At 45.6% G+C, this 144,179-nt stretch overlaps 1 protein-coding gene across 2 annotated transcripts; it reads right to left on the minus strand.

The window, feature by feature from the left end:
- Positions 1 to 23,591: 23,591 nt before the first annotated feature.
- Positions 23,592 to 98,502, minus strand: MRPL38 (mitochondrial ribosomal protein L38). Of its 2 annotated transcripts, none has more exons than XM_068264472.1 (9): positions 98,345 to 98,502; positions 67,378 to 67,557; positions 62,784 to 62,921; positions 55,989 to 56,197; positions 55,838 to 55,910; positions 40,570 to 40,615; positions 40,320 to 40,478; positions 32,919 to 33,055; positions 23,592 to 23,795 (listed from the first exon to the last, which is right to left on the minus strand). In XM_068264472.1, the coding sequence occupies exons 1-9, from the start codon at positions 98,406 to 98,408 to the stop codon at positions 23,659 to 23,661; spliced, it is 1,143 nt and encodes a 380-aa protein (XP_068120573.1). In that variant the 5' UTR covers positions 98,409 to 98,502; the 3' UTR covers positions 23,592 to 23,658. The 2 variants fall into 2 exon arrangements, with proteins under 2 accessions (XP_068120573.1, XP_068120574.1); XM_068264473.1 differs by lacking the exon at positions 98,345 to 98,502 and adding an exon at positions 91,330 to 91,371.
- Between the last annotated feature and the right edge of the window lie 45,677 nt (positions 98,503 to 144,179).

Genomic DNA, 144,179 nt, shown 5'->3' on the forward strand with positions numbered 1-144,179 from the left:
GATAAATCTGCCCCATTGTCTTGTACCTATCTGATAATAAAATCCTGTATTTAATTATTCTTGTCATATGCAGCAAACACATACCTGTGTGTGCTAGGTGGCTGTGGATGCAGCTACATTGGCCTCAATTCACTTAGATCTTGCTGGAGATAATAAGGCAAGAGATAACTTGCCACTGCACAGTGAGAGAGTTATCTTATCTCTTCATTCCTTAAAGAGACTCTGTAACATTCAAAACATCCCCTGGGGGGTACTCACCTCGGGTGGGGGAAGCCTCCGGATCCTAATGAGGCTTCCCACGCCGTCCTCTGTCCCACGGGGGTCTCTCCGCAGCCCTCCGAACAGCCGGCGACTGTGCCGACTGTCATTTCAATATTTACCTTTGCTGGCTCCAGCGGGGGCGCTGTGGCGGCTTTCCATTCCGAACTACACGGAAATACCCGATCTCATTCGGGTCCGCTCTACTGCGCAGGCGCAGGAAACTTGCGCCTGCGCAGTAGAGCGGACCCGACGGCGATCGGGTATTTCCGTGTAGTTCGGAGCCGACAGCCGTCAGAGCGCCTGCGCAGGAGCCAGGAAGGTAAATAATGACGTCACCGCTGCCCGGACTCCACGGAGGGCTGCAGCGAGACCCCTGACGGATGGAGGACGGCGTGGGAAGCCTCATTAGGATCCGGAGGCTTCCCCCACCCGAGGTGAGTACCCCCCAGGGGATATTTTTATGTTACAGTTCCTCTTTAAGTTACCTCCTCTGTAGTTATTTTCACACTCAGTAATGGACACCACACTGCACTCACACCATATAGTGTGTGCTAGAGCAAGGAATGCAATGAAAAAGGGGTGGGAAGCTCAAAAAGCAGCACCACACTATGTAAAGTATCAAAAACAATCAATTACGTTTTATTTCAATATATAATATTCCGATAACACGATTAAAAACATCTAAAAAAGACCATCCATAACCTTCCACTATAAATACATAAGCAATAACATGATGATAATATATGTAAACATCCAAGATTGAATAGCTGACAATATCACTGAGTCAGTGTGAGGTGCTCAATATGCTGAGCACAGCAACACTCTAAGAACCCGGGTTCAATACCTCCTGATACTAGTGCATAACATCAAGGTGAAGAATCATAAATAAAGTGCATACATGCAAACAATCAGAATCATATATGAAAAAAGACCAGTAAGGTCCAAAAATAGGACATGTATATAGAACAACAAGAGAGGTATAGTGCAAAGTGAGCAGTGACAGCAAGGGTAGTGCATATAGAGTGTATGTCAGGGGGGATATACTTAGCCGGTATAGAGAGACCCAGGACGAGTGGAAGCAAGGAAGGGAGCCCTCGGTGGACTACTCCACCGGTTTCGCGGCCGTCACGCCGCTTGTTCAACGAGTGCGAGGGATCTCCATGCCAAACCAGCGCGTAGCGCTGTTTAAATATCGGAATGGAGGCAGTCATGTGTGTGCGCCGCTCGGCGCGTCACACATGACGTCAATGGGGCAGAGGACGCGGATGGAAGCCCAGGAGAGTCAGAGCGTGCCACGCTGGAGCCCATATGGAGGAAGTAAGTATGTCGGGAAAGAGAGGCAGCATAAGAGAACGAATGTAAGAGATATAACATTAGAATATGTGGAAAAAACGTAGAACATCATAAATTATAAAAATATACAGACATTTACATATCAATATGCAACTAGAATATCGCTCTCAAAAGACCCATATATACTCAATATGTATCAATAGTCTACTATGCACCCTTATCCTAAATGTAAACCAAGCTTAAAGGGACAGTATTAAAATATAGAACACCCTTTCTATATCCACAAATTAAATAAATATCTGCATATAGTACAATTATCAGAACAGCATACTAAAGGTACACACAGGGTTCGCACTATTACAGTCCAAACTGTACACATAGTCCACATGTAATTATCATCTTCTGGGATAACACAGCGGCGTAAAAGATGGGAAAACCGCGACGTAAAAATGATGCCTGAAAGGGTCCAGAGTTGCACAACAATCAGAAAATCCCTAGGTCCTTGCGAGTCCATAAAAGTTCAAAATAATGGTAATCTTCATCCAGAGTGGCAATACACAGTCTGTATAGACCCATAACGCAAACACATTGTAAAGCGAAGTCCAGGGCACAACAAGACAGGGGGAATCCATAGTATGCTGTTCTGATAATTGTACTATATGCAGATATTTATTTATATTTGCACTTTATTTATGATTCTTCACCTTGATGTTATGCACTAGTATCAGGAGGTATTGAACCCGGGTTCTTAGAGTGTTGCTGTGCTCAGCATATTGAGCACCTCACACTGACTCAGTGATATTGTCAGCTATTCAATCTTGGATGTTTACATATATTATCATCATGTTATTGCTTATGTATTTATAGTGGAAGGTTATGGATGGTCTTTTTTAGATGTTTTTAATCGTGTTATCGGAATATTATATATTGAAATAAAACGTAATTGATTGTTTTTGATACTTTACATAGTGTGGTGCTGCTTTTTGAGCTTGCCACCCCTTTTTCATTTTATTTTCACACTCAGTTAAAGGGACTCCGAGCAGTGCAGTAACTATGGAAAGATGCATACCATTTGAAGCTCTTTCTCCTCTTTCCATTGATATATAAACCGCCACCCTACGCCTTTTAGTTTTCGATATTTTCGCGATCGAAATCGCGGCCGCCATTTTGGATTCCTTATTTGGCATTGTATTATGCAGGACGACACTTTCCCCAGTGTCGGCAGCTCCATTCAGTGCAATGCAATGAAATACAAGGAACCCAGGGGGATATAATTACAAACATCATGTCGGTAGGTGTGAGGATATAATTAATTAGTTGTGGGTATGCTTAAAGGTATACCCACAGGCACTGCTCGGAGTCCCTTTAATTAACAGCCTGTCTTTAACTTTAGAATTCTGGAGTTATTTTAAGGATTGAAGAGTTAACTTAAAGACAGAAGAGATAACTTTAGGTTTGCCTGAGGTAAAATGTTTTCTGAATGCTACATGCCTCGTCACCATGGTGATAACTATAGAAACGTTATTAAAGACAGGAGATAAGCTTAGTGAATTGAGGCGCTGACGTCATATAATATGTGCCAGTAGCGTGTACAAGGTTACGGACAACGGCCAGAGGTTACGGACACAACGCGGAGGCTGCTACAGGACAGGTTACGCATAAATGCACACACCGGGTACATTTATACATAGCGACAGTAGCGGTGGGGGTTTCGTCGCCTCGTCGCCAGTTTCGGAAATTGCCGCCACACACCCGACCAACCAATTTCGGCCCGACATCTTGCGGCATGCGCGATCGACTGTGCGACCAATTTTCGTCCTGGAATTGGTCGCTTTGTGGGTCGGGCATGCACTTGGCGGCACAGATTTTCATCTAATTCGATTATAATAATCTAAATGGATGGTCAATCAGCCACCAAGTCGCCCGATGTATGGCCACCTCTTCAATCTATCCAACCAACTCTTCCTGCTGAAAACTTATACCTATATATATTCTGACTTACTAAGGTTTATTTAAAAATTTAGAAATGTTCCCATATTCCTGAAACTCCTGTAGGAGGATAGAAAGAGTGGTGTGCGGATCAGTGAAATACAACATAACATCGTCTGCAAAAGCGATTTATGTGGTATAAACTGTTAATCCATGCCCTCATTACTGGATCCAGGCTAACAAGTTCCAGAATCACCTGAATGAGTCCCCAAGTTTACCCAGTCAAAGCCTTCTCCACATCAGTAGAAAGGGCCAAAACTGGTGTATTGGTAGAATGAGACCAGTGTATAATGCTCAAAGCTTTATATGAATTGTCTCTGGCCCCTGCTCTGCCCACTACAAAGCCTGCCTGATCAGTGTGAACCAGGGACAATAAGCCTAGTTTAACCTCCTTAGCGTTACGGACAAGCTGAGCTCGTCCAGTAACGCCGCTGTGCACCGCTTAGACCCTGGTGGGCCGATTTGCACAATTTTTTTTTCACTTTGCTAGCTGCGTGTTTGTTTTGATCCGCCGCGAAAGAGGGCCCCCCCCCCCCCCGGCAGACCACTTGTGCAGCCTGGCCAATCACTGCCAGGCTGCGGATCGGGACACCCCCTGACATCACAACGTCGATGACGTCATCGTGATCATCGCCATGGCGACGGGGAAAGCCCATACAGGAAATCCCATTCAGAACGGGATTTCCTGTTGCAAAATAGCGACGGCGGCGATCGGAGGGTACGGGAGGACGCCGCAGGGAGGGGGGAAGCATGTAGCTAGCGAAAGGCTAGCTACATGTTAAAAAAAAACTTCAAAAAACCCTTCCGTGGCCGTGCGCCTCAATGTTTCAGAACGCCAGGGAGGTTAATTCTATTTGCTAACATTTTTGAGAACAGCTTGGCATCGAGATTAATGCGTGATATAAGCCTATAGCTTTGGCACAAGGCAGGATCCTTCTCCTCTTTGGGAATAACTACAATATGTGTCTGGTGCAAAAGTTGAGGATGCAAGGACTGAGGAAGAGTCTGTGTGCATGGATAGGGAATTGGCTAATGGACAGTAAACAAAGTGTTGTGGTCAGTGGATCATACTCAAAATGGCTGACTGTTAGCAGTGGGGTCCCACCGGGGTCTGTACTGGGTCCAGTGCTCTTCAATTTATTAATGACGTAGCAGATGCAGTAGAAAGCAATGTTGCTATTTTTGCAGATGATACAAAATTGTGCAGAATCATCAACTCTCAGGATGATGGTGACATATTGCAACAGGATCTGGATAGGATGGCTATATGGGCACATAAATGGCAGATGAAATTCAATGTTGAAAAATGTAAAGTCATACATTTTGGTCGTACCAATGGTCTAGCACCATTCAAAATAAAGGGAATACAGTTGGGGACATCAAACTTGGAGGGCTTAGGAGTACTTATCGACAACAAGTTGAATAATCATACTCAATGCCAAACCGCTGCAGCTAAAGCTAACAAAATGTTGGGATGCATTAAAAGGGAAATAAAAACTCGAGATGCTAGCATAATATTGCCCATTTAACTCTTTAGTAAGACCACATCTGGAATATGGAATTCAGTTCTGGGCACCACATTACAGGAAAGATACTGCAGTTTTTGAGCAGGTGCAGAGATGAGCAACAAAATTGATACGAGGGATGGAAGGTCTCACTTACCAAGAAAGGTTAGATAAACTGGGTTTATTTAGCCTAGAGAAAAGACACCTTAGAGGGGATCTAATTAACATGAATAAATACATCAGAGGGCAATATAAAAGCTTGGCGGATGAGCTTTTTGTCCCTAGGCCTTCTAAAAGGACTAGAGGACATGATCTGCGCATGGAGGAAAAACTTTTTAGCCATTTATTTAGGAAAGGGTTCTTTACAGTAAGAGTGATTAAGATGTGGAATGCATTACCAGAGGAAGTAGTTATGGCAAATTCTATACCTGCATTTAAAGGGAGCTTAGATGCTTTCCTTGCGTTGAAAGACATCCATGGCTACAATTACTAGGTAATGCCCAGTGATGTTGATCCAGGGATTTTATCTGATTGCCAGCTGAAGTCGGGAAGGAATTTTTTCCCCTTTTGGGGCTAATTGGACCATGCCTTGTAAGGGATTTTCGCCTTCCTCTGGATCAACAGAGATATGTGAGTGAGCAGGCTGGTGTTGTACTTTGTTCTCTGGTTGAAGTCGATGGACGCAAGTCTTTTTTCAACCCAAATAACAAGGTAACTGTGTTTCCATACTCTGCGGGACGAAGTGGCCACCTTCTTTTAAGGGGCCCATACACCTAACGATTTTCCCGTGATATACAGCAGATTCGATCACTGTGATCGAATCTGCTGTGAAATCGTTGCGCAAACGTTGACCGAACAATCGATTTCCGACCAAAATCGATCGTTCCTGTCCTTGCGGAAGATTTTGCTCGATCGCCGGCAGGTCGGGAGTGTGTCGATAGCGGTGTTCGAATGCCCGACGACCGACGCAATACAGCGGCAATACATTACCTGTTCCGCCAGTGCGTGTCCCCGCTGCTCCTTCTCAGCTGGGCTCAGAGTCCGGCAGGTTTCGCTTCCTCCTGTCCCGGCAGAAAAGTTTAAACAGTAGAGCGCCCTCTACTGTTTAAACTTACCCGGCCAGGAAGTTCAGTGAAGCTGGAGCCGAGCGCGGAGAAGAAGACAGCGGAGATCGGGGGACTCGCGCCGGCCGGATCAGGTAATGTATGCGGGCGGGCGGCGACAGCTCCACAGATTGTGATCGGTTTCATTTTGAAATAGATTCACAATCTGTTTGCAGTAAAGGCAGCCATACGATCCCTCTCTGATCAGATTCGATCAGAGAGGGATCTATTTGTTGGTCGATCTGATGGCGAATCGACCAGTGTATGGCCACTTTTAGACTGTTCAGTGCTCTACTAAGGGGCATTAGGAGAAGATTAGCATATGTAGTATAGTATTCTCTAGTGAAGCCGTCCAGACCTGGTGATTTATCATTAGGGAAAAACTTTAAGACCCCTTTGAGCTCCTGTACGGTGATTTCCTGTTTCACACCTCTCCCCCGACCACTTGGGCAACTTAAACCTGTTAAGATAATCCTTGATCCGTTCTTTGCATTTCTCAACCTCTACCTCCTTCTGCTCTGAAAAAGTTAGCAATTTTATCTGCCTGATATTCCAATGCCCCCTTATGATCTTTAATCTTGTGGATATAGTTCAGTTCCCTCTGTTTCCAAATGCTATTAGCCAAAAACATGCCAAATCTATTGCTATATTCATACATATTGGGATACCACGATCTCTCCCTATATCTCATTTTATTGCCCAATATTTTAAGAAGCACCGCTCTTTCCATTTTTAAGGCTTATTCCGTCTCCTTCACTGGTCTCGCCTTATGGGACAGTTTCAGAGTATTTATTTCATCCAAAGTATGCAAGAGCAGAACGTGCGCTGCCCTTTTGATATGTGCCCCTTGTGATATTAATTCCCCTCTGACAGCATAGAACACACTTGAGACCCCAGGGGAGTAATTCTCAGAAAAATAATTGCAAATTACTGTCTACTGTCTCGATAGTTTTCTGAACACTGTCATCGTTCAACAATTGTCATTTATTTATTGTATTTATAGAGCGCGAACAAATTACGCAGCGCTGAACAGATTACGTATTTAGTCTCCAATGCCATCCCCTGGTATAGGCACATGTAAGAGATAGATCTATCCACTCCCTGGCATGATCAGAGTTCGTTATATTTTTACTTTTTGCTTGTGTACCCTGGTTAAAAAGAAACTGTAGTGAAAATAGCATAATGAATAAAATTGCATATTTTTTACAATATTCATTTATAGATTATTTAGTCAGCGTTTTCCCATTGTAAAATATTTCCTCTCCCTGATTTGCATTCTGAAATGTATCACTGGCGGTGACATCTTTAGTTCTGCCAGGTGATCTGAACGGAATGTTCATTCCTGAGAGTTTTTTGAACTGAGGGAGATATTGCTTGCTGGGCAGTTGGGAAAAGCTGTTATTTCCCACAATGCAAGGTTCACAGGCAGCAAACTGTCAGGACCTTGGTCCTGACATCACACTGTGGGTGGGGTTTCGCCACAATATCAGCCACACAGATCCCTCTGATGATCTATTAGACTCTAATAATTAGAGAAAAGGTAAAGATTTCTTGCGGGAAAGGGGGTATCAGTTACTGATTGGAATGAAGTTCAATCCTTGTTTATAGTTCCTCTTTAATATAATATTGGTCCATCCATAAAGAGTTGATACAGGTGTACACATTGAGGACTTGAGAATAATATGTGTAATCCCTGTCAAGCGTTAGATATCTCGAACAATCATATGATGTTTTTTCTTAATCTGGTAAAATTCCCCCAAAGCTTTCCCAGTGAGGGAGGTAGTATCCACTGAAGCATATATCTTTGGATTCCTGACAATATACATCTCTACAAGAAACACAGCTATTTAAATCAATCTCTGGAAAACCACACGTTTTCATGGGCTAGCTTATGTGTGGGTTTGACTTTCACAGTTACGTTTACCACTGCCCTCCCAGCATTATAAGGGTGTGATTAAACGAATAAAGAAACAAACAGATAAAAAAAATGCCCCGTTCACACTGCACGTGTTTCCAGCCGAGTTTTGGAGACGCATGCAGGTGGCCGACACGCACGACATCAGACATTGCATAGAGTGCAATGTCTGATGTTCACACTGGATGCGTTCCGGACCTGTGCGTTCCTGGAACGCATGCCACACGCATTTTTTGTAAAAACGCATGGCTGTCCCATTCACTTTTCAGTGATGGGATCAGCCACGCAACGCACACAAACGCGGATGGCGTGCGTTCGCATGCGTTGCGTTCCGCATGCGTGGCCATCCGCATTTGTGATGTGAACGGGGCCCAAGTCTGTAAGTTGGGGTAAGTATGTGAGAGGCTTCCAGCCTGGTGCCAGCTTTCCACCCCCCTACACACCCAACCCCTACATGATCAAATATCCCTGCACCTAGAAATTAAAAAAAAACAAAAAACATACAACATTTTGTAGAAAATTTGTTTCAACACTTGTAAATAAGCAATCTGCAGCAGCCTGCATCAATCAGTTAGACATATTCTGAAGGCATAGAATACAGTGTAATCTTATAAAGAATCCCTTAAAGATGAGGTAGCAGTGGTCAGCAAGCACATCCGCTGCAACAAGTCCCTATTACAACTTTTACTTAGGATAACAGGGCCCATATGCAATTAGCTGGGTGGAGATTGGAAGCACCAGTAGTCTCAAAAAGCTAGACTGTACATTAATACGGTAGTAGGTGGACTAAGGTAGAAAAAAATGCCAATGCTGCTACGTTTAGAGAAGTGACATTCAGAGTCGAAGTAGGGTTTAAAAAGCTTTCTTAAAGGGCCACTTTGGCGAAAAATTGTAAAATTTTAAATATGTGCAAACATATACAAATAAGAACAAGAAGTTTTAAATCAGGATGATACCATTTATTGGCTAACTACAAATGAATAAGAATAAACAAGCTTTCGGCCTTGCAGCCTTCCTCAGGTTTATATCCTGTTAGTTTGCAGGCTGGTGGTACAGACAGCTTATATACATGCAACATCAAAAGGAAAAACAGATATTTTTTTCAAGCATAAATACATCATTAAGATGCCTTAATACAAACAGACCATCTAAATGGGGTAAGATAAGGATCCTTGTTTACTTTATTGCTCACAGACCTGGTATTAGGATTGACCCAGAGGTATCGTAAATTCTTAGTTCACAAGTTCAGCTAGGGTGGCTGAGACAGTTCATATATCATCAATCTCATACCAATATAGAAAGTTGTTGTCCTTATTCAGACCCTTCTGCACAGCTTTGAAACAATTTATAAATTTTGTTTCTGCTATTAATCGGTCATTTGACGTTTTGAAGCCGCCCTTCAGGGCAGTGACACGAAGATCATCCATGCTGTGTCCGTTGGACCGAAAGTGTGTAGCAACTGGGAGTCCAAATTTGGTATCATTAATAGTGTGCCTGTGTCCATTCATACGTTTGCGCAGAGTTTGTCCAGTTTCTCCCACGTACATAACATTGGGGCATTTAGCACACATGATCAGATATACCAGATTGGAGGAACCACAGGAAAATGTGCCTTGTACTCTGTACTCCTGTTGTGAACCTGGTATCGTTATCCTGTCAGTGGAGTAAATGTGTCTGCAGGTCCCACATATTTTTTGTCGGCAGGGTGATGTTCCGTTTTGTTGAGGCCTATTCAAAGAGCTCCTGACAATCATCTGTTTTAGATTGTGTGGTTGCCGATATGACAAGAGTGGAGGTTTAGGGAATATCGTTCTCAGTCTGTGATCCTTGTGTAAAATGGGATGAAGTTCCTTAGCAATCCTCCTTAAGATTTCCAGGTGTGGGTTGTAGGTGACAACCAAAGGGACACGTTCCTCTTTCTGGTTTTGCTTATATTTCAGGAGTTCAGTCCTGGGGATGTTGCTGGCTTTCCTGATTTGGGCCTCAGCCATGGGAGGACTGTAACCTTGTTTAATGAAAGTGTTCTTAAGGTGATCCAGGTGCTTGTCTCTGTCCATCCTGTCAGAACAAATCCGGCTGTACCTTATAGCTTGGCTGTAAATTATAGAGTTCTTAATGTGCTTGGGATGAAAACTGTCATATCTTAGGTATGTGGGACGGTCTGTAGGTTTGCGATACACAGAGGTTTGTATGTTGTTACCCCTGATGTATATGGTGGTGTCCAGAAAGTTAATCTCTGTGTGAGAGTAGGTAAGTTTCAATTTGATTGTAGGATGGAAGGCATTGAAGTTCCTGTGGAACTGGAGAAGATCATCCTCACTTGCGGACCAGATGATTAAAATATCATCAATGAAGCGGAAGTAGGCCAAGGGTTTTATGCCACATGCATTGAGGTATTCCTCTTCGATTTTGGCCATGAATAGATTTGCATACTGTGGAGCGAATCGCGAACCCATTGCCACGCCCATCTGCTGTAAATAGAGGTCCTGTCCAAAAGTGAAATAATTATGAGTGAGAATGAATTTGATCAGTCCAGTAATAGGCTTTACAGGTATGCCCTGACCCTGAAGATATTTACGGCAGGCCGCAATACCATCATCATGGGGAATGTTCGTGTACAGGGACTCCACGTCCATCGTGGCCAGTATGGTTCCCTCAGGTACTGGGCCGATGGCTGACAGTTTGTTCAGGAGGTGGGTGGTATCCTGTAAGTAGCTGGGTCTTTTACAGACAAGAGGTTTCAAGATGTTTTCCAGCCACCCTGAGATGTTCTCTGTAAGAGTTCCGCTCCCTGAGATTATGGGCCTGCCAGGGTTTCCCTCTTTGTGGATCTTGGGAAGCATGTAAAAGCAGGCTGTTCTAGGCTCTTCAGGGACAAGGGTCCTTACATGTAGTCTGATGTTTGCAGGCAATCTGTTAACCATCCTATTAAGTGCCATCCTGTAGCCTTTTGTGGGGTCCCCCTGTAATTTGGCATAGTGAGCGGTATTGGATAATTGTCTTTGTGCCTCCTGGATGTAGTCACTGGTGTTCATTATGACTATGGCACCACCTTTATCCGCTGGTTTAATAATAATGTCCTTATTCTCCTTAAGGGATCTGATGGCCTGTCGCTCCTGTGGTGTTACGTTCTGGGCCAGTGTCTTTCTTTTACTCAGGATCCTGTCAGAGATTCTGCGTCTGAATTTGTTTATGTATTTATCCAGGGCCGGGTTTTTTTACCATAGTCATAATGAACACCAGTGACTACATCCAGGAGGCACAAAGACAATTATCCAATACCGCTCACTATGCCAAATTACAGGGGGACCCCACAAAAGGCTACAGGATGGCACTTAATAGGATGGTTAACAGATTGCCTGCAAACATCAGACTACATGTAAGGACCCTTGTCCCTGAAGAGCCTAGAACAGCCTGCTTTTACATGCTTCCCAAGATCCACAAAGAGGGAAACCCTGGCAGGCCCATAATCTCAGGGAGCGGAACTCTTACAGAGAACATCTCAGGGTGGCTGGAAAACATCTTGAAACCTCTTGTCTGTAAAAGACCCAGCTACTTACAGGATACCACCCACCTCCTGAACAAACTGTCAGCCATCGGCCCAGTACCTGAGGGAACCATACTGGCCACGATGGACGTGGAGTCCCTGTACACGAACATTCCCCATGATGATGGTATTGCGGCCTGCCGTAAATATCTTCAGGGTCAGGGCATACCTGTAAAGCCTATTACTGGACTGATCAAATTCATTCTCACTCATAATTATTTCACTTTTGGACAGGACCTCTATTTACAGCAGATGGGCGTGGCAATGGGTTCGCGATTCGCTCCACAGTATGCAAATCTATTCATGGCCAAAATCGAAGAGGAATACCTCAATGCATGTGGCATAAAACCCTTGGCCTACTTCCGCTTCATTGATGATATTTTAATCATCTGGTCCGCAAGTGAGGATGATCTTCTCCAGTTCCACAGGAACTTCAATGCCTTCCATCCTACAATCAAATTGAAACTTACCTACTCTCACACAGAGATTAACTTTCTGGACACCACCATATACATCAGGGGTAACAACATACAAACCTCTGTGTATCGCAAACCTACAGACCGTCCCACATACCTAAGATATGACAGTTTTCATCCCAAGCACATTAAGAACTCTATAATTTACAGCCAAGCTATAAGGTACAACCGGATTTGTTCTGACAGGATGGACAGAGACAAGCACCTGGATCACCTTAAGAACACTTTCATTAAACAAGGTTACAGTCCTCCCATGGCTGAGGCCCAAATCAGGAAAGCCAGCAACATCCCCAGGACTGAACTCCTGAAATATAAGCAAAACCAGAAAGAGGAACGTGTCCCTTTGGTTGTCACCTACAACCCACACCTGGAAATCTTAAGGAGGATTGCTAAGGAACTTCATCCCATTTTACACAAGGATCACAGACTGAGAACGATATTCCCTAAACCTCCACTCTTGTCATATCGGCAACCACACAATCTAAAACAGATGATTGTCAGGAGCTCTTTGAATAGGCCTCAACAAAACGGAACATCACCCTGCCGACAAAAAATATGTGGGACCTGCAGACACATTTACTCCACTGACAGGATAACGATACCAGGTTCACAACAGGAGTACAGAGTACAAGGCACATTTTCCTGTGGTTCCACCAATCTGGTATATCTGATCATGTGTGCTAAATGCCCCAATGTTATGTACGTGGGAGAAACTGGACAAACTCTGCGCAAACGTATGAATGGACACAGGCACACTATTAATGATACCAAATCTGGACTCCCAGTTGCTACACACTTTCGGTCCAACGGACACAGCATGGATGATCTTCGTGTCACTGCCCTGAAGGGCGGCTTCAAAACGTCAAATGACCGATTAATAGCAGAAACAAAATTTATAAATTGTTTCAAAGCTGTGCAGAAGGGTCTGAATAAGGACAACAACTTTCTATATTGGTATGAGATTGATGATATATGAACTGTCTCAGCCACCCTAGCTGAACTTGTGAACTAAGAATTTACGATACCTCTGGGTCAATCCTAATACCAGGTCTGTGAGCAATAAAGTAAACAAGGATCCTTATCTTAGCCCATTTAGATGGTCTGTTTGTATTAAGGCATCTTAATGATGTATTTATGCTTGAAAAAAATATCTGTTTTTCCTTTTGATGTTGCATGTATATAAGCTGTCTGTACCACCAGCCTGCAAACTAACAGGATATAAACCTGAGGAAGGCTGCAAGGCCGAAAGCTTGTTTATTCTTATTCATTTGTAGTTAGCCAATAAATGGTATCATCCTGATTTAAAACTTCTTGCTTTTACTGATGGCTAACACGGTACAATACCCTACTGCTAATACAAATAAGAAGTACGTTTTTTTTCCAGAGTAAAATGAGGCATACATTACTTTTCTCCTATGTTGCTTTCACTTACAGTAGGTAGTACAGTAGGTAGTCCGCTTTGTTTACATTGTACGGCGCTGCGTAAGGCAGATCGGCGATCCCCGGCCAATCAGCGGCCGGGGATCGCCGCCATGTGACAGGGGACAGCCTGTCACTGGCTGCACAGGGTGGATAGCGTCCTGTGCAGCCCCGATCACCGGGGATGAGCAGGTAGGAGAGGGAGGGGGGAATTTCGCCACGGAGGGGGGCTTTGAGGTGCCCCCCCCCCCCGCAACAAGCCTGCTCACCAGAGCGATCAGACCCCCCCTGCACACCATCCCCATAGGGGGGAAAAAAGGGGGGCGATCTGATCGCTCTGCATGAAACATGATCTGTGCTGGGGGCTGCAGAGCCCACCCAGCACAGATCACAAAAAAATAACGCTGGTCCTTAAGGGGGGGTAAAGGGTGGGTCCTCAAGTGGTTAAGCACAAACTACAACATCTTCACTGTTAAGGAGTATCACCAAACATTGGCGTGCATATAAAAAATACCCTTTATAATAATATCTTTAAAATGGTATCATAAAAATCCCTATATGGGGGTAACTCAACAACTACATCACGTCAAGTATACTATACAATGATCAATGCGTATATACCCTCAACCCTGTCTGAGGCCTGCAGACTAAAAAAAGTCCAAAAAATAAGTGCAATTGCATATCAAATGATGGAATCTCCTCAATGGATGTTCAAAAATTGTGTGTGCACAATTGCTTTCAGTAACGTTCTCCAAGTTCACTAAATTCCAGCAAATATAAGAATGAGGCCATCTGCCCGTGTATGGGTGATATTAGGTATTGCCAATCTCCATATGTTCAATATGTTCCGCAGGTTTTTGTACAGATTATACAGTCTGGGTTCACACTATAAACAAAGTGCTGCATGCAGAATAACTATTGTATTGCTTTTCAGCCGTGTGTCAGTGAATACTGAATAATATGGAATGATCTTACCAAAGTCGATCTCATGCCTGTGTAGTCTCCATAACCTATATTTCCACTGGCGGATGGTGTAGTCAATCACTCCGTGGGTTTGTCACCCTTCACTGGATTTCAGATCGTCTCTGTCTCTAATACACTCTTGGTCTGACAACTTCGTCTGTGATCAATAGTTATATCTCACTGCTCTATCATAAGCGGCCCCGTAGGATGCACACGTGGGTTCCATGTACTCTCCGTGACGAGGATGCCGAGCGGACGCGTGAAATTTTATTGTACACACTTGACAACGCGTTTCACGTCCAGTGCCACTTCCTCAGGTCAATAAAAGTGCCTAAAAGTCTAGCGTGCGAGGTCCTGAGCGCTATAGATCTAGGTTGACAGAGATAAGATTTATTACAGCAGAAACATTTCTGAATACATTGGAGTGCTTGCAATGCAGGGTAAGGTTGTAGGCTGCATAATAAACACAGAGCAGTGGGTAAATGAAATTTGATTTTAAGGCTGACAATCCCTCTTTAACCATTTCAGCCGCACGGATGTGAGCGTCACATCCGCGGCAGGTGCTGCTGTAGCCGCAGGGATGTGAGGCTCACTTCTGTAAAATCTGCGGGGCTGTGCGGGCAGAAGCCCGCGATCGCGATTGTCCCAGCAACAGGAAGGATTGGTGGCAGGAGACAGAAGTCCCCTAAGCCAATCTGTGTATGTCCGCCGAGAATGATCACTGTTTTTATTCAAAAACATTGATCATTCTCAATTGGTGCCGCCGCGCATAGCCGGCCTTTGACCTGAGTGACCTGAGCAGTCGGTCAGGGCGCCGGCTTCCAAGGGGGCACCTAGAGCTGGCTATCTAATGGAGGGAGGACACCTACTCCTGGCTACCTAAACTGAGGGCACCAACACCTGGCTACCTACTGTATACTGGAGGCACTAATGCCTGGCTACCTATGGGGGAAGACCTACACCTGTACTTGGCTACCTATATTTAGGGCCCCTACACATGAGATCCTACCCTACCTTTGGGGGGGGGGGGGGGGAACACTGCGGCTATAACACGTGGTAAAAAATTGTCGGTGCTGTGCTATTACAAAATGGAGGGGGGGGGGGGGGTTAACTGTTCCACTGATTTTATGAATATTCCTGAAAGTTTCTAGCCTTAATTTTAAGTATATTCAGAATAATGCACTCTTTCCATCCATTTTGTGGTTATTAGTATTTTTCTATTATACATATGTGATGTGTCATGAAGATCTGAGCATTTGGTGTGATGTACGACTTCAAAAAGATTAGGAACCACTGTCTTAGGAGGTAACTCAGGAGAGAAGGTGAATTGCATATGGACCTGTGTGTGCACGTGTGAAGGGGGGGGCACCGAAATCAGTCTTCGCTCAGGGCACTGTGAAACCTAGGGCCGGCCCTGCTGCTGCGCTGCCTCCCGCTTGCTCGTTTCTGCCGCTCCTGCCACCAATCGTTACATTAACCAGCCTGGCGTTCTATTAAGATCGCCAGGCTGGCGACCGGACGTTTTTTTTTAAATTAAAAAAAAAAACTATCGCATGCAGCCAACTAAAGGTTGGCTGCATGAAAGCCCACTAGAGGGCGCTCCTGATCAGAAGTAACAAGAAAGGCCGTGCTTTCCTCGTCGCCATGGCAACAAGCGGAGTGACGTCATGGACGTCAGCCAACGTTCTGACGTCAGCCGCCTCCGATCCAGCCCTTAGCGCTGGCCGGAACTGTTTGGTCCGGCTGCACTGGGCTTGGGTGGCTGGGGGGACCCTCTTTCGCCGCTGCGGCGGCGATCAGGTAGCACACGCGGCCATAGCGACGAAGTTTAGAGAGGCGGGGAGGGAAGAGACGCAGGCGGGGACCAGCGCTATAGAGGCGGAGGAGCGGCAGTGAATGGCAGACATAAGGTAAACAGCTAGCTAGCGACAAGCTGCATGTCGATAGCATGGCGTTTTTTTTTATGGGGGACAGCAGAGTGCAGGAGAGGCCTGGGGGGACACAGAACAGACACAGAGGCTGGTGATAGTATGCAGAACCAACATCTGTGTCCTAATAGCATTCTTCAAACCCACCTTGGGTTCTCTTTAAAAAAAAATTTAAAATGTGAAAATATTTTGGAGGAAAAGAGAATTGGATCAAGCCCTTAGTCTTGTCTGGTGGTACTACACAGCCTCTTGGTGTGACTTCTGCTTTGTATGACTACCCACTTTGTTAACGACCCTGGCCTGTCTGAGAACCCGACCTGCTACTGACCAATTGCCTGCCCTAAAAAAAATTTCTCATCTCTTACTTATGCTATCCAACCAATCTGATCAGCTACCAGATATATTTGTCAGCTCCAATGTATATTTTTTGTGTAAGGTTTTATAATAAATCTAATGGTTTAATTGTTCCAGTTTTGCCCTTGTTACCTGATTAATCTGATCTAAGTCCTCAAATAAGAGAGACACTACCGCATTGTCTTATTTCTATAAATTGTTGATTTACTAGCTAGGTTGCAAATAACCATTTCTTCTGTTTAGTAATAGCTAGCCAAGATCTCTTCACCTAGTTTTCAATCCAGAAAGTGGTGGCAGCAAAACCCTTGATTTCCAGCACAAAATCAATAACTTTGTTTAACCGATTGTGCATATAATTACAATTGTCTCATGTATGGGCACAAACAATCTTAAATGTTTACATTGTTTACAGTGGATTCACTTCCAGATGTCTCTAGTGGATGAGACCTGTATGCCAACTGTGGCATAGTATCAATCATCCTGATGAAGCTCACAGGGGGCAGGCGCAATGCGCCGATGGGCGGGGCTACGTCCCATTCTGTGTGAGCGCACTTCCTGGCTGAGCAGTTGCGTGGACACATGGATTCCTGTGCAGCCACCGCTCCCCGCTGGACTGGCTGGATAGGCCGTTTGGGTTGAGTGGTCTAGAGATAGACAGGAGATGGCAATACCGAGGAGCAAGGCGATGACGGGATCCAACTGACTGGACACCGGAGTGGTGAGAATTATCAGCAAGACTTCTGCTATACTAACTGCCTGCTTATCTGGTTACTAGCAACTTGTTTCGCTCTATGGTTCACCTGCATTGCCAGCGATACATGCTTTGACCGCCAGCATTAACATCCCTCTGTTCCCCTCCTATATCTTGAAGAAAAGTCCGGAATGGTAGCGGTATCAAGTGTGGGTGAGATGTGAATGAGGTGCTGTGGGTTATGCATAGGAGCGCTCCACAGGGTTTTTAAGTGTTTTTAGGGTGGGAGGGTACCTTTTTGTACAAAGTTAATTTTTTTTTATACCAATAAAGGAATTACAATTTTGGATATCCCCAGAGCAGTCACGATTATTTGGTATAGAACTGTGGCGTAGTATGACGGGATTGGCAAGAGGATGTCACAGTGGGGATGCCCAAAACTCTTGGTGCATTACTATTGGGTTTGTGCTCAATAAAAAGCATACTGTGTGTGCTGCAAACCTGTGGACTTCTTTTTTATAACACACGACACTACACCTACACATTTTAAACTTCATTTTTTAAAATTTTTTTTTTTTTAATATAAACTAGGTATGATCTGTTCTCTCTGTTGCGAGAACAGACCCGTCACTAGCAGGCAAGCAGACTCCTTTGTTGTGATTTATTATATTTATAAAGCGGCAACATATTACGCAGCGCTGGACATTAGTTTAGGTTACAGACAACATTTAGGGTGACATTCAGCAATACGACAATACAGGAAAACAAGAAAAACCAGATCACGCAGCACAGTATGATTACAACAACAACAACAAATAACATTTGTAAAGCTCTTTTCTCCTGCAGGACTCAAAGCGCATAAGCATGGCTCAGACCAATTATTGGTTGATTGGTAAATCATGGTACAGAGGAAGAATTCTATAAGTCCGGAAAAGCCAGTCTGAACAGGTGGCTTTTCAGTCTGTATTTGAATAACTCCAGGGATGAGCCTGTCTTTACTAGGTGTGGTAGGGAGTTCCAAAGAGTAGGGGCAGCATGACAGAAAGCTCTGTCTCCAGAGGTTTTGAGGTGCACTCTGGGGGTGACCAAGTTTATGGATCCTGCTGATTTGAGGTTGTGAGGGGTGTGGTGCAGCTTCAGCAAGTCCTTCATGTATCCAGGGCCGAAGTTGTGCAGTGATTTGAATGTCAGCAGTCCAATCTTGAAGAGTATTCTCCATTCTACTGGTAGCCAGTGCAGTGAGCGAAGAATCGGTGTAATGCGACAGTGGCGAGGCTGGTTTGTTAGCAATCTGGCTGCAGCATTCTGCACTAATTGCAGGCGGAGCAGGTCCTTTTTGGGAAGGCCTGCATAAAGGGCAATGCAGTAATCCAGCCGTGATGTGATGAATGCGTGAACTAAGGTTGGAAGATCCTCTGGGGGAATCAGCTGTTTAATTTTTGCAATGTTCTTCAGATGAAAGTAGGAAGATTTGACTACGGATGAAATTTGGTTTCTGAAACTCAATTCCCCATTGATTAGCACACCAAGGCTGCGCACAAGGTTTGAGCTGCCCTAATGGGTGGAGGTAGGAAGTTCCATTGTGTTGGTGCAGCTCTTGAGAAGTCCTGGAGGCGTGCATGGGACTGGGTGATGCGGGGGGCGGTCAGGCGAAGTTCAATGGAGAAGCGGAGTGAGTGGCTAGGTGTGATCACGTGACCCAAAGTGCGCCGATTCGCTGTTCTGCTACTAGTTATGGGACTTGGCTACAGTGTACAGTAGTGCCGGGTCCCGTAGTATATTATCGGCAGGCGGTTTTAGAGAAAACTGATTTTAGCACTCAGCAGTCTTGAAGCTGTACATGGGACCTATTTGGATTTTCAAACAAGACAATGACACCAAACAAAAGACCAAATTAACCCATCACTTGCTACACAATAAAAAAAATTGTGGTTCTGGACTGTCCATCAGACTCTCCTGATCTCAATATCATTGAGCCACTTTGGGGTAATTTCAAACGTGCAGTTCATGCAAGACAGTCCAAGAATTTACAGAAATGGGAGGCTTACTATCACAAAAGACTACAAACACCATAATTACTGCTAGGAGTAAAGGCCCATTTACACTAGGGTCATTAGTGGCCATTTACCGCTAATCGCTGAAGCGGTAGCGCCTTTTAAATCGCTAGTGCAATTGTAACTATATGGCAGTGATCTCACTGGAGAGATTGCCACAGATCACGGGCGTTTCACGATTAGCGGCAAACGCGTTGCATGCAGCATTTTTGGGCGATTCAGGAGCGATCGAGATTAGCAGGCTATAGAAGCACTAATCACGATCACTCCAAGAAAGTGTATTTGTCCAGTGATTTTTTTTTCACCTTAAGCGCGAAAAAAATCACCCACGTAATACGGTAGTTTCGTGCTTATAGAGTAACTGTAACTGGCATAAAATCCAAAAAAAGTTCCCTACTAGAAGCTGTTAAATATGGAAAATTGATGCTATTCAGGCAATTTAAAAGCTTAAAATCAATCTCACTTTTTTTGTCAGTAATTTATCTCTCCCCTATGCCCCCAGGCTCTTACAGCGTACGCACGGCCGCATAAGAGATGTTGCAGTGCATACTAACTCTATCCCTCCCATTCTCCCCGCCCACACCTCTCAGTCTCTGATTGGCCGCCTTCTCTCCTTCAGTGGTCGCAGGCAGCCAGCTTCTACGATACAGGGAAGGGGAACAGCACTTGTCCTCGGCCCCCCTCCTTTAGTGTGCCATGCCTGCCCCCTCTCAACTCCAGCCGCATCTGCCTCCCCCGCGTCCCCCATCGGTATCTCCTCCCTGCACTATTACTGAGCACAGCGGGGAGGAATAAAGGTAGTGCACAGAGACTCACCTACCAATGGTTCCAGGCGCTTGAGTTCCCATCTATACTCTGCACTGCCTCCGGTGGTCATAAATTCCGTTTTGTCCAGGTTTAGTTTCAGGAACCTAGCGGACATCCAGGAAGAGATGGCTGATAGGCAGGAGGAGATCTTGTCCATGGTAGTGGTGGTTAGGTCAAGGGTGTGGAGGTAGATCTGGGTGTCATCTGCATACAGATGATAGTTAAAACCCATGGAGGAGAGAACCTTGCCAATGGAGAATGTGTATAGGGAGAACAGTAGGGGGTCTTGGGGAACTCCTACTGAGAGGTGGTTGGGGGCAGATGAGGACTCATTGAAGGAGGTCGTGAAGGTGTGGTTGGAGAGGTAGGATGAGAGCCAGGCCAGAGCGAGATCATGAATGCCCATGGACTGGAGGAGTAGGGGATGGTCCACTGTGTCAAAAGCTGCTGAAATGTCAAGGAGGAGGAAGGAGAATGGAGTATTTGCTTTTGGCTTTAGCTAAGACGAGGTCATTGTCCACTTTGGTGAGCTGTTTCGGTAAAGTCAGCAGGCCGAAATCCAGATTGCAGCGGGTCTAGCAGGGAGTTGGCATTGAGGTACTGGGTCAGGCGTTTGTGAACCAGACGCTCAAGGAGTGTTGAGGCAAAGGTATTTGCATTCGACAAGGTCGCTGCTCGACAAATCTGCTCTAGGGAAGCATCAGCTCTCTGCCCAAGATGTAGACATTGATCTTGTAGAATGAGCTTTGATTGGTCCTGGTACAACTTTACCCAGTAGTTCATATTCCATAACAATGGTTTGCCTAATCCATATGGCGATAGATGATTTTGATGTTCGTTTCCCTTTATTTTGACCTGAAAACAAAAACCAACATGGCCTCCTTTTTCCTCCACTCCGAAGTGGCTTCCAGATACTTAATGATACATCTTCTGACAGCTAAACAATTCAGCTTTTGTTTCTTAGGATTTGTAGGGTTCTCACAAAAAGATGGAAGGAACACCTCTTGTGACATGTGGAAATCGACGAGAACGAGGGATCCAACAAGTAATTCTGTCCTCAGAAGTTATGCAGTATGACACATTGATGGTAAAGGCCTGTATTTCTCCTACTCTGCGTGCTGAACATATTGCCAACAGGAACGTAATATGCTTAACAAAAATATTTATCTATAGGTTTGAATGGATCTGATGACAATGCTTGTAGAACAGTGTTCAAATCCCATGGAGGAGTTCTTTACCTCTGCACCAGACTCATCCTACTGATTGCTCTGAAAAACTGTATGATGAATTTTTCATCTGTCAATCTCTTCCAAAAAAAAAACTCAAAGCTGCCGTTTGTACCTTCAAGGTACTTATACACAACTCCATCTTGAAACCTGACTGCAGGAATTCTAAAATTGAAGTGCATGAGTCAGTTTGACAATTTAATTACTTACACCATGAAATTGTATACTTTCCAAGCTTTAGCATAAATTTTCCTCTGGCCTATGAGGATCTCTTCTAGCTAGAGATCAGGGCCAAAAAGATCTCTCTTTTCTGGACTTTTGCATTCTTTGTCAATCATACTCTCTAGGGAGGTATGCACTGGGATATAAACAGTCTGCTCCACTGATAATCCTTCATGCATTTTATTCATGGTGGATAACACCTTCTTTTCATGTGAAACCCATATTGTTGATTGTATATTAGACAGTAAATTATACAAAGGATCAACGGAACAAGCAAATCTTGCTACTTAGTCTACCCTCATCCTCTTCTCCTGAATCAAATTCTACAAGGGAAGAGATATCAAGTTCTCCCTCTGAATGTTCTGACCCCTCCTAATCTCTCTCCAGCAATTTTCTCCATTGAGTGGACTACTGACTCCTATTTCCACATTTGCTGGGCCTGGAACTATTTGACTCTCTACAGGTGCAGACAGTGGACCAGCAAAGGTGCCCTCATCCACTGCTGCCGCATCAGGTATAGCCAGAGGAGGAGTTGAAATGGGTAGAAATATTGGTGTGACAGTACATGATTATTTAAAAGTCTTAAAGGTGGATGACATTACTTCCTTCATCCATCCCATAAAATCTTTTAGTGCACCAGATGATTCCTGTTTAACAATATGATCTGTACGTCCCAGACAGAGCACCTTAGATGAAGACATTGGAATACGTTTTGTACACATTGAGCATGGCTTAGTAGATGACTTTCGCTTTAATTTAGACCCAGTCTTTGATGAAGATGAGAATGATGGTAGCTTGTCCTTGTTGCCTTTTTCCGGCTTGGGCTGTGAAAAAAAACAAGCCATTTTGTATTTGTATGGCCCCCAAACATACACATGCCAATAAAACGCAAACCCTCATACCATAGAAGTGGACTAACTCTGCTCAGCAGTCTGCGTGGTGGGTCCAACAGCCTGTTCCATGGTCAGCCTGCGCATACTGGGGGCTGACCATGTCTGGCTCATTTAAATACCTTCCCCTGCCAGCCCAGCCTGCCTAAGAACGCTTCCTTAATGTCCCCGGACAACTAGTGTGGAGAAAACATGCTCCTACCTCACATAGGAGATAGCCTGAGAGGAGGTACCTGTCACCGCCGCTAGCCGGGTCAGTATAGAAGTGCACCGCTCTCCTCCCACAGACCAGCCACGCTTCCTGATTTCTTCGCGCATGGTGGTCACGTTGGGCGCCAAGCTGACTCTGCGGGCGGCTTCCGCCGGAACTTCCGGGTACTCGCACATGGCACTCATGTCAGGAAAGGAAGAGAGGTGCCCGGTCCCGGCGTACAGCGTCTTCCCTCCTCCACTCCTGCCTGGGCAAAAGACCATAGGGAATCCTCTCTGCCGCAGCTCCCTGATCGCCTGTCATGGAAGGCCTCGGACCGAGCCTGTGCATCCTGCTGTGGACACGACAATACTAATGTGAGGTGAGATGAGATGGTGTAGCTATTTATATGTGCAGTAGGCCTAACCTCATTTAACTATTTAAATTTGTGTAATCCTGCCCAGTGTGTATGGATCCAGGTCATCTCTCAGGGTATTGTCCGAGGATGACCTGGGAAATATGTGTTTTGCTTGATTACTCATCTTTTATTTAAAGAATGGTAAACATTTTACGAAATCTGCCAGAATATGTCAATTTCTGAGAATAACTGCCACACAATTACACTAATTGACAATTCATAGCACTTTCTCTTGAATCCATTTCTTACTTTATTGTAAATTTACTTTATTCTCTCTTCATTGTGGTTTTTTTTAGTGCAGCATTTTATCTTGTATAGGGACACACGAGATAGGTCAAAATGGTTTTGCCTTTATATTTTTATTTGTACACTGAAAAAAAATAATTATTCCAAATCCTTGCAGTGTGTCAATAGATTCCATAGGTAGGCTCATCTGAATCTCGATATCTGTCCAGGTACCTAAGAGGCTGACCATGAGGAAATTTCTTTTGTGGTGGATGATAAACTGGAGGGAACTGATGTTCAAAAACTGGTTCCTTCATATCTGGAGGGGAAAAGAGAATATTTTACACAAATGTGTTTTAAAAAAACAAGAAATCTTCACAAAACAAACAAGTATGCATAAGTGAGAATAATATAAGTTAGAGCCTTAGGCTCTATGGGCCTGTTTCCACTACACGCAGATTGGATGCAGAATGGATGCAGAAAAACTGACTCCAATAAAAGCCTATTGGCCTGTTTCCACTAAATGCGATTTTTCTGATGCAGATTTTCCCATAGTTTTCATTGGAGTCAGTTTTTCTGCATCCATTCTGCATCCAATCTGCATGTAGTGGAAACAGGTCCTAACTTATAGCTGCTAATATTTTATAACTACAGTGTTGCCTGTGAACTTGTTTTCTATGTTCTTATATCAATGTGAACTTAAAACCTCTTCTGAATTTCAATTAAGTCCTTAAAATAGTTTACTGAACTATCAAAGACCCTGAGAGATCCAGGGGTAAATTAAACCTTTTCCTTGCAACTTGTATAGGGCAAAAGGCAAGTATAAAGTGAGTTTTAACTACCTCACATCCCATATAGAAGTGTGAAAAAAGGGGGGCGGGTAGAGGGAGGTAATCCAGCATGGCCTGTACACACACACACACACACACACACACACACACACACACACACACACACACACACACACACACACACACACACACAGTTAAGATCTCTTAATGCTTGTATGAGATCTTGCTTGTATGTAGCTTATAATGTTGCTTGTTTCATGGTATGTAAATCTGCATACTTGACGCATAAAGGCGATTATGAATTGTGGATATGTATTGTGGCTCCAACAAAGGGGGTGTCCATGGGTGTCGCTAGCACTATTTTAGGGGGGCCCGTGCCCCCAACATGTCCTGGGGTGCCCCCAATTTCCAGGGGTGCGCCGCCGCTAGGATCTGGAGGGGTCGCAGCATGAGGAGAGAGCTTGGTAGCACGTCGGCGGGGCGGTCCCACCTCTCCCTCACCTCGGGCTCTCCCCTCTGCGCTCCCCTCCAGCATTGAATACAGCGTATGCAGGCGGCGGGGCAGCGGCAGATACATACCTTCCGTGCGCTCCAGCGTGGATGTTTCTCCCTCTAGTGTCTGATGCGACGTCAGACACTACAGGGAGAAACATCCACGCTGGAGCACAGCCCCCAAAAATGGCCCTCCGTTCAGATTTTCTGCAGGGGGAGGCGATTCCTAGTTACGCCCCTGGCCGGGTCTGACGCTGGTTGTCAAGCTAAGGGGGGCGCCTGTCACTACCTAACTTGGGGGGAGCCTGTCACTCACTACCTAACCTTCGGGGTCCCTGTCTCTCATTACCTAACCTGGGGATCCCTGTCACTCACTACCTAACCTGGGGGGGTGCCTGTCACTAACTAACCTGGGGGGCGCCTGTCACTCACTACCTAACCTGGGGTCCATGTCACTTACTACCTAACCTGGGGGTCCCTGTCACTCACTACCTAATCTGGGGGTCCCTGTCACTCACTACCTAACCTGGGGGTCCCTGTCACTCACTACCTAACCTGGTGGTCCCTGTCACTCACTACCTAACCTGGGGGGCGCCTGTCACTACCTTACAAGGGGTCCCTGTCACTCACTACCTAACCTGGGGGGCGCCTGTCATTCACTAACTAACCTGGGGGTCCCTGTCACTCACTACCTAACCTGGGGGTCCCTGTCACTCACTACCTAACCTGGGGGTCCCTGTCACTCACTACCTAACCTGGGAGTCCCCGTCACTCACTACCTAACCTGGGGGTCCCCGTCACTCACTACCTAACCTGGGGGTCCCCGTCACTCACTGCCTAACCTGGGGGTCCCCGTCACTCACTGCCTAACCTGGGGGTCCCCGTCACTCACTGCCTAACCTGGGGGTCCCCTGTCACTCACTAAGTAACCTGGGGGTCCCTGTCACTCACTAAGTAACCTGGGGGTCCCTGTCACTCACTACCTAACCTGGGGGTCCCTGTCACTACCTAACCTGGTGGTCCCTGTCACTCACTACCTAACCTGGGGGTCCCTGTCACTCACTACCTAACCTGGGGGTCCGTCGCTCACTACCTAATCTGGGGGTCCCCGTCACTCACTGCCTAACCTGGGGGTCCCCATCACTCACTACCTAACCTGGGGGGCGCTTGTCACAGTACCTAACCTGGGAGTCCCTGTCACTACCTAAACTGGGGGGTCCCTGTCACACTACCTAACCTGGGTGTCCCTGTCACTCACTACCTAACCTGGAGGTCCCTGTCACTCACTACCTAAACTGGGGAATCCCTGTCACTCACTACCTAAACTGGGGGGCTCCTGTCTCTACATAAACTGGGGGGCTCCTGTCTCTAAACTGGGGGGTGCTTGTCCCTACCTGAACTGGGGGGCTCCTGTCACTAAAGGAGCTGGGGGGCTCCTGTCACTGCTTGAACTGGGGGGCTCCTGTCACTACCTGAACTGGGGGACTCCTGATGCTACCTTAACTAGGGGGCACCTGTCAGTACCCAAGCTAACTAGGCCAGCCAGCCCAGCATCACCACCAGCCAACCAGCCTAGAATCACTGTCAAAAAGGCCACAGCATCACCACCAGTCAAGGCCAGCATTTACTTCAACCAACCAAGCACAGCCCAGCATTACTGCCAGCCAGGTCACAGCATCACCGCCAGCCAACCTATCCTTGTATGCAGAAGATAGCCTTTTGTAATTATGTGACCCAAGCAATTAATTTAGCAATGCTCTTTCTATAATTTAAGTACAGTGGTTTGCAAAAGTATTCAGTATTGAAGTGTTCCACATTTTGTCACATTACTGCCACAAACATGAATCAATTTTATTGGAATTCCACGTGAAAGACCAAAACAAAGTGGTGTACACGTGAGAAGTAGAACGAAAATCATACATGAGTCCAAGCATTTTTTTTACAAATCAATAACTGCAAAGTGGGGTGTGCATAATTATTCAGCCCCCTAAGTCAATACTTTGTAGAACCACATTTTGCTGCAATTACAGCTGCCAGCCTTTTAGGGTATGTCTCTACCAGCTTTGCACATCTAGAGGCTGACATCCTTGCCCATTCTTCTTTGCAAAACAGCTCCAGCTCAGTCAGATTAGATGGGCAGTGTTTGTGAACAGCAGTTTTCAGATCTTGCCACAGATTCTCAATTTGATTTAGATCTGGACTTTGACTGGGACATTCTAACATATGGATATGGTTTGTTTTAAACCATTCCATTGTTGCCCTGGCTTTATGTTTAGGGTCGTTGTCCTGCTGGAAGCTGAACCTCCGCCCCAGTCTCAAGTCTTTTGCAGACTCCAAGAGGTTTTCTTTCAAGATTGCCCTGTATTTGGCTCCATCCATCTTCCCATCAACGCTGACCAGCTTCCCTGTCCCTGCTGAAGAGAAGAACCCCCAGAGCATGATGCTGCAGCTCCCATATTTGACAGTGGGGATGGTGTGTTCTGAGTGATGTGCAGTGTTAGTTTTCCGCCACATATAGCGTTTTGCATTTTGGCCAAAAAGTTCCATTTTGGTCTCATTTGACCAGAACACCTTCTTCCACATGTTTGCTTTGTCCCCCACATGGCTTGTGGCAAACTGCAAATGGGACTTCTTATGCTTTTCTGTTAACAATGGCTTTCTTCTTGCCACTCTTCCATAAAGGCCAACTTTGTGCAGTGCACGACTAATAGTTGTCCTATGGACAGATTCCCCCACCTGAGCTCTAGATCTCTGCAGCTCGTCCAGAGTCACCATGGGCCTCTTGACTGCATTTCTGATTAGCGCTCTCCTTGTTTGGCCTGTGAGTTTAGGTGGACGGCCTTGTCTTGGTAGGTTTACAGTTGTGCCATACTCCTTCCATTTCTGAATGATCTGTTGAACAGTGTTCCGTGGTATGTTCCAAGGTATTGGAAATCTTTTTGTAGCCTAAGCCTGCTTTAAATTTCTCAATAACTTTATCCCTGACCTGTCTTGTGTGTTCTTTGGACTTCATGGTGTTGTTGCTCCCAATATTCTCTTAGACAACCTCTGAGGCTGTCACAGAGCAGCTGTATTTGTACTGGCATTAGATTACACACAGGTGCACTCTATTTAGTCATTAGCACTCATCAGGCAATGTCTATGGGCAACTGACTGCACTCAGACCAAAGGGGGCTGAATAATTACGCACACCTCACTTTTCAGTTATTGATTTGTAAAAAATGTTTGGAATCATGTATGATTTTCATTCCACTTCTCACGTGTACACCACTTTGTGTTGGTCTTTCATGTGGAATTCCAATACAATTGATAAATGTTTGTGGCAGTAATGTGACAAAATGTGGAAAACTTTAAGGGGGCCGAATACTTTTGCAAACCACTGTATTTGGTAAATACTCAGGACTCAAAAATCAACCAGGAAAAGTCAGCATTAATGCCAATAGATAAAATACTTTCATTGACCTATCAATTTCCTTACTGTAGGGGGGCCGGGGGAAATGAGTTGAAGTTACCCGGGGCTTCTAATGGTCCCCCGCAGACATCCTGTGCCCACGCAGCCACACACTGATGCTTTGGCCCCGCCTCCGGTTCACTTCTGGAATTTCAGGCTTTAAAGTCTGAAAACCACTGCGCCTGCGTTGCCGTGTCCTTGCCCCCCCTGATGTCACCAGGAGCGCACGGCGCAGATCCAGTATGCTCTGTGGCTGCGCCATGCGCTCCTGTCGCCATGAGCAGAAGTGAGGACACGGCAATGCAGGTGCAGTGGTTTTCAGACTTTAAAGTCTTAAATTCCAGAAGTGACCGGGAGGCAGGGCCGGAGCATCGGTGAGTGGCTGCATGGGCACAGGATGTCTGCGGGGGACCATTAGAAGCCCCGGATAACTTCAACTCATTTTCCCCCGACCCCCCTACAGTATTCCTTTAACTCAAACCTCTCAATTGCACTATATGAGCATCCAGATCACACCCTCATTGAAAAACTTCATTAAGACTCAATGTGGACCCCCTGATAACTACCTTGAAAAATAAATGCATAATATGGAAGAAACTACAACTTAATTTAATTGTTCATATAAATCTCAGTGTTCTGACAGACTCCAGTCCTTTGCCTAAAACCATATTCCAGAAGATCAATACAATGATTGTATTATTTTTATGGAATGGTAAAGCAGCTAGAATTGGCGCTTGCACATTGTAACTATTCATAGATCATGGAGGCCTTGCCAAACTTTTTTTTACAACGATTGCGCAACGGTCCTGGTTACGGTCCGATGGAGGCTGTCTCAGGATAGCTACAATCCTGCGGTTACATTGGAGGCAGCCATATGAGTGCCTTACAGCACTGGCGTGGGAATAACAATAACAGCCACAGTGACTGCTAAGGGGCCCATGATTAGCTGAGCAGTGATTCCCTAGGGAACGGAACGCTGAGGGCAAAGAGTGGCTACACGCTCCCTCCCTTTCACACAATCTATTTTTAGCAGTCAGTGGGTGGCGCGCATTCTGCCACGGCCACTCACTCAGGGCACATCACCTAATGTGAGTGCCTAGAGGTGACTACAACCGTACCCGCTAATAGCAAGTGACCAGTATGTCCCACAATGTATAATCATCTATATAAGCCAGATGTAGAACAGTAATGTTCCTCATCTATTTAGGTGGCATTATTTTTGCTTTGTTCCTTATGCAGAAGCATTTTAAGATGGGTGTGCGGCGGACAGGTAAAGTGGCTGTCAGTCACACTTGTGCACTCTTAGGGATTTTTCCTCATTACTAGTCCACGCAGACGCCTTGCATGCACATGCATATATCTTTGGTGACACAGCCTTTGTGTAGGGGAAGCTGGCCACACGTATAGTGCATCATGTTTTGTGTCACGTTATTCATAGGTGCAGCTTATACTTTTGCAGCCGATGCATCGCTGTATGCTTATCTTATCAACATACACGCTATTGATCCTGTGCCAAGTGACAGACCCACATACATACAATTGGGTGGCTCAGTATGATGGTTGAATGGTGGTGCGGCACATAGGCACGTTGATTCTCTGGCACATTGCTGGTTTCCTTTTTTCCTTCTTGTGACGGAGGTTTATTTCATGCATTGGCACCTTTCAGGGTAGTGTGAATATTTCAGTGTTATGGACTTTTTGTTTTTGCTTTTTTGTTTCTGTAGATGAATGCCTAGAGCATATATTACCTTGATAAAGGGATCTTAGGCCTCTTGCACACTGCAAGTGATTCAGATTCAGATTCCGCTTTTTAATCAGTTTTTACATCCGATTCAGATTCCGATTTGCAGTGTGCAGGGAGCAAACTGCAAATCTGAATCGGAATCTGAAGTAAAAACAGATTAAAAAGCGGAATCTGAATCTGAATCGCTTGCAGTGTGCAAGAGGCCTAATATGGTTCGGAAACATTGGCTTCAAACTTTAATGTTACAATAAAAACTATTGCATAGGATGTGCCAGCATTTGTACCCATATGTTCCGTAGGGAGCATCATCCCATTTCTTTAGCTGTAGCACTCCAAGTATATTATAAAGTCTAATCCCATAGTGAGTGCGAGACAACCCACCTCACGTAGACGCGGGTCAAATAAACAGGCAGAGTCGGCAATGGGTAATCAGAACGGAGTGTAGACAAAACAATCCGGGTCAGGAACTAGTGATCAAAGAATATAGCTAGCTCTAGCGTACTAGCTAATAACTAGCTCTAGCGTACTAGCACAAAGCTGTATAGAAGTGACAGCACTGAACGGCTGTCAGCGGCTCCTATAAAAACAAAATGTGAAATTTGCACCAAAATGTAACGTTCGTGCAATCCGTGCACATGTTGCTTCCTGCATAACACTGGGGATGCGCTGGCACGTGCAAGGATTTTCGCTGGAGTGCGGTACGCCAAGGACAGGTAACATAACACTAGGTCATTCCCAGGGCTGTTGATCCAGGGATTTTCTCAGATTGCCATCAGGAGTCAGGAAGGATTTTTTTTTCCTCTTTTAGGGCCAATTGGTCCAAGCCTAGTGGTTCGCCTGAGATATGTAAGGGTGCAGGCTAGTGTAGTACCACGTATTCAAAGTGAACGCAATGGATTTATGTCTTTTTTCAACCTAACTAGCTATATAGCTACGTAACACTAACACGGGCTTCTATAATAGAGAGTACTGAAATGAAAGTCATTAAACAGAGGGAATGTACAGTAGGAAAACTGAATGGGGCTAAACAATGTTGTTACAATAGAAAAAGGCCACACCTACTTTTAGGCTTTGTGCACACAGGGACGTTACAGGCGCACGTTAGTGCAGCCTGTAACGCTCCCCCAACGCACAGCAATGTAACACAAGTGGGCTGTTCACACTGCCCACGTTGCGTTACATTGTAACGCAGCAAAGTGCTGCATGCTGTGCGTTCTATGCGGCTAAGCCGCGTTAGACTGTTTGCACATGCTCAGTCATGTTGGGGAGGAGGGGAGAGCAGCCGGGCACATGGCTAATTATTATTCACTGCACGCAGTGACGTGCAGTGTTTACTTCCTGGAGCGGCCGCTCTGTGCGGCGATTTGCCGGGCGGGACCACGTGATGCTGCATGCGTCCAAGAGTACGCATCACGGGCGCCAGAGTGAGCTGCACAACGCGTCTCACTCCGACGTCCACACCAGAGAGAACCAGGCTTTGCGTTAGGGGCACGTTATGTGCCCTATAACGTCCCCTAAACGCAACGTCCTGGTGTGCTAGCCTTAAAGACCATGCCTTCTGCAAAATAAGTCCTGTCTCTACCTACTACTGTACAGTATACGTTTTATGCAGTGGTTCCCAGGGATTAAAAAATTACTTCATTGGCTTCTCCAGGGTAAAAAGGTTGAAAAAAAAGCGGCTTGAAAGAGGAACTGTAGTAAAAAAAAAAAAAAAAATGTTTAACAACATTCATTTATAAATTATTTAGGGAATTTTTGCTCAATATAAAAATCTTTTCTCACCCCTGGTTTACCTTCTGCAATTTATCACAGGTGGGGGTTTACATACTAATTTACAGCTATATTTAAGGTGGCCACACATGATACAATAAAATGATCCGATTTTACAGCAATTCGATAAAAACGATCGTATCTCCCGAAAAAATGGAAAGCTTTTTTTTCATTCGACTGACAAATCCGATCGGATTTCCCGTTTTTTTCGATTTATATCGATCCGGAATACCAGATATTTCTCTTCAATTTTTTAAAAGATTGTATGGTGTGTGTTAGATTGCCAATTTATTATATACACACCCTAGAAATTTTCTCAGAGAGTTTCCAATCAGTTTTATCATAATTGGGGAAAAATTGAACATAGGTGTGGTACATTGGTCATATTTTTGAAATGTTACAATCAGTCGGAAAAATTGATTGCAATTCTTAAATTGAACAGATATTTTAAAAAATGTATGGTGTGTGGCCACCTTTAGGCATAGCAAGTGTTTCTGATGCAGAAACCAGGAAAATTACCATACAAGTAGGTATCCTGAATATTTGGCTGCAATTTCTACTATGTCACTACAGTGCCTCTTTAAATAACTGGTTGTATCAGAGCTGCTCTAAGCTCACCCAAGAGCATACATATGAACTGGCTGCTGGGAGACATGGGCACAGGATACAGCTAGTATATGCCTTATCCTGCTGCTGCACAAGTTCCCAGCAGCATTAAATACTATTCCCCCTCTAGGTCCACGTGGATAGTGGGGAATGATGTAATTCGGCCTCCAGCTATTGCTGGAAGCCGAATCACAGTGTTTTAAAAGCAACTTCAGCTCCGTCTTCGGACGCCGCCAAAGTTACTGTGAGCCGCAATAGCCGTAATTCCTATTACGGCCTATGGTGGCGCCGGCTGTGCCCAAATCTCCTGCTCTGTTATTACAGCACTCGCACCCAAGATCTGTACCTGCAAGTGGCTAACAGCGACAACAGAAGATATACTCAAAGCATGTCACATGTAGGATAATTACCTGGCAAAATACCATAACATAGTTATGCTAATATTAAACAATAGTTTCATTTCACCTCCAACAATGGAAATGCAGAAAAACATGGTAAAAAGTGAAATTAATGAGGTGGTAAACAAAATTAAGAAAAAGCTGATGTTAAACACCCAGCTTTCTGTGGTGACCGGTTATCTTTACTTACTTAGTAAATGATGATAGACCTGTGTAACATTATCATCCCATTTGCACTGAAAGAAAGCCAGGCCTCCTGGTGTCATTTTATTCTCATACTTCCTGTAGAAATCCAAAGTTTTAAAGGTCCTCATCTTCAAACTGTGACTGAGAGAATAACCCAAGAGTGAGACTGGAAACTGATGCAAACTAAAAACATACCTCACACGGTACTGAGACAGTATAGCTATGCACTTGCAAAATGCCCATCGCAGAATAAGAATATTTATAGCGTAAATAGATTTGTAATGAATCATAACAACATATGCATATATATATATATATATATATATATATATATATATATATATATATATATATATATATATATATATATATATATGGTTTCAGAAAGGCTTTGCAATGCAAACATTTTTATGCATTAAAGAGATACAAAAACAGATCTGTGTTACATGCATGCACTCACAGTGAAAACTTTATGAAAATGATAGAGACCCAATACATATCTCCTTCCACTGTCACACATTCTAAACAAATTATATGGGAACTAGTGACCTTAACCCGTTGAAAAACGGGCTAAGTCTGTGTCACTGTGCATGTGCCCACCGCGTGCGCCCATCAGTCCGTCCGCCCGCCCCTTGGCCCATCATGCCTTGGCAAGGCGTGTTTCACTCCCCCCTCAGTGTCTCTGCACATGCGCAGAACGCAAAAGGAAACGCACAGGGACATGGGACGCAGAGACACTTAGGGATTATTATAGAGGATATGATGGCTCACCAAATCTGATCAATGAAAAAAGTTATAAAGTGAAATTACACTTTTTTGGACAAAAGTACTACAATCTCTTTAATTCAGCTCTACACATAGAAACAATTAATGAACAATTCAGCTGATTTACTATGTTTTTATTTGTATATAAAACACAGCCATTTCATGTTTTTAATTGGCCGAGGGGACTGTATTTGCTGCCAGTGTATGGATTAGTGTAGGTGTTGAAAATTAGCAACACTGGCTTCTACTTTGTACTTGTGCTGTAATACAGAAGTTTTTAGGTAATGTAAAATGCAAACCAAGCATTGTTGCCAAGAAGGGAAATTTACACTTTCAGGCTGCTTTCACAGTGAGACGTTACGCAGCCCACCGCACAGTAATGAAAAATCAATGGTCTGTTCACAGTGTCCACGTTGCGTTACATTGTAACGCAAGACGTCAAGACAACGTACTGCATGCAGTACTTTATACGCGGCTAAGCCGCGTTAGACTGCTTGCACATGCTCAGTAATGTTGGGGAGGAGGGGAGAGCGGGCAGGCACATGGCTAATTAATATTCACTGCACTTTGTGACGTGTGCAGTGTTTACTTCCTGGAGCGGCCGCTCTGTGCGGCGATTGGCTGGCGGGACCACGTGATGCCGCATGCGTCAAAGAGTACGCATCACGGACGCCAGAGTGAGCTGCACAACGCGGCTCGCTCTGACATCCACATCCAACACCACCAAGCGTTGCGTTAGGGGCACGTTATGCGACCATAACGTCCCCTAAAACGCAACGTCCTAGTGGGAAAGTAGCCTTAGTTTACAAAATTTTACCTGGCTGTAAATGTGTAAATTAAAAAAAGGAATGCTCATTTTAATAACATAACATTTTATATAACATTTAATAACAAAGCATTAAAGGACAACTGTAGTGAGAAGACTTTGGAAGCCACCATATTGATTTTCCTTTTAAGCAATACCAGTTGACGGGCAGGCTTGTTGGTCTATTTGGCTAAAGTAGTGTCTGAATCACACCAGAAACAAGCATGCAGCTAATCTTGTCAGCTCTGACAATACGCCTGATCTGCTGCATGCTTGTTCAGGGTCTATAGCTGAAAGTATTAGAGGCAAAGGATTAGCAGGAATGCCAGATAACTGGTATTGATTAAAAGGAAATAAATATGGCAGCCTCCATATCACTCTCACTTCAGTTGTCCTTTAAGAAAATACTTGTGCAGCACCAATTTATGTTTATAGCAATCTTATTGAAGAAGTATAACATCTAGATAAAGAAAGGCTAGATATAGTAAGTTAAACGCTAAAAATTCCAGTGGCATGCACAGGTAATACAAATGATACCTGGCTTAAAATAGGACCAAGCAAAACAATTAAGAGGGGCATTTGAGTGGCCCAATTGCAAACTGCATACAAGCCAGAATTATCATCAACTCATTGACCATCTCTATTGAAAGCATTGCCTGACAAAACCCCAACTTCAGTTCTGTAGGACCTCTACATCCTGGAAATGCTGCTACAATCTGACTCTGCGAGGTACAAAATTAAGGCGCCTCACCATCCAGGAGAAAAGCGGGAGCAAAGGGGCTGTAGGGGGATGTACTACAAATTTACTATTTTGAGGACAGTCCAGTCCAGTCCACAGAACAGAAATGTATCCAATGTTAGTAAATGAGTTAACACAGAGTTACATACAGTGGAGGAAATAATTATTTGACCCCTCACTGATTTTGTAAGTTTGTCCAATGACAAAGAAATGAAAAGTCTCAGAACAGTATCATTTCAATGGTAGGTTTATTTTAACAGTGGCAGATAGCACATCAAAAGGAAAATCGAAAAAATAACCTTAAATAAAAGATAGCAACTGATTTGCATTTCTTTGAGTGAAATACGTTTTTGAACCCTCTAACAAAAAAAGACTTTATACTTAGTGGAAAAAACCCTTGTTTGCAAGCACAGAGGTCAAATGTTTCTTGTAATTGATGACCAAGTTTGCACACATTTTAGGAGGAGTTTTGGTCCACTCCTCTTTGCAGATCATCTCTAAATCCCTAAGGTTTCGAGGCTGTCTCTGTGCAACTCTGAGCTTGAGCTCCCTCCATAGGTTTTCTATTAGATTAAGGTCCGGAGACTGACTAGGCCACTCCATGACCTTAATGTGCTTCTTCTTGAGCCACTCCTTTGTTGCCTTTGCTGTATGTTTTGGGTCATTGTCGTGCTGGAACACCCATTCACGACCCATTTTCAGTTTCCTGGCAGAGGGAAGGAGGTTGTCGTTCAGGATTTCACGATACATGGCTCCGTCCATTTTCCCGTTAATGCGATTAAGTTGTCCTGTGCCCTTAGCAGAAAAACACCCCCAAAGCAAAATGTTTCCACCCCCATGCTTGACGGTGGGGACGGTGTTTTGGGGGTCATAGGCAGCATTTTTCTTCCTCCAAACACAGCGAGTTGAGTTAATGCCAAAGAGCTCTATTTTGGTCTCATCAGACCACAGCACCTTCTCCCAGTCACTCACAGAATCATTCAGGTGTTCATTGGCAAACTTCAGACGGGCCTGCACATGTGCCTTCTTGAGCAAGGAGACCTTGCGAGCCCTGCAGGATTTTAATCCATTGCTGTGTAATGTGTTTCCAATGGTTTTCTTGGTGACTGTGGTCCCTGCTAATTTGAGGTCATTCACTAACTCCTCCCGTGTAGTTCTAGGATGCTTTTTCACCTTTCTCAGAACCATTGACACCCCACGAGGTGAGATCTTGCGTGGAGCCCCAGAGCGAGGTCGATTGATGGTCATTTTGTGCTCCTTCCATTTTCGAACAATCGCACCAACAGTTGTCACCTTCTCTCCCAGCTTCTTGCTAATGGTTTTGTAGCCCATTCCAGCCTTGTGCAGGTCTACAATTTTGTCTCTGACATAGTTGGACAGCTCTTTGGTCTTTCCCATGTTGGAGAGTTTGGAGTCTGCTTGATTGATTGATTCTGTGGACAGGTATCTTTTATACAGGTGACTAGTTAAGACAGGTGTCCTTAATGAGGGTGACTAATTGAGTAGAAGTGTCTAACCACTCTGTGGGAGCCAGAACTCTTAATGGTTGGTAGGGGTTCAAAAACTTATTTCACTCAATGAAATGCAAATCAGTTGCAATCTTTTATTTAAGGTTATTTTTGCTATTTTCCTTTTGATGTGCTATCTGCCACTGTTAAAATAAACTTACCATTGAAATTATACTGTTCTGAGACTTTTCATTTCTTTGTCATTGGACAAACTTACAAAATCAGTGAGGGGTCAAATAATTATTTCCCCCACTGTAGTTATAGTTATTTTGGTTGAAAAAAGACATACGTCCATCGAGTTCAACCAGTACAAAGTACAACTCCAGCTCGTCCCCCACGTACCCCTGTTGATCCAGAGGAAGGCGAAAAAAACCCCACAAGGCATGGCAGATGGCAATCAGATAAAATCCCTGGATCAACATCATTAGGCATAACCTAGTAATTGTAGCCATGGATGTCTTTCAAAGCAAGGAAAGCATCTAAGCCCCCTTTAAATGCAGGTATAGAGTTTGCCATAACGACTTCCTGTGGCAATGCATTCCACATCTTAATCACTCTTACTGTAAAGAACCCTTTCCTAAATAAATGGCTAAAACGTTTTTCCTCCATGCGCAGATCATGTCCTCTAGTCCTTTGAGAAGGCCTAGGGACAAAAAGCACATTTTGGTGCCTGCATCTGAGCTGCTGTTTTCAGAATATCAGGAGAGCTGCCGATTCCAGTTTACACCTTGTATGGGAACCAGGCTTACCCACTTGCATAAACATATGTTGGGACAAGATCTACTGGCACTTTCAGTTTATTCACAGAGCATCCCAGGAGTCTTGAAAACCAGATTGCGTTGACATATAAATACTAAATTCATCAAATAGGAGCTAAAGCCTTGACCATTCTCTTTTTCTGGGCCTTATGATTAGCTGTGGAATAATTTATTACAGCGATGGGTTAAAGGATACCCAAAGTGACATGTGACATGATGAGATAGACATGGGTATGTACAGTGCCTAGCATAGAAATAACTATGCTATGCTCCTTTTTTTCTTTCTCTGCCTAAAAAGAGTTAAATATCAGGTATGTAAGTGCCTGACTCAGTCCTGACTCAGACAGGAAGTTACTACAGTGTGACCCTTATTGATAAGAAATTTCAACTATAAAAAACTTTCCTAGCAGAAAATGGCTTCTGAGAGCAGGAAAGAGATTAAAGGGGTCAATAGTTCATAGATTTTAGCTCTGGCATACTTCAATGAATGTGTCATTGAGCAAAAACAATAAAACAGTTAAAACTTAAAAAGTAGCTTTAAACATAAAATAAAACTGTGGAATACGTTAAAAAGTCATTTTTAGGAGAAGGAAGATCGATACAATCATTTATTTCGTTTATTTTCGCTTCGGGTCTGCTTTAAAGTACAGAATAGACTGATCCAGCTTTCCAATGTTCCAGTAGTCTAGCAGTATATTAAAGAGAACTTCACCGATGGGTCCACCAACTCCTATGGAGAAGCATGATGGGCATACTGCCATTTTGCATTTTTTCCCAGTGCAGACAGCCCCCACTTACAAACGACTTTAGTTACAACTTTGAGATACAAAGTTGTCTTCATGTACAAAATATACAATACTAATTTTTATTGGTAAATGTTACAGTGTTGTATAAACTGTTGTAATTATTTTAAAACACTTTTAGAAGGGACTATGAGCAGTAAAAAAACAAAACAAAAAAAACCCTGAAATTTGGACCTATCTGGGGCTTCCTCCAACCTCCCGTAGCCTGAGAGGTGCCCTGGCGACTGAGTAGCACACCCACTGGTCACTGTAAGCGTCCTGCGTGGTTCTCTAAAAACTGTACCGCGCATGCGCAAGACGCTTATGGCGACCGACGTGATGACGCCACCAGTGCGCATACGCAACGATTACCGGAGCTGCCTGCGGAACCCAAGGAAGAGCAGAAGAGGATGCCGAGGAACCTTGCGGGCTACTGGGGGCTGGAGGAAGCTCCAGATAAGTCCAAATTTCCATTTATTTTAATGTTCAGGGTCCATTTAAAAGAACAGTGAAAACAACCAAAAAAGCAGTTTATACTAGGAGTCCAAATCCTTCCGGAATCTGCTGGAATGGAACCTGTTTTTAAGTGCGGGACCGCATGGACAAGGAAAAGTAGCTGAAATGGACGTGTTGCTTTTCACTGTGCTGGCAAGAACAGCTACATGGCAGTCTACCCTGCAGGTGATAAACTAGATCATCTATTTTGGAGGCTCCCAATAAGATGAAAAACTTAAAAACCGTTTTGAAAATGAGAAGCAGCATTGTATCTTACATCTCCAGAATAACAAATTAGGTCAGTTAGTCTATAATTCACAATTTTATTAAGCACTATAATGGACAACACATTTCTCGGGACTTCGCCAGCTTCATCATGTCTGTAAAACAACAGTGCCTATCAATTAAGGCCAGCAAGCATGAGCGTAGAGAGATAGGACCGACTGTACAGACCTGATGAATTGGGCTAATTCCTGAGAAATGTGTTGTCCATTATAGTGCTTAATACAATTTAGAATGCCAGTCTTACTGTCCTTTTTCTTCAGGCTCTTTTTTTAAACTTTTATAAAAAGTGGACACCTCCAAAATAGATTCTAATTTGTGTTACACCTCAGTTGGTTGTGGTTACATTGGCCCTAGAAAAACTTTTAGGAGTGTACCACAGTACCTGTGAAAACCTGAGCGGGGCTGGAATCTCCCTAAATGCTCTCGCTGGGGTTGCAATTTCTGCAACTCCCTTTTGTGAGTATCCTGGTCTTTTTGTTTCTCCTGGTACCTTGAGGTTTTGGAAATACTGGGAAAGACCATCTCTCAAGTGTACCCTGCAGCTGCCCCTCAAGGTTTCAAAAACCCTATTAGCAAAATGTGGGTAGATCCACAAGCTTAAAACAGTAAATGGACAGGTGCTAGGTTTGTATCTGTTATGCAAATACTTTTGCTTGGACTAACCCCTGCAGGGCATAGCAGTGCAGTGTAGTTAGTTTAAAACCCCGCATATTCTGGCAAACAAATGCAAATTTGCACAAGCGGTGCCTGTAATGAGCCAAGGGGCAGTGCCCCTGTTATGATGCAAATACTTTTTTATGGACTAACCCCACAGGACATGGCAGTGCAGTGTGGTTAGCTCAAGACCCTGCATATTCTGGCAAGTGAATGCAAATTTGCACAAGCCGAGACGTAAATGAGCCCAGAGGCTAAATTTGCAGCCAGTATGGGTCAGGTGCACTTGGTTGTGCACACATCAAACCTTCTTTCTGATAGCTATGTTTGCATCTGTGTCTAAAAATACATAAGCACCTACAAAATAGTACACAGGAGAAGATTTATCAAAACCAGTGCAAGGAAAACTGAAGCAAAAATTATGCAAAAACAGAACAAATGCATAGAAAAACAGAACAAATGCATACATCAAGCATTCTAAATTGTCGCTCAGAGAAACTGGTCCATTTCTTCACAAAATTTGCTCCAATTCTCCTTGCACTTATTTTTATAGATCTACCCCAGTTTTTAACAGCAAATTTATAACACAGGGAAAAAAAGAAAGAAAAGATTACCAAGGAGCTGGTCGCATGTCCTCTGTGAAATCGATATGCTCATCCTGTTTGAACAATAGAAATATGTGTCTGTGATAGCCAGTGCCTTTAGCAGGGAATGGGGGAAAGTATTGGCATATTTCATCTCCTAACAGCACCTGGTTCCCAGGAATGTTTCCTCTGAAAAAAAAAAAACAACAACAACCAAGTATTTATAAAACATAGATCAGTAAATAGAACACCATAATGCATATATACCAGCAATACTCACACCAACCAATGCACATACTCGGACTCTGTATCCCTCAGATGGCCATCTATAAATATAATGAGAGATTTTTGTTACACCTCATATAAGCTAAAGCTTTGCACCATCTCGAAAGTACTTTTGTGAAAAGATCACTTGAAAATCTGGTGTGTGTACAGGCATGGCCCAATGCTGTTGAGGACATAGCGCATGATGTGTCCTGCTCAGGGGTTGACTGAGCCAAGGGGAAAGGCCTAAATGTTTTCCTCCCTCCTTCTTCCTAGGGCCCTCTCCGATGCTCCCCTAGAACAAGCAGAGGTACGCAAGTTCGAGGTAGCCCCTCATCTACTCCAGCGCCGTGTCTCCCATCCATCCCAGCCACTCTCTCTCCGTCTCTCCGCTTCCAGATTCTCCAACAAGTCATGTGGAGGCAGAGAGCGGGTGGCTGCTGAGGAGTGGATTACCATCTTGAATATAATCAATTTACCATCACTGTTTGCCTCTCTAAACACATACTTCTACTCCAGGCTATTTTTTCTTGGGGGGGGGGGGGGGGGGGGGGAGGGGGGGGGGGGAGGGTGGCGGTTTCTTCACTCAGTCTACTAATTAAGATGCTGCTGAAGCAAGGCCCTAATTAGACCAGAAGAGAAGAGAGGGTGAATAGCACAAAACTCTTTGCTGCTGTTTCTCCCAGTGACCTCCAATTACCTTGGTATGGCCTATTTCTATCTTAACCACTTGCCGACCGCCCACTACCTATGGGCGTCGGCAAAGTGGCACCCCCAGGACCGCGTAACGGTAATCGGCGGCGGTACCTGGGGGACTGAACAGCCAGGGATCGCGTGCATCCGCCGGCTTTAGGCTCCGCCCACCCGTCGGCCATTTAGAAGCAGCGGCGGGTTGTTAACCCCCGATCTGCCGCATGCAAAGTGTATAATACACTTTGTAATGTATACAAAGTGTATACAGGCTGCCTCCTGCCCTGGTGGTCCCAGTGATCGAGGGACCACCAGGGCAGGAGGCAGCCCCCCTAGTAAACACACACACACACACTGATTCTGCCCCCTGATCGCCCACAGCACCCCTCAGACCCCCTCTAATCACCCCCTCAGACCACTGTTTGCACCCAATCACCCCCATAAACACCCATCAATCACCCCCTGTCACTATCTGTCAACGCTATATTTTAGATTAGGTCTTAAACTGCCCCCTGGGGGCTCCTGATCACCCCCCACACCCCCAGATCCTCCCCAGACCCCCCCCCCCCCGTGTACTGTATACATCTATACTCTCCTGTAATCACCCACTGATCACCTGTCAATCACCCATCAATCACCCGCTGTCACTGCCACCCATCAGATCAGACCCTAACCTGCCCCTTGCGGGCACCTGATCACCCGCCCACACCCTCAGATCGCCCGCAGACTCGCCCTCAGATCACCTCCCAAGTGCATTGTTTACATCTGTTCTCCCCACTGATCACCCCATCAATCACCCCCTGTCACTGCTACCCATCAGATCAGACCCTCATCTGCCCCTTGCAGGCACCCAATCACCCGCCCACAACCTCAGATCGCCTTCAGACCCCCCCTGATCACTTCCTCAGTGCATTATTTACATCTGTTCTCCCCTCTAATCACACACTGATCACCCATCACCCCGTCACTGCTACCCATCAGATCAGACCCTAATCTGCCCCTTGCGGGTACCCAATTACCCGCCCACACCCACAGACCCCCCCCCCCCTGATCCCCTCCACAGTGCATTGCTTGCATCTATTCCCCCCTCTAATCACACCCTGAGACACCCATCAATCACCTCCTGTCACCCCCTAGCACTCCTATCCATCAGATCAGGCCCTAATTTGCCCCCTGTGGGCTCCTGATCACGCGGCCAAACCTCTTACCCGCCCCACCGCAGTGACAGAAATTTTTTTTTCTGATCACTGTTGGTCTCTACGACTTAATTGTGGCTGAGACCAACAGTTATGCCACACAATACACAGCTGCCAATACAAGAAGCTACCATGCCCAGCCTTTTCGGTGGAAAACACTTCAAGTTTCCGAACGTAACATTTTTTTGGGCCTTCTCCTTAACATGGGTCTAGTCAAAAAGAATGTATTGCGGTCTTATTGGTCTGCGCACCCAATACATCACATGCCCATGTTCTCAGCTGCCATGTCCAGGTCACGATTTGAGAACATCTTGCGCTTCCTGCACTTCAGTGCCAATACAACCTGTCATCTAAGAGACCACCCTGCTTATGACCGGTTCCACAAAACTCGGCCCCTCATAGACCACCTGTCATCAAAATTTGCAGATGCTTATACCCCTGAACAGTCATTTTGAGGCATTTGGTTTCCAGACTACTCCTCATGGTTTTGGGCCCCTTAAATGCCAGGGCAGTATAGGAACCCCAAAAGTGACCCCATTTTAGAAAGAAGACACCCCGAGGTATACCGTTAGGTGTATGAGGAGTTCATAGAAGATTTTATTTTTTGTCACAAGTTAGTGGGAAATGACACTTTGTGAAAAAAAAAAATCAATTTCCGCTAACTTGTGACAAAAAATAAAATCTATGAACTCACCATACTCCTAACAGAATACCTTGGAGTGTTGTCTTTCTAAAATGGGGTCACTTGTGGGGTTCTTAAACTGCCCTGGAATTTTAGGGGCCCTAAACCGTGAGGAGTAGTCTGGAAATCAAATGCCTCAAAATGACCTGTGAAATCCTAAAGGTACTCATAGGACTTTGGGCCCCTTAGTGCACCTAGGCTGCAAAAAAGTGTCACACGTGGTATCGCCGTACTCAGAAGTAGTATAATGTGTTTTGGGGTGTATTTTTACACATACCCATGCTGGGTGGGAGAAATATCTCTGTAAATGGACGATTGTGTGTAAAAAAATAAAAAAAATTGTCATTTACAGAGATATTTCTCCCACCCAGCATGGGTATGTGTAAAAATACACCCCAAAACACATTATACTACTTCTAAGTACAACGATACCACGTGTGACACTTTTGCAGCCTAGGTGTGCTAAGGGGCCCAAAGTCCTATGAGCACCTTTAGGCTTTACAGGGGTGCTTACAATTTAGCACCCCACAAAATGCCAGGACAGTAAACACACCCCACAAATGACCCAATTTTGGAAAGTAGACACCCCAAAGTATTCAGAGAGGGGCATGGTGAGTCCGTGGCAGATTTCATTTTTTTTGTCACAAGTTAGCAGAAACGGAAACTTTTTTTTTGTCACAAAGTGTCATTTTCCGCCAACTTGTTACAAAAAAATAAAATCTTCTATGAACTCACCATGCCTCTTAGTGAATACTTTGGGATGTCTTCTTTCCAAAATGGGGTCATTTGGGGGGTATTTATACTATTCTGGAATTCTAGCACCTCATGAAACATGACAGGTGCTCAGAAAAGTCAGAGATGCTTGAAAATGGGAAAATTCACTTTTTGCACCATAGTTTGTAAACGCTATAACTTTTACCCAAACCAATAAATATACACTTATTGGATTGTTTTTTTTTTTATCAAAGACATGTAATACAATAAATTTGGACAAAAATGTATATAGAAAATTTTACTTTATTTGAAAAATGTCAGCACAGAAAGTTAAAAAAAATCTTTTTTTTGACAAAATTCATGTTTTTTTTGATGAATATAATAAAAACTAAAAATCACAGCAGCAATCAAATAGCACCAAAAGAAAGCTGCATTAGTGACAAGAAAAGGTGGTAAAATTCATTTAGGTGGTAGGTTGTATGACCGAGCAATAAACCGTTAAAGCTGCAGTGGTCTGAATGGAAAAAAAGTGTCTGGTCCCTAACCACTTGATGACCCAGCCTTTACCCCCCCCCCCCCCTTAAGGACCAGCGCTGTATTTGCTGATCTGTGCTGGGTGGGCTCTACAGCCCCCAGCACAGATCAAACACCAGGCAGAGCGACCAGATCGCCCCCCTTTTTTCCCCACTAGGGGGATGATGTGCTGATCGCTCCTGCCTGCGTGTGGCTGGCGGGGGGGGGGGGGAGCCCCTCAAAGCCCCCTCCACCGCAGGATTCCCCCTCTCCCTCCCTTCCCCGGAGATCCGAGGCTGCACAGGAACGGATCTGTCCTGTGCAGCCTCTAACAGGCTCCTGCCTGTCATGTGACAGCGATCCCCGGCCGCTGATTCGCCAGGGATCGCTGATCCAGTACAACGCTGCTACTGTTAGCAGCGTTGTACAAATGTAAACAAAGCGGATTATTTCCGCTTGTGTTTACATTTAGCCTGCGAGCCGCGATTGGCGGCCCGCAGGCTATTCACGGAGCCCCCCCGTCGTGAATTGACAGGAAGCAGCCGCTCGCGCAAGCGGCTGCTTCCTGATTAATTAGCCTGCAGCCGGCGACGCAGATCTGCGTCGCTGGTCCTGCAGCTGCCACTTTGCTGACGCGCAGTATGAGTGCGCGGTCGGCAAGTGGTTAAAGGATACCTCAACTGACATGTGACATGATGAGATCAGACAAGTGTATGTACAGTGCCTAGCACACAAATACCTATGCTGTGTTCCTTTTTTTCTTTCTGTGCCTGAAAGAGTTAAATATCAGGTGTGTAAGTGGCTGACTCAGTCTTGACTCAGACAGGAAGTGACTACAGCGTGACCCTCCCTGATAAGAAATTCCACCTATAAAACACTTTCCTAGCAGAAAATGGCTTCTGATAGCAAGAAAGAGATAAAAAGAGGAATTTCTTATCAGTGACACTGTAGTCACTTCCTGTCTGAGTCAGGACTGAGTCAGTCACTTACATACCTGATATTTAGCTCTTTCAAACAGAGAAAGAAAAAAAAGGAACACAGCATAGTTATTTGTGTGGTAGGCACTGTACATACACATGTCTATCTCATTATGTCACATTTGAGGCAGGGCTAATGGCTGCAGCCCTGCCTCTCAGCGCCGTCTATCAGCGGCGCATCGCCGCCTCTCCCCCGTCCCTCTCAGTGAACGAAGACTGAGAGGGTCGGGGGAGAGGCGGAGATACGCGCTGATAGACGCGTGTACGGCAGGGCTGCGTGCATTAGCCCTGCCTCAAACAGGAAGAGATCCCCGTAAGTAGACGATGGGATTTGGGGGGTAAGGGACCCCCGTTCAGCCACGGGATAGCGGCGTTTTAGCAGGGGCACACATGCCCCTGCTGAAGATAAGAGCTGAAGCGAGTTTTATACTCGCTTCAGTCTCTCTTTAACTTCGCATCTAACGCAACGTCTTGGTGTGAAAGAGCCCTAAGGGGTTTTAAGACTGCAGTCCTTAAGTGGTTAAGACATGGTTTTGTTTGCTTAGCCTAATTCCATGAAACAATTTTCATTGATTTAGCATAGAGTTAGGGCTGGTTTCCACTGCAAAGTGATGCAAATGCGGCTACCTAGCCGCATCGCATCACTTCTGCATCTCCCGATGCGGAAGTGTATTGAAGAGATGGGACGCGGATGCGGTCGTGTGAGAATCTGCAGCATGCTGCAGATTCTTGGATCGCTCCACACCGCTCCGCATAACATGCACGCAGTGTAAACTCTTCCATTGCTGTGCATGTGCTTCAGGACACCTGCGGTGCGATGCGGCTATGTAGCCGCATCGCACTGCTCCTAGTGGAAACGGGCCCTTAAAGAGGAACTGCATTCAAAGATTGAACTTGCTCCCAATCAGTAGCTGATACCCCTTTTCCCATGAGAAATCTTTACCTTTTTCAGAATATTATGCAATGCTGAAAACACTTATAAAGTGAGGAACGAAAGTATTTGAACACCCTGAGATTTTGCAAGTTCATGGAGGGGTCTGAAATTCACATTGTAGGTGCATCCCCAGTGTAAAAAATAGCATTTTAAAAAAAATTCAAGAAATCACATTTGCCGTCTGTGAACCTTGTTGCAAAGCAGTAGTATCTCCCTCTATGCATAGAACTCTCAGAAACGAACATTCTGCAGATCACCTGGCAGAACTAAAGATGTCACCACCATTGATACATTTCAGAATTGACTGAATTTTCAGTAAATCAGGGAGAGGAAAGATTTTACAATGGGCAAACACAAGTAAACTATAAATTAATATTGTAAACAATAAGCAATTTTATTCATTTCGCCATTTTCATTACAGTTCCTCTTTAATCTCACTACCATTTTCAACAAGCAACAGCTGAATAAAATGTACACAGCATCCTCTGTGTTTCAGATACACAAAATTACTTTCCAGGCAAAATGCATAGTATACTTTTCACAGCTATTGTTCTAGCTCTGCTTCTGCTCAAAATATATAAAACACTTCAACACCCCCCACCAATTGTCAACAATACAATTTATATTGCTCCTTCTCTCTAGTTATTCTTAGTTTACACTTGCCCTCCTCAGCCTCATATAACTATCATACAAATCCTATCCTCACCTTTCTTGTCTCTACCTACTACTTCCCTTTGCTGCTGAGGACATATCACTCAATCCAGGGCCCTCTCCTAGACCTCATTACACTCTGGTTATGCCAACACCCTGCCTGCACTGACTGTCTCCACCTTCCCTTACCCACTAACACCACTGAATAGCCAGCCTTCCTCCTCCCATTTCGGTTGCCTTCTGGAATGCCTGCTCAGTAGCTAACAAACTGACATCCATGATCTGTTCATCTCCTTCTCCTACCTGGGGCTCAGTGAGACATGGTTAACTCCATGTGTCCCCAGCTGCCCTCTCATACAGCTGTTTCTGCCACTCCCTGCTGCAATCCTGACTTGTAATTGCCAGTTTTAGGCAGTGTTTAAAAGCTTGTGATAGGCTCTGAGAAGCTCTGTCTGTGCCTCACACAGAGCCTGCAGGGGGCGTGGAAAGGGTGTGTATAGCTTCTATCCTATCACAGTAGAGCAGCAGATTCCTGCCTGAGTGCCTGAGCCCAACAAAGCCGTCAGAGGAAAGAAGATTAGAGTATATAACAGAGATGATACAGCCACTGTGCAACTAGGAAAGGCTGCAGTAAGACAGACCACATTAGAACAGGTATAGGAACTTATAGGATAGAAGAAATGAGGCTGAAAATTTTGTTACAGAGTCTCTTTAAGAGGTCATATTTACTGAAATCAAAAGCTATTTCAATCAAAAACATCATAACAGGTCACGTTATATTTCAGCATAGGACCCTTTATTTGATAGCACAGACTAACCAGCAAGCTCATGGTGACCCAGAACTCATTGGAGTGTGTAAGGGACTACAATGGTCCTAAAAGCCCCCTTACTAAGATGTTAAGAAAAACAAAAGTTTGCTTTCCTAAAACAGAAAGAATTTGCCATAATAATTTAGGACCATTGTAGTCCCTTACACACTCCAATGAGTTCTGGGTCACCATGAGCTTGCTGGTTAGTCTGTGCCTCTCGGATTCACAAGCCCTACTCCATAGAGCCAAATTAATCCATGCCATGCACTGATGAGGATCTAACAATCCGAAACAGTCTGTATGCATGTTGGATTATTATGGCTCTGTACAAATTAACAAGCTGACACATCATTGCATTCCAGCGGTTCTGGAGGTGTGTTTAGCTTCTAAGGGTACAATGGTTAATTTGCATATATTCAGCAGTGTTGCTCTGGGAGACATCTCAAGCTCACTCCAACCTGAATTATCGCAAATTCTTTCTGTTTTAGGAAAGCAAACTTTTGTTTTTATTTGATAGCAGCTTCACAATTCTTGCATCTATTGAACTTATGAGTTTTTAGAAAGTTTCTGCTTTCTTCAAGTACAGGCTGTCAAAGGACAGGAGCACACGATCCTGTAGATTACACTAGGGAAGGGAGAACCCTGCCAGAGGCTTACAATCTAAAGGGGTGGAGTGGGAACACTAGGAAAAATCTCTGTGAAATATTCCTGCCTCCCATTTATTTATTTTTAAGTATTTATATAGCGCCGACATATTACGCAGCGCTGTACAGTGTATATTGTATTGCCACTAACTGTCCCTCAGAGGAGCTCACAATCTAGTCCCTACCATAGTCATATGTCTATATCATGTAGTGCATGTATCATAGTATAGGGCCAATTTAGGGGGAAGACAATTAATTTATCTGTATGTTTTTGGAATGAGGAAACCGGAGTGCCCAGAGGAAACCCACGCAGAGACGGGGAGAACATACAAACTCCTTGCAGATGTTGACCTGGATGGGATTCGAACCAGGGACCCAGCGTTGCAAGGCGAGAGCGCTAACCACTATGCCACTCTGCTGCCTATCATACATCTTTTGCCTGAAGTTGCTCCAAGGGTTATTAATAGGACTGAGGTCAGGGGAGGATGGGGGCCACACCATGAGTTTCTCTACTTTGATGCCGATAGCAGCCAATGATGCAGTTATCCCTAGCAACATGAGATGGTACATTTTAATGCATGAAGATGACTTGTCATGGAAAGCACTTTTTTTTGTACTGTGGACGAAAGTGGTCATTCAAACTCCACATACTTTTCAGAGATCACTTTTACACCGTCAGGGATCCTAAAGGGGACGATGAGCTCTCTCCCTAGGATTTCAATAGAAAAGCCTTTATTGGCTATTACAGCAATCAAACACTTCCTATAATTGCAGACCAGCTTTTTGCATGTCTCCACAGGTATTTTTGCCCATTCGTCTAGCAATGAGCTCTAAATCTTTCAGGTTGGAGGGACTTCTTGTCATCACCCTGATCATTATCTCCCTCCACAGAATGGCCTGGTGCACACCGAGCGGTTTTTGTAGCGTTTCCAAACCGCTTCCGCCTGTGAAAATGCTTGGCAAATGTATTTTAATGGGATGGTGCACACCAGCGGTTTGAGGTTTTTAGCAAACGTGGGTCCTGCAGCACTTTTGCGGTTTGCAAAAGCATTCTGCCTCAATGTACAGTATAGGGAAAGCTCAATCCGCTCTGGAAAACGCTAGATTAGAGCGGTTTTCCAGGCGTTTTTGTTACAGAAGCTGTTCAGTAACAGCTTTTACTATAACAATATTTGTAATCTGCTACACAAAAACGCTCCAAAAAACGCTAGGCATATTTAGAAAACGTCTCTAAACATGCCTAGAATCGCTCTGAATTCTGCTCCAAAAACCTCTAGCGTTTTGAGGATCTGCTAGCGGTTTTGGTGTGCATTGGGCCGCAGTCAATTGGATTCAAGTCAGGACTCAGGCTGGGTCACTCCAAAATGTGAATGTTGTTGTCTGCTAACCATTTCTTCACTACTTTTGCTGTGTGTTTTGCATCATTGTAACACTGATATGTCCACTGGTGCCCACGGCCAAATTTCTCTGCAGACTGCCTGATGTTGTCATTGAGAATCCTCATGTATAGCTCTTTTTTCATGATGCTGTTTACTATGATTAAGTTCCCTGGTCCATTGGCTGAAAAACACCTCCAAAGCATTAGGTTCCCCCCACCATGTTTGACAGTGGGGATGGTGTTCTTTGGGTTGAAGGATTCTCCTTTTTTACGCCAAATGAAGGAAACATCATTGTGACCAAACAATTCAATGTTTGTTTCATCTGACCATAACACAGAAGACCAGAAGTCTTCTTATTTGTCCACATGAGCATTTGCAAAGGCCAAGCAAGCTTTTGTGTGCCTTATCTGGAGAAGTGGCGTCCTCCTTGGTCTGCATCCGTGGAACCCAGCGGTGTGCAGTGACCGTTTGATTGTCTGCCTTGAGACATTGCCCCCAGCAGAGCCCAGATTCACCAGGATGGCCTTGGTGATGATCCTTGGATTCATTTTCACCTCTCTCACTATCATCCTGGCCAGCACAGGTGTCACTTTTGGCTTCCGTCCACATCCTCTGAGATTTTCCTCAGTGCAGAACATCTTGTATTTTTTTAATAATATTTTGCTCTGTAGCCACTTGAACATATTTAGAAATGGCCTTAGAGCACTTTCCTGACTTGTGAGCAGCCACAATGCGCAGCCGCAGGTCCTCACTGAGCTCCTTTATCTTATCCATGACTGTCCATAAACCAACTGCAGAGAGCTGCTGTTTTTCACCTGTTGAGTTGATTAAAACAGTAATTTAGCCACCAGCAATAGCTGGCAGCTAAATCATACCTTACCCCAAAGTGACACCGCGGCCTAGAGGGGGAATAGTAATTAACGCCACCAGGACTTTTGCAGGAGGAGACGTTTTTCAGCTTTACCCTGCGCCCAAGTTTTCCAGTGCCCTAATTACACGTACACTTCAGAGGTGCACGTTTACCCTCGTAACTGAGGGTGCATGTGTCTCCAGAAATCATGTAGGTCCATGTCAAACATTAGTTAGCTGAAGGAGGTCGGCTTATTGGCTTGTGCAGGATGCCTATCTAGAGATGGATTATACGTATTATTGAAGTCCCCCATCCAAATCATAGGTATTTGACTAAATTGAAGTGCAAATTGCAGCCCCACTTTAAATATGGATGTGCTGTATGGCAGTGGCATGTAAATCGATTGCTCAACTGATAAGCTTTCATACATCTTATCCATGGCAGATAATTCCTTATGCTCAGGTTTAACCCCCATTGTAATATGCATTGTAGAAAGTAGTTTATACAAATCATCAACTGAAAAAGCAAATTTTGCTGACTTTATAGCCTTTTCTTTTTCCTCTTTAGTGTCAATAATACTCCCTTCAATAGATGAATCATCTAGCTCACCTTCAGAAAGCTTTGATTCTTCAGCTTCCCTATCAACTTTTCTTTTCTTAGAGGGACGAGGTGGATCATTAGAAGTACATGTTACAGATGGAGAAGGGGTGGTGACTGCCCCTTTAAGGTGGAAGGTAGATGAAAACTCTGACTTCATCCATCCCACAAACTCTTTAGGCACCCCAGAAGACTCCTGTTTAACAACTTTATCAGCACATTTCTGGCATAAGGATTTTGAAGATAAAGGAAACCGTGTAGAACAGACTGAACATCTCTTTGTATCAGTCGTCTGTTCTGCTTTCTTATGTTTGTCTCCCTTATCCTTTGAATTGGGCTGCACGATAGAGAAAAGGAAGAAAAACAAAAATACCCATCAGAATACACATATAAATACATAGAGCAAAATAATCCCACCTGCAGGATTAGTTTACCAGAGAGGAATTGGAACCTTGCTCCGCAGACTGAAAGGAGGGTCCAGCAGCCTGCTCCATGGTCAGCCGAATACACACTGGAGGCTGAATACATGGAGCCTTAAATGTCAAAAAGCCCACCCACTTTCCGCCCACTGAGCAGCTGAAAAAAAAGATTCCTACCACAACAGCCGATGTCTGCAGGTTTCGTAGGACCCTCAGCCGCCATTGGGCTCACTGCGCCCACCATCACCGCTCAGCGTTCCTTCTCTGGGTGAATCACATGGCCTGATCAGCTGACAGTGGGTGAGTAAACCGGAACTTGCGGTTTTCGAGCGTGCGCTCTGGGTGAACTCCATTGATTAATGGGGGGAACCTTCTACGGTACAGTAGATGAATATATACCTGCCAATGAGGTCTGTTTTGACTTCTCTAGACTACTAGGAGTATGTGGTGTGGTATTCCCATCCAATACAACTGCATCTTAAAGGAGTTCTTTCGCGAAAAAAGTAGGCAGTTAAAAAATGTGACAGATGACAGGTTTTGGGCCAGCCCATCTTTTTAAGGGGGATTCTCAGGGCTTTCTTTGTTTTCAACAGAATTTCCTGAACAACAGTTGCAAAATCTAACTGACATAATAGTGTGCAAGTGATTAGGGAGGCCGGCTGGTATCTTGCTAATTTGGCAGTTAAACTGCTGTTCAGTAAATGCTGTTGAAAACAAAGAAAGCCCTGAGAATCCCCCTTAAAAAGATGGACTGGCCCAAAACCTGTCATCTGTCACATTTTTTAACTGCCTACTTTTTTCGCGAAAGAACCCCTTTAAGGATAGGATTTTGCTATGACATGCATTTCTTGGAGAGCCACTATATCAGGCACCTTACATTCCAACTTTTTGATAATTTACTAGCCATGAAAAGAAAACGATATATTGCTGAAATGTGGTGTGCATTTAAGAGCAGTTAAAGGACTTACGAGGCAAAGAAGGTAAAAAAAAGTGAAATACCTATTCTGTTTTATGATCCTTAGGGGACGCCATCCGTATCCCCCCCTTTTATTCCGCAATGCCCAGGCTCGGGGGGGGGGGGGGGGAGGGGCGCAGCTGCGCAGTTCTCATAGCCGCAAGTGCCGCTGAGCAGCTCTACGTCCTCCTCCAGAGGTCGGAGCTGGAGGAGAATGTAGCTGAGGGACCCCCCCGAGCCTGGGCATTGCAATAGAAACGCGGCGGAATGAGAGGGGGGATGCGGATTTACCTTCTTCGCCTCGTAAGTCCTTTAAGATGCATTTAAGAGCAGTTATGAGTGCATACGTTGCTCGTTTACATACTCTGATGAAGCATGTGGTGACTTTGGTTAAAGGGACTCGGAGCAGTGCAGAAACTATGGAAAGATGCACATCATTTTAAAGCTCTTTTTCTCCTCTTTCCAATGATATATAAACCACCGCCCTACGCCTTTTAGTTTTCGCTATTTTCGCAATTGAAATTGCCGCGGCTGCGATTTCGATCGCGAAAATAGAGAAAACTAAAAGGTGTAGGGCAACGATTTAGGTGTTGTCAGAAAGAGGAGAAAGAGAGCTTTAAAATGATATCCATCTTTCCATAGTTATATTGTATTACACAGGGCGACACTTTCCCCAGAGTCAGCAGCTCCATTCTGCTGAATGCAGCTGCTGACTTTGACAAAAAGTCGCCCTGTGTAATACAATATAACTATGGAAAGATGGATATCATTTTAAAGCTCTCTTTCTCCTCTTTCTGACGACACATAAATCGCTGCCCTACGCCTTTTAGTTTTCTCTATTTTCGCGATCGAAATCACGGCCGCGGCAATTTCAATCGCGAAAATAGCGAAAACTAAAAGGCGTAGGGTGGCGGTTTATATATCATTTGAAAGAGGAGAAAAAGAGCTTTAAAATGATGTACATCTTTCCATAGTTTCTGCACTGCTCGGAGTACCTTTAAGTGGGTAAACCATACAAAGCTCAAATATATGAGGAATTGCTACCTAGTGGCATAATTAACAAATAGCAATAAAATAATCATCTTCTGGAGTGAGGGCGATTAAACCAGCACCTTGTACACAAGAAAGGTAGCCAAATTTATCAACGTAGACATCAAATATACAGGGTGGGCCATTTATATGGATACACCTTTTCTATGGATACACCCCATATACCACACCATACCATCAATTTTTTTGTTCCAACAGTCTTGGAGGGATCTATCCAATGTGGGTTAGTGTCAGACCAATAGCGGTGGTTTTGTTTGCCAACTTCACCATTCACATAAAATGGTGTATCCATATAAATGGCCATATTAAGGTGTATCCATATAAATGGCCCACTCTGTAGTAACCAATACATGCATCGATACATGTAAACAGGAAAACAGAAGCAGCTTTGAAACTAGGCAAATTAGCCACATAGGATTAAGTAAAAATGAACAATTGACAAATAAAGCTTTCCCCATAGCCTGCAGGTGCAAGGCTGCACAACAGTGCAAAGTACATATAACCTGAAATGTGCAGCAAGCAGAGGGATTTTGACGGAAAGTTATGCATGGTCACGAAACGAGTTTTCACTTAGTAAAACCTCTAGGTGCCAACATAGGTGTCCGAGGAAAGAGAAATAGCAGCCTGTACCTTCGTGCTGCCAATATTTACTTTAGGAGGCAGAAACCGTATCAGTTGTGGAAAGGTACAGAGACTAAGGTATGTAGAGATAATTCAACACCTTGTAAGTCATAAAGAAAAGAAAGATGATAAGGGAAGTCCAGTGATGGTGGTCTCCACCACAATCCTACATTGTAGACTGCAAATGGGAAGAAAGAAGGATCCTGGTCAAAACAAGTCAGGGGGTAAAGTAGCATAAAGACAACAGAGGAAAATGAGTATTCACCAGGTTTGCTGGAGAGTAAGGACAAAATTGGCAGGACTTCGATTGTTTTCTGTGCAATTAGGCGGTGGATCAGGTTGTGACAAGTGTCTTTTCTTAAGAGTATAATTCACCACCGAAAGTATTCACTAGGATAAATTGTTCTGGCTGTGTCCCCTCAACTTTCTTCTGGAACTCCACTGTCATACATTGGAACTCCGATTTTCCAAGTCGTCTTGGTACACCTTGAGTGAAAGTATTTCATGCTGATTACTTGAAATAGCTGGCTAAACGGGCAGACCTCTTCCTCCAGGCTGCTTATGTGGCCCTATGCTTCAAGTCACCCTGCCATGCACAGCTTGCAGGTCCTGCCAGAGCAGGGAAACATCTGCCTGGACAGCTTCTGTCTAACTGAATAGTGGCTGGATTACAATCACAGATCCCCTCCAAGATCTGCTAAAATGTAGGGGAAATTGCCTCAGTGCCGGGAGCTTCCTCCTCTGGTCTGTTGGCACCTACTTGGGATCCATGGCAGAAATTATTTTGTTTGGCCACCTCTTCTAAAGTGTATTTCGTCATGGTGGGGAAAGTCACTAGAGAATATTACCAAAGGTGTTCCTGGCAGGTACAGCAAAATACAATATAAATTGGCTGAATTTGTAAGTATCAGAAAGCGGATATTGGTATAAGTGCTCACTTAGGGTGCCAAATCAAATGTCAAGCTTCTGTCCACACACCTAAAGATGAGAAGTTTTGTGTAAATATAGATCTTTTCATTTAGTAAGGTGAAGCTGCACAGCTCTATACTAGTGAAAGCAGAATGGGTTTATTGTAGCTGCATCTTTGAACTCAAAAGCTAATACCTTGGAAACTTGTTATAGATTCTCAAGTTGCTTTGATATCATTATTCAGCTCTGAGGTCTGCATTATGTTTAACAATGTTCCACAGCCAAAACATATTTATTCTGTGGTTATAACCTCTTACTAGTGTTGTGCACACTGAGTAGCAACGAAAACGTAGATACTTGTAATCGAAGTTACAACGATTAGACATCACTGCTCTTGGCGGGGGGGGGGGGGGGGGGGGGGGTTAACTTACCCATGCAGCCACCTTACCTGATGCGTTCCACATACGTTCCATGATGCATTCCACATCATTCCCATGCTTCCTCCTTCCACTCAGAAGAAGTAAGCATGGGAGTAACGTGGAGCGCAAGTGGAGCACATCGGCTAAGGTGGCCGCATGAGTAAGTTAACCACCCCCACCCCCCTCTTTGCTGCAGGCAGGAATGTCCAATTTAAATTTTGATTAAGAGTAGCTTGTTACTTGTAGCTACTCGGTATGCACACCAATACACATACCTGGATTTGTAAGCAGAAGTGTCCACAGAGAGCTTTCCTGTGCCTCAAATATCACGTCTGGAGCCAAAGCAGCCTGTAGCAAGAGAAATCAGCACCTTACTTTATAGGAATAAGTGAAGTTCCAGATTCAGAAAAAAAGTCAGACACTAACCTCCGATGGAGTAATAACATTTCCATAGTAAACTGGCATAAACGTATCATCTCCTGTGTTATACTGGATCTTCAGTGGTACTCTGGGAACAAAAGTAGCCTCTTCAAACAGATCTTTATATACTCCATAATGTTCAGCCACTATCTGTATGTGATGGGGGCCGGTTGTCTGTTCCCATTCTGCTCGAACGTCAGGCAGTGATAGCTGCACTATGTTGGGAAAAATAAAACCACATCAGAAGATTTTTTTTGATCTTGTCTAAGAAATAGTCATATCTAGTAACAACAACCAAAATTACAATAGTCAAAATCCCAAATGCAAATTTCTCAGCTTCACATATTTAATCAGGTTTAGTCACCAAGAATATCAAACGTCAGGCTGATCTGGTGGACTGTACAGTCCAACTGTATTTATCTCTGTAGATGAGGTCCTACATGTTTTTTTTTTCTATTTTTCCATCATGAATTTTCCATCACGTCTGGTCATGCAGGTTATCAAATTCATTGTTAGGGATGCTGATTCTGGGTAGCAAGGATGTAGATATGTCCATTAGAAACTGGGGGGGGGGGGGGGGGTCTGTCTGCTGCAATCAGAATGGAAATAAGAGAGCAACTAAGGCCAGGCAGGTGGTGGTGGGAAATATCATCAAGTGGGCAGACTGGGTAAATGGTCAAAGAGAATGCGCATGTCGTACATAGTTACGTGGTTAGTTGGGTAGATAAAACACATAAATCTATCAAGATCAACCATAAACTAAGAAAGCATGGTAAAAGAATTCCGCAGCACACCACAATTGTGAAAAAAAATCTTCCTTCGTGCAAATATAAAGACATTCGTGGCAGGCTTCCATGTTTCAGTCGACCGTATCATTTATATAGATCATCTATTGGATAGGGCAGGAATTCATTACGTTAACCACAATCGGATTAATTTGTTTCAATATTAATTCTTCCCTACTGCCATCAATTTATTACCTGTACCAAAAGCTAGCACAAAGTGTTCCAGTTGATCAGCTCGAAATAAACCGGGTCAACTGAGCCTTCTCCCAACTGACTCCAAACAGCATGCCCAGGGAAATAATTCTAAAGCTACACCATTTCATCTCTGATGCCCTTTCAAACTGCTAGGAATAAACGTGGCCTTCCTCCAGCCCCCTTCAGGCTAATCAGTCCCTCGCTGTCCTCCTCCATCACCTGAATTTTCTGCTATGGGTCCATGTACTTGAGTCAGTCGGGTGTAGTGCGCATGCACACACTCCGCCGCTGGGAGTGTACTACTATTGCGCAGGTGCAGAATGCTTCTGGCTGAATTACCGGGACTCATAGCAGAAGATCCAGGTGGCGGACGACAGCGACTGGATTAGCCTGAAGGGGACTGGAGGAAGGTCCCAGGAATGTATAAAACTTTTCTTTTCATCCGTCTCAGGTACCCTTTAATTCGTAGTCACCAAACCAAATTTTAATATATCAAATTATTTGATTTCATGAGCAAAGGAGTGCATACATTTGCATAAACCAGCATCAACGCAGAATTATTTCCATCTCATTGACGACCCGACTTTTCAGATGATTTTCAAGTGTTAAAAAGTAGTCTTATACGCCAGAATATACAGTACTGTACAGTCACAATCAGATATGTATAGAAATATGGGGACTGCTTTATTGAAGCAGCACAAGTAACTATTTTTTGAATGGTTTATTTCATTTTTGTGGACGAAGCACAGATTAGTACTGTATATATAAATCATTTATGATGACTATTATCTGAGAAATAGAACATTTTATCATATTTTCTATTTTAATTACAGTTTAAATTCAGGAGTCAAAGTCTGAGTCGGTACATTTTCTCCCGACTCCAGGTACCCAAAAATTGCCCCGACTCAGACTCCACAGCCCTGCTTTTAACTGAACCTCAGTCCATTTGCACTATTGATGAAGCAAAAGTTTGCTTTTGTCTGCTGGGTCTCCCCATCCTGATGACATCCTCTCAACAGCTCCCTTCAGAAGCTTCAGGGTCCTCTAAAACCAGACCAGAGGATCCAAAAGAGCAACAGGCGACTAGACAATGCTCGGAAATCCTTAAGCAACTTTACTTGCAGACCTTCCAGGAAGTTCTGTGATCCCCAGATAAGAACTTTACTTGTCTTTTCTACCCCCACTCCAAGAAGGGTGCGGTTAAGCACGCCAACCCACCAGACCCTTTACCCAGTGGTCCATCACTGCTGCCATGTCACCACTAAGGCTATACAAGCTGATTTGCTGGTCCTATCGGCTGACATGTCCACTACTGCTCGCATGACACAACTATGGTTTAGAAGTGTCGACCAGCATACTGGCCCATCAGGCACCTATTTCAACGGCAGGTCTGCAGCGGCTTCCTAGGAATGTTACTCGTAAGTCTGTTGGAATTGTTATTAGTTCCTGTCTAATGTTAACTGTTTTTCTCTGTCCCTTGTTAAATACATTACACTTCACAGTACACACACCCTCACTAGGTTCACCCCCACTTGTATTCCAGCAGAGCCATGGATCTGGTCCTTCTCGAATACTGATGCTATATTGCACTGTTCTTCCAAAAAAAAAAAAAAAAAAGGCTCCGAGTTCCGGAGCACTTACTGCAGAATCTTCTGCCTCTCCCTCTAACTCACAATACTATCTACTTCCTTCACTATCTTACTTTCTCCTATTTTTCCTGATGGGACCCAGGAAACCTTTTCTCAACTCTTTTGGGCCACCCTCTGCAACCTTCTCTGCCCCCAACTCCAATCAGCTCCCATTTCTGATGCACCGAATGGCTATCTTGGACCGTCATGCTTTTGAAGCTGTGATCATATCTAGCTATTCCAATTTGTGCTTAATCAAGCTATTCTAATTTGTGCTTACATCCCCATTTAAACAGGGATAGCCCGTGTCTTCCCCAACTGTCTGCAGCCGACCTTCGCTCCACCAAGGGGTTGGAGTAATTTATACACTCCTATTCTCTCGCAGACTGCTGCAGAGAATATAATCCTATATTCTTATTCTATAATCCTAAGAAAATAATTCTCCTTCTCCAACCCACATCAGTCGCAGTCTCATGGTGGCCATACATGGTACGATAAAAACGTTCGATTATCCCGTTTATTCAATCTAAATGATCGAATGAAAGTTGAAAATATTTTTTTTTTCAATCAAGAAATTTGAACGATTATCCCGTTTTTTTGAGAAAAATAAGATCAGACATGCTGGAAAAATCTTTTAATTCGATCTAACGGAATAATCAAACTAAATTATCTAATCAAAAAAATGAAAAATTGCACCATGTATGGCCACCTTCACATAGACCACTGCCTCATACAAAATAAACTCCATAGTTTGCCCAGTGCCAGCATTTTGCCTGTTCCCTGGTCTGACCACAATGCAGTTTTATGCATCGGTCTAGTGGTCATTTCTATAAAACAGAGTCTGCAGGGACATAGGATGGCGTAGATCACAAATGGTGTCCTACATGTACCGTAATAAATTGCTTAATAGTAATTAATATTTGGAATGACCACTAGGCCAATGCGTAATAACTTCAGCATCTCAGATCTATTCACACTGAAGAAGGGGTCACTCGATTAAATAATCATGTAAGAGAAATCCATGGAGGGGATGCCTCTTGCTTACAAATGGTTGAATTGGAATTAGTTAGTAACCCCGTAGAGGAGAGTACAGGGAATGTATACTCTCACAAAGAGAATCACTGCAGATTTCAAGGACTGATGCCACATGTCCACTTGGCATGAAAGATGGTAATGACAAGTGTTTTTCTGGAAAGATGAACATTTACTTAATAATGCGCCTTCCCGAGTGATAATGTAATTGAATGCATTTTGTGAGTTTTTTATGATGCCATTAGGGCCTTTTTCCACTGCACTGCTGAATCGCAAAATCACGAATGATTTTTAAATTGCTACGGTTGTTACTTTATCATAGAAATCATGAGAAGTATTTTCCGCTATAGTGATTTGATTTGCAAATCGCAAATGCTTTCTGGAGCGATTTTATGAGGGATAATGCAATGCAAATGAAAAATCACAATCGTATAAGAAAATTAATGAAAAATTGGAATCAATGGCGTTTTTGATTTGTGATTGCTAGTGGAAAAGGCCCTTACTGTAAGGGCCCTTTTACACTGGGGTGGTGCGGTATTTTTACCACACCCCACTGCCGGGCAAAGAAAGTCTATGGAGACTTTTATACTGCCAAGTTATGTGGCAACACAACAAAAGTGACATTTTCACAGCATCCCTGTCGCAGGTCCAGAACTATGCGGCGATCTGCTTCGGCCCGGAAATCATGTTAGTCTATGGCGACACACGGTTTTTTAAAAAAAATTACAGACAGGGATAATTTGCAGTGTGAAACAAGCCTAACACGTTATCCTCCTGCACGCAACGTTCAGTTTAGGGCTTTACTTTCTTTATATGGCTGCTGACAGTTATTCTTGGCCTTCACTAGGTGCCATATAGCCACATAAGAATAAGGTTTCTCTGTCTTTCTCTTAAAGAGACTCTGAAGTCTCTAAAAAATCAGTTTTTTATTACAAAATTCCCTTTAAAATAAAAGCCCTACCTAAACTGCCGCATCCCCACCGCTCTACGCTAACTAAATCCCCCCCAAACATCCCAGGGGGCACTCCGGGCAGTGCTTCCGTGTGAGGCAGGGCTATGAGCCGCAGCCCTGCCTCACACGCGTCTGTCAGCGGCGTATCGCCACCTCTCCCCCGCCCCCTCAGTCTTCCTTCACTGAGAGGGGCGGGGGAGAGGCGGAGATCCGCCGCTGACAGACGCGCGTGAGACAGGGTTGCAGCTCATAGTCCTGCCTCACACGGAAGCGAATGCTGGCAGCAAAATCCACGACCAAGAAAGTTGTGTATTTTGCAGGGGAGAGGGAGGGCGTGTTAGGGGGATTTAGCTTACAGCCGCGGGAATGCGGCGGTTTAGTTAGGGCTAATATTTAACATATTTAACAGGATTTTGTTAAAAAAAAACGGATTTTAAAGAGACTTCAGTGTCTCTTTAAAGAACTAGCTATGGCATGGATGCCACCAGTCACTCGGAGTGCATATTCCCCATGCAGTGATTATGGAAGTTTTATCTCCCTGTGTTAGCAGTGGTGGCTTGTCAACTGATGCTTTTTTGAAATCTGTATGGCGACAGATTCTTTAAGCTGTGAGGCATCCTGGTTGTCAAGTACCAAAGTAGATGGCCATAGTAACATGCAGACATCTGTGCGAACACTAGGATGTGATCCAACTTACAGTAATTGGAGGATTTCATTTTGTAGGTGGGGCTGAAGAAACAGGGACAGGTCAAAGGCAATGCCCTAAACATTTGGGAAAGCTTTCTCCACACTTGAAGTCCACATACTGTATGGTCTCAGTAAATGCCCTGAATCAGCACAAAACAATTGTCAGACTGCAGCTGATAATCTTGTCTACCCTTATCAACTGGTGAGATGTCTGTAAAATCTATGATTGCTGATGTAACCCCTTCCCGACCATCTAACACTGATAGGCGTCGGGAAGGTAGCAGCCCCAGGGGGTGGGGTTTTACAGGGGATCGCGTGCGCACCCCCCGCTTGAGTCATCAGTCTACCAGCAGCCATCGCCGCTAGCAGACTGTTAGATGACAAAACCACCGTCTATTTACATTGTACAGCCCTGCGATCTACTGCAGCGATGTAGCAACTGAACTCTTGCACAAAACAGAAGGAAAACAGAGAAATGCACCCTGTATGTATGTAGTGAGTTTAGCTAGTCTAATTCCCCCCATCTGTGTTTAATCTCTCCCGTGTCACCAGATTGCCACGGTAGATAACTTAAAATGAAAAACAAAAAAACTGTGAGCCTAATATGGTGTAGTATTTGAGTCAGTAATGGGTAAATATAAAACACAATACTTATACTCAGAAACAGAGGTTGCCGCAAAGACAACCACTGGCAAGGCAGGTGGGGAGAATTAGAACCTGACCCCATTCGGGTTTAAGAAGTCGTTCTCTGTAGACAGGAAAGATATGGGGATACACCCCTCCACCAAGGGTGGACTAGACTGATTGTAAATAGGTAAACAGAGGCGCCAATAAGGGTAAAACCGTTTAAAAGGGGGAAGTTTGGTGGACTTACCCATCACTACAAGGGAGGTAAGTCCACTAAACTTCCCCCTTTTAAACAGTTTTTCAACGTTTTTATCCTTATTGGCGCCTCTGTTTACCTATATACAGCCACGGCAGATAAGCTCATTTGAAAGCGCAGGATGTTACCAATATGTCTGCTTCCATGAAAGCAGGAAGTAGAAGCATTGGAGATATATTTTAGGATTTGTATCAGCTGTAACAAAGACATGGGTTTTATTTTAAAGTTATTATGCAGTTTCGTATATTTAAGAGCAGAGAGGAAGTTCTGAGTTCAGGTCCGCTTTAAACTGAGCTGCGTACAAAGCAGAAGCAGAGAGATGAGAAGCGATCGCTAGATAGATTTTAATTTTTAAATATAGCAGCTATGGAATAAAATGCAATGGCAGCTTTCAGAGAAGATAAACTGTACTTTGGGAACTTGTAATATGTAAACAGACAATATTACTTATGCACAAAAGCAAATATATACTCTATGGGTAATAAAAAGTAGGAAATCGCTTTATTAAATGTAATGTCAAGAGTTTTATCCCACTTTAATCTATGCTTTCTGCCTAGAGTTCAGCTTTCACCAATTTGTTTAGTTTTAAAGATGGTGCATAAAAATACAACTAAAAGATGCAAAAGCCATGTAACATACATGTACGGTGACGCGATGCTCTTTCTAAATCTGCGTTGTTGTGGTTCTTATTCAATAATTCCTTCTGGGACTTTAACAACTTTGTTTTATTTGGTGTTAAATAGGGTAATCCAATGTCAATCTTCTCTGACAATTCATCTGTAAAGAAAGAAAAGTGTTTAAATTATTTCTATTAATTTTTAAAACAGACAAACACGTTACAAACATTAACATAATACCCCTGAGTTCCAATACACGCAGGTGAGGAGACAGGGGGGTAAAAACCACAAGAAAAGATAATCAAACATTATTCATATTATCCACAACTTCAGTAAACATCATGTCTTTGAAAGGCAGGAGAGATATGTGAGGAGCCGATATCCAGCCTGATACGCCATTTAAATAATGTCAGGAGCCAAACAATACTTCCTATTACAGAGAAAAGCATATTAGCAAATAACTGGTGTTTGTGTGATCTTGAGGAGGAGAGCAACATTAAGATCAAAATGAGGATGCAAAAGAGGGAGTTCCTTCAAATCAATCAAAGGTCCACAGTATGTAACTCAATACAATTATGTAGTTTCCTTAATAGATGTTTACAGCCCCCACACCTTTTGAAATTTAGACGGACATCCCCTTGCTATAAAAAGTGTCAAAAATTAACTGTATAATAAAAAAAGAAAAAAACAATTTACTGGGTTTCCATGAACACTCACACAGCAATCCATAATTGAAAGCTTTCTTTACCAAACTGCTAAGGCAGAAAAAATAGTTTGAAATATCATGTCTTGGCAAATCTGCTCAGTGTTTTCCAAAGAACAGAAAGGTTTTAATTTTAGAGAACCTACCCTAGGTGAGTTTGGAGTTACAGAAACTCAGACAGCATTAAATATGATTTGCTCTTCATTAATAATTATTTGTTCCCAATTTCAGTCTCCACAACAGCCCAAAGTCTAAAAACTTTTAAAGAATAGTTTGTGTTTAAAAAAAAATAATGAAGAAAACCTAGAGAAGGTGTGGAAACTCCCTTTAGCCTTGTTCACATTGCGTTCCGTGCGCGTGTCCGTCCGTGTTGGGGTTTTTTTTTTCCAATTCCCGGCGCTTGGGTGGGCAATTTGTTTTTGTGCTTAGCGGTTTTCTAATTCGCTCCCTGACGCAAGTCAGGAAGTGAACTCTGTGACCCGGAAAATAATAAATACAATGTATTTATTCTTAACGTCTTTATGTGTCTCTATCCCCCGTACCCCTTCCTTCCAGCAGCAGCAGTAGTGGACTCACCTTCCAGCCCGAGTCCAGCGCTATCTGCGTAGCCACTCTGCCTCCTGCTTCCTCTAGTGCACAGCACCGCTTCCTAAAGCATGCCGTGAACAAGGCAGATGGAGGAGAGAGAAGGACGGACAGCATTAGACTCAGTTTGGAGGTGAGTGCAACACTGCTGCTGGTGTAGGGGACAGTTTGAAGCTGCTTCATTAAACTTCCCCCACGTGGAAAAAATGTCATTGCAACAAGATCGGGACGATCATAACAGCGGGTCGTTTGTAAGTCAGGGATCATCTGTATTTGCGATTATTCAGGTTGGAGTGAGCATATGAGGTCTCCCACAATGCATCACTGATGAATATGCAAATTGTCCCTTTAAGGTCCCTGAAAGCAAAACACACCTCCAGAACCACTGGAGTGCAATAATGTGTCAGCTTGTTAATTTTGCAGATCCACACTAATCTAACATCCTACCTCATAGAGCCATATTAATCTATGACATGCAATGAGGTCCGAAACATTCTTTATGCATGTTGGATTAGTGTGGATCTGTAAAATTAACAGGCTGATACATCATCATTGTATCCCAGTGGTTCTGGAGTTGTGATTGGCTTTCAAGGGCAACAAAGGGACACTTTGCATATAGAGACGTTATATGCTCACTCCAAACCAGAATTATCTCAAATACCTTCAGTTTTAAGAAGGCATCATTTCTGTTTTTGCATAGCGTTTTTAGTAAGAGGACTTTTTGGTCCTTTTCAGCCCCTTACACACTCCTAGGAGTTCTGGTTCCCCATGAGCCTGCTAGGCAATCTGTTCCTCCTATTAAAAATACACCATCAAAGAGGAACTTTAAGGCCCAGTGCACACCAAAACCGCTAGCAGATCCTCAAACCGCTAGCGGTTTTTGGAGCAGATTTCAGATTCTAGGCATGTTTTTGTGTAGCAGATTTCATATATTGTTACAGTAAAGCTGTTACTGAACAGCTTCTGTAACAAAAACGCCTGGAAAACCGCTCTGATCTAGCGTTTTCCAGAGCGGTTTGAGTTTTTCCTATACTTTACATTGAGGCAGAAACGCTTCTGCAAATCGCAAACACTACTAGAGGAGATTGGTTAGTGTATAAGCAAGCCTGCTTTCAGGTATCAATAAGTACAATTAAGATTTTGAGGTGGACCAGAGGAGTTTAGCCCTGAAACACCAAACATGAATCGATCATTAATGTTCAAAACAATCTATATCTTAATTTTAAATCAAGTAGTAGGAATGCCAGCGTTGACTCCAAAAAACATATTTACCTAAATATGAGTGATCAATAACGTTTAAGAAATCTACGGAATTATGGGGAATGGAGCCCACTAGATCAATTCAAACCTAGTGATCTGTAGAACCACTGTTGCCATTTCTTGACTAATGCAAATGATGCAGAAAATCATGTTAGCATGTCATGTTTATTGTGAAACATGTGGTACTATGCTGGTGTTAGTACTGGTAAAATTGCCGTTTGTGCATCAGGCCCTTGATTAGTAACCCTCAGAAATATAGAACAACTTAACAGTTCAGTCTTGCCTTAAAGTGTACCAGTGACCTTGGAAAACAAAGATTTGATATTGAAAATTGCGCAAAAGGTGGATCAGCGCAACACCAGGCCGCCTCCGAATGGCCTCCATCAGAGATGCGCTGAGCCCCCCCCAGGAACTACAAACGCACCTTGAACCCAAACAGAAGCTCTGCATATACACCAAAAGCATGGCTGTTAAGTGGGAGCAGCTGACCAAAAACGAATTACATTAGTACATAGCAAAGAAATGAGCAGCGCTACTTAAAAACAGACCAGTGCCTACCTGGAAAAAAGAGTGCAAGCCCCACTTGTGGGGTCGAATACACACCGAGCATACACATGACCTGTCTACCACTAGAGGAGGATGTTGGTTTCCATTAACAGCTTGCATGCAACCTATTAACCCATGGAGGATTGACTTCTTCGCAGTGGGAGGGACGAGTACTTAATAGGTTGCATGCAAGCTGTTAATGGAAACCAACCTCCTCCTCTAGTGGTAGACAGGTCATGAGTATGCTCGGTGTGTATTCGACCCCACAAGTGGGGCTTGCACTCTTTTGCAGGTAGGCACTGGTCTGTTTTTAAGTAGCGCTGCTCATTTCCTTGCTATGTACTAAAGATTTGATATTTACCCGGGGCTTCCTCCTACCCCATAAACACATCTGAGTCCCATGCCGTCCTCCAGTGGTCTGCCGTTCAGCCGCGATCAGCCCCGGTAACTGGCTCAGTTGGGTCCAGTGTGGGTGCATGCAGGGACATCCTTCTGCATGGGCAGTAGACCCAGACTGACGCGACTGAGACAGTTACCGGGGCAGACCGTTGGAGGACGGCGTGGGACTCACACGTGTTTATGGGGCTGGAGGAGGCCCCTAGTAAGTTTTAAATCTTTACTTTCCGAGGTCTCTGGTTTCCTTTAAGACTAGCCAACAAAGAGGTAACTGATGTTTAAGCAAAAAATAGGAACTTTCGGTGTTTTAGAGCAAGGATCAAGTTCCAAGGTATTCAAGTCTGGGGGAAAATAAGCACTGTGTGTAAATCGGTGTCTGCTCGTACTTTACTATTAATTATTAATGTTTTATTAATGTTGTATTATTGTCTTCAGGTGTCCTCTTCTGTAAGATAGTTGCCGGTTTACAAAAGGTTAAATATGGATAAGGCAAGGGGAGTTCTTGGTATCAGATTGGGCTGTCAAATAGCTTTCAGATTTACAGATCCATTGCAAGCAGATTCATCTACCTGAAATGGAGGACACCTTGGCCCATGTGCAATTAATTTTTTTACCTGGGTTATCTCCTAGGTGAAAATTTTCATCTTCTCTTTCATTTAAATTTTCAGCATTTTACAAATGAAAAAGTATCCAAAAGTTGGTGAAAAAGTAGTAAATATTTTATCTTGAGTATTTTCTTGCTTGCTGGTGGCTTAAAACACATTTTATGAATTGCATATGGGCCCTTGTGTTACATTTCCATAATTGCTTTTCCAATATATAATCACCTCGATGTTACGGTAGTTGGGAAAATTGCAGCCATCTTAGTCACACATCAAGCCACTAATACCAGTAATGTGTACTATATTATATGGAACACACTATGCTGGGAGCTGCCCATTTTAAACCAATTTTGAATGGTTGGCCGAGGCAGCAACTAAATTTTTGCTTCAGTTTTCTATGTACTTGTCTAAAAAAAAATCAAACTCATTGCTTTTTTACAAACTTGTAGACAAGCCCAACTTTTTCATGCATCACTGCAAGCAATCACTTCCAGTCTTGGTTATGCAGAGAACCAATACTTTACCATTCTGGAGTTGTGCATGTTTTCTGTAAGTGTTCCACCATACAGGCTTCTTGCTTTCTGCTTCAGCTATACGTTTATACCTGGTAAAGACACGGTATTTTTTCAAGGATTCCAAGTCTTTTCCCTCAAACTGTTCATTAGGCATGGGACCCAGAGGAGGAACTAGTCGGCATAGTACAGCTGTGGATACAAAAAAATAAAATAATCAGTAAGTAGAAGGAATAGTTAAATATGCATACCCATAAATTCTTAAGCTAAACAGCAGACAGTTAATTAAAACTCCTATTCATCAAGGACAAGAAATAAGAGTAGGCACAAATAATTCATACTAACAGGAAGAAAAGATAGTTGGACGGGAAGTCCTCTTTTAAAAGTACACCTGAACTGAGAGGGACATGGTGGGTGCCATATTTATTTTATACAATACCAGTTGCCTGGCTGTCCTGCTGATTCTCTGCCTTTAATACTTTTTGCTATAGACCCTGAACAAGAATACCAATGAGATGTTTCTGATTGGATTAGCTGCATGCTTCTTTCAGGTGTGTGATCTAGATACTACTGCAGCCAAAGAGAACAGCAAGAATGCCAAGCAACTGGTACTTTCTAAAACCAAATAAAGTGCAGGTGTCCATTAAGGCTGAACTTCAGGAAAATCACAAGAATACACACACCTTTGAAGTTGAACTTCAGGAAAATCACAATAAGAACACAAACATCAGGACAGTAAAGTTAAATGAATGTCTTTTAATGGCAAACATTTACAAAATTTCAATAACAAAAACACCAATAAGCTTGTTTACAGCCTTCTCCTGAAACCACACCTGTGAAACAGCCCTCATCCAGATCTGCAATGATTTGTCCATGGGAAGAAACAGAGGCGAGCGTTCCATCCTGATACTGCTTGACCACCCAGTGGCTTTTAATACAGGTAATCACTATTATTATTTTTTAGTTTTTATATCTTCCACAGTGATGGACTGTACATAGTTATGTCACTTAACCGTCCCTCAGAGGGGCTCACAATCTAATCCCTACCATAGTCTAGGGCCAATTTAGTGGGAAATCAATTAACTTATCTATATTTTTTGGATGTGAAGGAAACTTGAGTACCCAAAGGAAACCCACACAGACACTGGATTTGAACTACCACAACGAGCTGCCCTCATCACGAAACATTGCTCAACAGGCTACAAAAGTACTGTGGCATTGATTGTTTGTGATGATCATGTCTAGGAGAGCTCATGGAGAAGCATGTGATCAGTTTGGTAAGGGGATAGATATGCAAGTCTCTGATGCTGGTCATGATCATGTGCTAAAAGCAAGATGTAATCACAGCACATCAGAACTTTACAAATCTATCAGCTGATCAAACAAATCCCATTCTTCTCCATGAGTTCTCCTAGAAATGACCATCAATATTGATGGTTTAGTCCTAGAATGGTTCTCCTACTTTATGGGTAGCAGAACATAAAGACAGCATTATGGCCTTTCCAGTCCCAACCTACACCACTTACATATGGTCTGCCCCATGGCTCGACCCTATCCCCTTTGTTGCTTTTGGCTTTGAGCACACTGACAAGCTGCACACAGCAGCCTCAGTCATCTTCTCCACCATCTTTGATCTTTGAGTGCCAGCCCACTGTGCTCTCTTGTTGTTGAATTCATATTTTAATTGATGCAAAATTTTGAGACATGGTTGTTCAATTCAAAATTGTTTAATGGTTAATATATGATATGATTGCATGTTGGGTTTATGTAAAATTAGCTAGGGTCACACCTATGTTACAGCCATGAACTCTTGCTTTATATTTGAGATTGTTTGATGTAATGTGTGGCCAATGTCCATTTTCATAATTTGACCCTCCCTGAACATTCATGAAGAGTACGGGGGCTTTTCCTTCTCCTTACCATAGTTCCTAACCACAGTGCACTTTTTGTTCCAGAGACACCCCTCACTATACACGTACACGTCTGATTTTCTGTATAACACATGCAATCAGGCGGCTGTTCATTTCTTGAAATTAAGCAATATTGTTAAAGAGTGCAAATCCAGCTGTCCTTTGGAATGATGAATGTGTCAGTCCATTAACAAACTAAATTATTATGCGTCATCGTACTGCTTTCCATATTGGAGCACATGGTTAACGCTGCTGCGTAATATGTGACGCTAGATTGTTAAAATATTCCATATTGGGATGCGTATTTTCAGGTCAACGCACACATTTTTACGCAATACAGGGTTAACGCAGACGTCATCATGCAACCTCCCCCATCACGTGATACAGGAAATAACCTATCGTCAACTACCGTTTGAATGCAGGAACTATTTTGCAATTCACTGCACAATATTTGGATATTAAATAAATCACCAATAACTGCAGTGCCTGATTGACTGGTTTTTCTTCCTAAATGAGACATACAGTGAGATGCGAAAGTTTGGATCAACGTTATTAATCCTCATGATTTTCCGGTATAAATCCGTGGTTGTTGCGATAAAAAACGTCAGTTAAATATATCATATAGGAGACACACACATTTGAGAAGCGATATTTGAGAAGAGAAATGAAGTTTATTGGATTTACAGAATGTGTGCAATAATTGTTTAAACAAAATTAGGCAGGTGCATACATTTGTGCAACACAAAAAAGAAATGAAATCAATATTTAGTAGATCCTCTTTTTGCAGAAATTACAGCTTCCAAACGCTTCCAGTAGGTTCCAATGAGAGTCTGGATTCTGGTTGAAGGTATTTTGGATCATTCCTCTTTACAAAAACATCTCTAGTTCATACAGGTTTGATGGCTTCTGAGCATGGACAGCTCTCACACCACAGATTTTCAGTTATTTTCAGGTCTGGGGACTGAGATGGCCATTCCAGAACATTGTACTTGTTCCTCTGCATGCATGCCTTAGTAAATTTTGAGCAGTGTTTAGGGTCGTTGTCTTGTTGAAAGATCCAGCCCCAGCGCAGCTTCAGCTTGGTCACAGATTCCTGGACATTGGTCTCCAGAATCTGCTGATACTGAGTGGAATCCATGCGTCCCTCAACTTTGAAAGCATTCCCAGTCCCTGCACTGGCCACACAGCCCCACAACATGATGGAACCACCACCATATTTTACTGTAGATTTCAGGTGTTTTTCCTCCATGCATAACGCCCCTTGTTAACTCAATTTTAGTTTCACCAGTCCACAGCACCTTATTCCAAAATGAAGCTGGCTTGTCCAAATGTGCTTTAGCATACCTCAAGTGGCTCTGTTTGTGCTGTGGTTGGAGAAAAGGCTTCCTCTACATACAGCATCTCCTTGTGTAAAGTGTGCCGAATTGTTAAACGATGCACAGTGACTCCATCTGCAGCAAGATGTTTGCAGGTCTTTGGTGCTGGTCTGTGGGTTGACTGACTGTTCTCACCATAAGTTGCTTCTGTTTATCTGAGATTTTTCGTGGTCTGCAACTTCGATCCTTAACTTGAACTGAGCCTGTGGTCTTTCATTTCCTCAATATGTTCCTAACTGTGGAAACAAACAGCTGAAATCTCTGAGAAAACTTTCTGTACTCTTCCCCTAACCATGATGGTGAACAATCTTTGTCTTCAGGTCATTTTAGAGTTGTTTTGATCCCCCATGTTGCTACTCTTCAGAGAAATTTAAAAGGAGGAAAACTTAAAATTGACTGCCTTAAATACTCTTTCTTATAATTTGATTCACCTGTGTATATAGGTAAGGGGTCACTGAGCTTACCAAGCCAATTTGAGTTCCAATAATTAGGTATAAAGGTTTTGTAATCAATAAATTTTATTTAAACAAATATTGCACGTTTTCTGTAAATGCAATAAACTTTCACTTCTCAAATATCACTGTGTGTGTCTCCTATATGATATCATTAACTGACTTTTTTATCGTAACAACCAACGATTTATGCAGGAAAATCATCACAATTAACAACGTTGCCCAAACTTTCACATCCTACTGTACAGATCAACCCACCCGAACCTCCCACACTACTTCCTATTACAACACCACCCACCATTTTCCTACAATTTGTAGGCAGCAAAATAAAATCATACAGTATAACAGGCAAACATGCAAAATAAGTCATAGCTGCTAGGCAGTCTTTGTTGGCAGTCCACAGTTTCCATACCTTTTCAAATTTATGCGCAGCCTCTAGCTATGTACGGGGCTTTATTAATCAACTTCTTCCAGATTTGTAGTGTTGGGGGATCTTTTTGTTTCCAGTGAAGAACAATGGCTTTTCTACAGTAGAACGATTACTAGAACACGGTTTAAATGGGCCGCATAGTGTAAGAACTTCCACCTTCGAATCATAGACACGGCCGCTAATATGGAGCAACCCAGGATGCCTACACAAGCTACGTACAGATTGGTTATTGCTGAGAATATCACACAGTTACATGAACTGCACATGTATAAATCTCACACTTCTACATAGACTTCAGAATGTAGAGTTAACCAATTGGTGTTAGCGCAAACTGGATAACTTACATTTAATCTTAAGGTGCGTACACACGCACTAAATGCAACAACGGGTCCGCTGGACCCTCCCGCTGGGCGGTCTTTAGCCGACAGTATGCGCGTGTGTATGCGATGTCGGCGGACTGATAAGGCTGTTCCTGAATGATCCGCTGGACCCCTGTGGGCCCCCACTGCTAACAGTCACCCATTTTGAGTATGAGCCATTGACCACAACTCTTTGTTTTCTTTCCATTAGCCAGTTCCCTATCCATGCAAATAGACTCTTCCCCAGTCCTTGCATCCTCAACTTTTAGACCAGACTTTTGTAGGGAACAGTGTCAAAGGCCTTTGCAAAGTCCAAGTATATCACATATACAGCATTCCCAATATCCACATTAGTGTTCACTACCTCATAAAAGCTGAGCATGTTAGTCAAACAGGACCTGTCTTTAGTAAACCCATGCTGATGCTGATAAATAAGATTATTTTCTACTATGAAGTCATGTATAGTATCTCTTAGTAATCCCTCAAATAGTTTGCATACAACTGATGTTAAGCTTACTGGTCTGAAATTTCCCGGATCTGATTTTTTGCCCTTCTTAAATAATGGGAAAACGTGGGCTGTACGCCAATCTACTGGGACTCTGCCAGTTGAAAGAGAGTCACAAAAGTTAAGATAAAGGGGTTTATCTATGACCAAACTTAATTCCCTTAGGACTCGAGGATGCATGCCATCCGGGCCAGGTGCCTTGTCTATTTTAATCTATTTAGTCTTGCCTTCACTTCTTCCTGCGTTAAGTATTTAATATTACAATTGGAAGATTGAGACTCTTCTGCATCTGTAATTTGCAACAGTGATGTTGCCCTTGTGAAGACAGAAGCAAAGAAAGCATTTAATAACTCTGCCTTACCTTGGCCATCCACCATTAAGTTACCACCCTCATCCTTTAGGCGTCCAATACAGTCAACCTTTTTTTTTTTGTTTTTTGTTTTTTTTTAGTTGATATACTTGTAAAACTTCTTTGGGTTAGATTTGATATCCCTAGCTGAAAAAAAAATTCAGGTGAGAGCGTTTCGGTCAGACAAAATGAGATAGACTATGTCACCAGCAGTAGACCCCACATACAGGTATACCTCTCACATTGCCAAAGCCCCCCCCCCTTTCCTAGCCACTTACCCGTATCTGCATAAAGTATGATCTATGGTATGTATAACCATTTGCCATAGTAACAAACAATCCTAAAGTATGCACAGATCTCCTGTGTCATCCTTAAAGAGGAACTGTAACGACAAAACGGCCCCTGGGGGGTACTCACCTCGGGTGGGGGAAGCCTCAGGATCCTAATGAGGCTTCCCACGCCGTCCTGCGTCCCTCGGGGGTCTCGCTGTAGCCCTCCGTGCAGCGGTGACGCAATATTTACCTTCCTGGCTCCTGCGCAGGCGCTCTGATGCCTCTCGGCGCCGAAGTAGGCGGAAATACCCGATCGCCGTCGGGTCTGCTCTACTGCGCAGGCGCAAGTTTCCGGCGCCTGCGCAGTAGAGCGGACCCGACGGAGATCTTGTATTTCCGTCTATTTCCGTGCCGAAAGTCGCCACAGCGCCCCCGCTGGAGCCAGCAAAGGTAAATATTGAACTGACAGTCGGCACAGTCGCCGGCTGTTCAGAGGGCTGCGGCGAGACCCCCGTGGGACAGAGGACGGCGTGGGAAGCCTCATTAGGATCCGGAGGCTTCCCCCACCCGAGGTGAGTACCCCCCAGGGGAGGTTTTTGTTGTTACAGAGTCTCTTTAAGGTGGCCACACACGATACAATAAAATGATCCGATTACGGTAATTCTATAAAAATGATCGGCTCTCCCGGAAAAAAATCGAAAGCTTTTTTCTCATTCGACTGAAAAATCCGATCGGATTTCCCGTTTTCTTCGATTTTAATCAATCCGGAATGCCAGATATTTTTCTTCAATCTTTTTAAAGATTGTATGGTGTGTGTTGGATTGTCAATTTATTAATATCCACACCCTAGCAATTTTGTCAGAGTTTCCAATCATTTTTATCATAATTGGGGGAAAAATTGTACATACATGTGTGTGTGTGGTACACTGGTCATATTTTTGAAATGTTACAATCAGTCAGAAAAATTGATTCAAATTCTTAACCTCCTTGCCGTTCTGATTCTTTCCAGATTTTAGGGTCTAAAAGAGGTGCAATTTTTTTTCACTCCTTCAGACCCTAAAACCTGAAAAAAATCATTCTGGCAGGGAGATGTGCAACAGAATAAAAAAATGTACCTTCCTGGGCTCCAGCGCTGCAGTTTGCACTTTCACCACAAGATGGCGCTAATGTACATATAAATGAACTTCTCTATATTTCTCTAATATAGAGAAGTTCGTTTTACATATTAGCCCTGCCCCCGATGACGTCACGCTGCCACCACCGCTCTGCTGCCCTGCTTGGCTGCCGGGTCCCCGGAAGAATAGCGGGGACATGGGGGATCCCGGCGGCCAGGGAAAGACCCCACACTGCAGGGGAGAGAGGCTGGAGTCCCGCTGAGCACAAATCAAGGTAAAGCTCTGCAATGCCTACCCCGACCTGAGCTCGGGCTCACCGCTAATAGCTTCTTTTTTCTACCCCGAGCTCAGGTCGGGAAAACCGGCAAGGAGGTTAAATTGAACAGATATTTAAAAAATGGTATGCCCCTCACCCCCCACTTACTCACACATTTCCAACACAGAAGCGCCTGCAGAGAGCATGCACCACTCGTAGCTGGAATGTGTTTTTCAGTCAAAAATCAGCCTCTCCATGCATAGCAGAAACAAGCACTGCAATGAAAGTCCCAGTCACTGAGCGCCTGCAAAGTTCAGACCGCTCATGACCTTTGAGGCTGAGGAGTGCAGTTTCCATCCAGACTGACTACGGGGAGAGGAGGAAGAACCAAGGCACAACAGCTAGCACCACATTGAGGTGAGATTACTCCTCGGCCGGCTCTCTTCCTAAGTGATTGTGTGCTTTAAACCGCATAACATTAAAACGGATAATTAAAAACAAAAATATCCAGAATTCGTCCTTTGCTTGTAAGAGGCTTGTACATGCTCTAATCATTTCCAGTTTTGACTACAGTAACACACTATTCTAAGGCATACCAAAAAAAAGACTGGTACCTCTCCAGTTCCTACTGAACAAGAGCTGCTCCAACACTATGGAACTCCCTACCTCCACCCATTAGGGTAGCCCCCTCCAACATCTTCAAGAAAGCCCTCAAAACTCACCTTTTCACTCTGGCCTACTACCCCTCACAAATGCTCTAAACCCACAGCTGAACTCTGGTCCCCTACCTTTCGTGTCCTTACCTCTCCCTCTAGATTGTAAGCCCTTGGGCAGGGTCCTCCTCTTGTGTCCTACCTGATCATGCACCTCCATTACGGTGAACCCATGCTATGCATCTGAGTGAACCTGACTTGCCTAATCTCCATGCTCCCCTCCAGTGACTGACTAAGCATTACCTTGTACTCATACTGTGGTCTTTCTTGTATTCGTGTATTGTCATTTTGCTGTATGTCACCCCTAAATATTGTCTGTAACCTAAATTAATGTCCAGCGCTGCGTAATATGTTGGCACTTTATAAATACAATAAATAAATAAACTCCCCACTCCTCTGATGCCGTCCCTCTCTGATAATCCCTCCACTGGCTGTCAATCACCCAAAAGTTCCAGTTTAAAGGGAACTCAAGGTGAGAAACAAAAGGAGGTGGCCATATTTACTTCCTTTTAACCACTTAAGTCTATCTGGACAGATATATCCATCCAGATTGCCTGCCCTGCTGCCCAGCCCTGGTGCGCACGATCATGTGCGCTCCTGCTGCCCTCCATTAGCCCAGAGATCAATGAATGGGAACACAGTTCCCATTCGTTCATCTAAGTCACCATATGAAAGACCGACACCGTCAACGAGGCTGTTCCGTCTTTCACAAATCTCCCTTCTGTCCTGGCCACGCATCACTTCTGCTTTGCAGAGAAATTTCCGCATGCAGAAGTGAGCTGCAAGTGCATCTTGAGGCCAAATAGTAAAATTACATCTGGAAATAATTTCCAGATAATTACTTTTTTACTTTTAAAATTGACCCACATTCCCCGATAGGTACACTTTTTTTTGTAAAAAAAATAAATTAAAAATATATTTACATATAATTACATAAATAGTAACCTTAGGGACTGAACTTTTTTTAATATGTATATAGTAAAGTATATTACTGTTATTTTTTAAATTATGGGCTTGTAATAAGTGATGGTGGCAAAACTGAAAAAATGCACCTTTATTTCCAAATAAAATATCAGCGCCATACATTGTGATAGGGACATAATTTAAATGGTGTAGTAACCAGGACAAATGGGAAAATAAAATACATGGGTTTTAATTACGGTAGCATTTTATTATTTTAAAACTATAATGGCCGAAAACTGAAAAATAATGAATTTTTTAAACATTTTTCTTAATCTTCCTGTTAAAATGGATTTACAATAAAATAATTCTTAGCAAAATGTATCACCCAAAGAAAGCCTAAATGGTGGCGGAAAAAACAAGATATAGATAATTTCATTGTGATAAGTAGTGATAAAGTTATTGGCGAATGAATGGGAGGTGAAAGTTGTTAGGATGCATAAGGTGAAACAACACTGAAGGCTGAAGTGGTTAAACAATGCAGATTGTTAGGTAAAACAGGGGGATGTGCAAAGCGAGATATAACCAAAACTCGAGTTATGTAAATGGTACAAAAATCTTCACTTTATTAAATTATCAATTAGTAAAAGATGTGAGAACTGGATGTCAGACATGTCACAGAAAACCCACCCACCAATAAAACCCAAAAGTCCAAGGAGCGAGGGCCTTTTCCTAATGTGCGCCTTGCACTTGAATATGGAGATCCGATTACAAGAAAGGAGGACAGTTCACTATTGCACAAGCAAAACAGTTCAGAACAGGTCGGCTTAGAGTATAGCAGGAGATTCCTGTCTCATGCTGTGACCAATCTCCGGACAGCAGGGCAAGTCCCACTCGCAGACTCATCAATTCATTAGGCACATGCACAGCAAAAAATAGCAGAGGCAGGGATTAGCAGTTAGGAAAGCAAGCAGCGGCGGAAAGCAACTGTTACTGCAAATGTCCATAGGATGCTTTCCGTAAACAGTCAATGATAGCCTTCATAGCCATGCAGTACAGTAAGTCCGTATTTCATTTACTCACAGTTCCATATACTGCCCGTGTAATCCTCTCCTTGTGTCAACAGCAATGCGATGTCCAATCTAGATGTCACTGAGCCGCCTGTTAGATGGATGTCTGCGGGATACCAGCCAGCTGGTTGTGCATAAGTCCTCCGTATGTAAAGATCTTTTCCACGCGGACACTTCCGCGTTATGGATTCCCAGCACACTTTGTATAGCTCGGATTGCTGGTCCTCAAGCTCCGCCCAACAATGCAGATTGCCCAGCTCCGCCAAACAATGCAGATTGCCTGACTTTCCTGCCGATTCTCTGCCTCTAACACTTTTAGCCATAGACCCTGAACAACCATGCAGATCAGATGTTTCTAAAAAGATTAGTTGTATGCTTGTTTCAGGTGTGTGATACAGACGCTACTGATGCCAGAATGATCAGCAGGACTGGAATTGTTTAAAAGGAAATAGATATGGCAGCCTCCATATGTCTCTCACATCGGGTTCCTTTTAACCACCTGGGCGGTATGGACGAGCTCAGCTCGTCCATCACCGCCGGAGGCTGCCGCTCAGGCCCTGCTGGGCCGATTTGCGCCAAATAAAGAGCAGCACACGCAGCCGGCACTTTGCCAGCCGCGTGTGCTGCCCGATCGCCGCCGCTCTGCGGCGATTCGCCGCGAGCAGCGGCGAAAGAGGGTCCCCCCAGCCGCCTGAGCCCTGCGCAGCCGGAACAAAAAGTTCCGGCCAGCGCTAAGGGCTGGATCGGAGGCGTCTGACGTCAGGACGTCGGCTGACGTCCATGACGTCACTCCGCTCGTCGCTATGGCGACGGTGTAAGCAAAACAAGGAAGGCCGCTCATTGCGGCCTTCCTTGTTTATTCTGGGCGCCGGAGGCGATCGGAAGAACGCCTCCGGAGCGCCCTCTAGTGGGCTTTCATGCAGCCAACTTTCAGTTGGCTGCATGAAATAGTTTTTTTTTAATTTAAAAAAAACCCTCCCGCAGCCTCCATGGCGATCTTATCAGAACGCCAGGGTGGTTAAACTCCTAACACTAGCATACAAAGCAGGGCTGTGGAGTCGGTCCAAAAATCCACCGACTCCGACTCCTCAGTTTAGGATTCCACCGACTCAGACTCCTTGACTCAGACTCCTCTAATTTGCATATTACAATTTTGTTGATTAAAAGTATGTAACGTGAAATTCGTCTCTTAACTGCCAACGCTTAGGAATTTTACAAGACAACTGAAGTGAGAAGAATATGTAGACTACTAGATTTATTCCATTTAGACTAAAACTAGTCCTTGGTGAGAGTTCTTGTAAAAGGTACAAACCGGAACAAAGAACGTCTATCAGGCCCTAGGCAATGTAAGTGTGGGTGCATGTAAGAATGGTAGAAAAGAAGAGATTTGGTCCGCTTCAAGTCACTCCAATGATTTATTTGGGACTTATCCCAGGGCAGCCACAGCAAACTCAGCTAACATGTTTCGGACCTGCAATGGTCCTTAATCATAGCATGGTTATGGCAAAAACATCACAGGTTAAAAAGGGCATGACAGGGGGAGTGGTTGGTCCAGAGCCACCCGTAAAGGGGGTGGAGCCGGCCAAAATACAACCTTGTTCCCTCCGTCATGTTACAAATGCATAAAATATAAAATGTAATATAAGAAACAACGAGGTATAAAAAATGTGAAAAGGTTTAAGTAACCTGAGAGGAGAACACCAAATAGAAAATTATTTTGTTGGAAATACCTCGATACTGCAATTGAACCATAAATAGTATGTATGAATACTAGCGTACCAAAAGAGTATAACATGGACATAAAATGAAAAGGACAAGAACAGGACAGGAACCCCAGACAATTGGGGGGAGGGAAGATTGTATCAACCCAAAAAGGTAAGCAGCTAACTTGTGATAAGTGCCAAATCCCATCTCGCATTTAGGCCCCATGGGGCTCTTGTCTTCATGCGAAAGATCCAGAATGCCTCTCGCTTCTTTATTAGGGCTTGTAGATCCCCTCCTCTCCTGCGTGGTTGTTTGTTTTTCCATGAAACATTTTATTAACTGTGGGACAAAAAACGTTATATATTTGGTGACGTGTACGGCATGCTCATTGCAGTACGTGGGTTGTACCACCAGACCCCTTAGAGCTAGAATTTCAGAGCACTTTCTGGGGGCAGGATGGTCTACCACGCATATATCTAATGTGGCCAAACACTTTAGAAGTGTTCATGGAGGTGACATGTCCTCTTTCTCTTTCCAGGGTATAGAGAGGGTATTTTTGCCCAAGAGAGGAGGGGATCTACAAGCCCTAATAAAGAAGCGAGAGGCATTCTGGATCTTTCGCATGAAGACAAGAGCCCCATGGGGCCTAAATGCGAGATGGGATTGGGCACTTATCACAAGTTAGCTGCTTACCTTTTTGGGTTGATACAATCTTCCCTCCCCCCAATTGTCTGGGGTTCCTGTCCTGTTCTTGTCCTTTTCATTTTATGTCCATGTTATACTCTTTTGGTACGCTAGTATTCATACATACTATTTATGGTTCAATTGCAGTATCGAGGTATTTCCAACAAAATAATTTTCTATTTGGTGTTCTCCTCTCAGGTTACTTAAACCTTTTCACATTTTTTATACCTCGTTGTTTCTTATATTACATTTTATATTTTATGCATTTGTAACATGACGGAGGGAACAAGGTTGTATTTTGGCCGGCTCCACCCCCTTTACGGGTGGCTCTGGACCAACCACTCCCCCTGTCATGCCCTTTTTAACCTGTGATGTTTTTGCCATAACCATGCTATGATTAAGGACCATTGCAGGTCCGAAACATGTTAGCTGAGTTTGCTGTGGCTGCCCTGGGATAAGTCCCAAATAAATCATTGGAGTGACTTGAAGCGGACCAAATCTCTTCTTTTCTACCTTGATCTGTGGGCTGGTTGCCCAGGTCCAGCTCGGTTCCCACTACGAGTGTAGCGGTATATCCACCTTGTCCATGCATGTAAGAATGATGTGCAGGTACTCTGCAGGGGAATGAGGAGATTCTTCCTCTATTACACATTCTTCATGTACAATCTGAACCAGGTTTATGAGTGATAGACAACACCTCTGTGTTCAATGTGCACAACATTCTCAGTGCATTCCCTGCAGCTCTGTGGGGAGAGCATATGTAGAGTATAGTACTACTGTGTAACAAAGTAAACCTGAGACGGATGAAATTAAAGTTTTGTACATACCTGGTACTTCCTCCAGCCCCCTTCAGGCTAATCAGTCCCTCGCTGTCCTCCTCCGCCACCTGGATCTTCTGCTACGAGTCCAGGTACTTGAGCCAGTCGGGTGCAGTGCGCATGCACACACTCCGCCCCCGGGAGCGTACTACACCTGCGCAGCACTATTACGCAGGTGCAGAACGCTCCTGGCTGTAGGAGCGGCACGTGGCTGGACTGTGCTGACTGGCTGAATTACCAGGACTCATAGCAGAAGATCCAGGTGGTGGAGGTGGACAGCGAGGGACTGATTAGCCTGAAGGGGGCTGGAGGAAGCCCCAGGTATGTATAAAACTTTACTTTTCATTCATCTCAGGTACCCTTTAATTTGTAGTCACCAAACCAAATGTTAACAACATATCAAATTATTTGATTTCATGAGCAATAAATCAGAATCAACGCAGAATTATTTCCATCTCATTGACCATCTCTATTAGTGACACAGCTACACATCAGGCTTTATTCTTACAGCATAGATGTTATTTAGTATATATAAGAGATTCCTGTGTACACATCATATATACAGTCACAATCAGATATGTATATCTGACTTTAAAAATACGGGGACTGCTTTATTGAAGCAGCACAAGTAACTAATTTTGATTGGTTTATTTCATTTTTGTGGACTGAGCACAGCTATTACTGTATATATACTGTATATATACATTATTTTTAATGACTATTATGTGAGAAATAGAACATTTTATCATATTTTCTATTTTAATTACAGTTACAAATTCATTAGGAGTCGGTGCATTTTTTCCCGACTCCAGGCACCCAAAATTGCTCTGACTCCACAGCCATGATACAAAGCTCTACATAAACTATCTCCTTCACACTTTAATTTATTAATCGACAGATACCATCCCTCCCAAAACCTTCGCTCCTCCATCGAGACCCAGTTGCCATCCACCTTCGTCATCTCCTCTCACTTTCACATCCAGGACTCCTTTGAAACTCTATATCACAGCCTGTCCGTCATGCTTCAAGCCTGGAAATTTTTAAATGCACCCTGAAGACGTACACAAGTTGGACAAAATAATGGAAACACCTTGAAAATCAACAAAATATATTTTAATATGGTGTAGGTCCACCTTTTGCGGCAATTACAGCCTCAATTCTCAGAGGTATTGATTCATACAAATTGTGAATTGTTACCAAAGGAATTTTAGTCCATTCTTCAGTTAAAACACCCTCCAGATCTATTAGAGCAGAAATCGACTTCTTACTTGAATCTCTAATAACGACCATAAATGCTCAATAAAGTTGAGGTCTGGGGATTGTGGTGGCCAGATGAGATGCTCAACTTCATTAGAATGTTCCTCGTGCCATTCTTTATCAAGTCTAGCTGTATGGATTGGGGCATTATCTTAAAAGATGGCATTCCCCTCCGGAAACAGTTCTTGAACCATAGGATGAACTTGGTTGCCCAAAATTCCTAAATAGTCTCGGCTGTTAATTCTTCCATGAAGGGAAATCATTGACCGGCGGATTTCCAAGAAATAGCACCCCGCATCACAGAACCCCCGCCATGTTTTACGGTTGGGAGAAGGCAGCCTGGATGAAATGCTTCTTTCGGCTGTCTCCAAACGTACACTCGGCCGGAGGTCAAAAATAAGGTAAACAATGATTCGTCAGAGAAAATCACATTTTTCCACTGCTCGAGGGACTAATTCTGGTGGTTTCTACACCACTTTAAATGCTTTGAAACATTTGTCTTCGAGAGCAGAGGTTTTCTAATTGCAGTTCTTTCGTGGAATCCAGATTTGTGCTCATATGTGAACACTCTCATAGGGAATAATTGCACAAGCGCTTTTAGGGCAATTTCTAAAATAGCCAGCGCTTGAAAAAATACACAAACGTTCGTAGTGTGACCAAGCCCTAAGGGCTCTTTTCCACTATGAAATGCGATTGCGATTCAATTTCCACCATGCGATTGCAATTGCGATTGAGCTACTATACTCATAGTACAGCTCAATCGCATACAAAACGCGGCAGAACGACGATTGCGATTTGACCAAAATCGCATCGCAATCGGATCGCACTAATGGAAATTGCTGCTGCAGTTTCCATTAGTTTAATGTACCTTGCGATTTGCGATCAGAATCAAATCGCAAATTGCAGGCTAGTGGAAAAAGGCCCTAACTGTGTAAACTGACATTAAATCTGATTCTAATTGATTAACCTTACAGCAAGGGAATGTGTCTTATTGCTGTCCGGGCCAGACTTACAATATGCATTGCATCGCTCAGAATGGTTCCATATATAATGGGTGTTAACTGATTTTAAATTAATGCTACCATTGTTGTTACTAACAAATCTTTAAATTGTAAGCTTATGGCAGGGTCCTCCCCTAGAGTATCCCACCTGATCATACAACCCTTCACCGGGTACCCTTCCTATTTACCAACTTGGACTAAGGGCCAGTCCTACCATGATGTCGAATTAATCACATGATTCAGGGTGGCAGACTGCAAAGGGTGGCATCAGCTCTACCCTGAGCCCATCTTTGTCAGTCCTCACTCTTCTCTGCTGCCTCTGCCTGACTCACGGAGCTTGCCTGATCGGAGTCTGTGTGTGCTGGCCCCGCTACTTAATATTACCTGCCTTGTCAGAATCCAAGTATACACCAAGTATGAACAAAGTCACACCTCAAATTATTTATGGTACACGCGGCATTGGATAATAATGCAGTTAACAGACATTCCAATGAGAGTCTGGATTCTGGCTGAAGGTATTTTGGACCATTCCTCTTCATAAAACATCTCTAGTTCATTCAGGTTTGATGGCTTCTGAGCATGGACAGCTCTCTAACTCACACAACAGATTTTCAATTATATTCAGGTCTGGGGCCTGAGATGGCCATTCCAGAACGTTGTACTTGTTCCTCTGCATGAATGCCTTAATGGATTTTGAGCAGTGTTTAGGGTCGTTGTCTTGTTGAAAGATCCAGCCCTAGGGCAACTTCAGCTTTGTCACTGATTCCTGGACATTGGTCTCCAGAATCTGCTGATACTGAGTGGAATCCATGCGTCCCTCAACTTTGACAAGATTCCCAGTCCCTGCACTGGCCACACTGCCCCACAGCATGATGGAACCACCATCATATTTTATTGTAGAAAGCAGGTGTTTTTCTTGGAATGCTGTGGTGTTTTTCCTCCATGCATAACGCCCCTTGTTATGCCCAAATAACTAAATTTTAGTTTTATTAGTCCACAGCACCTTATTCCAAAATGAAGCTGGCTTGTCCAAATGTGCCTTAGCATACCTTAAGCGGCTCTGTTTGTGCTGTGGGCGGAGAAAAGGCTTCCTCTGCATCACTCTCACATACAGCATCGCCTTGTGTAAAGTGTGCCGAATGGTTGAACAATGCTTAGTGACTTCATCTGCAGCAAGATAATGTTGTAGGTCTTTGGTGCTGGTCTGTGGGTTGACTCTGACTGTCTCACCATTCGTCGCTTTTGTTTATCCGAGATTTTTCTTGGTCTGCCACTTCAAGCCTTAAAGGACTTACGAGGCCAATACCTCAGAAAAAAAATAAAAAAAGTTATCTACCTGTGTCAGCCTGTCAGGCACGGAGGACGCCGTCCACGCCCTCCGTGCCGTTCCGCCGGGTCCCCGCCGCTCCATAGCCCCCCGAGCGGTCCCCGACCGCGCGACCCGGGTCGGGCTCTCCAGCCTGTACTAAGATGGCGGCCGGAGCTGGCCGCGGCTGCGCAGTACGCATAGCCGCGAGTGCGGCTGCGCAGCTCTAAGGCCAACCCCCTGATCCACGCTACTGTTACGTGGATCGGGGGGTTGGCCTTAGAGCTGCGCAGCCGCACTCGCGGCTATGCGTACTGCGCAGCCACGGCCAGCTCCGGCCGCCATCTTAGTACAGGCTGGAGAGCCCGACCCAGGCCGCGCGGTCGGGGACCGTTCGGGGGGCTATGGAGCGGCGGGGACCCGGCGGAACGGCACGGAGGGCGCGGACGGCGTCCTCCGTGCCTGACAGGCTGACACAGGTAGATAACTTTTTTTATTTTTTTTCTGAAGTATTGGCCTCGTAAGTCCTTTAACTTGAACTGAGCCTGCAGTCTTTCATTTCCTCAGTATGTCCCTAACTGTGGAAGAATGCTGAAATCTCTGAGACAGCTTTCTGTATCCTTCCCCTAAACCATGATGGTGAACAATCTTTATCTTCAGGTCATTTGAGAGTTGTTTTGAGACCCCCATGCAGCTACTCTTCAGAGAAGCTTAAAAGAGAATGGAAACTTGCAATTGACCCCCTTAAATACTCTTTCTCATAATTGGATTAACCTGTGTATGTAGGTCAGGGGTCACTGAGCTTACCAAGCCAATTTGAGCTCCAATAATTAGTTCTAAAGGTTTTGGAATCAATAAAATGACAAAAGCGCCCAAATGTATGCACCTACCTAATTTTATTAAAACAATTATTGTGTACTTTCTGTAAATCCAATAAACTTCATTTAACTTCTCAAATATCACTGTGTGCGTCTCCTATATGATATATTTAACTGACATTTTTTATCGCAACAACCAAAGTTTTATACAGGAAAATCATGAAAATGAACAAGGTTGCCCAAACTTTCGCATCCCACTGTATATTTTTTCTTACAAGTTTGCTTGTATCTTCTTGTTTGTCTTCCTATTTATTTATTGCTCAGCGCTGCATAATATGTTGATGCTTTATATATACAGTGGGATGCGAAAGTTTGGCCAGCGTTGTTAATCGCCATGATTATAAATCAACCAACTGTATAAATCGTTGGTTGTTATGATAAAAAATGTCAGTTAAATATATCATATAGGAGACACACACAGTGATATTTGAGAAGTTAAATTAAGTTTATTGGATTTACAGAAAGTGTGCAATAATTGTTTAACCTTTTGCCGACTGCGTCACGCCGATGGGCGTGGCCGCGGCGGCAGCCCCAGGGCCGCCTAACGCCAATTGGCATGAAGTCCTGGGGCTCTGTTTTGCAGGAGATCGCGCGCACATCTCCTGCTTGGGGGGCGGAGCTCCGCCCCGCCTTCAGTCTCCGAGCAGCTATAGCCGCTCGGGAGACTGTTAGACGGCGTGATCGCCGTCTATCTACATGGTGCAGCGCTGCGATCAGCTGCAGCGCTGCACTGGGGACAGCCATGTGACACGGCTGTCCCCCTGGGGGACAAGAGAGCGATCGGCTCTCATAGGGTAAAGCCTATGAGAGCTGATCGCTATGATTGGCTGGCTGGGGGGAGGGAGGGAGGAATAACATTTAAAGAAACAGGGTTTTTTTTTTATTTAAAAACGGCAACCATAATATTAATCACAAAAAAAATAAACATGGGGGAGCGATCAGACCCCACCAACAGAGAGCTCTGTTGGTGGGGAGAAAGGGGGGGGGGAATCACTTGTGTGCTGTGCGGCCCTGCAGCTTGGCCTTAAAGCTGCAGTGGCCAATTTGACTAAAAATGGCCTGGTCACTAGGGGGGTTTAGCCCTGCAGTCCTCAAGAGGTTAATTAGGCAAGTGCAAAAAAGAAATGAAATCAATATTTAGTAGATCCTCCTTTTCCAGAAATTACAGCCTCTAAACACTTCCAGTAGGTTCCAATGAGAGTCTGGATTCTGGTTGAAGGTATTTTGGATCATTCCGCTTTACAAAACATCTCTAGTTCATTCAGGTTTGATGGCTTCTGAGAATGGACAGCTCTCTTTAACTCGCACCACAGATTTTCAATTATATTCAGGTCTGGGGACTGAAATGGCCATTCCAGAACATTGTACTTGTTCCTCTGCATGAATGTCTTAGTGGATTTTGTAGCAGTGTTTAGGGTCGTTGCGTTGTTGAAAGATTCAGCCCCGCCACAGCTTTAGCTTTGTCATTATTTCCTGGACATTGGTCTCCAGAATCTGCTGATACTGAGTGGAATCCATGCGTCCCTCAACTTTGACAAGATTCCCAGTTCCTGCACTGGCCACACTGCCCCACAGCATGATAAAACCACCACCATATTTACTGTAGGTAGCAGGCGCTTTTCTTGAAATGCTGTGCTGTTTTTTCTCCATGCATAACGCCCCTTGTTAACTCCATTTTGGTTTCAGCAGTCCACAGCACCTTATTCCAAAATGAAGCTGGTTTGTTCAAATGTGCTTTAGCATACCTTAAGTGGCTATGTTTGTGCTGTGGGCGGAGAAAAGGCTTTCTCTGCATACAGCATCTCCTTGTGTAAAGCGCACAGAATGGTTGAATGAACGATGCACAGCGACTCCATCTGCAGCAAGATGATGTTGTAGGTCTTTGGTGCTGGTCTGTGGGTTGACTGACTTTTCTCACCATTCGTCGCTTCTGTTTATCGGAGATTTTTCGTGGTCTGCCACTTCAAGCCTTAACTTGAACTGAGCCTGTGGTCGTCCATTTCCTGAATATGTTCCTAACTGTGGAAACAGCCAGCTGAAATCTCTGAGACAGCTTTCTGTATCCTTCCTCTAAACCATGATGGTGAACAATCTTTGTCTTCAGATCAATTGAGAGTTGTTTGAGACTCCCATGTTGCTACTCTTCAGAGAAATTTAGAAGAAAAGGGAAACGTACAATTGACCCCCTTAATTGACCACCTGTGTATGTAGGTCAGGGGTCACTGAGCTTACCAAGCCAATTTGAGTTTCAAATAATTAGTTCTAAAGGTTTTGGAATCAATAAAATGACAACAGTGCCCAAATTTATGCACCTGCCTAATTTTATTTAAACAATTCGTATACAGTACACACAAGACAGTCCGTGCACTGCTTCCTTAATACACGTTTATTTCTCCAATAATTGTCATCAGCAGGTGGATAGGCACATATACAGTAACAGCTTATGTTCATGTACATATGTAATGAAGCGATCTGACCTGTGCCAAGGACGGGTGCAGGAGTGTGACCAGGGGATGAGAGGACTGCGCAGTCCTCTCATCCCCTAGTCACACTCCCGCACCCGTCCTTGGCACAGGTCAGATCGCTTCATTACATATGTACATGAACATAAGCTGTTACTGTATATGTGCCTATCCACCTGCTGATGACAATTATTGGAGAAATAAACGTGTATTAAGGAAGCAGTGCACGGACTGTCTTGTGTGTACTGTATACGAATTGATGATTTAAATAGCCTGTTTGCACGCTTCCATACACAAGGAACCAAGTTGCAGAAAGGAGTAGGACGGGGTCTCATACCATCATATGGTGCAGCAGACCTACCCATCCCCCCACTACTGAGTGCCGGGCAATCAGCATCTTTTGTGTACTTTATTTAAACAATTATTGCGCACTTCCTGTAAATGCAATAAACTTCATTTCACTTCTTAAATATCACTGTGTGTGTCTCCTATATGATATATTTATATACTGCATAGAGCCAAATTAATCCATGCCATGCACTGATGAGGATCAAACAATCCGAAACAGTCTGTATGCATGTTGGATTATTATGGCTCTGTACAAATTAACAAGTTGACACATCATTGCATTCCAGCGGTTCTAGAGGTGTGTTTAGCTTCTAAGGGTACAATGGTTAATTAGCATATATTCAGCAGTGTTGCTCTGGGAGACATCCCAAGCTCACTCCAACCTGAATTATCGCAAATTCTTACTGTTTTAAGAAAGCAAACTTTTGTTTTTCTTATATGATATATTTAACTGACATTATCGTAACAACCAATGATTTATACAGGAAAATCATGACGATTAACAAGGTTGCCCAAACTTTCGCATCCCACTGTATATAATAAATAACAATAATAATACTTAGTTCCATGTATAAATACTGGAAATTATAATGAAAGTGAGGATTCAAAGTTATTATACATAACAGTTCAAAAACTGGTGCTAGTCTACTTTAGGAGACCCAGCAGGAAACCTCATAGGGAAATTCAGCTAACGTGCACCCTCCCGAACTGCTAGGTTTCAGATAGGTTATAGTTAACTAGGTCCACACTATTTGGCCAATCACAATGCTTTGTGCTGTAAGAGGGTACTGCAATTGAATAACTGCTCTCTATGAGAATTTCTGCTGGGTCACCTAAAATAGACTAGTTCCCAAAAAACATTCTTATTCTGCTATCTATACAGTGCTAGTATCTTTAGGTGACTTAGCAGGAAACCCTGATTGGAAAATTCTGCTATCTTGATCAACTTCTCATTCTCACATAGGTTGTAGTAATAATATGCCCATAGTATTCGACTGAACGGAAATGTTGGAAAACTAGACTTAACCAGGACTTCCAGTACAAGACTAACCTGCTGCAGTTCCACACCCGCCCTTGCTCATGCAAAGCAGGAATACTTTACCAAGCTCATCGGAGCACAAGCTTCCAACCTCTTTTTGCCACTTTCAACTCCCTGCTTAAACCCACCCCCCACCCTCCATTTCCTCCCTCTCTGCCACAGTTTTAGCCACCCACTTCACCAACAAAATTGTCTCCATCCGTCAGGAAATTTCCAATCTTCACCTCCCACCCCCTCCTCCTCCACCCTATCCTCCCCTCACCTCCTTCACTCCTACTACTACCGAGGAAGTCAACCACCTACTGCAGACTTCCCATACCACTACTTCCCCCCTTGACCCCATCCCTTCTGATTTACTCCAGCCTCACTTCACGGAATTGGCCCCAGTCCTCACTACCCTGTTTAACCTCTCCCTATCCACAGGCACCTTCCCCTCAGACTTCAAGCAGGCCACTGTACTACCCCTACTCAAGAAACCCTCCCTTGACCGCTCTATCTCCCTCCTCCCCTTTGCCTCAAAACTCCTTGAGCATCTGGTTCACAAACGCCTGACCCAGTACCTCAATGCCAACTCACTGCTAAACCCACGGCAATCTGGATTTCGGCCTACCCACTCAACCGAAAATGCTCTCACCAAAGTGGCCTTAGCTAAAGCTGAAGGTCAATACTCCATTCTCCTCCTCCTTGACCTTTCAGCAGCTTTTGACACAGTAGTTCATCCCCTACTCCTCCAGTACATGGGCATTCACGATCTCACCCTGACCTGGCTTTCATCCTACCTCTCCAACCGCTCCTTCACGACCACCTTCAATGAGTCCTCGTCCACCCCCACCTACCTCTCGGTGGGAGTCCCCCAAGGCTCGGTTGTTGGCCCCCTACTGTTCACCCTATACACATCCTCCATTGGCAAGGTTATCTCCTCCATGGGTTTTAACTATCATCTGTATGCAGATGACACCCAGATCTACCTCCACATCCCTGACATATCCACCACTACCATGGACAAGGTCTCCTCCTGCCCATCAGCCATCTCCTCCTGGATGTCCGCTCGGTACCTGAAACTAAATCTAGACAAAACGGAATTTATGATCTTCCCACCCTGGCCATCCATGAACCTCCCAGATGTGCATGTCACTGTTAATCACACAACCATTCGCCCTACCTCTCAAGCCCGCTGTCTGGGTGTCACCTTGGACTCCGCACTCTCCTTCACTCCCCACATCCAAAACCTCACAAAGTCCTGCAACTTCCACCTTCGTAACATCTGTAAGATTCGCCCTTTCCTGACCTCTGCCACCACCAAACTCCTCATCCATGCCCTCATAATTTCCCGCCTTGACTACTGCAATGCCCTTCTGTCTGGTCTCCCTATGACCCGAATATCCCCACTGCAGTCCATCATGAATGCGGCAGCCAGAATTATCCACTTCTCCCATCGCTCCACCACGGCGGATCCCCTCCTTGAATCCCTCCACTGGCTTCCTATCCAGTCCAGAATCAGATTCAAGATACTGTGTCTGACCTACAAATCTGTCCACAAAACCTGTCCAACCTACATTTCCGATCTTACTCAGGAGGTACACACCTAGCTGCTCACTCCGCTCTTCCAATGAACTTCGTCTGACCGCCCCCCGCATCACCTAGTCCCATGCACGCCTCCAGGACTTCTGAAGAGCTGCTCCAACACTATGGAACTCCCTACCTCCACCCATTAGGGCAGCCCCCTCCAACATCTACAAGAAGGCCCTCAAAACTCACCTTTTCCCTCTGGCCTACCACCCCTCACTAGTGCTCTAAACCCACAGCTGAACTTTGGTCCCCTACCTTTCATGTCCTTACCTCTTCCTCTAGATTGTAAGCCTTTGGGCAGGGTCCTCCTCCTTTTGTGTTGATCATGCACCTAAATTACTGTGAACCCATGCTATGCATCTGAGTGAACCTAACTTGCCTAATCTCCATGTTCCCATACAGTGACTGACTAAGCATTACCTTATCCTCATACTGTGCTGCATGATCTGGTCTTTCTTGTATTCCAGTATTGTCATTTTGCTGTATGTCACCACTAAATATTGTCTTTAACCTAAACTAATGTCCAGCGCTGCGCAATATGTTGGTGCTTTATAAATACAATAAATAAATAATTAGAATGCTTCAAGATGTAGTGGGTGCTGTGATTGGAGAACTGTTCTCTATGGGTTTTCCTGCTGGGTCATCAAAACTATACCAGCTACACTTCTATTTCATTCAGCAATACACTTTGTAGAAACTTAAAAAAAAAAGTTTCACCCACCTGGGGCTTTTTCTAGCCCCAGAAGTCTGTTAGGTCTCATGCAGTAGTTCCACTACGAGCCATGCCTCTGCTCTACCCTCCGAAAGATCGTGACCTGTGGCTGGGTCGGGATTTTCTGTGCATTCAGGCCTCATGATCGCGCTCCTGTCGCCAGGAAAGCTCTGCACTTGCGTAGTTCAGAGAGAATTGAACTGCCGAAGCATGATCATGAGAGCCGCACAGAACGCATGCATAAAAGATCCCGACTCACCCGCGGGACGTGTACTTCTGGATGCGAGAGCCAGAGCGGCATGGGATCTACAGACTTTTAGGGGTTGAAGAAGCCACAGGTGAGTGAAACTTTTTTTTTTTAGCCGGATGTATCCCTTCAGGTGACCTAGTAGACTGCTTGCCCTGCAGATCAGTAGAGACATCGATCATCGTCATTGCACACTAGTACAGGTCAAAAGAAGAATAAAGCACTATATCACCTGTGCTACCATGCGCAGCTCTGTCTGTGCCATGTGCTGGACTCCTGCAACTGAAGGATCCTGTTATTCACAAAGAGAGCAAACCTCTGAGCGAGTTGTGGCACAAGGGCTTTTTTTATTACAGTTGTAACGACAAATATTGCAACCTGTAATATTTAGCAACTTAAATAGACTGTGCTTAACTGCGCATGCATGCCCTCTTTCACATTTCCCAGCTGTCATTATTTGCAACTGCCGGTGTTTAGTTCTCTCCAGGAGGGTTTATTTGTTGCCCACCAGGGGGTGGGGGATTATTACTTCCCTCCAGGGGGGTTATTAGTTGCCCACCGGGGGGGGGGGGGTGTCTTTTTTCCTCGGGGGGGTTGGGAGGGGTTATTAGTTGCCCAGTAGAGGAGGGTTCTGTGTGAGAGAATAGGGTTAGCTTGGGTTGCATTTTCTGACACAATTACATTAAACTCAATGGATAGGTTGCACTTTCTGATAGCTATAAGTATGATTTATCGCAACTGGCTGCAAAATATTATAAAGTTGTAAACATTTTCACCACACCGTGCATACCTCCCAACTTTTTGAGATGAGAAAGAGGAACACTTAAAGAGGAACTGTAACATCAAAATGTCCCCTGGGGGGGTACTCACCTCGGGTGGGGGAAGCCTCAGGATCCTAATGAGGCTTCCCACGCCGTCCTCCGTCCCTTGGGGGTCTCGCTTCCCGGCTCCTGCGCAGGCGCTCTGGTGGCTGTCGGCTCCGAAGTAGGCAGAAATACCCGATCGTTGTCGGGTCTGCTCTACTGCGCAGGCGCAAGTCTCCGGCGCCTGCGCAGTAGAGCGGACCCGACGGAGATCGGGTATTTCCGTCTAGTTCCGAGCCGAAAGCAGCCACAGCGCCCCCGCTGGAGCCTGCAAAGGTAAATATTGAACTGACAGTCGGGTCTGTCGCCGGCTGTTCGGAGGGCTGCAGCGAGACCCCCGTGGGACAGAGGACGGCGTGGGAAACCTCATTAGGATCCCGAGGCTTCCCCCACCCGAGGTGAGTACCCCCCAGGGGATCTTTTTGATGTTACAGAGTCTCTTTAAGCCACGCCCCTGCCCACGCATACAATAAAGATTTCATTCGAAAAATATGTTTTATAATTCAAACCAGGGGCGGACATACGGCCGTGCAAGCGCACAAGGGCCCCTCGAGTTCCGTTTCTCCAGGGGCCCATTAAGTGTCGCCGGGTTATTTTATTTTTTTTAAAACTTGTTTTCCCCGGGGCCCCTGACTCCTATCCTCCCCCTCCCTCACCTCGGGGGCCCCCCTCATATTATGAGCGGCGGTTACAGCAAGGCTCCGGCGGGGTAAATCAGACGCTAGAAGTCCAGCCTCCCGATTTACGCTGTCTCCTCTGTATGCTGCTCGCACAGCTTCCTGATTTAGTGCGAGCAGCAATTACAGAGGAGACAGCGTGGACCAGGAGGCAGGACCTCTATCGCCTGCTGGAGCCCGCCAGAGCCTTGCTGTAACAGCATAATAGGAGAGGGGCCCCCAGGTAAGGGAGGGGGAGGATAGGAGTCGGAGCCCCCACCCCCAATGAGCTACCTAACTGCCCACCCCACTACCTATCCTCCCACCCGGCTACCTATCTGCCTACCAGCTACCTATCTGCCCAACCGGCTACCTATCTGCCTACACTGCCCACCCGGCTACCTAACTGCCTACTGTCCCACCCGGCTACCTAACTGCCTACCGTCCCACCCGGCTACCTAACTGCCCACCCGGCTACCTATCTGCCTACCCTCCCACCCGGCTATGTAACTGCCCACCCGGGTGCCTATCTGCCTACCCTCCCACCCAGCTACTTAACTGCCCACCCGGTTACCTATCTGCCTACCCTCCCACCTGACTACCTAACTGCCCACCCGGCTACCTATCTGCCTACCCTCCCACCCGGCTACCAAACTGCCCACCCTTCCACCCGGCTACCTAACTGCCCACCCGGCTACTTATCTGCCTACCCTTCCACTTGGCTACGTAACTGTCTGCCCGGCTACCTATCTGCACACCCGGCTACCTATCTGCCTCCCCTCCCACCCTGCTACCTATCTGCCTACTCTCCCACCCAGCTACCTAACTGCCCACCCGGCTACCTCTCTGCCTACTCTCCCACCCAGCTACCTAACTGCCCACCAGGCTACCTCTCTGCCTACTCTCCCACCCAGCTACCTAACTGCCCACCCGGCTACCTATCTGCCTACCCTCCCACCCAGCTACCTAACTGCCCACCCAGCTACCTATCTGCCTACCCTCCCACCCGGTTACCTATCTGCCCCCCGGCTACCTATCTGCCCACCCTTTCACCCAGCTACCTAACTGACCACCCTGCCACCCGGCTACCCATCTGCCCACCCTCCCACCTGGCTACCTATCCCCACCCAGCTACCTATCTGCCCACCCTGCCACCCGGCTACCTATCTGCCCACCTTGCCACCCGGCTACCTATCTGCCCACCTTGCCACCCGGCTACCTATCTGCCCACCCTGCCACCCAGCTATCTATATGCCCACCCTGCCACACGGCTACCTATATGCCTACACTCCCACCGGCTACCTATATGCCCACAAAAACTAAACACCATGGTACATATAGTCATAAGCAACCCAGGTGGGCACAAGCACTGGTCAAACAACTATAGCAAAACACCAACACACTACCAGTATATGCTGTTCCACCACCTGCCATTTATTGTAGAATTAAAATTCCTTTAAAAGGTTGCAGATCCAATATAAATTGACAGTAATGGTTACATATAAGTATATGCACACCGATAATCGTAAAGGGCAATTCTGCAAAAAACTTGTCTCAAGCTGTAAGAATCAAAGGCAGACACATGCAAATTGGATATAACAATTACAACAATTATATCATTCTACCAACATTGCACACCGGGCAAATGACCACAGCTAGCATAGGTAGTAAATAACTGTGTGTGACCAGTACACAATGCTCGTAACTTGCCCCATGTACAGGTGGTAAAGGTAACTGCCTCCCCCCCCCCAATCGCGACACCATTGCCCCAAAAAAAAAATGCAATTCCTTCCTCAAAAAGGGGTCATCGCCCCAATAGTTGAAAAAACAATTCTTGATAGTGGTACTTGATAGAATCAAATTAATATTATATATATATATACATATACACATATACATACAGTGGAGGAAATAATTATTTGACCCCTCACTGATTTTGTAAGTTTGTCCAATGACAAAGAAATGAAAAGTCTCAGAACAGTATCATTTCAATGGTAGGTTTATTTTAACAGTGGCAGATAGCACATCAAAAGGAAAATCGAAAAAATAACCTTAAATAAAAGATAGCAACTGATTTGCATTTCATTGAGTGAAATAAGTTTTTGAACCCTCTAACAATAAAAGACTTAATACTTAGTGGAAAAACCCTTGTTTGCAAGCACAGAGGTCAAAGTTTCTTGTAATTGATGACCAAGTTTGCACACATTTTAGGAGGAATGTTGGTCCACTCCTCTTTGCAGATCATCTCTAAATCCCTAAGGTTTCCAGGCTGTCTCTGTGCAACTCTGAACTTGAGCTCCCTCCATAGGTTTTCTATTGGATGAAGGTCCGGAGACTGACTAGGCCACTCCATGACCTTAATGTGCTTCTTCTTGAGCCACTCCTTTGTTGCCTTTGCTGTATGTTTTGGGTCATTGTCGTGCTGGAACACCCATCCACGACCCATTTTCAGTTTCCTGGCAGAGGGAAGGAGGTTGTCGTTCAGGATTTCACGATACATGGCTCCGTCCATTTTCCGGTTAATGCGATTAAGTTGTTCTGTGCCCTTAGCAGAAAAACACCCCCAAAGCAAAATGTTTCCACCCCCATGCTTGACGGTGGCAATGGTGTTTTGGGGGTCATAGGCAGCATTTTTCTTCCTCCAAACACAGCGAGTTGAGTTAATGCCAAAGAGCTCTATTTTGGTCTCATCAGACCACAGCACCTTCTCCCAGTCACTCAGGTGTTCATTGGCAAACTTCAGACGGGCCTGCACATGTGCCTTCTTGAGCAGGGGGACCTTGCGAGCCCTGCAGGATTTTAATCCGTTGCGGTGTAATGTGTTTCCAATGGTTTTCTTGGTGACTGTGGTCCCTGCTAATTTGAGGTCATTCACTAACTCCTCCCGTGTAGTTCTAGGATGCTATTTCACCTTTCTCAGAACCATTGACACCCCACGAGGTGAGATCTTGCGCTGAGCCCCAGAGCGAGGTCGATTGATGGTCATTTTGTGCTCCTTCCATTTTCGAACAATCGCACCAACAGTTGTCACCTTCTCTCTGGTGGCGTCGGCGTCCCGTCAATCCACCACGGCGTCTCCGCTGTTAGTATCCAAAAAGGTCCCGGCGGGCCTGCCAAATACTTCCGCACACCTCGTGACGTCAGACGCACCTGACTCCGCCCTACGCGTTTTGTCCGTTCGGACTCATCAGGAGCTTGTCGGCGGAGACGCCGTGGTGGATTGACGGGACGCCGACGCCACCAGAGAGGTGGTAACCGCTGGGCTAAACTGCCCGATAGGCGCAGATATCAGTTAGCTCATGTAAGTGCGCTGGATAGCGCAGTCACTTTACTGTTGTGTATATATTACGCTATGAGCGTTTTTATCATCTGTTTTACATGGCTATTGGATTAAAAAGCTACTACTTATGATGGCAGCAGCAGCAGCCTGGTCATTGTGTACTAAATGCTAGACCCACCTGGATTTGAGGTGAAAAGGATCTGGTGAGCGCATATTATTGCGGGAGAGGTGCTGTGTTCACAATTGAAGTTTTTTCATCACGTGTGCATCACTGTTCACTGGGGGAGTGAAACTGTTGACATTAATCATAGTAACGCACTATGTGCAGCATATTAATTTCTTTCATAGATCTAAAGAAGGTCTGAAGAGGAGCGCTGTCTTTATCAATTTGTATGAACTCCTATGGGACTTGTGATAGCGAAAACTCTAATTGTGGTGATCAATATTGACCATTTCATACAGGGCAGGCGCAGTTTGTGATGTTAGTGTATCATTTTTACCAGAATCTTTCGGTTCTGGTATCCTTTAAATACGCTGGCTTGCTCAGACATATGGACAGAATCATCAGATTGGACTCTGTATTCTCACAATATTACCATATAGTCCACCATAAATGGTTTAGTGCAGAGTTATATCTGAGATTAAAATTGACCATACTTGATATTAAAGCTGGCCATACACTAGGCTGATTACCCGCCGATCGACAGCAGATTCGATCACTGGGATCGAATCTGCTGTCACATCGTTCACATCGTCCCGAAATAGATCGCTCCCGTCGATCGCTCCACGTGGGAAATTACCGCCGATTGCCAGCGGGTAGGGAGCGCATCGCTAGAGGCGTATGATCGACGCAGGTATACATTACCTGAAGCTGGCTCCCGGCATCTTCTCCGCATCACCTCCCGGCTCCCATCTTCTCCGCATCACCTCCCGCATCCGGCATCCGTGTATAACTTCCCGTGTCACTGATGTGACAGCAGAAGTACAAATAGAGGGCTCTCTATATGAACTTCCGCTGTCACTGGAGTGACAGAAAGTTATACGCGGATGCCGTGATGCGGAGAAGATGCCCGGGACCAGGCTTCAGGTGATGTATGCGGGGGTGGGGTCGACAGGCGACAGCGGCAGCTCAGCAGATGGTGAATCGGTTTCAGGCTGAGATCGATTCACAATCTGTTTGCAGTAAAGGCAGCCATACGATCCCTCTCTGATCAGATTGGATCAGAGAGGGATCTATCTGTTGGTCGAATCTGATGGCAAATCGACCAGTGTACGGCTACATTTATTAGAGTTAGTCCATATAATAGTTACCACCTCCTCCAAGGATCGATCGGATGCATCATCCACGGACTGCCACTCGGGCCCAGCTAACCGCAGGTTGCTTATGATTCCTACTGTGGGAGTACTTGCCTGTTTAGGCCAAACTCGGGGCAGCTCTCTTTCAGCATGTATCGCATTATCCGTTCTGCTACGGTGTCTCCGTTCCGTAAGGGTACGATGCTACGATCCGGCGGGAAAGCAGAGGGGGGTCCGTGGATGATGCATCCAATCGATCTTTGGAGGAGGTGGTAACTATTATAGCCACCCTCCCACCTTGCTATCTATCTGATGCTACCTATCTGCCCACCCTGTCACCCGGCTATTTGCCCACCGGGCTATCTATCTACTTACCCGGCTAGATATCTGCCCACCCTCTCACCTGGCTATCTATCTGCCCCCCCCCCCAAGGCTATCTGATCTGCCCACCCTCCCACTAGGCTATCTTAATGCAGATGTTACATGTATGCATCAAGAAATATATCTGGGCCTCAGGGAAGGTTGCCATAGACTGTATTGGTAAATATTTGCAATGTGTAACCACACCCAATTTAGTTATGGCCACACCCACTTTTAGCTGCCTGTTAGGGGCCCACAATTGATATTTTGCACAGGGGCCCACTGCTGGCTGTGTCCGCCACTGATTCAAACCACACTTGTCCTTTCTATCCTGGTTCATTTTAACATTTTAAAAGTAGTAATGTATCAATTTAAAGGACAAGAATAAAGTTTAGAGTCAAACACATTTTTTAGTAGAGAAACATATATATTTACATACAGAGAGAGGGACAAAGTCCTGAAAGAGGGACAAATGAGGATGAAAGAAGGACAGAGGGTCAGGGCTCCCAAAGAAGGACAATTGGGAGCTATGATGACAGTGGGACAGGTGGCATAGTGCTCTTTTCTCCGAGTATGCAATGATGCTACGCAAGCAGGCTTGTGGGTCACTTCAAGAACACTCTCATTTTTGTATAGATATATATTACAACTCATATGTAAAATTTGCACCTGAAATGGCGTAGGAAAACATGATACAAGAAACTAGCACTAGAGTAAATGCAATTGAAATTTTTACCACCATTGATTAACTTGATAGTTTTTACCATGATTAACTTTTAAACAATGAATTACCCGCTGTGCTGAAAAACCTCCCGCACACCGGTCCCCTCGCTGCTCTCACCAAGGGCGCCGCCATGTTGCCTGTCACTTATTTTCTACGTCACCTTCTGCAGACATGGTGAAAGCGCAAGAATGGAAGAACCTGACGTTACGCCATCTTGAGGAAGTTCTGCGTAACTGCTTGGCTTTGGCTGACGGAAAACAGAGACGGAGCTATAGAAAAAAAAAATGCTCTGCGCTGCGATCTGATTCTTGTTTACTTCGTTCAAATGCTTATAACCCAGTGCTTATAAAATCAGCATCTGTGCATTGCTGTCTCAAGTTACTATACTGCAATTTAAAATTCTGTTTTTACGCGATCGCATGGTCTATGCTAGAGAAACAAATTAGACGTACAATAATGATTTTATATAATTATAAATAAAGTGTTTCCCCGAAAATAAGACGTGTCTTGTATTAATTTTTGCTTCAAAAGATGTGCTAGCCTAGGGCTTATTTTCAGGGGATAATATCTTCTATTGCTATGCTATGAACATGAAGAATAAAGAGCATGTAGGATTTAATGATGCCTCCTGTATATGATGCTCCCACACTGACAAACCATTGTATTGCACAGTATTGTATACAATACAATACAATAACATTTCTATAGCACTTTTCTCCCATAGGACTCAAAGCGCTTAGGCTCTCTCAGATTCAGTAATTAGTAGGATGAAGTATTCACACAACAAAAGTTATATTTCTGCAAATGCCAGACTGAACAGGTTGGTTTTCAGTCTGGATTTAAACACATCCAGGGATGGGGCTGTCCTGATCTGTTGAGGTAAGGAGTTCCAAAACGTAGGAGCAGCATGACAGAAGGCTCTGGGACCAAAAGTTTCCAAGTGGACTCTGGGTATGACTAGATTATTAGAACCTGTGGATCTGAGAATGCGGGGATTGCTACGCAGCTGTAACATATCTGTCATGTATCCAGGGCCTAGATTATTCAGGGATTTAAATGTCAGTAGGCCGATCTTGAATAGGACCCTCCATTCTATAGGTAGCCAGTGAAGGGAATGCAGGACTAGCATTATGTGGCAGTGACGGGGTTGGTTGGTTAGCAGTCTGGCAGCAGTATTCTGTATCAGCTGTAGGCGGTACAAGACCTTTTTTGGAAGGCCAGTGTAGAGAGCATTGCAGTAGTCCAGTCGGGATGTGATGAAGGCGTGGACTAAGGTTGGCAGATCTTCTGGGGGTATGAGGTGCTTGATTTTTGCAATGTTCTTCAGGTGAAAATAGGATGATTTCACCACAGCAGAGATACTGATGATCAGGCACCTGCCCTGTCATCCTTGCACACAACCGATAACCTTGTTGTTGTTTGCTGAAATGACAGGACCCACGCGTTCAACAAGCACTTTCGACCGAGATCTTCCCAACATGTCCGATCGATACATTTGACCGATTTCAGACTGCAATAGGTCAAATCACCGATCAGGCATGCTTGTTGTGGCATTGGTTTTCATCCAATAAATTATCGACTTGTTGAAACTGTTGAATGTTGAAAGGGGCCACAAAATTGGTAGATGTATGAGCACCTTTAGTGTGAGGGGAAGGTGGCAAGTTGGTAAGGTTACAGATTTAGAGAAAATTTAGGGTTAAGGTGGCCTAGTCGTTAGCCACCAGATTCAACCACCAGAGATCCACTTCAGCATGAAATCTATTGGAAATCTGTAGAGCTGCCTGTTGGACCCCTCAGGTCCCGACCCCTCCCCCCCCCATCCCCCCTACCCAGCTATGTACTCCCCCGAGCTGTGCAGAGTGTTTCAGTGGCGCGTAGGCTCACCTCTCCACCAGATACAACAATGATTATCCAGTGCTAAGACAATTAGTATGTGTGTTTCACTCAAGTTTCGGGAGCCACTGACTATGTGGTTACACTTCCACCACTATTCAAATGATCCACAAGTCTCTACAATAACACATCACAATTTTATTAGTTGTCCTGCTTGCACATATTTACCCTCTAGTCTACCCCCATAAAATAGGCAACAGTGTGACAAATCCCCAGCTTAACCATCCACAGCCACCTGTGTCACTCACACCAGCATGCACAACTGCTTGCACACAATTGTCCATGTATTACTCCCAGGAACTATTTTGTTAATTGCAACTAGTTGCTAATTCAACACTTCAATCTGGCTATATGGATTTTAAAAGGTGCAGGCTATTTAGTCCGGTAATAAGCCAACACAGCGTCAACCAATGAATTGTTCACAGGAAAGCCGTACACTGAACGTGATGCATGGCAGGCAGTGATAGTGGTTACTGATATTGTAGCAGTACTGTTCTTATTAGCTTGCACACAATACTTGTGCCTGTGTGGGCTCTCACTACCACTTTACAGGCTGTCACTGCTGTCCACCAGCACTCCACCAGTGCTTCTCCCGTGTTTTTTCTCTATTGCTGCCGGGGACCTATACCTCGTAATGAGGTGGCACGCATGTGACCACTGGCATGCTGTTGGGACACAGAGCACAGGTGCCCCAACAGCGATGGAGAGAAGTCATAGGAGGAGGCATGCAAAGGAATATGTCAATGTAAGCACCGCTGCAACACTCACTTTGGGGAGAACTGATGCGCACCCAACCACCCCCTTTGTTTGTCAACTGTGACCAATGGAATTCTCTGTCCTACATTTTGAAAATGGCTTTTACCCAATAACAGCTTCTTGGTCAGCACACTGTTAAACTGTTATATTGCCCACTTGAGCCATATGGAAACATGGGCATCAGTTGTCCTTTCAGTTGTCCTTTCAGTTATAACTGATAGCAACTAATGTATACTTATTCACTGAAGCTAACACCCTCCTTTGCCTGTTTTCAGTGCTAGGTGTGTAATATTGTACAGTTACTGGAGCTCTGCTCATCCATGCAGATTGATCATTCAGGTATAACTTCTGTTTGCAAGCAGGGCCGGGCCGAGGCATAGGCTGGAGAGGCTCCAGCCTCAGGGTGCAGTGTAGGAGGGGGCGCAGAATTCATTCAGCTGTCATTCCTAATTGTGTATGAAGCAGAAAGAAATAAGAAAAGGGGATACATGGCAGTGACTGCAAGCCAGATAACTAGATATTAAGGTGTTGGGGAGGTTGTGGGCCCTGTGGCGCCTCTTAGTCTAATAGCAATCAGTGTGTGACGGCTGGGGTGGGAGGGATGGGGGGCGCACTTTGGTGTCTCAGCCTTGGGTGCTGGAGGACCTTGTCCCGGCTCTGTTTGCAAGCACTGCCATGTCTCCCGCTGTACAAATTGAATGCAAGTATACACTCAACTAAATGATTTTTAGGAACACCATACTAATACGGTGTATGACCCCCTTTCGCCTTCAGAACTGCCTTGATTCTACATGGTATTAGAGATGGCCCGAAAGATTCGGCATGCAAACTTATTTGCGCGAACATTTCTCGTTCGCGAGTTCGACCCGCCCCTATACTACATCATTGGGTTAAACTTTGACCCTCTACATCACAGTCAGCAGACACATGGTAGCCAATCAGGCTGCACTCCCTCCTGGATCCCCCCTCCCCCCATTATATAAGGCAGCAGCGTCGGCCATGTTCTCACTTTGGCCTCAATTCACTAAGTTTAACTCCTGTCTTTAATAACTCTTCAGAGCTGTTTTACAGTTATTACAATTATATCACCATGGTGATAACTGTAAAACAGCTCAGAAGAGTTATTAAAGACAGGAGTTAAGCTTAGTGAATTAAGGCCTTTGTGTGCTGCAGTATTAGTGAGAGAAGGGAGAGGCATTGGAGAGATAGGGAAAGCAATAGTTAGGAGGTCTGTTAGCTTGCTCCTTGCTTATATTTGTTGCTAAAAAGCACCCCAAAACAGCTCTTTTGAAAGCTAATGTCCTTGTGATGTGTTTGTTTTTTTTTGTGTGTGTGTGGCCCACTGACACTTGCATATACAGCCCTGCCTGTCGCAGCTGGCCCTTGCTAATTGCTATACTGTGCCAGGCCCAGCACATTCAGTGCCTACCTTTTCACTGCACCTGACCTGTGTGACTGCTGCACATTTGTAATACCAGTCTATGCATACCTGTTCACTGCACCTGTGTGACAGCACGCAGTTTTATATACCAGTCACTGCATACCTATTCACGATACCCGTGTGTGTGACAGCTGCACATTTGTAATACCAGTCCGTGCATATCTGTTCACTGCACCTGTGTGTGTGACAGCTGCACATTGTATTGATACCAGTCCGTGCATACTGGTTCACTGCACCTGCGTGACAGCATACAGTTTTATGTACCAGTCACTGCATACCTGTTCACGGTACCTGTGTGTGTGACAGCTGCACATTTGTAATACCAGTCCGTGCATACCTGTTCACTGCACCTGTGTGTGTGACAGCTGCACATTGTATTGATACCAGTCCGTGCATACCTGTTCACTGCACCTGTGTGACAGCACACAATTTTATATACCAGACACTGCATACCTGTTCACGGTACCTGTGTGTGTGACAGCTGCACATTTGAAATACCAGTCCATGCATACTTGTTCACTGCACCTGTGTGTGTGACAGCTGCACATTGTATTGATACCAGTCCCTGCATACCTGCTCACTGCACCTATGTGACAGCATGCAGTTTTATGTACCAGTCACTGCATACCTGTTCACTGCACCTGTGTGACAGCTGCACATTTGTAATACCAGTCCGTGCATACCTGTTCACTGCACCTGTGTGTGTGACAGCTGCACATTGTGTTGATACCAGTCCCTGCATACCTTTTCACTGCACCTGTGTGACTGCACATTGTATTAGTCAAGTCAGTGCATACCTTTCACTTCTCCCCCCCCCCCCATAACACAGAACACCTCATCTTCCGCAGCCACCAGCGCTACTCCAAGCACCACATCCGCTTCATTTGACACTTCGCAGGAGTTATGTGGTGGGGAATTAACTGATTCACAGCCATTATTGTTACAACAAGATAAAGGCGCTAAGCAAGTTACACCACCTCATATGTCTGAGTTAGGCGTCACTATGGACGTAAGGTGTGAGGAGGAGGATGAAGTACCTGCTGTTGGTGCAGTTTATGAGGTGTCTGATACAAGCAAAGCTGTGTAAGATGAGGACGATGATGATGATACTGGCATGGATATCACGTGGGATCCTAATAGACATGATGACCAGGGGGACAGTTCAGAGGGGGAGTCAGAGAGGAGTAGGAGTAGACAAGTTGGTGAAAGAAGCAGGGGGAGCTCATCATCAGAAACAGCTCGTGGCAGTGTCCGGCAGCATGTATCGCCACCTATGGACAGCCAGCCAACATGCCCTTCAACGTCAGCTGCTGATGCCACCATAGTGCCATCATCCCAGGGCTCAGTGGTGTAAAAAAAAATTTTGTGTGTCTGCCTCAGATGAGAGCAATGCCATCTGTACTCTCTGCCACCAAAAATTGAGCCGTGGAAAGACCAAGACCCATGTAGGGACAACTGCCTTAAGAAGGCAGATGACGAAAAAGCACAAACTGCAATGAGAAGACCACCTGAGCAAAAGCAGCACACAAAAGCAAAACCACCCTCCTTCTACTCTTCCTCCTTCAGGTGCATTATATTCAGCCGCTTTCTCCCTTGCACCTTCACAGCCACCCTCCTCCACTCCACTTCTGACCTTGAGCGGTTCCTGCTCCTCTGCCCACTGCAGAAGCCAGCTGTCCGTGAAGGAAATATTTGAGTGGAAGAAGCCAATGTCTGCCAGTCACCCCCTTGCCCGGCGTCTGACAGCTGGCTTGGTGGAACTGTTAGCTCGCCAGCTGTTACCATACCAGCTGGTGGACTCTGAGGCCTTCCGAAAATTTGTGGCGATTGGGACACCGCAGTGGAAGATACCAGGCCGCAATTATTTCTCAAAAAAAGGCAACACCCAAACTTTACCATGAAGTTGAAAGGCAAGTGGTGTCATCTCTGGCACAAAGCGTTGGGTCAAAGATCCATCTGACCACGGATGCCTGGTCTGCAAAGCACGGTCAGGGCAGGTACATTACTTATACAGCCCATTGGGTCAACTTGGGGACCCCTGGCAAGCAGGGAGTACGTGGCTGTGCAGCGGACCTAGTCGTGACACCTCCATGGCTTGCAGGCCGGCCTGCTGCCACCCCCTCTCCTTCTCCTCCTACTCCTCCTGCTACATCCTCTTTACTGTCATCGTCCTCCTCCTCCTTGGTTGAATGGCAGTGCTACTCTACTGGTGCTGCGATCTCCTCTTCAGCTACACAGCCCCAGCTCCCCAGGGCCTATGCTGCATGACAGGTACGACGGTATCACGCCATCTTGGACATGTCTTGCCTCAAAGCCGAGAGTCACATTGGAGCAGCTCTCCTGGCTGCTCTGAACAAACAGGAAGGTGTGTGGGCATTTCAGGCAGTCCTACACGGCCATGGCATGCTTGGCCGATATTCAGCAGAGAAACTACTTACCATTGAAGTGCTTGATTTGCGATAGCCCGACTCGCTGGAATTCAAGGCTCCTGATGTTTGATCGCCTACTACAACAGGAGAAAGCCGTCAACCAGTATCTGTATAACTACAGTAAAAGGACATGCTCTGGGGAGATGGGGTTGTTCTGGCCGAAGTACTGGACACTCATGCGAAATGCCTGCAGGCTCATGCAGCTATTTGAGGAGGTGAAACCCATGGTGAGTCGTAGTGAAGGCGCCATCAGCGACTTGATCCCATATGCTTTCTTCCTGGGGCATGCCGTGTGTAGAGTAGTGGATCAACTGTGGAGGAGTGTGAACAGGAACAGGAGGAAGAGTTGTGGGAACAATCAACAGCAGAACCAGATGTTTCCTCAACACCTGCGGCAGCACAGAGGAGGGGGGAGGAGGAGGAAGAGTCATGTGGGGAAGAGGAGTCAGATGAGGAAGGTGTTTTTTATGAGGAGGTGGAAGAACAACCGCAGCAGGCGTCGCAGGGGGCTTGTGCTGCTCACCTTTCCCGTGGTATTGTTCATGGCTGGGGGGAGGAGGAGAACTTACCTGACATCACTGAGGAAGAGCAAGAGGAGATGAATAGTACGTCAGCATCCAAAATTGTGCAGATGGTGTCTTTCATGCTGTCCAGCCTGTTGAGGGACCTCCATATAAAAAAACTCAAGGGGAATGACCTTTACTGGGTGGCAACATTACTAGACCCGAGGTATAAGCACAAAGATGTTACCAAATCACCAGAAGGCAGAAAGGATGCAGCACTTGCACCACAAGCTGGCAAGTATGCTTTACAGTGCGTTTAAGGGTGATGTCACAGCACAACGGAATAAAGGTGCCACTGCCAGTAATCTTCCTCCTCTTCCCATGTCCACGCAGGCAAGGACAGGACGCTCTAGCGATCTCATGGTGATGTCGGACATGCGGACATTCTTTAGTCCAACACCTCACCTTAGCCCTTCTGGATCCACCCTCCACCAATGCCTCAACCGGCATGTAGCCGACTACCTGGCCTTAACTGCGGATGTAGACACTCTGAGCAGCGATGAACCCCTGGACTACTGGGTACGCAGGCTTGACCTGTGGTCAGAGATATCACAATTTGCCATCCAACTTCTGGCTTGCCCTGCCACAAGCGTCCTGTCAGAAAGGACCTTCAGTGCAGTTGGAGGCATTGTCACTGAGAAGAGAAGTCGCCTAGGTCAAAAAAGTGTTCAGTACTGCACCTTTATCAAAATGAATGAGGCATGGATCCCGGAGGGCCCTGCACACAGAATCTCTGCCTGCACGCCTGCGACTGCCTGCCCCAAGACTAAGTCGGTCCCCAGTCCCCAGACAGCATCTCTGCCTGCAGGCCGCTTGACTGCCTTTTCCGCCACCACCAACAGGGTCCAGGACTCCAGGTGGATTCCTGAATTTTTAAGGCCGCTGCTAGCTAGTTAAAAACAATAACATTTTTTACTGGTGCGTGTACATGCCTGCCTAATTTTTCTGGATGCACTGCGGCTGCAACAACAAAACAAAAGGCATGTACGTGTCAGTTCCCCTTCATGATCGTTACCTTGCCGTGGTGAAGGGGCTTGCATATCACAATGAAGCAATGACCGCCGGCTATATGAGTGTGTTGGGGGGCACACCCAAGATAAAAAGGTTGTTGCTTCATTGTGGACAGACCAAATTCAATCAGCTGGACAGTCACTGTTGTTTTGTCATTGAGCTACCTCAGCCCGGCAACCATATGGGCTTGAAAACCGCCAATGCCTGCACTCTCACCATGGTGCGCACCAGTCCAGCACGGCCGTCACTACACAAACAGCTGTGTCCGGTGCGTTTCACAGTGAGTTTGGTCTGTCAGTGTGAAGCAGTACACTAATTACACTACCTGATTGATGTATATGTTACGGCCAGAACCCGTAGTGTGGCCACTTCTAGTTCTGGCCGGCCACTTCGGGTTCTGGCCGGCCAATATGCGAAGTGGCCGCAGCGCAGCGGCCAATGTTAGAAATGTAATGTTTACGCCGTCTCGCTGCGGCCAAATTGATGACAACTTGCATAATTTAATGAAATATAGCCGGCGGCAATGAAATAGATGAAGCCGCCGGCTTTCGCACTGCCTCTCTCCTCCCCCGCCTCCCTCCTCTCCCCGCCTCCCATACAATAAGTAGCAGCCGGGGACATGCAGCCGGAGAGAGTCGTTCGTCGCGGCAGGGGCAGCAGAGCGGGGAGGCTGCAGACACTGCTTCTGCCAGCACCCGCTCTCCAGGAACGGCAGGATTCCCCTGCCGCGACGAACGACTCTCGGGACACGCGTGTCCCCGCCGGCTGCTACTTATTGTATGGGAGGCGAGGGGGGGGGGCGATCGGGGAGAGGAGAGAGGCAGTGCGAAAGCCGGCGGCTTCATCTATTACATTGCCGCCGGCTATATTTCATTAAATTAAGCAACTTGTCATCAATTTGGCCGCAGTGAGACGGCGTAACATTCCATTTCTAACATTGGCCGCTGCGCTGCGGCCACTTCGCACATTGGCCAGCCAGAACCTGAAGTGGCTGGCCAGAACGCGAAGTGGCCACACTTCGGGTTCTGGCCGTAACATATACACATGCAAGATGTTTTAAAGCACTTTATGCCTCCAATTTAGCATTGCAATGTGATTTCTGCCCTTAAAACGCTACTGTGTGTCAAATCTGTAATTTTCCCTGGGACTTTTACAATACAATACAATACAATACAATAACATTTCTATAGCGCGTTTCTCCCATAGGACTCAAAGCGCTTAGGCTCTCTCAGATTCAGTAATTAGTAGGCTTTTGGCGTGTATCCCACTCCGCCATGCCCCCTGCAGGTGTTAGACCACTTAAAACATTTTTTCCGTCACTTTTCTGGCCAGCATAAGTGTTTCTAGTTTTCAAAGTTCGCCTCCCCATTGAAGTCTATTGCAGTTCGTGAAAGTTTGCGAGAACCGAACTTTTGCGGAAGTTCGCGAACCTAAAATCGGAGGTTCGGGCCATCTCTTGTTCCGATTGGGCATCGTTTAAATGCCACATTTAAACGATGCCTAATTGGCACTAAGGGGCCTAAAGTGTGCCAAGAAAACATCCCCCACACCATTACACCACCAACATCAGCCTACACAGTGGTAACAAGGCATAATGGATCCATGTTCTCATTCTGTTTATGCCAAATTCTGACTCATCAGACCATGCAACATTTTTCCAGTCTTCAACCATCCAATTTTGGTGCAAATTGTATCCTCTTTTTCCTATTTGTAGTGGAGATGAATGGTACCCGGGTTGGTCCTCTGCTGTTGTAGCCCATCCGCCTCAAGGTTGTGCTTGTTGTGGCTTCACAAATGCTTTGCTTCATACCTCAGTTGTAACAAGTGGTTATTTCAGTCAACATTACTCTTCTATCAGCTTGAATCAGTCGGCCCATTCTCCTCTGACCTCTAACATCAACAAGGCATTTTTGCCCACAGCACTGCCGCATACTGGATGTTTTCCCTTTATCACACCATTCTTTGTAAAACCTAGAAATAGGTGGGCGTGAAAATCCCAGTAACTGAGCAGATTGTGAAATACTCAGACCGGCCCGTCTGGCACCAACAACCATGCCACGCTCAAAATGGCTTAAATCATCTTTCTTTCCCATTCTGACATTCAGTTTGGAGCTCAGGAGATTGTCTTGACCAGGACCACATCCCTAAAAGCATTGAAGCAACTGCCATGTGATTGGTTGATTAGATAACTGCATTAATGAGAAATTGAACAGGTGTTCCTAATAATCCTTTAGGTGAGTGTACTAGTGGCTAGCTGCATTTATTGCTTCATATCTACATTCAAAATTTCTAGATTAGAATTAGTACATAATTTGTGTGAGGAAACGCGGAAAAGCCGCCGTCTCTCGAGGTGAGGCGGCTGTTTCCGCATCCAGCATGGCGTCACAACGCGGAAAAAACGCTGCATGCCGCATGGGCAGTGCGGCGGAATCCGCATTGGTAACGGCGGAATCCACATCAGAGGCGACCCCCGCATTAGATACATTGCAAAACAGTACTGGTGTGGCTGGGACTGATAGTCCACCAAGATTTAGACTTACACGCGCGCGAGCACAGAGGCAGAGTTTAAATAGCAGTTAGAAGGGTGTCGGCTGACCAGCTGGGTCAGCTGACAAATTCCACTGCTCCCATTGGACCAGCAATTAGGGAGGTCCTGGAAAGGTCCTAGAGTATATATACTGCTGGTTGTTCACTTGCTCCTTGTCTGGCGTTGCGTTCACATATGTGGGAGCACCCAGATCCGTAGTCAGATCCGTTAGTGTGCCGGGACCAGCTGGAGCTGTAATCCTACACTAAGCTAGATTCTGTTGATAGCTAAAGTACTAGTTTGATTGGGATTATCTGTTATGACTTTTGCCTGCCTTGACTATCCTCCTGAACTCTGATCTTGCACCTCGATATTTCTGATACTCTGTTGCCGAACCCCGGCTCGTTCCTTGACTCTGCTTCTGCCTCCTGATTTTGTACCCCGATATTTCTGATACCCCGTTGCTGAACCCTGCCTGTACTTTGACTCTGCCTTTGCCTCCTGATCCTGTACTTTATCTGTCCGTGTGTGTACGACCTGGCTTGTCCGACCTCGAGAACCGACCTTACCGTTAGAGGCGGTTCCTCGCTCTGTTAGCGATCCTTCCTCCTGAGGGTCACTTTCAGATACCCCTTCCTACTGTCAGACTGACTCCTCCCGTCTTGGAGGGCTCAGGTCTGCGGAAGGAATCTGTGCAGTACTCCTTACTGCATTGAGGCCTTGTCCTCTTAGTGTTACAGTTACACCAAACACTACACTCTACTCGGGTGATCAGAGGTTAGTTTGTATATCGGATTATCGGTGAGACTGCAGTTCACTTATAATCTGGTATATATCTGTATTTCCGGTGATACTGCAGATCACCGGTAATCAGATACTCTCTGCGCCCACCGATCGTTACAGAACGCCAGACCAAAAAAACAAAATGGACGCAAACACTGGTCGTCTGGGTATGCTTGCCACTTCGGTGGATAACCTCCATCAAGCACTGGGCCAGCACAAAGCTTTGATTGATGCCCTTTCAGGCTCTGTGCAAACCCTCCAGACGTCAGTTGATTCAGTGCGATCCCCTCCTAGTGATGACATACGTATGCCTGTACCTGATAAATTTTCCGGCCACAAGTCTGACTTCCGGAATTTCAAGAGTAGAGTGTTGTCATACTTCGAGTTAAGACCCCGATCCTCGGGGACTGAGACCCAACGGGTCATTTTCATTAAAACACTGTTAACTGGTGATTCCCAGTCCTGGGCATACAACCTGTCCCCCACTAATTTAGCTCTGACCTCAGTCGAGGAATTTTTTAAGGCTATGGCCGTAATATACGACGACCCTGACCTTGCGGCAACTTCAGAGCGGAAGCTCAAACTTTTGCGGCAAGGCAGAGGGTCGGTCGAGGATTACGCAGCAGAATTTCGTAGGTGGTCTGTTACCGCCAGATTCGACAATTTTGCTCTGATGGATTATTTTCTATCTGGGTTGTCGGAGGAGGTCTCTGATTTGATGCTAACCTTACCCGAGCCCACAACAGTCGATGAGGCCATATCATCGGCCATCAGAGTCGATCGTCGACTACGCCATCAGAGGAAGACTAGGGGCAGTCACCGGGTCAGGGTGACTTCGTATGTGGCACCTTCTGGTACGCCCGCAGTAACGGCATCTCCACCGGTGTCACCCTCTCCAGCCTCACCACCACCCGAACCCATGCAAATTGGTCGATCAAGATTGACCCAGGTGGAACGTAGGCGGAGAATAACAGAACAACTGTGCCTGTATTGTGCAGAAGCAGGGCACAGGGTGCGAAACTGCCCTAACAAGTCGGGAAACGGGTCTGCCTAGGAGTAGTGGGGGGTGACACCCTAGGCACTTCATTCTCACCCCAAAAAGAGAAGAAGTTACTTCTCCCCTGTACTATTACGTGGGATGATAAGTCTGTGGACACTGAAGCTTTTATTGACTCTGGCTCAGCGGCCAATTTTATGAACCTTGAATTTGCTCGGGAGTTGGGTATTCCTCTCACTCCAGTAAGTCCCCCCATTCAGGTCACGGCAGTAGACGATTCCCCGCTGCAACGGGATCGTCCCCTGTCTCAGACTCCGCAGGTGAGGGTCACGATAGGGGTATTGCATGGGGAACAGCTACAGTTTTTCGTTTTGAACATGTCAACCTCCACTATTATCTTAGGCATGCCTTGGTTACAGGCCCACTCTCCACAAATCGACTGGGCCACGGGTCAGGTAACCAGATGGTCTGATCATTGTCACCAACAGTGTCTAGGAAAGGTGACATTGGGTCAGACCAAGGTGTACGTGGAGGGTGTTCCCGAGGTGTATTCCGATTTTTCTGATGTCTTTTGTCCCAAGTCTGCTGATCAATTACCTCCTCATCGCCCGTTCGATTGCCCCATTGATCTCCGTGCTGGTTGTATGCCCCCTAGGGGTCACCTGTATAACTTGTCCGGTCCCGAGAAGTTGGCCATGCAGGAGTACATTCGTGACAACCTGGCCAAGGGGTTTATTCGGCCCTCTCGGTCACCTGCTGGGGCCGGTTTCTTTTTCGTTAAGAAAAAAGACGGGGGTCTTCGACCTTGTATCGACTACCGAGGTCTCAATAAAATCACGGTGAAGAATCGCTATCCGTTACCATTGATAGACGACTTATTCACGCAGGTCACGACTGCAAAGATCTTTTCTAAGTTAGATCTGAGGGGGGCATACAACCTAATCCGCATTAGAAGGGGCGATGAATGGAAGACGGCCTTTAACACACCCGACGGGCATTACGAATACTTGGTGATGCCCTTCGGGTTGTGCAATGCGCCCGCCGTCTTCCAGGAACTAATCAATGAGGTATTCCGGGAGGTATTGGGTAAATTCGTACTGGTATACCTCGATGATATATTAATTTATTCCAATAACCTCCCCGAACACAGGGTCCATGTGAAATTTGTCCTAAACAAATTAAGACAGCATAGACTCTACGCCAAGTTAGAAAAGTGTATTTTTGAGGTGACATCCGTCACGTTTCTGGGGTATGTGATTTCTACCTCAGGTCTGTCAATGGACCCTGCTAAAGTCACAGCTGTCCTAGAATGGCCGCAACCTGTGGGCCTGAAAGCCCTCCAGAGATTCCTGGGTTTTGCAAATTATTATAGGAGGTTTATAAAAGGGTACTCCACGATCATTGCACCCCTTACCAGTCTCACAAAAAAGGGGGCAGATACTACCCACTGGTCTCCGGAGGCTCAGAATGCATTTTCTAGTCTGAAAAAATTGTTTTGTTCCGCACCAATCCTGAGACATGTCGACACCGCTTATCCGTTCATTGTTGAGGTCGATGCCTCGGAGGTCAGGGTAGGGGCTGTGCTGTCTCAGCGATCAGGGTTACAGGGAAGACTACACCCCTGTGCGTACTTTTCCCGTAGGTTCTCTCCGGCGGAGAGAAACTACGATATAGGCAACAGAGAGCTCCTGGCCATTAAATTGGCATTTGAGGAGTGGCGCCACTGGTTGGAGGGGGCAGAGCACACGATCACTGTTTACACCGACCACAAGAACTTGGAGTACATCGAGGGGGCTAAGAGGCTTAGTCCCCGTCAGGCCCGGTGGTCCTTGTTTTTTACGAGATTCAGGTTTATAATCACATACACTCCAGGTAGCAAAAACATCAAGGCAGATGCCCTCTCCAGGTGTTTCGAACCTGAGACAGCACAGCCTTCCACTCCTGAATCCATCCTTCCGCAGAAACTGGTGTTAGCCGCCACGGAGTCTTGGGAAGAGTGGACAGAGATCTTGGGTCCCTTTCAGCAGGAGGTTCCTGAAGGGAAACCCGAAGGGGTCGTGTTCATACCACTACCATTCCGGTTACAGGTTCTGCAACTCTTTCACGCCCATAAGAATGCTGGTCATCCTGGAGCTGCCAGAACGCAGGATCTGATTGCCAGGTGTGCTTGGTGGCCTTCCTTGGCAACAGATTGCAAGGAGTATGTTAGGGAGTGTGCGGTGTGCGCCCAGAGTAAGCCCTCCCGGCTGGCACCTGTAGGAAGGTTGCAGCCTTTGCCCACCCCGAGTGAGCCATGGACCCACTTGTCCATGGATTTTGTGGGGGAATTGCCCAGGTCTGAAGGCATGTCGGTCATTTGGGTGGTAGTCGACCGGTTTAGCAAAATGGCCCATTTTGTGCCCCTGAAAGGACTCCCCTCGGCTCAAGAACTGGCTGAATTGTTTATCATTCACATCTTCCGGCTGCATGGCATTCCGGAAGACATCGTGTCTGATAGGGGAGTCCAGTTTGTGTCTGGATTCTGGAGGGCATTTTGCCACCAAATGGGCATGAAATTGTCTTTCTCGTCAGGCTACCACCCACAGACCAATGGGCAGACAGAACGCATTAACCAATCCCTGGAGCAATTTCTGAGATGCTACGTTGCTGAGGCGCAGAGTGACTGGGTGAAATTTTTGCCCTTCGCGGAATTCGCTCAAAATAATTTAAAGAATTCCTCGTCTGGGTTTTCCCCATTTCAGATTGTAACAGGGAGGTCACCCAAATTTTCCCCTTTTCCAGTTGTCTCGTCTCCATTTCCAGCACTGGAAGATTGGCAGAGATCACTCAGGGACAATTGGGGAATTGTTAAGGGGAATTTACAGAAGGCGTTCCAGAGTCAGAAGGGTCAAGCAGATAAGAGACGGTCCGTGGAATGGAAGTTTCGGCCAGGGGATCTAGTCTGGGTGTCCACACGTCACTTGACCCTGAAGCAGCCATCTGCCAAACTGGGTCCCAGGTTTGTGGGCCCATTCTCCGTGACCAAGAAGATTAATAATGTTACTTATTCCATTGACCTTCCCACCAGCATGCGGGGGGTGAGGTCCTTCCACGTGTCCCTTCTTAAACCAGCAGTCCAGGTGGGTCCTACTCCTCCTCCTCCCGTGTTGGTGGATGCCCAACCCGAGTACGAAGTGGAGAAGATCATAGATTCACGTACTGTACAGAACTCGGTACAGTACCTCGTACATTGGAAGGGGTACGGGATTGAGGAGAGGCAATGGGTACCTAGGAACCGCATGCATGCGGACGAGTTAGTGAAGGAATTTCATGCTGTACATCCCGAGAAGCCTGGTGGGAGTTGTCCGGAGTCCACTCCTCGGGAGGGGGGTACTGTGAGGAAACGCGGAAAAGCCGCCGTCTCTCGAGGTGAGGCGGCTGTTTCCGCATCCAGCATGGCGTCACAACGCGGAAAAAACGCTGCATGCCGCATGGGCAGTGCGGCGGAATCCGCATTGGTAACGGCGGAATCCACATCAGAGGCGACCCCCGCATTAGATACATTGCAAAACAGTACTGGTGTGGCTGGGACTGATAGTCCACCAAGATTTAGACTTACACGCGCGCGAGCACAGAGGCAGAGTTTAAATAGCAGTTAGAAGGGTGTCGGCTGACCAGCTGGGTCAGCTGACAAATTCCACTGCTCCCATTGGACCAGCAATTAGGGAGGTCCTGGAAAGGTCCTAGAGTATATATACTGCTGGTTGTTCACTTGCTCCTTGTCTGGCGTTGCGTTCACATATGTGGGAGCACCCAGATCCGTAGTCAGATCCGTTAGTGTGCCGGGACCAGCTGGAGCTGTAATCCTACACTAAGCTAGATTCTGTTGATAGCTAAAGTACTAGTTTGATTGGGATTATCTGTTATGACTTTTGCCTGCCTTGACTATCCTCCTGAACTCTGATCTTGCACCTCGATATTTCTGATACTCTGTTGCCGAACCCCGGCTCGTTCCTTGACTCTGCTTCTGCCTCCTGATTTTGTACCCCGATATTTCTGATACCCCGTTGCTGAACCCTGCCTGTACTTTGACTCTGCCTTTGCCTCCTGATCCTGTACTTTATCTGTCCGTGTGTGTACGACCTGGCTTGTCCGACCTCGAGAACCGACCTTACCGTTAGAGGCGGTTCCTCGCTCTGTTAGCGATCCTTCCTCCTGAGGGTCACTTTCAGATACCCCTTCCTACTGTCAGACTGACTCCTCCCATCTTGGAGAGCTCAGGTCTGCGGAAGGAATCTGTGCAGTACTCCTTACTGCATTTAGGCCTTGTCCTCTTAGTGTTACAGTTACACCAAACACTACACTCTACTCGGGTGATCAGAGGTTAGTTTGTATATCGGATTATCGGTGAGACTGCAGTTCACTTATAATCTGGTATATATCTGTATTTCCGGTGATACTGCAGATCACCGGTAATCAGATACTCTCTGCGCCCACCGATCGTTACAATTTGCATCTGTTTTGCATTCTAGGCATGTATTTAGCCCCAGTGGGGATCTGCATTGCCTCTTTTGGTTTTCATTTCAGGTTCAGCCTTGAGCGCTATAATTTGTCTGTCTGTCTGATTGATAAAATGTGTATACCATTTATGATTAGCAGCACAAGGAATATTATGTTTTTATTGCTAGACTAGTTTTAGGCCTTCCCCGAGATGGTCCGTCATCGCCGTGGGGAAGTCTATTAGGTGATAATCTGTGCACACATTATTTACTGAAGCTAACACCCTCCTTTGCCTGTTTTGAGTGCTAGGTGTGTAGTATTGTCCAGTTACTGGAGCTCTGCACATCCATGCAGATTGATCATTCAGGTATAACTTCTGTCTGAAAGCGCTGCCATGTCTCCCGCTGAACTAATATATAACTGACAGCAACTGATATATTTAAGTTCCGACAAAATCTTTATCAGGAGAAAGAGGTTCTAAGCCTGATGTAGAGTGCTGAGAAAAGCCCCTTTGGAACTGAGTGATTCCCCCCTCCCCCCCCCCCTTTTCTGGAGTGTCCTGGATTCTTTCATTGGAGCCTTTTGCAGAGGACATCAGGAGAAGCCTGCACTGCTTCAGACCCTGCTGCTGCTGGACTGACAGGTTGGACATTTTCATCTCATCAATCGGACAAATTGCTGTTTGGGAGCTGGTCTGTACATCCTGCTGTTTACAGAATTGCATCAGCACAGCGGTAAGGGCCTGTGGCCACCTCTACATGTTAATGCAGTACTGGGTCATTAGATGGAGAGACTGCCACTCTCTAGGAACTGGAACTGTTTAGGACTTAGACCCAACGGTACTGCTCATCAGACTCTGGGAGTTATTGTTCCACCATCTAAGTGAGGAGTTTCTTCATAACACAGTGCATATAACTTTCTTGGTTTCAAACGAGCTCCAACAGGGCCTCAACGTTAAGACTGTTAATAGCAACTGGCCAGTGAACAGGGTCGATTATTAGTCTTTCATATAGATTGCTGATAAGCCTGTTTAGATCACATTTTTATTATAACTAATTTGCTTACTGCAGTTGTCATTGCTTTCATATTGCATTGGATTGTTGCAAATATTGCATTCCCTCATACAACATTGGAATGTGATATCACTGTTTATATACTGTACTGTGAGGCCTGTTTATATTATTTTGCTTGCTGAGACTAGGGACCTCAATTCAGAATAAATCCCATTGTTTCTGCTACCTTGGCGTGTGGGGTGTTCACAATTCTCTGGGCTGAAGAATATTGCAGGAAGAAGGTAGGAGAACCCAAATCATATTCAGCAGCCCTGCAAGGATTTCTTACAATTAGGTGGGGATAAACACTTCACTACACTGGAGAAAAAACTTAATTTTTTAGGCTTGTTTCAGATGGTCATACGGTAGTTTCTTTGTCCAGAAACACAGGACGGGACTATCCTGGATGTAGAATCTACGTCCAGGAATTTGAGGTGACTAAAGCGAACCTGAACTGAAAATGAAAAGTCTAAACATAACACAATATCACAATAACACAATATCGGCCAAAACAAGGAAAAGGAAGTAGAAGTATACTACAGTGGTCCCAGTGTCTGCAGCCATCTTTAAGCTCTGCGCTTACAAACACACACACCCTCTCTCTCTGTCTCTCTTTCTCCCTCTCTCATTGGCCTAGCCCTAGACTAGAGCAAGGGTGTCAAACTCAAATACAAACTAGGCCGAAACTGTACACTGGGGCCTAGTCACGGGTCGAAATTGTACACTGGGTGGGACCTAGTTGTGGGCCAAAACTGTACACTGGGGCCTAGTCGCAGGCCAACTTTAAAGTCTACTGGCCACCTTCCTCCCTTATAAAGTTCTCTAGTGGCTAGTGGTCCTCCCTCCCCTATACATTTCTCTAGTGTCTAGTGGCCCCCTCCCTCCCCTATACAGTTCCCTGGTGTCTATTGGCCCCCTCACCTATACTACGGTGACCAGACGTCCCATTTTACCCGGAATGCGTCCTGCCTTCGGGGTCCGCTGTCCCAGGATGCCTTGCATCCCGGGAAACGTCCCGCTTTAAGCAGCGGGATGTCCCTATTAGACGCCGCGCCAGTTTGCAGACCGCAGCCCCGTTGCAGCAGCCTGCATAGTGTTCGGCAGGCAGAGCAGGGCTACGGGAAGATGGCGTCCGAAGCCCTGTACTGTAGACTATTTGCGTCTCCAGTACAGGGCTTCGGGCGCTATCTTCCCGTAGCCCTGCTATTCCATCAGCACGGGAGACTGCAGGAGGAAGATCTAGGAGGAGCTGCGCACCAGAGGAGAGGAGACTTCTATCAGATGAGTAAATTCTTTTTTTTTGCAGGTGTTATGCTGCCCACATTGCATTTATTTACTGCTAAAATGTTGTCCATATTGTGTTTAATTACTGATAAAATGTTGCCCACATTGCGTTTATTTACTGCTAAAATGTTGCCCACATTGCGTTTATTTTCTGGTGAAATGTTGCCCACATTGCAATTATTTACTGCTAAAATGTTGCCCACATTGCGTTTATTTTCTGGTGAAATGTTGCCCCCCCCCCCTCCCCCCCCATTGCGTTTATTTACTGCTAAAATGTTGCCCACATTAAGTCTATTTTCTGGTGAAATGTTGCCCACATTGGTTTATTTACTGCTAAAATGTTGCCCACATTGTCTTTATTTTCTGGTGAAATGTTGCCCACGTTGCGTTTATTTACTGCTAAAATGTTGCCCACATTGCGTTTATTTTCTGGTGAAATGTTGCACACATTGCATTTATTTTCTGGTGAAATGTTGCCCACATTGCGTTTATTTACTGCTAAAATGTTGCCCACATTGCGTTTATTTTCTGGTGAAATGTGGCCCACTGTGTTTATTTTCTGGTGAAATGTTGCCCACATTGCGTTTATTTACTGCTAAAATGTTGCCCACATTGCGTTTATTTTCTGTTGAAATGTTGCTCACACATTGCGTTTATTTACTGCTAAAATGTTGCCCACACTGCGTTTTCTTTTCTGGTGAAATGTTGCCCACATTGCGTTTTCTTTTTTGGTGAAATGTTGCACACATTGCGTTTTCTTTTCTGGTGAAATGTTGCCCACATTGCATTTATTTCCTGCTGAAATGTTGCACACATTGTGTTTATTTTATGGTGAAATATTGCCCACATTGTGTTTATTTACTGCTAAAATGTTGCCCACATTGCATTTATTTTCTGATGAAATATTGCCCACATTGCGTTTATTTACTGCTAAAATGTTTCCCACATTGCGTTTATTTTCTGGTGAAATGTTGCCCACATTGCGTTTATTTACTGCTAAAATGTTGCCCACATTGCGTTTATTTTCTAGTGAAATGTTGCCCCCCCCCATTGCGTTTATTTACTGCTAAAATGTTGCCCACATTGCGTTTATTTACTGGTGAAATGTTGACCACGTTGCGTTTATTTACTGATAAAATGTTGCCCACATTGCGTTTATTTTCTGGTGAAATGTTGCACACATTGCATTTATTTACTGATAAAATGTTGCCCACCTTGCGTTTATTTACTGCTAAAATGTTGCACACATTGCATTTATTTTCTGGTGAAATGTTGCCCACATTGCGTTTATTTTCTGGTGAAATGTAGCCCACTGAGTTTATTTTCTGGTGAAATTTTACCCACATTGCGTTTATTTACTGCTAAAATGTTGCCCACATTGCGTTTATTTTCTGGTTAAATGTGGCCCACTGCGTTTATTTTCTAGTAAAATGTTGCCCACATTGCGTTTATTTACTGCTAAAATGTTGCCCACATTGCGTTTATTTTCTGGTGAAATGTTGCACACAAATTGCGTTTATTTACTGCTAAAATGTTGCCCACATTGCGTTTTCTTTTCTGGTGAAATGTTGCCCACATTGCGTTTTCTTTTCTGGTGAAATGTTGCCCACATTGCGTTTTCTTTTCTGGTGAAATGTTGCCCACATTGCGTTTTCTTTTCTGGTGAAATGTTACCCACATTGCATTTATTTCCTGCTAAAATGTTGCCCACATTGCGTTTATTTTCTGGTGAAATGTTGCCCACATTGGGCTTGATTCACAAAGCGGTGCTAACCTACTTAGCACGTCTAAAGTCTTTAGACGTGCTAACCAGGGTGTCACAGGAGCCCTAGTGGCTGACCGCACTTAGCCTTCTAAACGGTGCCAGCGCACAGATCGTGCGAACTCTGGTCGCAGTCAATGCGCAGGAACCGTTAAGAATTAACCGCAGACAACTCAGAAGGGAGCCTGTGAGACACGGGTGATTACAACTTCACCCACTGGTTCAGAGTAAACTGCCACCACCGCGGTTACCATGGGACCGTGGAGCCCACTAACTGACTAGTCCTGCGAATAAAACAGTTAAACACACGATATTCTGTCTAGCCAACAACAAACAAACAGTAGCGTATCTTCAGAGACCCGGGATCAGTTCTGTGTGTGCTGATAAGCAGGGTAGCGGACAGTGAATGACTTGGAGAAAGTCGTTTATTCACGCAATATAAATAATTAATATATACAGACAATTATTAAAATCACAATTATTAAGACAGTAATAGCCAGTATAAAAAATAAAAGAAGGGAGAAAAATACTTAGTTCCTGGAAAGATGTCCTTTTTGTGGGAAAAACAGAGTTCTGGGTTTCAATCAGAGTTCAGAGTTCAGACCAGGTGGATGCCAGCATATCCTCAAGCTGGCACCTGATGAGTTCAAGGTGTTTTCAGGGTGGAGGACACTGAGTTTGGGTCCTCTGCCATTCTTATGCCCCTGCTTCAGTAGGAGGGAGTGAGGGCGGGGAGCCATACACCCCCTTAGAAGATGAGATGAGCCCTCCCCTTGTCCTGGGGGCTAGAAATCATATCTACCTATATATGGGCTCTATCTCACAGAACCGTACAGGTCAGGGCGGATTTATTAACATTTTCAGGTCTGTCTCGATTTACCCAGCGCCCTGATACCAGACATGAGGGGTGGGACCCCTGTGGTATCATCAGGGCATTTTCAAACTGCCTAACTGGCAGTCCTTACCTCAGAATGTTCTGAAACTTCCTCAGAACCAGCACCGGGGCTCATGCTACACTTTCCCCACGTTTGGCGAAGCTGCCATCTCAGGAACCCCAGAAATATGACAGATCTGGGAAGTTATGGATATGCTATGAGACTCAGGTTATTCCCAGGCAAAGGCTCTTTGAAGTTTGGAGCAGCCAGCGAGGTGTCACCTCCCCTGCTGGGAGGGAGCCAGTGGGTCTGGCTTCCCCCCAACTAGATTGCTTCTGCCATGGTGCTTGTCACCTTATACCTGATGGATGGGCCATCAGCACAGCTTGAAGCCAGGGACTCTCCGGGGCAGATTAGGCTCAGGCTCATTAGCATATCAAAAGAGCCATCCAGCCTTTAGGATGGTGCTCTCTCTGCTAAGAAAAGGACTTCAGCTGCCCCTACACACTCAACCCAGATTGTATCGATTTGAAGCGCAATCGATGCAGGGAATCGAGTGCGATCGCTTTTTCTTCATGGGCGGTTCCAGGACGCGTCTGCGGCCCCGCAACCGTCCGTGACAGCACCCCCTGGGGAGAAGGCAGATAGACATGCATCAGCAAGATGTGTGGCGGCGCCACTAACCTGGCTGACGGGCCTCGAGTTGCCGGTACGGCGGGAAAACCTATTGGAGCCTGTGGCTCGGTTCCCCTGGACCGGTCGCGATCTGCTACCCTCAGGGTTGACCCGACATGGACCGTTCTGGACAGGGCGTTTGCGCCACTGCAGTCGGACGTGGTGTCTGCCGGGACTGCTGACAACGGGCAGTGCGTTGGTTAGGTCAACAGCCAGCCCACGCAGGGTTCCCCTGCTAAGTGGCTGTGGACCTAAGGGAACCCCGCGGGAATCCCTGGACCTTCCCAGCTCCTGACAGACGGCACATGCCCTGCAGTAGTTTGCTACATCCCTGTTCATCCGGGGCCAATAAAACTGGTTCCGAATACCGGCAAGTGTCTTGCGGACACCCGAGTGCCCTGTCAGAGGATTACCATGTGCGGATTTCAGCACATGTCCCCTGAACGCACTCGGGACCACAAGCCATTTGGTATTCGCGTGGGATCTACCTGTAGGGGGCTGTACAGACTCACTGTACAGTCTCCCACCTTCCCAGTACACCTTGAAAGCGGCCCCGTCTGCGAGGGGCTCAGCGGCTTGCTGCCTGAGCACCTCCAGGCTTGGGTCACGTTGTAGTGCGGCTGAGAATACGGCGCTGTCAGTTTCAGCCAACTGGCTCATGTCACACGAGGCCAGCGGCTGAAAGGTCTCATCCCTGCGGTCAGAGGAGGGGGAGGAGGCCGGAACCCCCTCCACCTGTTCTGAGCTCGGGTTCTGAGCAGTGCAGCTGCGCGGTACTGCTAGCACAGGCACACTGTCAGAATGGCACAGACGGACATTACTCAAGTCATCATTGCATGCAGTAATGACATTGACAGGTATAGACATTTTTTCATTACAGACAGGTTGTACAGTAAACTCAGGTACAGTTACAGCATCATCACAACAGACAGTCTGTACATCAAACTCAGGTGCCTTTGAAGTAGGCACTATTGAACCTGGTACCCTTGAACTGGGCACATTCAACCCGCCTCCCCCTGGTGCTTCCCCAAGTGTATAAAGTACCTGGTGGTGGGTGGAGAGTCCGTCTCCTTCCGTGAGCTACAAGGCGGTCGTGGCAGGTTCATAGTAGGACACAAGCTTGCCCAAATCAGTCCCCAGCAACACAGGGACTGGGAGATCCTTCATAACCCCAACAACCCTTTCGTGGATCCCTAATCCCCAATCCAGCTTCACTGTCGCGTGGGCTATGTGAAAAAGGGTGCCCTCTACTCCAGTAAGGGCAAGGGATCGGCTGGAGCTGATGCTCTCCTTTGGCACAAGGTGTGAGTGAACTAACGTGATGTCAGCTCCGGTGTCTCGAAATCCGGTGACAACTTTGCCGTTCACTCTAACAAGTTGCTGCTGGTCGGTTCGGTCGCGGATTTCCTTTCCGCGGGCAAACAGGACAAAATCTGATGATCCAGGCTGTGGTTCGCTGGCGGGTTGCCTCTGCTGTGGGTGAGGTGCAGGTGATGCAGATGATCCAGGTGCTGGTGGTGTCTGTCTCCGCTCCGGACAGTCGAATTTCATGTGTCCGGGCTGGCGGCAGTAGTGACAGGTGACCTCTCCAGGCGCTGCAGGCCTGGGTGCAGCAGCTGCGCTGGGTGGCCTCTGTGGCGGACGGCTCACAGGGGCAGGAGGTTCTGCCGAGGTATTGGGCTGACCTCCTCTCCAGCTGGATGGGACAGTTCTGCGGGTATCAGCCACCCGGGTAGTTGCAAAAGTCTCAGCAAGGTCTGCAGCGACAGTGGCTGAAGCCGGCCTGCGTTCTAACACAAACTGTCGTACATCAGCAGGGCAAATGTTCAGAAATTGTTCGAGGACTATCAAGTCCTCCAGGACGCCATAAGACCCTTTGGTGAGGCCTAGAGTCCACTGGCGTAGTGTGGTGAGCAAGCTGCTGACCACATCTCGGTACGAATCAGAAGGCTTTTTCTGCCAGGCCCTGAACTTTTTCCGATAGGCTTCTGGCGTCAGCTGGTACTTAGTAATGATAGCGTCTTTTATAGCAGCATAATCATTATCCTTCTCCGCAGGCAATTCTGCGAAGGCATCAAGCGCTTTGTAGCGCAGCAAAGGTGTCAGATGTCTGGCCCACTGGTCTTGGGACAGACGATACTGACGGCATGCTTTTTCAAAAGACCGCAAAAACAAGTCAATGTCTGTGTCTTTTTCAATATTAGCAAATTTAAATTTTGCACTTACGGGTGGTGCAGCTCCATCAGCAGGGAGGCTGGGCGGTGAACTCCGGCTGGCCTGTTGAACCTTTGCCATGTTGAGCTCATGCTGTCGTCTCTCCCGCGCCTCTGCGGCATCCCTCTCCGCGTGGCGTTCAGCAGCAGCAGCAGCAGCTTTGCGTTCTGCAGATTGGCGCTCCCGTTCCTCTCGTGCCTCTCGCTTTTGCTCCGCCATGTACTGCAGGTACTTGTCCAGGTCAGTCTCCATCAGCTTTTGTAATGCCTGCTGCATTACCGGGTCAGCACCCATGGACAGTCCAGTACTGGCCGGTTCCAGGCGAGTACTTTCAGAAACTCTGGGATTGGGGTCCATACTGACAGTCTCTTGCGTAACTGTTGCAACAGGGCCCGCAGGATGCTCAACCTCTGTACGCCTAGGATCTTCAGCCTCTGGTTCCCCTCAATTGTCAGATGGGCTGGTATCCACCTCAGCGGACACTCCCGGCTCCCGCAGTTGCTGGGTATCCCATCTGGACAAGTCTGCTATCAGGTCCTGTTGTTTCCTGCGGCCGACGTCAATGCCTCTCGCTTGGCAAAGATTTTGCAGGTCCGACAGGCACATGTTCTGGTAATTCCCGGACATTTCCATGCCAAATAAAATAAAACTTATGGGGAGGGGTACTGGCTACACAGTCTCTCTGTATATATAAAAAATATATTGCCTTCCAGCTACACCAACGAATTAGTTCGTTTCTTGATAGCGCTAGCGCTATCTTAGATACTTTCAGCACAACACAGGTCCCAACCGCTGCCTAACACTGTCACAGGAGCCCTAGTGGCTGACCGCACTTAGCCTTCTAAACGGTTCCAGCGCACAGATCGTGCGAACTCTGGTCGCAGTCAATGCGCAGGAACCGTTAAGAATTAACCGCAGACAACTCAGAAGGGAGCCTGTGAGACACGGGTGATTACAACTTCACCCACTGGTTCAGAGTAAACTGCCACCACCGCGGTTACCATGGGACCGTGGAGCCCACTAACTGACTAGTCCTGCGAATAAAACGGTTAAACACACGATATTCTGTCTAGCCAACAACAAACAAACAGTAGCGTATCTTCAGAGACCCGGGATCAGTTCTGTGTGTGCTGATAAGCAGGGTAGCGGACAGTGAATGACTTGGAGAAAGTCGTTTATTCACGCAATATAAATAATTAATATATACAGACAATTATTAAAATCACAATTATTAAGACAGTAATAGCCAGTATAAAAAATAAAAGAAGGGAGAAAAATACTTAGTTCCTGGAAAGATGTCCTTTTTGTGGGAAAAACAGAGTTCTGGGTTTCAATCAGAGTTCAGAGTTCAGACCAGGTGGATGCCAGCATATCCTCAAGCTGGCACCTGATGAGTTCAAGGTGTTTTCAGGGTGGAGGACACTGAGTTTGGGTCCTCTGCCATTCTTATGCCCCTGCTTCAGTAGGAGGGAGTGAGGGCGGGGAGCCATACACCCCCTTAGAAGATGAGATGAGCCCTCCCCTTGTCCTGGGGGCTAGAAATCATATCTACCCATATATGGGCTCTATCTCACAGAACCGTACAGGTAAGGGCGGATTTATTAACATTTTCAGGTCTGTCTCGATTTACCCAGCGCCCTGATACCAGACATGAGGGGTGGGACCCCTGTGGTATCATCAGGGCATTTTCAAACTGCCTAACTGGCAGTCCTTACCTCAGAATGTTCTGAAACTTCCTCAGAACCAGCACCGGGGCTCATGCTACACTTCCCCCACGTTTGGCGAAGCTGCCATCTCAGGAACCCCAGAAATATGACAGATCTGGGAAGTTATGGATATGCTATGAGACTCAGGTTATTCCCAGGCAAAGGCTCTTTGAAGTTTGGAGCAGCCAGCGAGGTGTCACCTCCCCTGCTGGGAGGGAGCCAGTTCCCCCCAACTAGATTGCTTCTGCCATGGTGCTTGTCACCTTATACCTGATGGATGGGCCATCAGCACAGCTTGAAGCCAGGGACTCTCCGGGGCAGATTAGGCTCAGGCTCATTAGCATATCAAAAGAGCCATCCAGCCTTTAGGATGGTGCTCTCTCTGCTAAGAAAAGGACTTCAGCTGCCCCTACACACTCAACCCAGATTGTATCGATTTGAAGCGCAATCGATGCAGGGAATCGAGTGCGATCGCTTTTTCTTCATGGGCGGTTCCAGGACGCGTCTGCCGCCCCGCAACCGTCCGTGACACAGGGTACTAAGTAGGTTAGCACCGAATTATCTGATTCAGAAATTTGGTGCTAACCTACTTAGCACCCTGGTTAGCACGTCTAAAGACTTTAGACGTGCTAAGTAGGTTAGCACCGCTTTGTGAATCAAGCCCATTGTGTTTATTTACTGCTAAAATGTTGCCCACGTTGCGTTTATTTTCTGGTGGAATGTAGCCCACTGCGTTTATTTTCTGGTGAAATTTTGCCCACATTGCGTTTATTTACTGCTAAAATGTTGCCCACATTGCGTTTATTTTCTGGTGAAATGTTGCGCACACATTGCGTTTATTTACTGCTAAAATGTTGCCCACATTGCGTTTTCTTTTCTGGTGAAATGTTGCCCAAATTGCATTTATTTCCTGCTAAAATGTTACCCACATCGCGTTTATTTTCTAGTGAAATGTTGCCCACATTGGGCTTGATTCACAAAGCGGTGCTAACCTACTTAGCACGTCTAAAGTCTTTAGACGTGCTAACCAGGGTGCTAAGTAGGTTAGCACCGACTTATCTTATTCAGAAATTCGGTGCTAACCTACTTAGCACCCTGGTTAGCACGTCTAAAGACTTTAGACGTGCTAAGTAGGTTAGCACCATTTTGTGAATCAAGCCCATTGTGTTTATTTACTGCTAAAATGTTGCCCACATTGCGTTTATTTTCTGGTGTCTGGGGAAACTGTTGTTGCATTTATTATTTAACAGTCATAGTTGGCTATACTTGCTGCTTTGGGGTTATGGTATACTAATAAATAGTATCACACAGTTTCTGCACACCCATGATGTGAATCCTCGTTTCACCACATCATGGCGGAAACACTGCCTTCTTATGCCTCGCTGTTACATCATTACGTTAGCTCTGCCCATACAATGTCATGAATGACCACGCCCATTTTTCAGTGTGCCGTACGCGCCGCATAACACCCCCTCAGCTTTTTTTTGGCGCAGCCCCCCCCCCCCCCCAGTTGTCCCAGGTTGAAGCCAGAAAAATCTGGTGACTCTACCTACACAGCTCCCTGGTGTCTAGTGGCCCCCACCCTCCACTGTACAGTGTAATGCTGGGTCTAATGTACACACAGAAAATACAATAAATCGAGGTCAGGTCGAAGCTCGGGTCATGAACGAAAAGTCAGAAATGCGCGGTACAGAAGGACTAATGTAGAGCTAGGTCAAAAATGGGCTAAGATTGTTACACAGGTAATCAGATGACTACAGTACAAGGGATAGAGACAGGTGCTAGGTCAGTATTCAAGCAGACATCATACACATAGGATCAGATATACAAGGCACAGACAAGGATGAGACAGAGACAAAGTCGTTAAGCTAGCTGAGGTCTATAACGGGTATCAGATGACTGAGGTACAAAGGGATGAAACTTTAATCAGAGTGGTGGACTTGCCGGATCATACACAGAAATACAATAATTACTATAATTACAATACATATTAATGTATATTACACAGTTCTATACTGACTGGAGTACATATTGTAACGATTGGTGTCAGCACACAGAGTGTATCTGATTATTGATGATCTGCAGTATCACCGGGCAGCACGGTGGCGTAGTGGTTAGCTCTCTCGCCTTGCAGCGCTGAGTCCCTGGTTCGAATCCCAGCCAGGGCACTATCTGCAAAGAGTTTGTATGTTCTCTCCTTGTCTGCGTGGGTTTCCTCCGGGCACTCCGGTTTCCTCCCACATTCCAAAAACATACGGATAAGTTAATTGGCTCCCTCTAAAATTGGCCCTAGACTACAGTACTTACACTACATAATATAGACATATGGCAATGGTAGGGATTAGATTGTGAGCTCCTTTGAGGGACAGTTAGTGACAAGACAATATATATATATATATATATATATATATATATATATATATACACTGTACAGCGCTGCGTAATATGTCGGCGCTATATAAATACTAAATAATAATAATAATAATTATATGGTGATCTGCAGAATCACCAATAATACAAGTATAGCTAGACACAGGACACCTATGTAATGTGAGTGTTTGGTGCAACAGTAAGAAAGGTTATCTCCCGAGAAACGGGAGATACAGACACTACTGCAGCCAAGGATCCCCTGAAGAGCAGGGAATTGGACTGCACTGCAGCCAGTGGACACCTGAGGAGCAGGTGGCCTCTGACGGTGTAGATACTAATCTCCTTAGAAGGAGGAGATGGAGATTGTACTGCAGCCAGGGATTCCCTGATGACTCAGGAATCAGACTGTACTGCAGCCAAGGATTGCCTGATGGGATGGGAATCAGACTGTACTGCAGCCAGTGGACTTCTGTAGGTAAAGTCCCCTGACTGGACTGTAAGGAGACTTCCTGAGGAGCAGGCAGCCTTTACAGCTAATGGACACCTATAGAGTTGGTGTCACAAGGAGTACAGAGAGGCTGTGCACCCAAGGAACGAGTGACAGCCAGAAGGGTCATACAAGCCAGGTCAGCAACACACGAGCAGATTAGGTACAGAGACAGCAGACTGATACGGTATCCGGGTACAGGCCAGGTTGGCAACGGGTAGACAGATAGGCAAGGTACCGAATCAGTAAGCAGGAGAGAGGTCAGCAAAGCCCGGGATCATAACAGGTATCAATATAGCACAATCCTATTCTGAGGTGTGAGGTCCTTGGTCTCAACACCCGGGAACTAGTCTGAAGTGTAACACAGTAATCTCCTAATCTTGGGTGTGAGGTCCTTGGTCTCAACACCTGGGAACTAGTCTGAAGTATAACACAGTAATAACACAGTAATTCCCTAGTCTTAGGTGTGAGGTCCTTGGTCTCAAATACCGGGAACTAGTCTGAAGTATAACACAGTAATAACACAGTAGCGCCTGAGCGGAATCTGGCTAAGTGTGAATTTCCAGTTCCAACTGGTTCTAACACACTGTAAGATCTGACTAAGGTCTGAGTGCTCACACGTGAGTATTCGCAACGGCAGACAACCAGAAACTGCCAAGCAAGTCCTATATATACTACAGCGCTCCGCAGCGCCGCCCCAGCCACTCAGCCAATCCAGAGTCCAGCTGGGATCAGCTGATCGGTCTGATCAGCTGATTCCCCTTCTATTGGCATAAAGGTCCTGTCGCCTGGCGCGCGCGCGCGTAGCTCTCCATCTGTGTGCACTAGAAGGCCCAGGCGAACCAGAGACATGTTGCTGCGCGGAAAAAGCCACCAGCTTGAACGCAGAGATAGCCGCCCTGCCGTTTGCCCGCGCGGCGGCATCTCCGCTATTCATTACACATATATATCGGGCTGATGCGCAATATATGAAATGTAGCTCTCAAACAACTATCTCACTGGGATAAGGACCAAGAACCAGCGTACTGATTAGTATCAAGGCCAACAAGCAAGTGAATACTCTGGCCTTAAATACCCAAGAGGCAGAGCAAAAGCCCAGTCCCCAGAATTGACAGCACCTCCTGCAATAAGGTGTCAGCTGATGACATCACAGCTGACACCCCATCAGACACGCCTCCTCAGCCTATAAAGGCAGCTCTGAGCTGTGCGCGTCCTGCCAGAAATAACACGCTGACCCACATCTAAAGGGGAGCCGGGGATGCGAACATTCTGATTCACGTTTACAGGGGAGCTGGGATGCAATTAACCAAAGAGGAAGAGGAAGCTTACTACAGCTGCTCCACACTATCAGAACAGCCTCCAGAGACCACACCAGATAAGTTTGTTACATACAGTTCCCTGGTGTCTATTGGATCCCACCCTCCCCTATACAGTTCCCTGGTGTCTAGTGGCCCCCACCCTCTCCTATACAGTTCCCTAGTGTTTAGTGCTTTCCTCCTACCTCCCCATATGGCTTCCCTGGTGTTCTAGGGCTTCACCTCCAATATAGCTTCCCTGGTGGTCTACAGTGGGCCATACATAATGCAAAGTGGGGAAACCACTTGAGGGCTAAATTTAATGGCTCTGAGGGCCAAATGTGGCCCGCGGGCCAGAGTTTGACATGTATGGCCTAGAGAGACACATGCTCCTCCTACACTCACTCCCACATAAACACATATTTGGCCTTTACATCCAACAATAGGTCCAGACACACACACACATTATGCAGACTCCCTTAAGAAGCTCCGCCAGGGGCATAGCAATAGGGGTTGCAGAGGTTGCGACCGCATCGGGGCCCTCCCTCAACTACAGTATTAGCTTCCTATTGGTCCTGTGCTTATAATAATCACTTCTATAGATACTTTGAATAGTGGTAATCATTAACAAACTGTTCCCCGTCCCCTTCTTGCACCTCTGACACTGTAGTCGCCAGTGGCAGTTTTTGGCGCGCTGTATAAATTGTTTTGTATAGAGTGCTTGGGGGGCCCCGTTGTAATAATTGCATCGGGGCCCACAGCTCCTTAGCTACGCCACTGAGCTACGCCCACCATATAGGCTCAAGTCACATTCTGTAGAGAGACAGAAATCACTGCACGGCATTCTGAATTATTATGCATATTATATTTTTCTCAGATTTTCCTATAGTGGATGCAAGTGGCAATCAGCATAATGTTGGAGTCATCAACCATTAGAGTTTCAAAACATTTTATAGGTTGTGAAAACTAAAAATGGTCATTAGTTCAATTGTGTGCATTAGGAAGTCATATTTATAATAATATAATAATAATCCAAACATTTGTATTGCGCTTTTCTCCTGTCAGACTCAAAGCACTCAGGAGCTGAAGCCACCGGGACACGCTCAAGAGGCCACCCTGCAGTGTTTGGGAGTCTTGCGTTGAACTCCTTACTGACTAGGTACTGACCCTAGCCAGGATTCAAATTTGCACTTGCATTCGGGGAGAATGCAAGTGCACATGCAAGCTGCAGGGCAAAGTGACAGGAGGAGGCCTGTGGAAAGGGAGGGAAGATAGAAATCAGGCCCTTGTCTTGGCCAGACCTGCTTGCTCATCCCTTTTTTTAATTTTTTTTATTGAAGCATTAGTGAGGAAAACCTTTAGACTAAGCATGGAATTTAAACAGTACAGTTTTAAATAGATAGATATACTGTACATCAAACTAAAAAAAAAGGGTCAACTTTGGATCGAGAGTTAACTTGACAAACAAAATGTCTGTAAATACACATGCCAGCTTACTCTGAAAACAGAAGCTAAAGATCACACTGCCAGTGCGTGCACCTTATTGCCTGCAGCATAAAACTGTCACTATTCACTACATTGCCTGACAACAGATAACAAATGGCAGTAAGAATTGCTTTTGTAAACAGGTATAAGATATATGTTTCTATAATCTATTATAGGTATCTACTTTTTTTATTTTTGTTATAAAGGAACATTTGGATAATCACAACAAAAGAAGCTGCAAAGGAAAGTAAAAGATTTTGCACCTATTGCAAAACTGAACAAACTTAGTAACGAAGCAGCTCGGGGTGACAGTGGAATCCCCCGAGTTCTGGTTATGCCAGTGGCCCCAATTTAATATCAAAATACTCACAAGATCCGGACCAGCAGAATGATATAACTTTCACATTTCTCACCTGAACGGTATTGCTTAAACATGCTCAAAATCCTAAACTCCATGCTTTCTTATTCTGTCTATATGGCTCCGGCCAGTCTGGGTGTGGGAAAGCAGTGCTTTGAATAGAGTCACCATTTGGTGAGCCCATTGACATCTATCTGAGGTAATGAAAAGTAAACTCTAACCTCCTGAACACAAGGGTTTGTTCCTGCTCATTAGCATATCAAAAGAGCCATCCTGCATTTAAGCTGATGCTATCTCTCTGCTGAGAAAAGACTGCAGATGCTCCTACACAATCAATCCAGATATAGCACATCACTGGCAATCGGTGCAATAAACCGATTGCGTTTGTGTTCTCGTTTCTCACGGCTGTTCCGTGACACCTCCCCTTCCTGATGCTGTGTAAGGGGTTGTCATCAAGACATCCTCCGTAGTAGCCATTGGCGATGTTGGGTCTAGTTCCGCCATCAGCGTTCTGGGGTCGGCTGCCCGCGTTGTGTCGGCCAACCTGGCTGATGGGTCTCGAGCTGCCGGCACGGCGGGAAAACCCATTGGAGCCTGCGGCTCGGTTCCTCTGGACAGGTCGCTGTCCGCTCCCCTCAGGTTTGACCCAACCTGGACCGTTCTGGACAGGGCGTTTGCGCCACTGCGTTCGGACGTGGCGTCTGCCAGGACTGCCAACGGGCAGTAGGTTGGGTAGATCAACAGCCAGCCCACGCAGGGGTTCCCTGCTAGGTGGCTGTGGACCTAAGGGAACCCCGCGGGAATCCCTGGACCTTCCCAATTCCTGACAGACGGCACATGCTTTGCAGTATTTGGCTACATCCCTGTTCATCCTGGGCCAATAAAACTGTTTCCGAATACAGGCAAGTGTCTTGCGGACACCTGAGTGCCCTGTCAGAGGATTACCATGTGCGGATTTCAGCACATGTCTCCTGAACACACCCGGGACCACAAGCCATTTGGTATTCGCATGTGATTTACCTGTAGGGGGCTGTACAGACTGGCTGTACAGTCTCCCGCCTTCCCAGTACACCTTGAAAGCGGCCCCGTCTGCGAGGGGCTCAGAGGCTTGCTGCCTGAGCACCTCCAGGCTTGGGTCCCTTTGTAGTGCTGCTGTGAAAACGCTGTCAGTTTCAGCCAACTGGCTCATGTCACACGAGGCCAGCAGCTGAAAGGTATCATCCCTATGGTCAGAGGAGGGGGAGGAGGCCGGAACCCCCTCCACCTGTTCTGAGCTCAGGTTCTGAGCAGTACAGTGGCACGGTACTGCTAGCACAGGTATACCTTCAGAATGGCACAGATTGGCATTACTCACATCATCGTTGCATGCATTAATGACAGTGACAGGCATAGACACATTTTCATTACAGACACTTGGTACATTAAACACAGGTACAGTTACATCATCACGACAGACAGTTCGTGCATCAAACTCAGGTGCCTTTGAAGCAGGCACTATTGAACCTGGTACCCTTAAACTGTTCATCCTGGGCCACGTGCCATTCAACCCACCTCCCTCTGGTGCTCCCCCAAGTGTATAAAGTACCTGGTAAAAATCTATTAACCCTTTGCACTCTCGCATGCAAATGTTCAAACAAATGCATTCACGAGAGTGTGAAGGGTTAATAGATTTTCGCTGTTTTCTAGCCACACCCCCTTCTGCACCTCCCTTTCCTTAATAACTTATTTAATGTCCTAACTAGAGGCGATGTGCCTGCATATATGTATTTTTTTTTTTATTACTGACCGCTGTGGCTAGGGTCTAATTCAGTGCACTCCCTCCTTCCCCTGTATGTGTTTGTCAGCATGCACACAGCTTATGCTGGTGTATGTGCATGGTGCACATGGATATATTACGTTAGCTCCCTTGTGCGATTGGTATAATGCGCTATCTGCCCCAGGAGAGGACGTCAGGATGTGTGCTCCTAATCCATTGATAGGTTTGATGCAATGAATGTGTTTGCATGTCTGCACTATGCATGTTACAGGGCTAGAGTTAGGACACCTATGTTTACCTGGGTACTTTTGCGCAGTATAGGTGACTAAGCATAAGAATGCATTCTTCTGTGAACTAAAACCCCGGCTTTTAACTTAGCTGTAAGGATAACAGTTGTGCCTGGATGAGAGAATCTGTGAATGCATTTGTTTGAACATTTGCATGCGAGAGTGCGAAGGGTTAATAGATTTTCGATGTTTTCTAGCCACACCCCCTTCTGCACCTCCCTTTCCTTAATAACTTATTTAATGTCCTAACTAGAGGTGATGTGCCTGGATATACGTATAAAGTACCTGGTGGTGGGTGGAGAGTCCGTCTCCTTCCGTGAGCGACAAGGCGGTTGTGGCAGGTTCATAGTAGGACACAAGCTTGCCCAAATCAGTCCCCAGCAACACAGGGACTGGGAGATCCTTCACAACTCCAACAACCCTTTCTTGGACCCCTACCCCCCAGTCAAGCTTCACTCTTGCGTGGGCTATGTGTAAGAGGGTGCCCTCTACTCCAGTAAGGGCAAGGGATCGGCTGGAGCTGATGCTCTCCTTTGGCACAAGGTGTGAGTGAACCAACGTGATGTCACCTCCGGTGTCTCGGAATCCGGTGACAACTTTGTCGTTCACTCTAACAGGTTGCTGCTGGTCGGTTCGGTCACGGATTTCCTTTCCACGGGCAAACAGAACAAAATCTGATGATCCAGGCTGTGGTTCGCTGGCGGGTTGCCTCTGCTGTGGGTGAGGTACAGGTGCTGCAGGTGCTGGTGGTGTCTGTCTCCGCTCCGGACAGTCGAATTTCATGTGTCCGGGCTGGCGGCAGTAGTGACAGGTGACCTCTCCAGGGGCTGCAGGCCTGGGTGTAGCAGCTGCGCTGGGTGGCCTCTGTGGCTGACGGCTCACAGGGGCAGGAGGGTCTGCCGGGGTATTGGGCTGACCTCCTCTCCAGCTGGATGGGACAGTTCTGCGTGTATCAGACACCCGGGCAGTTGCAAAGGTCTCAGCGAGGTCTGCAGCGACAGTTGCTGACGCAGGCTTGCGCTCAAGCACAAACTGTTGAACATCAGCAGGGCAAATGTTCAGAAATTGCTCTAGGACTATCAAGTCCTCCAGGACACCATAAGACCCTTTGGTGAGGCCTAGAGTCCACTGGCGGAGGGTGGTGACCAAGCTGCTGACCACATCTCGGTACGAATCAGAAGACGTTTTCTGCCAGGCCCTGAACTTTTTGCGATAGGCTTCTGGCGTCAGCTGGTATTTGGTAATGATAGCGTCTTTTATAGCAGCATAATCATTATCTTTTTCCACAGGTAACTCTGCGAAAGCATCAAGCGCTTTGTAGCGCAGCAAAGGTGTCAGATGTCTGGCCCACTGGTCTTGGGACAGACGATACTGACGGCAAGCTTTTTCAAAAGATCGCAAAAACAAGTCAATGTCAGTGTCTTTTTCAATATTAGCAAATTTAAATTTTGCACTTACGGGTGATGCAGTTCCTTCAGCAGGGAGGCTGGGCGGAGAACTCCGGCTGGCCTGTCGTTGGAGCTCCCATTCCGTAGCAGCCGCTTGCCGTTCTGCAGATTGGCGTTCCCGCTCCTCACGGGCTTCCATGTACTGCAGGTACTTTTCCAGGTCAGTGTCCATCAGTTTCCGTAATGCCTGCTGCATTAGCGGATCAGTACAAACAGACAGTCCAGTACTTACAGGAACTCTGGTATTGGGGTCCACACTGACAGCCTCCTGTGTAACTGTTGCCGCATTGCCCGCAGGTTGCTCAACCTCTGTACGCTCAGGATCTTCAGTCTCTGGTTCCCCTCGATGTGAGCCAGATGGGCTGGTATCCACTTCAGCGGACACTCCCGGCTCCCGCAGTTGCTGGGTATCCCATCTGGACAAGTCTGCTATCAGGTCCCGTTTTTTCTTGCGGAGGATTTCCATGCCCCTCGCTCTGCAAAGATTTTCCAGGTCTGCTAGGCACATGTTCTGGTAGTTCCCGGACATTTCCATGCCAAATAAAATAAGACTTTTGGGGAGGAGTACTGGCTACACAGTCTCTCTGTATATATAAAAAATATATTGCCTTCCAGCTACACCAACGAATTAGTTAGTTTCTTGATAGCGCTAGCGCTATCTTAGATACTTTCAGCACAACACAGGTCCCAACCGCTGACAAACACTGTCACAGGAGCCCTAGTGGTCAGATCGCAAATTGCCTTCCAATCGGTTTCAGCACACAGACCATGCAAGTTTTGGTCGCGATCTTCGCGCAGAAACAGATAGAAATTTGGGCAGCAGCCCGACCAGAAGGGAGCCTGTGAGGTACGGTAATTACAACTTACACACTATTTCAGGGTATCTGCCACCACCACTGGTATGGGCCAGTGGACCCGACTGACTGACTGGTCCTGCGAATAAAAACGGTTAAACACACTCTATTCTGTCTAGATATCAACAATAGTAGCGTCTCTTCAGAAGTCTGAGTTCAGTTCCTGTGTATGCTGAATAATAGGGTAGCGGAACAGTGAATGACTTTGATAAAGTCTTTATTCACGGCAATATAAATAATTAATATATACAGAAAATTATTCAAATCAATAATTATTGAAACATTAATAGCCAGTATGAAAAATAAAAGAAAGGGAGAAAAAATACTTAGTTTCATGGAAAATGTCCTTTTGTGGGAAAATCATCAAGTCCTTGGTTTCAAGTTCCGCAAAGTTCTTTGTTTCAGCTCAATTTAAAATCCAAGCAAAATGGAAAATGTCCTTTGTTTCAGTTCAGACAAGATGGCCGCCAACCACATGGTCCCCTGGCTGGCAGCGTGCTCTCGTGAAGGTGGAATTTGGAGAACTGAGGAAGGAGTCCCTCGCAACCACTTTTGAACAATGCCCATCTTTGGGTGGAGCCTCAAGTACAGCCCAGGGGTTGGACAGGGGCGGTGAGCTCCCTGGAGGGGTGCTCTATGCCCACCAAATATGACATCTGTCATATCTCGGCTTCCGCTTTTCGCACACACATGACCATCACATATTCATATTTCTCAGACTAGGCCAGTTCATATGATACCAAACTTGGGCATGTTTGCATGCCCGGGTAAAAAACAGTGGAATCCCCTGAGTTCTGGTTATGCCAGTGGCCCCAATTTAATATCAAAATACTCACAAGATCCGGACCAGCAGAATGATATAACTTTCACATTTCTCACCTGAACAGTATTGCTTAAACATGCTCAAAATCCTAAACTCCATGCTTTCTTATTCTGTCTATATGGCTCCGGCCAGTCTGGGGGGGAAAGCAGTGCTTTGAATAGAGTCACCATTTGGTGAGCCCATTGACATCTATCGGAGGTAATGAAAAGTAAACTCTAGCCTCCTGAACACAAGGGTTTGTTCCTGCTCATTAGCATATCAAAAGAGCCATCCTCCAGTTAAGCTGATGCTATCTCTCTGCTGAGAAAAGACTGCAGATGCTCCTACACAATCAATCCAGACATAGCACGTCACAGGCAATCGGTGCAATAAACCGATTGCGTTTGTGTTCTCGTTTTTCACGACTGTTCCGGGACAAGACCAAAAACCCTTCCTACTAAAAAGCAATGCTTAGGTTGGTTTGCCTTCTTAAAACAAAAGAAATTTACAGTAAAAATTCAGCTGTAAGTGAACATCTGTTGTTACCCACAATGCAACGCTACTGAATATGCACATTATCGTTTTATGCCCCTGAAAGCCAGGCTAGCATCCAGAACCGCTGGTGTCTAGCAAGCCTATAGCTTTGAATTTTACAGAGCCACATAAATCGTACATGCAGACAGCCTGTTGAGGACTTTTGGTCCTCATCGGTGCATGGCAGGGATTGATATGGCTCTATGGGATAGGGTTTTGACCAGTACAACACATTAACCAAGAAGCTCGGGGTGACCCAACTGATTCAACTTATTCTTCTGCTGAGATTTTTTTCCGAAAGGTGTTTGCACACCATATCAATAAACGCCAGATGTGTAGCAGGACGTACACTGGCAGGGGCACCACAGAGTAGACAAAAGAGACCTGTCACCTGGACCTCTGTCAAATGACACCATTTGATAGAGGTCTAACTGCCCACCCTTGTCCAAATGTATAGCCAGTTGTGCCTTAGGTAGCCCCCCCCTCCCCCACAGTAATAGCCAGATGTGCCTTTGGTATTCTCCCCCTCCCTCCGTAATAGATCAGACAAGATACAGAACATTTATGTTTTGCTTTTCTCCTGGCAGACTCAAAATTCCACTGCAGCAGCCACTAGAACACGCTCTTTAGACAGTAGCAATGTTAGGGGGTTTTGTCCAAGGTCTCCTACTGAATAGGTGCAGGCTTACTGAACAGCAAGAGACAAGATTCTAACCCAGGTCTCCTGTGGCAGGGGCAGAGCCCTTCTCAATAATAGTCAGATGTGCTTCAGGTAGCAACAGCTTCCCAGTAATAGTCAGATGTGCCTTAGGTAGCCCTTATCCCGTTCCCAGTAATAGCCAGACGTGCCTCAGGTAGACTCCTCCCTTTCTAATAATAGCCAGATGTGCCTCAGGCAGGCCCCTCTTTCTCATTCATAGCCAGATGTGCCTCAGGTAGCCCCCCTTCCCAGTAATACCCAGATATGCTTCATGTAGCCCCACTTCCCTAGTAATAGCCAGATGTGTCTCAGGTAGCCCCCCCCCCTTCCCAGTAATAGCCAGATGTGTCTCAGGTAGCCCCCCCCTTCCCAGTAATAGCCAGATGTGTATCATAAATTACACGAGTGGCAGTGCCACAGAGTGGTCAGAAGAGACCTGTCACCTGTACCTCTAGCACCCAGACTGGAGCCCAGAGGACATCAGTCAAATGTATTGTAATCCTTGCCCTCTGGCACCTGCGCTCTGCACTTTGCTGGGGGGAGTAAGGAGAATGCAAGTGCACATGCAAACTGCAGGGCAAAGTGAAAGGAGGGGGGCCTGTGGAAAGGGAGGGAGAATAGAAATCGGGGCCCCTCTCCTGGTGCCTTCGTAGCCCTGAACCCAGAGGCTAGAGTCCATCTGGCCCTTGCCTCAGCCAGACCTGCTTGCTTGCTCATTCCTAGCCATTACTTTTTTTTTCCTTTTTTTGAAGCATTAGTGAAGAAAACCTTTGGACTGAGCATGGAATTTAAACAGTACAGTTTTCAACAGGAATATACATTAAACTAAAAAAAAGGGTAAACTTTGGATCAGAAATTAACTTGTTAGTCAGTTATGAGAACAAAATGTCTGTAAATACACATGCCAGCTTACTCTGAAAACAGAAGCTAAAGATCACACTGCCAGTGCGTGCACCTTATTGCCTGCAGCATAAAACTGTCACTATTCACTACATTGCCTGACAACAGATAACAAATGGCAGTAAGAATTGTTTTTGTAAACAGGTATAAGACACATGTTTCTATAATCTATTACAGGTATCTACTTTTTTTTATTTTTGTTATAAAGGAACATTTGGATAATCACAACAAAAGAAGCTGCAAAGGAAAGTAAAAGATTTTGCACCTATTGCAAAACTGAACAAACTGAGTAACCAAGCAGCTCGGGGTGACCCAAAACCACAAGGAGAGTATAGGGGACTAAAAGAGACCGAAAAGCCCTCCTATTAAAAAGCAATGCTTAGGTTGGTTTGCCTTCTTAAAACAAAAGAAATTTACAGTAATTCAGCTGTAAGTGAACATCTGTTGTTACCCACAATGCACCGCTACTGAATATGCAAATTATCGTTTTATGCCCCTGAAAGCCAGACTAGCATCCAGAACCGCTGGTGTCTAGCAAGCCTATAGCTTTGAATTTTACAGAGCCACATCAACCGCACATGCAGACAGCCTGTTGAGGACTTTTGGTCCTCATCGGTGCATGGCAGGGATTGATATGGCTCTATGGGATAGGGTTTTGACCAGTACAACACATTAACCAAGCAGCTCGGGGTGACCCAACTGATTCAACTTATTCTTCTGCACACCAGATCAATAAACGCCAGATGTGTAGCAGGACGTTGCTGCAGCCACTCTTTAGAACAGGCTCTTTAGACAGTAGCAATGTAAGGGGGTTTTGTCCAAGGTCTCCTACTGAATAGGTGCAGGCTTACTGAACAGCAAGAGACAAGATTCTAACCCAGGTCTTCTGTGGCAGGGGCAGAGCCCTTCTCAATAATAGCCAGATGTGCTTCAGGTAGCAACAGCTTCCCAGTAATAGTCAGATGTGCCTTAGGTAGCCCTTATCCCCTTCCCAGTAATAGCCAGACGTGCCTCAGGTAGCCTCCTCCCTTCCCAATAATAGCCAGATGTGTCTCAGGCAGGCCCCTCTTTCTCATTCATAGCCAGATGTGCCTCAGGTAGCCCCTCTTTCTCAGTCATAGCCAGATGTGCCTCAGGTAGCCCCCCCCCCTTCCCAGTAATACCCAGATATGCTTCAGGTAGCCCCCTTCCCTAGTAATAGCCAGATGTGTCTCAGGTAGCCCCCCCCTTCCCAGTTATAGCCAGATGTGCCTCAGGTAGCCCCCCTTCCCAGTAATAGCCAGATGTGTACCATAAATTACACGAGTGGCAGTGCCACAGAGTGGTCAGAAGAGACCTGTCACCTGGACCTCTAGCACCCAGACTGGAGCCCAGAGGACATCAGTCAAATGTATTGTAATCCTTGCCCTCTGGCACCTGCGCTCTGTACTTTGCCAGGGGGAGTGGGGAGAATGCAAGTGCACATGCAAACTGCAGGGCAAAGTGAAAGGAGGGGGGCCTGTGGAAAGGGAGGGAGGATAGAAATCGGGGCCCCTCTCCTGGTGCCTTCATGCCCTGAACCCAGAGGATAGAGTCCATCTAGCCCTTGCCTCAGTCAGACCTGCTTGCTTGTTTGCTTGCTCATTCCTAGCCATTACTTTTTTTTCTCCTTTTTTGAAGCATTCGTGAAGAAAACCTTTGGACTAAGCATGGAATTTAAACAGTACAGTTTTCAACAGGAATATACATGAAACTAAAAAAAAGGGTAAACTTTGGATCAGAAATTAACTTGTTAGTCAGTTATGAGAACAAAATGTCTGTAAATACACATGCCAGCTTACTCTGAAAACAGAAGCTGAAGATCACACTGCCAGTGCGTGCACCTTATTGCCTGCAGCATAAAACTGTCACTATTCACTACATTGCCTGACAACAGATAACAAATGGCAGTATTGTTTTTGTGAACAGGTATAGGACATATGTTTCTATAATCTATTACAGTAGAGCATTAGTCATATATCAGCATCAGCTAACAACCTCTCACCCCATTTAGATGTTCCGTTTTAAAGAGTCTTAAAGAGACTCCGTAACAAAAATTTCTTCCTGTTTCCTACCATTCTACAAGTTCCAAAACCTATCCTAATGTGCTCTGGCTTACTGCAGCACTTTGTACTATCACTATCTCTGTAATAAATCAGCTTATCTTTCCCCTGTTGGACTTGTCACCCTGTGTCTGGAAGGCTGCCAAGTTCTTCAGTGTTGTGGTTCTTTGATGCATCTCCCCCCTCCTGGCCCCTCTATGCACACTGCCTGTGTGTTATTTAGATTAGGGCAGCTTCTCTCTGCTCTCTTATCTTTTACAAGCTGGATAAATCGTCCTCTGAGCTGGCTGGGCTTTCACATACTGAGGAATTACAGACGGGCAGAGCTGTCTGCACTCTGCAGGAAGAAACAGCCTGTCACTTCAGTGGATGAAAGCTGCAGGGGGAAAGAAACACACAAATGATCTCTTGAGATTCAAAGGGAAGGCTGTATACAGCCTGCTTGTGTATGGATGTATTTTCTATGTGTGGACATACTGTACATCAACCTACTTCCTGTTTTGGTGGCCATTTTGTTTGTTTATAAACAAACTTTTGAAAACTGTTTTTAACCACTTTTAATGTGGCGGGAGCTGCGAAATTGTGACAGAGGGGAATAGGAGATGTCCCCTAACGCACTGGTATGTTTACTTTTGTGCAATTTTAACAATACAGATTCTCTTTAAGTCAAATCTGAAAGAAAAAAAACGATACGATACTCACCTAAGGGAAGGGAAGGCTCTGGGTCCTGTAGAGCCTTCCCGTTCTCCTAATGGTGTCTGTGTTTCCACACAGGCTCACCGTCAGGAGCGTTTCTAGGGCCTTTGGAGATCTGGGGCACCTGTGGGCAGTAGGTGGGTGGTTGGGGGGGATGGGCGTGGCCATGTGGTGAGTGGGCGTGGCCATGGGTGGGGCCAAATGTACATGAACTTAGCAGCGGTGTAAGCTACAGATAACGGGCCTGCCCATCGAAATATGGGATGGAGCCCCCTGTCCTTTATTTAGATAATTTACAATCAGTATGAGCATAGCTCAAAGATGAATACGCACATACAATTTTGATAGATAGCTCAATCACTGACCAATTTTACCACCGCCGTGCAGTAAGTGGGCCAACAGACAATGAATTTGATGAACAGAGCTAAAATTGGCTAACCAAAATTGTATGTGTGTACCAGGCTTTACAGCTAATACTGTACATACTGAAAGTAGCAGGGATCAGCATACAATACAGCTGGTTTACAATCAGTAAAGGCACAGAGTAACACCTTACACTGTACATACTGGAGGTAGATCAGCACACAGTGCAGGCACTAGAGAACAGCGTATACTGTGCATACTGTAGGCAGCAGAATTCAGCACACTGCAGCTAGCGCGCCGAGAAATATGAGGGTCACGTTGTGCGGCGCGCTTAGCGTGCCGCACCGGAAAATGGGTGGGCCATGGACCAAAATGTGGGTGTGGTAACAGGTGGAGACAAATTTACATGAACCTAGCAATGGTGGGACATTAGATTAGGACAGTGGTGGCGAACCTTTTGGAGGCCGAGTGCCCAAACTGCAACCCAAAAGTCACTTATCTATCTCAAAGTGGCAACAGCAATTTAAACTAAATACTGTACAAACATTTTAACTCATACATGAACATTATGGAAAATCCAAGTTGAAAATAAACTGTGAAGAAAAACAATTTCATCCTTCCTACTCCTGAAAAATGTATTCAATTTTTTAGAACCTCCCAGTTCTATTTTCTGTTTTAAAAAGCTAATAAAGTAGGTCTAATGCTATTGTCTCATATGATGAGGATTCAGCTTTTCCCATAGTCTCGCAGTTAGCAATCATGTGACCCCCAACAAGACAAATTCAGCAATCGTGAGGCCCCCGACATGACAAATTCAGCAATCGTGAGGCCCCCGACATGGCAAATTCAGCAATCGTGAGGCCCCCAACATGACAAATTCAGCAATCATGAGGCCCCCAACAAATCATGAAGCCTCCAACAAGACAAATTCAGCAATCATGAGGCCCCCAACAAATCATTAGGCCCCCAACAAGACAAATTCAGCAATCATGAGGCCCCCAACAAATCATGAGGCCCCCAACAAGACAAATTCAGCAATCTTGCGGCCCCCAACAAATCATGAGGCTCCCAACAAGACAAATTCAGCAGTCATGAGGCACAATATTTCACATAAATAGGCAGAATTCCCACTTAACCTCTTGCCGACCGCGTCACGCCAGTAGGCGTGGCCGCGGCGGCAGCCCCAGGACCGCCTAACGCCAATTGGCGTAAAGTCCTGGGGCTCTGTTTTGCAGGAGATCGCGCGCAGGCTGCGCGCGCATCTCCTGCTTGGGGGGCGGAGCTCCGCCCCGCCTTCAGTCTCCGAGCGGCTATTGCCGCTCGGGAGACCGGTAGACGGCGTGATCGCAGTCTATTTACTTTGTGCAGCGCTGCGATCAGCAGCAGCGCTGCACTGGGGACAGCCGTGTGACACGGCTGTCCCCCTGGGGGACAAGAGAGCGATCGGCTCTCATAGGCAGAAGCCTATGACAGCCGATCGCCGTAATTGGCCGGCTGTGGGGAGGGAGGGAGCGAGGGAGGGAAGGGGTTTAAAGGAAGAGGGTTTTTTTTTTTAAAAAAGGCAACAATAATATTTATTAAAACAAAAATAAACATAGGGGGGAGCGATCAGACCCCACCAACAGAGAGCTCTGTTGGTGGGGAGAAAAGGGGGCAGGGAATCACTCGTATGCTATTTTGTGCGGCCCTGCAGCTTGGCCTTAAAGCTGCAGTGGCCTTTTAAACTAAAAATTGCCTGGTCACTAGGGGGGTTTAGCCCTGCAGTCCTCAAGAGGTTAATATGGTAGACACCTCTCACCTGGCTTCTGAATTCTCTTCTACTGGCTGCTGTGCCTGGCAATACTGTTTTTGGCTGGATTAGGGATGATGTGTGGGCTGAAAGGCCTGGCAGTGATGCTGTAGCCGATGCTGTGGCTGGGTTGGCTGGCAGTGATGCTGTGACCTGGCTGGCGGTAATGCTGGGCTGTTGAAGTAAATGCTGGCCTGACTGGTGGTTATGCTGTGGCCTTTTTGACAGTGATTCTGAGCTGGTTGGCTGGTGGTGATACTGGGCTGGCTGGCCTGGATAGTTTAGGTAGTGACAAGTGCCCCCTAGTTAAGGTAGTTACAGGCGCCCCCCAGGTTAGGTAGTGAGTGACAGGGACCCCCTGGTTAGCTATTGAGTGACAGGCACCCCTCAGGTTAGGTAGTGAGTGACAGGCAACCCCCAGGTTAGGTAGTGAGTGACAGGGACCCCCAGTTAGGTAGTGAGTGACAGGGACCACCAGGTTAGATAACGAGTGACAGGGACCCCCGTTAGGTAGTGAGTGACAAGGACCCCCCGTTAGGTAGTGAGTGACAGGGACCCCCAGTTAGGTAGTGAGTGACAGGGACCACCAGGTTAGATAGCGAGTGACAGGGACCCCCCGTCAGGTAGTGAGTGACAGGGACCACCAGGTTAGGTAGTGAGTGACAGGGACCCCCAGTTAGGTAGTGAGTGACAGGGACCACAAGGTTAGATAGTGAGTGACAGTGACCCCCAGTTAGGTAGTCAGTGACAGGGACCACCAGGTTAGATAGTGAGTGACAGGGACCACCAGGGTAGATAGTGAGTGACAGGGACCCCCAGGTTAGGTAGTGAGTGACAGGGACCACCAGGTTAGGTAGTGAGTGACAGGGACCAACAGGTTAGGTAGTGAGTGACAGGGACCCCCGTTAGAATGTGAGTGACAGGGACCCCTGTTAGATAGTGAGTGACAGGGACCCCAGTTAGGTAGTGAGTGACAGGGACCCCCGTTAGATAGTGAGTGACAGGCGCCCCCCGTTAGATAGTGAGTGACAGGCGCCCCCCCGTTAGATAGTGAGTGACAGAGACCCCTCCGTTAGGTAGTGAGTGACAGGGACCCCCATTAGATAGTGAGTGACAGGGACCCCAGTTAGGTAGTGAGTGACAGGGACCCCCGTTAGGTAGTGAGTGACAGGGACATCCGTTAGGTAGTGAGTGACAGGGAACCCCATTGGGTAGTGAGTGACAGGGGCCCCAGTTAGGTAGTGAGTTACA

This window comes from Hyperolius riggenbachi, chromosome 12 (genome assembly GCF_040937935.1).
Source record: "Hyperolius riggenbachi isolate aHypRig1 chromosome 12, aHypRig1.pri, whole genome shotgun sequence".
In the NCBI taxonomy this organism is placed as follows: domain Eukaryota; kingdom Metazoa; phylum Chordata; class Amphibia; order Anura; family Hyperoliidae; genus Hyperolius; species Hyperolius riggenbachi.

Coding starts and splice junctions, on each gene's coding strand:
- MRPL38 (XM_068264472.1), bottom strand. CDS start 98,408: ATGGCGGCGCCCTTGGTGAGAGCAGCGAGGGGACCGGTGTGCGGGAGG. Junction 62,922..67,377: donor ACATGCACAACTCCAGAATG/GTAAAGTATTGG, acceptor CTTTCTTTACAG/ATGAATTGTCAGAGAAGATT. Junction 40,616..55,837: donor ACTTCTGCTTACAAATCCAG/GTATGTGTATTG, acceptor TTATATTTATAG/ATGGCCATCTGAGGGATACA.